This window comes from Myotis myotis, unplaced genomic scaffold (genome assembly GCF_014108235.1).
Source record: "Myotis myotis isolate mMyoMyo1 unplaced genomic scaffold, mMyoMyo1.p scaffold_m19_p_7, whole genome shotgun sequence".
NCBI classification, from domain to species: domain Eukaryota; kingdom Metazoa; phylum Chordata; class Mammalia; order Chiroptera; family Vespertilionidae; genus Myotis; species Myotis myotis.
Window position 1 is genome coordinate 11,070,110 of NW_023416379.1, and position 144,179 is coordinate 11,214,288.

The 144,179-nt window shown below is 42.2% G+C and overlaps 5 protein-coding genes, 1 long non-coding RNA gene and 1 pseudogene across 6 annotated transcripts; 4 read left to right on the forward strand and 3 right to left on the reverse strand.

Moving 5' to 3' along the window:
* The first annotated feature begins 14,462 nt into the window (after window positions 1-14,462).
* Window positions 14,463-16,735, forward strand: CALHM6 (calcium homeostasis modulator family member 6). The gene is made up of 2 exons (XM_036318153.1): window positions 14,463-15,456; window positions 16,157-16,735. The coding sequence occupies exons 1-2, from the start codon at window positions 14,893-14,895 to the stop codon at window positions 16,577-16,579; spliced, it is 987 nt and encodes a 328-aa protein (XP_036174046.1). The 5' UTR covers window positions 14,463-14,892; the 3' UTR covers window positions 16,580-16,735.
* Window positions 16,736-47,295: 30,560 nt separating this feature from the next.
* TRAPPC3L (trafficking protein particle complex 3 like) lies at window positions 47,296-83,313 on the reverse strand. The gene is made up of 5 exons (XM_036317938.1): window positions 83,272-83,313; window positions 79,944-80,041; window positions 76,086-76,185; window positions 52,505-52,690; window positions 47,296-48,633 (listed from the first exon to the last, which is right to left on the reverse strand). The coding sequence occupies exons 1-5, from the start codon at window positions 83,311-83,313 to the stop codon at window positions 48,514-48,516; spliced, it is 546 nt and encodes a 181-aa protein (XP_036173831.1). The 3' UTR covers window positions 47,296-48,513.
* Window positions 54,783-60,391, forward strand: CALHM5 (calcium homeostasis modulator family member 5). The gene is made up of 2 exons (XM_036317937.1): window positions 54,783-55,404; window positions 59,335-60,391. The coding sequence occupies exons 1-2, from the start codon at window positions 54,865-54,867 to the stop codon at window positions 59,722-59,724; spliced, it is 930 nt and encodes a 309-aa protein (XP_036173830.1). The 5' UTR covers window positions 54,783-54,864; the 3' UTR covers window positions 59,725-60,391.
* On the reverse strand, window positions 67,866-69,435 carry LOC118660475 (annotated as a pseudogene).
* A 6,893-nt stretch (window positions 83,314-90,206) lies between the features above and the next one.
* On the forward strand, window positions 90,207-94,036 carry CALHM4 (calcium homeostasis modulator family member 4). Its single transcript, XM_036317462.1, has 2 exons — window positions 90,207-90,782; window positions 92,842-94,036. Exons 1-2 carry the CDS (start codon window positions 90,225-90,227, stop codon window positions 93,223-93,225), a joined length of 942 nt encoding a protein of 313 aa, XP_036173355.1. The 5' UTR covers window positions 90,207-90,224; the 3' UTR covers window positions 93,226-94,036.
* On the reverse strand, window positions 90,739-92,931 carry LOC118660259. The gene is made up of 3 exons (XR_004968850.1): window positions 92,732-92,931; window positions 90,967-91,154; window positions 90,739-90,869 (listed from the first exon to the last, which is right to left on the reverse strand). It is a non-coding gene; the product is annotated as an uncharacterized LOC118660259 (long non-coding RNA).
* Window positions 94,037-98,204: 4,168 nt separating the features above from the next.
* On the forward strand, window positions 98,205-114,252 carry RWDD1 (RWD domain containing 1). Its single transcript, XM_036317374.1, has 7 exons — window positions 98,205-98,496; window positions 107,512-107,577; window positions 108,480-108,610; window positions 110,274-110,417; window positions 112,479-112,611; window positions 113,318-113,380; window positions 113,960-114,252. The coding sequence occupies exons 1-7, from the start codon at window positions 98,424-98,426 to the stop codon at window positions 114,079-114,081; spliced, it is 732 nt and encodes a 243-aa protein (XP_036173267.1). The 5' UTR covers window positions 98,205-98,423; the 3' UTR covers window positions 114,082-114,252.
* The last annotated feature ends 29,927 nt before the right edge of the window (window positions 114,253-144,179 follow it).

The following is a 144,179-nucleotide window of genomic DNA, read 5'->3' on the forward strand; positions in this document are numbered from 1 at the left end:
TTCTGATTTTGGGAGAGGGGGCAAATAATAACAAAATACATTATGTCAAATAGTGATAAGTACTATGGAGAAAAAAACAAGGGGAGGGGATGTGAAGTACTGGTGAGCTGGTACTGTTCTACAAAAAGTGCTTTCAGATGTGATGATATCTGAACAGACACTTGGAAGATATGAGGGTGAGAATCCATAGGGACATCTAAGAGAAGAAGACATTCCAGGCAGAGAGAATAGCAGTTACAAAGGCCTTGAAGTCAATATGTGTTTAAGGGCAAGGAGGCAGTGTGGCGGAAGCAGAAGGTGGGAAGCAAGGTTTGGTCAGACATGTCCTCCAGGTTGTAGCAAATACTTGATTTAAAAACATGATTTTTTAAAATTGATTTTTAGAGAGAGAGTAAGGGAGAGAGAAACATCGCTGTGAGAGCAAACATTGATTGGCTGCCTCCTACCCTGACCAGGAATCATCCCGTGCACCCAATCTTTGAGTGCATGGGATGATGCCCAACCAACTGAGCCACAGCAGCCAGGGGGCAAGGACTTGGGTTTTGAGGTGGGAAGTCTGCTGAAAGAATAGGGTTGCAGTTAACTGAGATGTGGAGAGCTGTGGGAGGAACATTTACGGGCAGGTGAGTCCCAGACCTCACACATTTTCTAAACATCCAAGAGGAGATGTACAAGCCTGAAATCCATGAGTGGGTCTGACAGAATACATAATTGTTGGTATCTTCTTTTTTTTTAATATATTTTATTGATTTTTTACAGAGAGGAAGGGAGAGAGATAGAGAGTTAGAAACATCGATGAGCGAGAAACATCGATCAGCTGCCCAGGTACATGCTCTTGACCGGAATCGAACCTGGGACCTTTCAGTCCGCAGGCCGACGCTCTATCCACTGAGCCAAACTGGTTTCGGCGTTGGTATCTTCTTAAAGGTTAAATGGAAAAGCACTAGCTGTATGAGGAGAAATGCATTCTGGGTAAGTGGACTAGCATAAACAACAGAAGTATGAAAAACCAAGTCTCATTCAAGAATTCACCAAGATTGGTGTGGTTGGCTCACAGAGTGTGTAGTGGGAAATGGTTGAAGATGAGACAGGAAAGGAAAACAAGGAGGATTTGTGCAGGATTTTGTATGGCATGCTAAGGAATTTGGATTTTATTCTGCAGTGAGGGCTCCTTAACCTTTTTTGTGCCTCAGCATAACTGATGGGTACAACAAACACCCAATACTGAGCCAGTATGACAGCAATTTTCACCAGGTGGATGGGGGCCACAAATGACTTGGGTGAGGGATGTGACAATGTCGCACATCCCCATGTGTGTGTGTGTGTGTGTGTGTGTGCGTGTGTGTGTGTGTGTGTGTGTGTGTGGTTTTTGAAAAATCCTGAGGTGGTGCTGATATGCCCCCATTTTCCATATACTCACTCTAAGGAATGGTTTCCTCCTAGTTGGAAATTAGTACAAGCAATGGGGAGCCATTGAAGGATTTTCTTTTTTTTTCTAAACTTTTATATTGAATTTATTGCCATGGTGTACAGTTTTAGGTGTACAATTCTATAACACATCATCTGTATATTGTATTGTGTGTTCACCAACCCAAGTCAAATCTCCTTGCATCACCATTTATCCCCCTATATTATCTTCTATCCCCTCACCCGCCTTTCCATCTGGTAATCACCATACTGTTGTCTGTGTCTGTGAGTTTTTTGGCGGTGTTTTTTTTTTCCCCTTCTTAATCCCTTTACCATTTTCACCCAGCCCCTCAATCTCCCTCCAACAGAACTTTCTTCTTAAATAATCAGATTTGCAATTTGCTTTAGCTTCAACATAGAGGGTAGACCCAATGGGGAAGAGATTAGGAGGCTATTTTGATCATCTAAATAAGAGATAACCAGCTTCTTAACTAAGACTAGAGAGGGAATATTTAAGGCCTGGCTCACAGGTAAAACACGTGACCAAAGGAATGGATATTTTGTGGGAGTATTGGTCAAAAGATGATAAACCTAGGGACACTCCGGATGTATGTGTCTCTGAGTCCCATTTACTATAGAAGAACATGGTTGCCTGCCATAGCTTTGCCCCAATTCCCTGACTTTCTCTTAGTAAACCTAGGAAACTGTCCACATCTTCCTGCCATTTTTATTTTAAGCCAGTTTGTTTCAGCAGGGACTCCTCCTGGACCGGTGTGGTGGGAGTGCAGGGTGTGTCCTGGAGGGTGGCAGGAAACAAGCCTGAAAAGGTATAGAAGGGGTTAGAGGGGATGTCCTCCCTTATCCCCTCCACTTAATTTTTTAAAAATAGTGCCAATTGTCTGAGCATGTGGATTAACCAGGCAATTGGAGTAACTTTGAAATGGGTAAAGATGCAGCTCTGTCTACAAGTCTCTAGAAATGAGCTGTTGGGAAGCTTTTGTCATGGGAGGATCATAAGATTTCAGTGGTGAATCCCAAAGGAAACCCTCGTGATTGGGATGGGCCTTTGAGGCTTTGGTTTAAAGTAGAATTTCTTCACATGAACAGCTTCTAAAAACATTTCAGCCAGCCAGAACTTTCCAAATTAAACAATGAAAAGTGATTTTAGTATATATTTAGGAATTATTTTCTGGACACATCTTCAGCGGTTTAGGCACCATCTTTTCCCCCCAAAGAAATAGTAAAAAAGGATAGCTTTCTGTGTGAGGGAAACATTTAGTCAGTTTTCCAGCCTTGGTTGTTTACCACTTTTTTATTTTGTCTAGGATAAGAAACAGCCGGTACAATAAAAGTAAGTCCCTTTTACTGACTTCCGGTACAGATCGTCTTGATTGCTCAGCTCCTTCACCCTGCTCGCTAAGGAATTTATGTTACTGACGGGGGCTGGATTTGTTATTTATTAGAGTTCTGAGGAGAAATTCTTGAAGCACTGCATGTATTGTATCTGTTCTTGACACAAAAAGGACTGAAGAAAGGAAAATGTGATTATTTTAAAAGGTGAATTCACAGAACTTTTAAAATCAAAGCTGAAATATAAACTGCAATTACATATTAAAACATCACTCTTGAGAAGGTGCTGTTAGAGCATGAGCTTACTTTCTTCATTTCTTGATCAAAGAATCAAATTTCTGCCTAGCCAGTGTAGCTCAGTGGTTGAGCATTGACCTAGGAGCTGGGAGGTCATAGTTTAATTCCTGGTCAGGGCATATCCCCAGTAGCGGGCGTACAGGAGGCAACCGATGGATTCTCTCTCATCATTGATGTTTCTATCCCTTACTCTCCCTCTCCCTTCCTCTCTGATTATTATATATAAATATAAATATATAAATATATATATATATATATTTAAAAAATAAAGTTTCTGCTCCAGTTTAAAACTAACTGAATAAATAAATCTATATATATATAAAAGCCTAAGTAACAAAATGACCGAATGACCAGTCAGCCAGTCGCTATGATGTGCACTGACCACCAGGGGGGCAGACGCTCAATACAGGAGCTGCCCCCTAGTGGTCAGTGTGCTCCCACAGCCAACCTCCTAGGGCTGGCCAACCTCCCACAGTCCCTTCCCCCGGCTGGCCAACCTCCCACATCCCTCCCTGGCCCCGATCTTGCACTGGTGGGGTCCTTTGGCCTGGCCTGTGCCCTCTCACAATCCGGGACCCCTTGGGAGATGTCGGAGAGCCGGTTTCAGCTTGATCCTGCAGGCCAGGCCGAGGGACCCCACTGGTGCATGAATTCGTGCACCGGGCCTCTAGTAAATAAATAAAACATCACTATTACTGAATACTGCCCTAGGGTAGTTCACACTTAGGCAACATGAGTATCGCTGCTCCATCTGTCTTCCCCAATAGGGCAGAGAGGAGAGATTGTGTCTCTTGCTTATTACATGTACTTGGTTCTCACCAGTGCCTGGCACAAACATGGTATATAAAAATTACTTGACAATTGACAATAAATAAATAGAGCACAGAAGTCTGTGGTCCCAAAAGACCTTACATATAAAGCTCCAGCTCTTACAATGAGCTAACATCACCAACCTCCCCATAGCTCTGAACTTTGGCCCTGAGAGATGCTCCAGCTGGATCCTGGTGCTGTTTCCACTTTGTTACCTTTGGACGGTGGAGGTGGAGAATTTAAAATTCAGTCTCTGAGACAGGGTACATCAGAAAGGCAGATGTGAACAAGGTACACCTGCAGTTGCTGTATGGCTGTTCCCACGTGGGATAGGAAGCCCAGATGCCAAAGCACAACTTAAAATAACACACCGTTTGTGTGGGATGTTGTAAACCACAGTCATCAACAGATTATTGCTAAGCTTCAGCAATTGCCTGTGAGAAGCCTTTTAAATTCACAACATTGTGCAATCCAACAAGCAAGGCCTCATCAGCACATCTGTCTTCCTAGAGAACGGAGGACAGTGTGGTGTGGGTGCAGGAGATGTGGGTGGGCCATGTGGCTGGGCCATGTGGCTGGGAGGATTGGTTATTCAGCTGGCTTTGCAACCACACCTACACACGTGGGGAATCACACCCTGGCACCTCGGAGTACACCGAACTTCATGAAAAAGACTCTGGCAAGGTGAGTATCTCATATAAGTTACTGCATGTTTACCCTACTTCTAAACTGAGTTTCTGTGTTGCTTAGTGAGTGTGTTAAGAGCCTTATAGATGATGAGAGCACCTTCTTGAATTCGCTGCTAAGGAGAGGTCATTTTTTTAAAATTTATTTTCCCTTTATTGATTAAGATATTACAAATGTGCCTTATCCCCCCAATGTCCTCTCATCCCCCCAATCCTGCCCTCATCCTCACCCTCACCCCCTGTTATCCACATCCATCGCTTATATGCATGCATACAAGTCCTTTGGTTGATCTCTCCCCCTCACCCCCACCTCCCCTACCTTCCCTCTGAGTTTTGAGCATCTGATCGATGCTTCTCTGTAGGAGAGGTCATTTTTATTGAATAAAGGAATTAGGATGCCAGAGGAAGAAGTGAGGAATGAGTATTTGACAATTCTGTAAAATAAGTTTTGTTTTAAAAACAGGATATAAAGACCCCTCCTGCTAGGCTTATTTTATAAAATGTGCTGAAGTTCATGAAAATACTGCTCAGTCCATATATACAGCATTATTATATTAAAGCATACTGAATAGCAATGGATAATGGTAGCCATCTTACGGGGGCTTATAGATTTTAAGAACTTTGCACAAATCTGCACACCGATTCAGTCAGGAAGATACTATCTACATCTTCATCTTATAAATTAGGAAGCTAGGGTCAGAGAGCTAAGAAATGTGACCAGAAACAGCCACCAATTATTATGGGCTATTGCATGAAGCTCAGAATAAAACAATGTTTTAATATTTGTTTATAATTATTTGGAATTTTCAATATGCCACATTATAATCATTTAAACTATTGATTAAGTTATGAACATATTATTTAGAAACTATTAGTCTCACTACAATGTCCTACCTTTAATCTTACAAAACTGAAAAGAGCAAGAAAAATTTTTTTTGTTGAAGTAGACTTTTTAAATAAGCTAAAAGGACATCTCCATATATGAGCAAATGCAACTATTTGTCACAGTTTAGAACCCTGCAGCATGGCTCACAGAGAACATAAGGTATCACCATCAGTGCAAAGTCAGAAGTCTGCTTTCTGTTTCTAGTCTCATCTTGCACCCAACTTTGATTATTTCATTATAGAAGAGCTTCATGCACATAAAAGCAAATTACTTACCAATTTCTTCATATCTATCTCTTAATTTAGCGTTGTTCTCTGGACTTTGCCTTTAGTCATAAATGTTCGTGGTTTCTCAGGTAGTTGAAATGAATGAAGTCATTGTAAAACTATCATGCTTTCAATTGTCCGGCTAATACTTCACATAAAATAAGCCTACTTTCTCATCTTCTCTTAAAGAAGATAAACATTTGGCTGCAATGATTATTAGCAGCTGTGGAGATATAAAAGCTGCTAGAAAAATATTTCAAAATTAATGTGTCTTTCAGACAATCATTTGTTAATCACATTGCTTTTTTAAATCCAGCATTATATGGAAGGAAAAAAAAATGGATCCGCAGTTTTGTTTTTTTCCTGTTTGGGCAGATTTTTAAAATTCTTTATTTTTCACTTTTGACTGAATTACATCATTTTCTGCTTGAGTGTTTGTATTTTTTGAGATCATGCCTGCTCTTTCTAGAACTAGAACCGTACCTAGTATGTTACAGAATGGTAGAGTTGAAAGCGACCCTGAAGATGATCTAATCCCCCCCGCTCCCTGTTTTACAGTTGAGGAAACACCTTGCTTGGCATTTCTTCACTTTAGGGCAGGTGAGGGTATTGCCTAAATCGACAGTGCTTGCTTTGCTTGACTTTTGCACTTCTAGGTGGAACAACCCTAGGTTGGGGAATAAACAAATAGGTGTGGAAATAAGTATGATGCCATCAATCTGGCTGTTAGATTGTTCTTTACCAAAATGTTGTCAAGTAAGTTATAGATTTAAATGTTTGAACTATGTTAACTTATTTCATTGAACAACGGTAGATGATATTTTGTTTACTAAACATCTGATTCTTTCTTTGGTTCCCAATTAGGTAAACAAGCGTTAACAGCCCATAGAGCCTATTATGGTGGTGAATTAGCGCCCCCTAGCACATTCACCACTGTTTTAAAAAATCTTTTATAAAATATAAATGTGAAACAAAAACGTTCTCAATATTGTGCTTGGTTCTTCATACTATCTCATTTTAATTCTCCAAAAAAATTGTAAGACACCTGTTGGAACAGTTTTGAAAGGAGATAATGCTAATATGCAATGTGGTGAGGGCTATATCAGGTGTGAGAAGAGAGTTGTGACAGGGAGTGACTGACTTTGTAGAGGAATGCAAGGATGAGTAACAAGTCCTCCTCTCTGGGAGCTCTCAGATTAGCTGGGTAAACACAGCTCTGGAAAGGAATGTTGCATGTTAAGAACTATTGCAGCATTTTTATTCGTTGAATGATGTGGGAGCAACGAAACAGAACCACTAACTCTGCCTGTAGGTTTTGAAGGTGGCTTCGGTGAAGAGATGACTAAGTATTAAAGGAGGAGAGTCGTTTTCCAGGAGAAGAACAGAGAAATGTCATTCAAGGCAGTGCTAAGAGCAAGTGAGAAGGCGTAGAATTGAGGAATACCATAAGATGTAAGTTCAGGTACCAGTAAGGGGGTCAGCGTTGTTGGAAACCGGGGTGCATGGGATGGAGTGGCACTCAGATGGCTAGAACAAGACGAGGAAGAGCTTCTGTGCCAACATAGGGAGTATGGAACTTGCCCTCTTGACAGCTGGGAGCACTGGGGGTTTTCAACTGGAAAATAATGCAATTGGATTTCTTTCTTTTCCTACCTTAAGTTGAGAAATATAACCTATAGTCAGAAAACTATTAAAACAAATATACTGTACAAAGCATAATTATAAAGCAAACACTTCCATAACCGTCACCCTGGTATAAAAAAAATAGCATTGTGAACATCTTGCTTGTCCTCCCTACCCCAATCATAAGCCCATTCATGCCCACTGTCCTTGTGATTCTTCATCACTATTTTGTTTTCCTTTGTAGTTTTATTAGAGCCCCAATGCACAAAAATTCGTGCAAGAGTAATGCACAAAAATTCGTGCAGGAGTAGGCCTTCCTTCCCCCGGCTGCTGGCACCGGCTTCCCTCTGGCAGCTGGGACCTGGGCTTGCTTCCCTCCAGCTGCCCGCAGGCACCCAGGACCTGGACTTCACTCCGGTCCTGGTTTCGTCCAGAAGGACATCTGGAATGATGTCCAGAAGGACGTCCGGTCTAATTGGCATAGTACCCTTTTATTATTATAGATTACTTATGTATACATCCTCAGAAAATAAAGTTTAGTTTTGACTATTTCTGAACTTTTTACAAATAGAATCATACTGATTATATTCTTTGTGTTTGATTTCTATTACTCAACATTGTTTTTAAGACTCATCCTTGTTATTTCTTGTTGTAGCAGCATTTATTTATTTTCATTGCTGTATAGCATTTTCTTGTTTGTATATTTCACAGTTTATCTTGGCTGCTGCTGTTGGATATTTGTTCTTTGATTAAAAAAAACAACAGTTCTTACCTAATGCAAACGATATTGCTCTGAGCTTTTGTGCCCTGTATCATGTTCACACAGACCTAACAGTTTGTAGAACATGTTCAGATTCCTTTTTCAGTAAGTTAACTGTGACAGGACTGAGTGGCATAAACTAGAGTGGGGTGAAGTACTAAGGGTCTGCTCCACTTTCAATGAGGATGGAGAGAGAGGTTCCATCTGAGAGACAGTCCTGAGACAGCATGGAGCTCACAGGAGTGGCACTCACAGGTGACCCTGAGTTTTCTAGTTTGAAAGACTGATATCCTCAACTGACTTTAAAAATCTGGAGGAGAAATAAGTTTTAGGGAGAAATGAGTTCTATTTTGGGTTTGAGGTGGACTGCTGAACACACAAGTGGAAATATTGGCTAGTTAATCAGAAATGCCTATATAGAACTTAGGAAAGGGAGGAGCTAGAGATGAAGATTTGGATCTAGTAGCATACAGTTGATTGTCAAAGCCATGGGAAAGAAGATAACAATAATCAACAATACTTTTTGAGCATTTATTATGAGCCAGGCACTCTTCTAAAAATATTACATGTATCGACTCATTTCATCTTCAACAACCTAATGAGGCAGGTACTATTTTCATTTTGTACGTGAGAGAATTGAGGCACAGAAAGGTCAATTAGCTTGCCTGAGGTCACACATATACTCAGTGGTGATGCCAAAATGAGATTATTTAAGAAGTGTATGGGGAAAGGATTGAACTTTAGTGAGCATCAATATTAATGGTTGGGAAGAGGAGGAGCCTGGGAAGGAGACTTAGATGAGTAGTTATTGAGTTAGGAGAAGAGCCAGGGAGTGTCATTAGTAGCCAAATTCAAATTAACTTAATAAGGTTAAGTACTGCAGGTGCCTGGCACTACTGTAGGAGGTCAAATGCCAAAGCAGAGTCACAGATAGTCAAGCTCTGAGACTAGGCGTCAACAAAACCTATTCAGGCTTGGTTCATTGCTTCCAAGATTCCTCTTTAAGGAATCTAATAAAATATAGAAAAAGAATTATTTCCCTTTGGTTACTGTTCACAGCTCAAGTAAGAAGAAAAATCCCTTCCTGAGGCAATTCATTTTTGTGGGTCTGGGAAGATAGTGGAGAAATGGGGAAGGTTGTAGGGAAGGTGAGCGCCCCATACCAGACTCTGCTGAGTAAACAAGCTGAGCTGGGCAGGAAGGACAGGAGGAATCCTGGGAGAGTCCCTGCTCTGCCAAGGCCTGCAGCTCTACCACCCCCTACTGTGACTCTGGTGACAATGGGTAGCAGTGGGTGTCCAGGTGGCCCTTCAGCTGCACCTGAAATTGCCCCATGGCCTTATCTTCTCCCTGGTGTTGCCTTGTTTCTCTCTAGATAGACTTAACTAGTGTTTGTCACAAGGTTGGCATTTGAAATGTCATGGTATTGTCATTTAACAAATGACACTCCTATGTCAAAGAAAAGATCTGATCTTTCCTCTGTTTACATTTCCATAGGAAGAACTTTTATAAATGTTCAAAAGTCTTAACATAATAATAGATTCCAGATTTTATTTATATTTATTTATTTATTTACTTACTTACTTACTTACTAGAGGCCTGGTGCATGAAAATTCATGCACTGGAGCGGGGGGGGGGGGGGGGGCCTCAGCCCGGCCTGCCCCCTCTCACAGTCCAGGAGCCCTCAGGGGAGGGAGATACCCAGCAATCAGGGGAAGGTGATGCCCATCACACCTCTGTTGCTGCCACTGCCGGCAGCGCAAGCCTTGGCCGGCCCTGGTTAGCTGAGCCTCAGGCCGGCCCTGGGCAGCTGGGGGGCTGAGGGGACTGGGGGACTCTGGAGGCAGGTGCGTGGCGGGGCTGAGGGGACTGGGTGCCGCCATCATTGAGGGTGTGGCAGTTAATTAGCATATCCCTCGTTATTGGCTGTGGGGGCTGCCATCTTTGCAACGGTGTGAGGGTCAATTAGCATATTCCCTCTTTATTATATAGGATTAAAATATATTTTATTGATTTTTAACAGTAGGCAGGGAGAGGGATAGAGAGCTAGAAACATTGATGAGAGAGAAACATCAATTCAGCTGCATCCTGCACACTCCCCACTGGGGATGTGCCCACAACCAAGGTACATGCCTTTGACCAGAATCAAACCTGGGACCCTTCAGTCCACAGGCCGATGCTCTATCCACTGAGCCAAACCGGCTAGGGCTGGTTCCAGATTTTAAAATATATTACATAACTAAATGATATATCTACAAATTATAACATGCAGAACAGTATTCTTTTTTTTTAATCCTCACTCAAGGATATTTTTTTATTAATTTTTAGAAAGAGGAAGGAAGAGAGAAGGAGAGAGAGAAATACCGATGTGAGAGAGAAACATAGATTAGTTGCCTCCCCTACGAATCCTGAGCTGGGATTGAACCCACAAACCTTTGGGCATGTGGGACGATCCTCCAACCAGCTAAACCCCTGGCCCAGAAGAGTATTCTTTAAGCTTAAGAGTGTCACACTTTCTAAATTTACTTAAGTTTGGCATTTAAAGTTGTATCTTGGCCCTGGTCACCTGGACACCCGCTGGGTAATTCAGTTGGTTAGAGCATTGTCCCAATACAACCAAGGTTGTGGGTTTGATCCCCCATCAAGGCATATAAAAGAATCAACCAATGAGATTCCAGGATGGCTGCAGAGTAACTGGAAGCTGCTCAACATCACTAATTAAAACCATAATGAGATACCATCTCACACCTGCCAGAATGGCTACCATTATAGTATTAAGTCAATAAACAACAAGTACTAGCAAGGATGTGGAGAAAAGGGCATCCTTGTGCACTGCTGGTGGGAATGCAGACTGGTGTAGCCACTGTGGAAAACAGTATGGAGTTTCCTCAAAAAATTAAAAATGGAATTGCCTTTTGACCCAACAATCCTACTTCTAGGAATATATCCTAAGAATCCAGAAACACCAATCAGAAAGAATATATGCACCCCTGTGTTCACGGCAGCATTATTTACAACAGCCCAAGTGTCCATCAGTAGATGAATGGATAAAAAACAACTGTGGTACATTTACACAATGGAATACTACATGGCTGTAAAGAAGAAGGAATGCAGACCTTTGTGACAGCAGGGAGGGACCTTGAGAGTATTATGCTGAGTGAAATAAGCCAGTCAGAGAAAGATAAATACCAAATGATCTCACTCATATGTGGAATCTAATGAACAAAATAAACTGATGAACAGAAAAGAACCAGAGGTATGGATGCATGGAACAGACTGACAGCTGTCAGAAGGGAGAGGGTTGGGAGGAATGGTGAAAGAGATTAACCAAAGAACATATGTGCATAACTCATAGACACAAACAACAGTGTGGTGATGGCTAGAGGAAAGTGCTGGTGGAGGCTGGGTGGAGGTGGGCAGAGCAGGGGTGGGGGGAGGGAGATGGGGACATAGTGTCAACAATAAAAATAAAGTTAAATAAAGAAACTTCCTACCAATGAATGCACAAATAAGTGGAACAACAAATAGATGTCTCTCTCTCTCTCTCTCTCCCTCTCTCTCTCTCTCTCTCCCTCTCTAAAATAAAATTTTAAAAAAAAAGAATGTTTCTTTTATTTAAAAAAATACATTTTTATTGATTTCAGAGAGAAGGTAGATGGAGAGAAAGATATAAATGTCAATAATGAGAGAGAATCATAGATTGGCTGCCTCCTGCACTCTCCCCACTGGGGATCGAGCCGGCAACCCCGGCATGTGCCCTGACCTGGACTGGAACCCTGACCTCCTGATTCATAAGTGGACGCTCAACCACTGAGTCATGCTGACTGGAAGAATGTTTCTTTTAAAGTTGCGTCTTGCACATGGAAAATACTTACAAGATGTGAACCTTAATTTGATTTTACTCTTGTAGATGAGTCTTGGGGACAGGATTGACACTTTGCTAGAATCTAGCAGTTGTATTCCAACCAGGTCACACCATTAGTCTGGGTTCTCTTGAAAGCTACAGAAAATAAAGTTTGAAAACTAGCTCCTTTGAAGATGATTGCTATGAACAATGTGAATGTTTACTTCCTTTCAAGACTTGATCTTGCTTTCTTTTTTGAGAAATGTTTTGTGGTTTCTAAAACCAGTGATAATGAGTGTTGAGAAACAAAGTAACGCAGTTAAAACAAAACCCAGAGAACCAAGATGGTGGCATAGGTTAACGCCGGAGTTTGCTGCCTTGAGCAACTACTTCAAAAGTGAAACTAAAAAACGGAAGGGACATCACCCAGAACCATCGGAATCTGTGGGATTCATGATGAGGGAGCACAGGGGTGGCAACCCCAGGGGGTGGTGTTTGCAGACACAAGCTGACAGGATAATAGGTCAGGATGCAGCTCAGGCTGTAATGCATTTCAGGGCAGGACTGCAAACTACATATTCTGGTCTATAAAGACCTTAACCCTGACCTCAACCTGCAGCTCTGCACTCATGATGGGCCACTTTCCTTCTCACCTCAATACTCCCATCACTTTCCAACCACAGCATGCCACACTCCTTGGCACTCCAGAGCCTTGGTCATTCAGATTTCTTTTTTCTGTTTAGATTTCTGCTTAAGTGCCCTGTACTTATGGAGGCTTTCTCAGGACATTCTCTACCACACAGTTCTATCCTAATTTTCTGCATAACCTTGAGAACTTTCCCCTTATTATCTATATCCTCTCCACTATAATATACATGGGCAAATTATTCCTGCTGTATTCAATAATCCCAGTCACATGAGCATGGAAAGGCAGAGGTTTTGTTTTGTTTTGTTTTTTGGAAATGTAAGATTACAGAGATGATAGTCAGAAGTGATTTGCTTCAAACATGCAATTTTGCTGCAAGTGTAGAGGCAGACCTGGTCTAATCTCAGAGAAGATGGCACCCACTGATTGACAATGAGGACCCTGATCTGGGGACAACTTCTGAAGACGCAAAAAAGAGCATAACTGTTCATCAAAATGCTACAGAACGGTCGTCTTGTCCCAGATACGGGTGGTGGGAGGTAACTAAGATGGCATCAAGTTGGACTAAGAAAACAGTAATACATTTCTTGCCCCTTCTCTAACAATTCACTCGGTTCTGTAGGTTACTAATTCTTCCCAGATAGATAAAGCAAACCTAGTTGATGGGTGCCAACAGCGACCAGTTCATTGTGACCTGCCCACCGAGACTTCATATCCAAAAACCCTCCTGGTGATGAGGTGGACAGTTAAGGGCACACCAATTCTCTTAAGGTAGTAGAGGATTGTTGCCTCACTGGATATAATCCTTGGTCTAAAACTCAGCATTCATCCGAATTCTTAAGTTATGTTCAACAGTTATTCGTTGTCTAATCTCAAAGTTGCAATGTAAGAGGCAATTGCTCACATTGAGTATTCATTTAATAGGCACACCCTATATGTAAAGGTGCTTGACAAATGCTACTCAATTTACTCGGCTCAACAGTCCTGAAAAGTGAGCACTATTAACCTGCTTTTACAAATGAGATGCTGAGTTTTAGAGGCACTAACTTACACACACACACACACACACACACACACACACACACACACACTGCACCTAACTTCAAAGTACACCTTACCTGCTCTGGAGCCACACAGAGTCAGGTCAGTTTCACAGAAGTGGTTACAGTTTGTGTCAGAGCCATGCTGCTTTGAAAAAACTAAAGGTAGCGGCGGAAACAACATGTTAGTTAGATGTAGCTGCAGTTTGAAATGTTTTGGGTTCAAGTGATATTTTTTTAAATATATTTTTATTGATTTCAGAGAGGGGAAAGGGAGAGGGAGAGAGAGCTAGAAACATCAATGATGAGAGAGAATCATTGATCGGCTGCCTCCTGCATGCCCCACACTGGGAATGGAGCCCACAACCTGACCGGGAATCGAATCCAGACCTCCTCGTTCATAGGTCGACACTCAATCACTGAACCACCACGGCGGGCTCAAGTGGTATTATTGAACAACCGTATACTCCTCCCCAGTCCCCATTGATCAACTTGGTGGTCACTGAGTAAGAACTTGACACTCCTCCAGGTATCCACAGTGTAAGGATATACCTGAAAAAAAAAAAAGGGCAAAAGTCAATATAAAATATAATGTATTTAATCTAATGTCCTTTATGTCTGGTGGGAGATCAGGCAGAGGAGAGAACAAGATGAGTGATGTGGGGGTTCTGTCCAGAAGAGGAACAGGAAGTCAACAGACACCAGGGAGGTACTAGAACTTGAGCTGGGCTTCGTTGTGAATTAGCTTATGAAAGAGAAACCAGGAATCTGTGTTTCCTGTTAATGATCAGAGGGTTTTTGGTAACTGTTCCTTCAGGCTTAGGAACTAGGTGGCTGCAATCAAGGAAATGGTTTTCCCCAGTTTGCCTAAGTTAGAAGTATTGTTGACTTTGGGGAGCTGCATTGGGGCAGGAATGGTAAGGAAAGTCCCCTGGTTCCTTGTCAGCTGGGTGGAAGCAAATGTTACCATGGGACAGATGTTATCACCTTCAATCAGAGTTCATGCACTGGGGAGGGAGGTCACCAATGCAGCAGCCTTGAGAAAGGGGTGGGCATTGGGGAGGCCAATGGTGCGTGTGGTCGGGTCTGCTTTTCAGTCAGGGCTGGTTTCATTGAAATAAGAAAGCGAAAGCTCAGGGCCAGAGAAGTCCTCTTCCCTTTTTAGAAGTTGCTTCTTAGCAGAGCGGAAAGCCCCAGACCCCAGGACACGGAAAGCATCCCAGGCGCAGGGCGGCCAAGAGGCAGAAGCATCCAGACCTGTCCGCTGCGCCTGGGGCATGGAGCCAATGAAGAAGCTGCAGACGGTGCTGGACCTGTACCTCAAGCACCGCATCACGCTGGGCTACGGCCTGCTGACTCTTCTGACCGCGGGCGGGGAGCGCATCTTCTCCACCGCGGTGTTCCAGTGCCCCTGCAGCGCCGCCTGGAACCTGACCTACGGGCTGGTGTTCCTGCTGGTCCCCGCGCTGGCGCTCTTCCTCCTGGGCTACGTGCTGAGCGCTCGCACCTGGCGCCTGCTCACCGGCTGCTGCAAGCGGGGCGCCGACGACCGCGCCGACGACACCGGCTGCAGCGCCTGCTGCAACGCGGGGCAGCGCGGGGTCCTGGTGTTCGCGCAGCTGAGCGGGGCGGCCGCCATCGCGCCCCTCACCTGGGTGGCCGTGGCGCTGCTCGGGGGCTCCTTCTACGAGTGCGCGGCCAGCGGGAGCAGCTTCCTGGCGCGGCGCCTGTGCTCGGACCGTGACCCCCAATGCGCCCAACAACTCCCGCTGGTTCCCTGCAACAAGGCGCAGGCGTCCGACGTGCAGGACCTCCTGACGGACCTCAGGGCCCAGTCGCAGGTCAGCGGAGAGGGCGGGCTTCTGCGGGCGGACCCGGGACAGGAGAAATCCGTGCCCCTTCCCCAGACATAGGACACCTAAGACCAACTAGAATGGCTTCTTGCTTCTCATGAGCTAAGAGGCAAATGTGATGATAAACGGGATGAAAAAGAGGAAAGGCGCCCCATTTAGCATTAGGCACCTATTCTGTGCGAGAACCCGCGCTAGGTCCTTTACGTCTACATTAGTCTCCGACAAATACACTGAGTCCAGGTGGGGTTGTTGGCTCAGCCAGAAGAAGGCAGAACTGTCACCAGGAAATGAGTCTGCCTGGCTCTAAAGCACCATCCCACACTTCTTGGAATACAAAGCTCAGAGGTTTTTGAAGATGAATGCTGGCTTCACTGGATTTGCCAATATTCCACGTTTTGAGTTCGAGGGGAGTGACATAAAGGCATTTCCCCGGACTCTTGACAGGACTCGAAAATGACTGACTTGCGGAGCAAGCAGTTGTACCGAGGGGTTCCAGAGGGGTTCCGGAGGGGTTCCGGAGGGGTTCCGGAGGGGTTCCGGAGGTCACTGCCACTCATTTCTCTTACGAGATTAAGACCTCAAACTTGCTTGTTCATCATGACTGCTGAATAGTTCAAACTTTTTCTGAGGACTTAATAATGACTTGTAAAAAATGCGACTAAATTAGTATTTTGATGTGTTTTCCTAGGTACTGGGCTGGATCCTGATAGCAGCTGTTATCGTCTGCCTTCTGATTATTGTAGCTATCACCCGATGTGTATCTCCAGTTAGTTTTCTACAGCTGAGCTTTTGGAAAATCTATGTGGAACAGGAGCAGAAGATCCTCAGAAGTCAAGCCACAGAACATGCGACTGAATTGGCAAATGAGAATGTTAAATGTTTCTTTGAAGGTTCACATCCAAAGGAATGCAAGACCCCGAGCATGAAAGACTGGCAGCAGGTTTCAGAACTATATACTTTCAATCCGAAGAACCAGTACTACAGCATGTTGCACAAATATGTTAACAGAGAAGAGAAGAATCGAAGTATCAGGATTTCAAAAGGAGATGCAGTGGTTCCTGTTCTTGGCTTTGTAGATTCACACGGCATGCACGCCACTGCCGAGTTATGACCCTGTGAATGAATAAGAAGAAAAGAGTTCTTCTGAATTATTACTTCATTTTTTAAAGAATAAACATTGTTATTGTTTATGGTGGTTTTTTACTTTGGCCTTCCAAATTATGGAAGTATGGAATTTTAGAGCTCTAAAATAAAATTTATAATTTTACCTTTTTATTACATTAATTATTTTAAAAAGGAAGTGAGGTTAAATGTGTCACTGAAAGTGACAAACTGGAACTAGAACAACAGTTTTATATCCTTAGTCTAGGGTCCTTTATGGTAAATAATATTGCTGCTTTCAAATATAAGACTTTATTTAGTAGCAAAAAACAGTGAAAAAAGAACAATTGAATTTCAGATCTTTCTTTTAGGCTACATGATATCAATTTCAAGTTATCTTTCTTGCAGGCAACACCTTGTTAGGAACTTTAAAATACTGGCATTTTATGTCTGAACAAAAACACAAAAATTTATCCTGCAAAGGAAGGTAAAATTGTTTAAATACGAAATTTGAAAAACTAGTTTAGGGTAATTGCAGACAATAGTTGTTTTTAGTGTGTAGGATTAGAGGAAAAACTTAAAGCTGTTTATTTTGGTAAATTTCAAATATGCACAGACATAGAGAGGATAGTATTATGAACCTCCTTATAGTCATTACCCAGCTTCAACAATACAGGGAAGTCAGATAAAACCCATATCATACAAATAAAGATAGAAATACAAATTGTGGCCTAATGTAGATGAGGGGAGGCGGGGGGAAGGGGAAATCTGTGAGAAACTGATATCTGTAGAGTAGAGGAGCCTTTCTGTTTGCAGGAACAGTATGTGCAAAGGCTGAGGGGACAAAGATCTTAGCAGAGTGCCGGGGTCCAACCCCAGCAGGTCCAGGGGTCCCCAAAGGTGTGGATGGAGTCAGCGAAGAAGGAAGGACACGGAGACAGCGTTCAGTTGATCAGCAGCCTAGCCAGGATCTCTAGCCAGGATCTCCAGCCAAGTTCTGGTCTGGATCTCCAGAGAGGTTCTGCTGTTTATTGTCTTGTTACATCCGTATTTATACCAGTTGATTTTAATCCTGTCAATTTCTATTACAAAGGTTAGGGCGTTTCTTATCTCCATTCCAGGGAGTAAAGATTATGTAGCTTAAGCATGATTGTTTGTAGTGATTAACTACCTGCCTGGCACTTAGTTAAGGAGTTTTATCCCCTCCCTGACTTCAGGGAAAAATTCCTACCTGGGGAAACAACCTTTCTAGGAGAGGCATCCCCTCCCTGACTTCAGGGAAAAATTCCTACCTGGGGAAACAACCTTTCTCAGAGAGGTGACCTTGGTTAAAACACACAGTGCTAAGGGGAGCAAACATATTAAGAACAGTATGCTATATACGCCAGGTCCCTTGAAACATATGCTGTGCAGATGTTTCTTTCCTGCAGCGACTGTGTCAAGCAGCAAGGATGGACCGGCTTCCGGCAAATTCCCCCTTTTTTATTTTTTAAATGATCACGCATGCAAATCAGTGGCCACCTCTCAGATTGGGCCATTTAAGTCTCGGAAGAAGAGTGGCAAGCAATGATAGTGAGCATAGCTATAAACATAGTGGATGGAGCGCAGAAGGAGCCCCATTCCTGTAGAAGGTTGCCAGCCTCTTCAGTCAAGGGATTTCAGCTGTCCTCAAGTTGTTGGTTTGGTTGTCTTTGTTGGTCTGGCTAGCGGGCGGCGTCACTGGCGACAGGCTTCCCGAAGCGTCAGCAAGTTGAAGGGCTGCATCACATCAAAGGGTCCATCAGGGCCGTGGTTGATGGTGGTGTCGATGTCCGAGGAGGAGTAAGCTGTGCCCTCTGGATCCAGCTGATATGGAAAATGGAGGGTAGTAGAAAAAGAAGAGAAAGCAAAAGAACTACAAGGCATGGAAGTGTTTAGAAAAAAGAGGGAGAAGAAAGGGAAGAATGCAGCATCCTGACACAGCCCTTTCCTTCAGCTGCCCCTTTCCCTGTGGTCCAAGGTAGAAATGGGAAACAAGTCCTGTTGCAGTGAGAGGGCAGCTGCTGTCAGCCAGTCTCTGTCTTTACCTGGGTCCCGATCTGAGCTGGGCATGGGAAGCAGGAAGCAGCCATGGGGACAGGAGACCTTCCTCAGAAGGGCCGAGTGTTCAAGCCCCTGCACCATTGGGGAGGGGGGTCTGTGCCCCACCTTTGTTGCACCCCAAGTTTTCTCCTACTGGCCCCCGACTGTGCCTGTCTTAGGTTGCCCCACCCTGTGGAGTCTTACCCGTCGTTGACTACCAGCCATCTCTGGGCCAAGTAGGGTGATGTGAGGTTCAGTTTTGTCTCCTTGATAGCCTATGTCCCTCTGGCCTCCATGCCCAGCAACTGCCTTTGGATTCCCTCGCCTGCTGGCGGGGCTCTGGCATTGATCATAGGGAACTCAGGTTTCTTCTCTAGAGAGGGCCCAGCTTACGCCATTGGGCCAGAGACAGATCCATGGTACCAGCCACCATGCGGCTTCAACCTCAGCATGAACAGAGAGCTCAGGCAACAGCTATGGGCAATTGGATTGTAAGAAGAGGGTCCCTCTTGACACAAGGGTAAGAGGGGCCAATACAGGACAAAGGAGAGTCCTGGAACAGGGCTTTCTCAGCCCAGGATGTCAGGCTCTTGGCACAAGACAACTCCATGTATGGGGCATATACCAAACACCCCTAGTCACAGCATAAAAGGGAGATGCCCTTCCTGGAACAGTAGGGTAGGGAGATTCTAGAAAAGGCTGTGTTCAGGAAAGAAGGAGAAAGGCCAAAGAACCAGCAAACAAGTAGTTAGATTTTAAAAAAAGGAAAAAGGAAAGGAGATGTGGGGCAAAGCTGGGACATGTGGAAAGACAAAACGGAGGCACATGTGATCCTCCCAATGGACAGATTGTTCCAGCTCAGGTCTGCACATCTGCTGCAGACGGGCACTGGTCAGGTGTGCTATGATGAGGCAGAGATGGCGGGCGGTGAGACATAAGGTCGGACTAGACGGTCTGGAATCCACACAGGTGAGTCTGCGTCCTGTGGAAATATACAAGCATATCCTCTCCCCTGGGTTAAAAGTACATCAGGTCCCTTCCAGGCTCCTGTAAGCAAGTCTCTCCATTTGACGAGGGCTTTAGGTTTAGTTAAATCAGGGTTCCAATGCCTGTACATTGGGGAATTTCCCTCAGAATCTACATTTAGTATATTAATTACAAATAGAGTATGTTGTAGAACATGATGAGGAGAGGAATATTTAAACTCATTTTCTTGTAATATTTTGTAACAGGAGTAAATCAAACACCGCTGGGGCTATATAATAGAACTCCCATTTGAGATAAGATATCTCTTCCCCATAATGTAAAGGGGATAGTCGTAATTACATAGGGACAGAATGTTCCTGAATGTTGATCTTCATCAGCCCAAGTTAAAATCTGAGAACTCTTTTTTACATTAGATGCCTTGCCTAGTCCTACTAGGGAAGTGGAGGTGGTGTGCGTGGGCCATGAAGAGGGCCAATCCTTCCCTGCTATGCAGGAAACATCTGCTCCTGTATCCAATAGACCTTCAATTGGTTTTCCCTGAATTTGTAAAATTTTTGTAGGTCTAGTAGCATGGATTTCTTGTATCCAAAATGCTGCATCACTAGATCCAAAGCCTCCGGCCCCTCTAGCTTCCTGGGTAACAGCTGTCCCTATTTTATGTATTGGTAACAGGATTAATTGGGCAATTCTCTGGTTGGGCTGAATCTGTATAGTTGTGGTGGGTGGGGAAAGTAAAATCTGTATTTCTCCTGTGTAGTCTGCATCAACAACTCCTGGGATGACTAAGATCCCCTGTAACGAGGTGGAGCTCCGTCCTAATATTAAACCTACAGTTCCCTCAGGCAGCGGCCCAGACACTCCTGTAGGAATGGCTGCTACTGGCGAGTCTGGGGTTAGTACTGCATGGGTGGTTGAGTGGAGGTCCAATTCTGCGCTGCCTGGGGTTGCCCTGAAGAGGTCACTGACTGATCGAAATTTGCAAAGGGGTTGAAGGTTGATGCCCCTATTATTGCAGGGGCCTGGGGCTGGCCCCTTCTCAAGTTTCCCGATTGAGGTGATGGGATATAACCTCCTTGGGAGCTATTTGTAGAGTTTAAAGGCCGACCATTTTTATGGTATTTTGATCTACATTCCTTTGCCCAATGGAATCCTTTCTGACATCGGGGACAGATGGTTTTTGGAGGATTAATATTATTCCCTAATGTATTTCCAGGCTGTCGAGGAGCTTGCCATCTGGCCTGAGTATTATTATTTTTATTTGGGCATTCTCTGCTAAAGTGCCCAGATAAGCCACAAGAGTAGCAGTTCATATTTCTTTTATTACCTGTAGTATTGCTGGCTTGTCCTATAGCCTGTACATATTGAGGGTATGTCTCCCCTTTGAGAGCTGCAGCTATAGCTACACCCTGTATAAATGCTGGACTTACATCAGCACACTGTTTTATAAAATCATTTATAGTTCCTGTTCTGCGAATTGGCCTTAATAAAGCCTGACAGGTATTATTAGCATTTTCAAAAGCCAGTTGTTTGATTAGGATATCGGCTGCCTCTTTGTTATTGATTACTCTCTTGACTGCCTGTATGAGGCGAGAAAGGAAATCCTGATATGGTTCCTCGACCTTCTGTTTAACCTCTGTAAGGGTGGTTGTTTCTCCTGCTGTATAAGGTAGGGATTTCCAGGCACTTACTGCACAACTGGTTACTTTGGTAAGTGCCTCTGTGGGCATATTCATTTGCTCCTCAGCCGTGTTAAAATCACCTTCTCCTAATATCATGTCTAGGGTTATTCCTTTTCTGGTTTTTTCGCTAGTGGCTACAGCTTTCTTAGCAAGATCTTCATATTCAGTTTTCCATAATAAGTAATCGCCTCCTGAGAGACAGGATTTACAAACCTGTGACCAATCATAAGGAGTCATCCATTTACTGGCTAGGGTTTCTACCAAGGTTTGTGTGTAAGGAGCTAGAGGTCCATATTCAGAGCAGGCCAATTTTAATTCTTTAAGTACTTTGTAAGGTATAGGCTCCAAGGTGGGGTTTCTATTCCCACCAGACTCATTCTCATATGTAACTGGGAAGCAGAGTGAGAATTCAAGATCTCCATTAGCTTCAGCTTCTCTTATTGCCCTTTGAAATTTAGACATGGAGCTCATAGGAGCCACAGGACCTGGTTTAGGCTTCCTTTCTAATTTGGGGAGCCTGTTTTGAATGGGAGGGCCATTCTCCTCTCTACTGACTGGAAAGGAACAATGGTCATGTTTATGATATTTATTCTCCTCCCGATCAGTAGGCATAGCTAAATTGCTTTTAGATTGAGCTGAAGACAATGATGATGTGTCCTCTCTGGGTGGAGCCGAGGGACTATTTAAATTTTGAGAAAGTTCAACCGTTTTTGCCTCTGGTGCCAAGGTGTCACAGATTGAATCCCAGAGGGAAAAGAAACATGGCAGGACCTTCTCAGATTCATGGTGTTTCTTTAATTGCTTTCCTACTTCAACCCAAGTTTTTAAATTAACAGTTCCATCCTCTGGAAGCCATTGACAAACTTCTTCTATAAAACTTTCTGTCTCACTGGGAAAAACCTCAACTCCAATTCTGTTAGTAAGCATATGCGTTAAAAGATTAATACAGAGTCTTTTTTCTTTAGACTCAGTATGACCCATCTTGTCAATCTAAGTTCTGTACTAACTACCCGCTTACCCTACTTATTCTCTATGGGAGGGGGGGGGGGGGTCTGCAGCACCCTACGGTGCAGTCTTATCCGTCCCAAGTACGGGGGGACTTACCTAAGGGAACCCTGTTCGGGCGCCAGATGCTGGGGTCCAACCCCAGCAGGTCCAGGGGTCCCCAAAGGTGTGGATGGAGTCAGCGAAGAAGGAAGGACACGGAGACAGCGTTCAGTTGATCAGCAGCCTAGCCAGGATCTCTAGCCAGGATCTCCAGCCAAGTTCTGGTCTGGATCTCCAGAGAGGTTCTGCTGTTTATTGTCTTGTTACATCCGTATTTATACCAGTTGATTTTAATCCTGTCAATTTCTATTACAAAGGTTAGGGCGTTTCTTATCTCCATTCCAGGGAGTAAAGATTATGTAGCTTAAGCATGATTGTTTGTAGTGATTAACTACCTGCCTGGCACTTAGTTAAGGAGTTTTATCCCCTCCCTGACTTCAGGGAAAAATTCCTACCTGGGGAAACAACCTTTCTAGGAGAGGCATCCCCTCCCTGACTTCAGGGAAAAATTCCTACCTGGGGAAACAACCTTTCTCGGAGAGGTGACCTTGGTTAAAACACACAGTGCTAAGGGGAGCAAACATATTAAGAACAGTATGCTATATACACCAGGTCCCTTGAAACATATGCTGTGCAGATGTTTCTTTCCTGCAGCGACTGTGTCAAGCAGCAAGGATGGACCGGCTTCCGGCAGCAGAGTTGGAAGTCTTAAAAGTAACTGGAAAAATGAGCAAGGGAAAGATGATGCAGATGATTTTAGGTTCATTCTATGAGCATTTTAGAGATATTGATTTGCTTCTCTTGTGGAAAATAGGAATGGCCAGGGGAAGAGGGAGAGACAAGGTAGAAATGGAGAGACTGGTCAGGAGGCCACAGCAGTGGAAACAGGCAGGAGTGAACTTGAACTGGGTTGATAGTGATGAAGAGAGAAAAATTAGATTCAAGGTAGATTTTGAATATAGACATGACAGGATGTGTGGATGGAAAGGATACAAGGATTCATTGAGAAGAAGATTATGTATAGATAAATTATGTTGCTTGGCGATGTCAAGATTTTTCAGGGGACATTCAATTGTCATTTTTGTCCATTCCACAAATTCATGGCTGTTTGTGCATTTAAAAAAATGATATATGAAAACTTTAAACTGTAAAACAATTGAGCACTGACCATGTTTAGCCGTTCTTCCTCTCTTGGCAGACCCTTGTACCAGCTTCTACTTGCCCTTTGTCACAGAAACCCATTTAAAAACTAGTCAACAGGGCTGAATATCTTGTGGTTGAGAGTCATGTACAACAAGACATCTGGCAGCAGAAACTGCATGCTCAGTTTTTCTCTATTCCCTAATGCATACTTTTGAAAATCATATCACATCTACTTTCATTTTTGCTTCCTTTATTTCATTTCCTAAATTCTCTTGTATATTCTTTCCTTTTCTTTTTCTGGTCTACCATTTATACGTACATCTTCAATAGTCTAACATTGTCTCCATTTTGTTCATCTATGCTCCATGTTCTCCTGCCCAGTCTTTAATAATTACCGTTAAAGTATACATGCTTAACATAAACAATGATAATGGTAGGGAAGCATGTGAAGTAAAGAGTAAAATTACCTCATTCCTTTGCAATATATTCTTCCCAGAGGAAGCCTTATTCTCTGTGTCTAGACAAATAATATCACACTATCAATGTGGTTCTCAAACCTTGTCACCTAAAACATTGTTGTTCCACATACATATGTAACAATTTGCCTCATAAAAATTACTGCATAGAATCCTGATTAGTATACTATGATCCCTTTTTGTTAAAAAAAAAAAAAAAGTACATATGCACACACATACCTATAAAGATAAGCATTAAATTGTCAAATTTGGTCAATTCTGGAGACTAAGAGGAAGGGGATTTGTTTTCAACCCTCATGCACTTCTGACCTTTGAATGTTTTGATAATGTATAATAAATACTAACTGTGTTTTTACAAAAGACTAGATACCCGATGCATGAAATTCGTGCAGGTGTATGTGTGGGTGGGGTCCTTCAGCTCGGCCTGCACCCTCTTGCAATCTGGGACCTCTTGGGAGATGTCCAACTGCTGGTTTGCCGGGGTCCAACCCCAGCAGGTCCAGGGGTCCCCAAAGGTGTGGATGGAGTCGGCGAAGAAGGAATGACACGGAGACAGTGTTCAGTTGATCAGCAGCCTAACCAGGATCTCCAGCCAGGATCTCCAGCCAAGTTCTGGTCTGGATCTCCAGAGAGGTTCTGCTTCAGATCTCCAGCGAAGTTCTGGTTAGGAACTCCAGCCAGGTTCTGTGTCCATGTTCTCTTGCTAGGATCTCCAGCCAGGTTCTCCAGGTTCTCCAGCCAGGTTCTGTAGCCAAGTTCCCTTGCTAGGTTCTCCAGCCAGGTTCTGTCCAGGTTCTCCAGCCAGGTTCAGTCACCAGGTTTTAGTCAGGTTCTCTTGCCAATTTCTGTAGTCAGGTTCAGTCCAGGATCTTTTGCCATGTTCTCTCCAGCGAAGTTCTTCTGTCTCTAGAGAACGTTCTGTGTAGGTTCTGTGCCTCCTGGTTCTGTCTTCTGCTGTCTTGTTACATCTGTATTTATACCAGTTGATTCAATCCTATCAATCTCTATTACAAAGGTTAGGGCGTTTCTTATCTCCATTCCAGGGAGTAAAGATTATGTAGCTTAAGCATGATTGTTCGTAGTTAAAGTGATTAATTACCCACCTGTCACTTAGTTGAGGGGTTTTATTCCCTCCCTAACTTCAGGGGAAAATCCCTACCTGGGGAAACAATCTTTCTCAGAGAGGAGACCTTGGTTAAAACACATAGTGCCAAGAAGGTGAGCAAACATTTTAAGAACAGTATGTCATATATGCCAGGTCCTTTGGGCTGGCTCCCGGCACTGGTTTAGACCCGATCAGGCCTAAACCAATAGTCGGACATCTATCTTGCAACCCGGGACCCCTCGCTCCTAACCGCCCACCTGCTCGCTCTTAACCACCCGCCTGCTCACTCATTATGGCCTGCTTGCTCGGTCCTTACTGCTTGGCTTGCTGCTCCTTAGTGCTGCCATGGAGGCAGGAGAGGCTCCCGCCAACACCACTGCGCTCGCCAGCTGTGACCCCAGCTTCTGGCTGAGCGGTGCTGCATTGAGCATCTGCCCCCTGGTGGTCAGTGCACGTCATAGTGACCAGTCGTTCTGGTCATTCCGGTCATTCTGCCGTAACGGTCGCTGGGCTTTTACATATATAGATATATATAGATTAAGAAGAACCCTTACACTGTCAACAAAGCAGTTTTGCATCTTTCACCTCACTTCATTTTCAGATGTTTGTGGGGTACCCATGCAACACATCACTCACACTTACAAATGAGGAATTGAAGATGAGAGGTTACCTTACTAGTCCAAGGTCACACGGTCAGCAAAAGCAGAACTGAAGCTAGGGGCTGATCCTCTCTGGCTCATGTGGTACAAAGTGGCTATGTGGCTGTTTTTATTACAGATTTTCCTATTTTAGCCAATGTGTCCTTATAAGCAGAGAAGATAAAGATACCCTTAGTGACCCCAATATTTCTCATCTCATTCAGAAACTTGGCAACTGTTGATGGCTAAAACAATTTTGAATAAACATAGTGAGATCAAGGCAGTTATGTCATGATGGGAACATGGTCACCGCTGTTTGGCTGGACACACCACTCCTATGAGTCTGGACTCAAACAGGCCACATCATGGGCTCAAGAAGCATCTCTACACTTGGTGTATATTTATTTGCTGGCTCACTAACTGATTCTTCATAAACACCCTGGCTTTACGCTACCCTAAAGCCTTAACTTTTGAAGAGGTTCAGACACAGCACCTGCTATTAATATTTGTTGAAAAACAACCATATTGTTGTAAGGGATGATTCTACAATGCATTGAGTACTGGCAAGATGACATAATTTATAGAGCATAAGATTAGTCCTGGGCTCTTTGCTCCATTCAAAGGCATGGAGAGAAAGATCAGTGGTCTAGGAACTGATTAAAGAAGCAAGTCCTGAGGGAAGCATAAGAATATACAACTAGCCATGTACAGAAATGTCTGGTTGAAAAACATCTTGGAACCCCCAAGTTTCACATCTTGCATCTCACCTACCAGGTGGCCTATTATAAATAATTCTTCCAAAGACAACAGATGGAGAGATGCCCTCTGAGTCAACCCCAGCAGCAGCAACCACTGTCTATTTTGTCAGCAACAAACTCCCACTGAGTGTCCACCATGTTTCAAGCATCCAGTTGACCCTGAGTGCTGAGCCTTCATTTGATTACTTTGACTCTTACTCTTTATTACCTACTTATGAAAGACCGGTTGTGAATAGCAATGTAACAACAGTAGAATTAATTACATTACATTCTTATCCAAGGAAAGAGACCTGTATCAAAAAAAGGGATATGGTCTGTTAAGAACCTTTGCTACAAAACAGAACATAAGAAACTTCCACATGAAAGAAAAATTGTACAAGATTAGGCAACTTATTGTCATTTTTTTAAAAATGTGAGATATTAAACATAGAGAAGAGTAAATGAAACATTTATGTATACTTTAAAGAATAATGAGCCCAGCCGGTGTGGCTCAGTGGTTGAGCCATCGACCTATGAACCAGAAGGTCACGGTTCGATTCCCAGCCAGGGCATAGGCCTAAGTTATGGGCTCGGTCCCCAATGTAGGGTGTGCAGGAGGCTGCTAATCAATGATTCTCTTTCATCATTGCTGTTTCCATCTCGCTCTCCCTCTCCCTTCCTCTCTGAAGTCAATAAAAAAAAAATATAAAGAATAATGACAAACAAGCATCTGTGTAACTACCACAGAGGAGAAAAAACTGGTACATTTCTAGCATCCTCCAAACTCTCTCTTCATCCTCCAAACTCATGTGCCTCTTCACAATCCCAACTCTCTCCGCCTAGAAGTGGGGGGTGATCATTTTCTTACTTTTGTTTATGGTCTTATCACCTATACGTGTACTCCTAAACTATTAATCTTTAGTTTTGTCTATTTTTGAAATTTTTATCAATGAAACCATCCTCTAAGAGTTATTTTATCTTCTCTGTTTGAAAGATTCATCTATATTATGCCTAGAACAACTTATTTGTTTTAATTGCTATATAATAGTCTACCACATGAACATACTATCTATTACAATCTAGTTATTCATTTAACTGCCGATGGATATTTGGGCTGTTGTCAGTTTATGGCTCATATGTGCAATGCTGGAGTGAACATTCATGTATTTGTATCTGGTATACATGGGCAAGGGTTTCTTTAGGGTGTGTTCCTAGGAATAGATGGTACCACAAGGGCATGCACATATTCTAGTTTGCCCTAAAAGTTGTACCAACATACACTACTCTGAGAGCAGTGCTTCTTATCTCTATGACAATTGGTAGTTCCAATTATTATTTTTCTTTTTGTGACTCTGGTGAAAATGTAATGGTATTTCTCACTGTAGTTTTAATTGGCATTTCCCTAACCATTTTGGCAGCTTTTATACGTTTGGTAGCCATTGGATATCCTCCTTCATGAAAGGTCTATGTGAGCCTTTTGCCCATTTTTTATATTTAGGTTGTCTTTTTCCTGTTGATTTCTGAGAGTTCATTATTATTTTATTCACTTAAAGAACAAATATTTATTGAATAGCTGCTAAGTCTCAGTCACATTTTGGGTATTTGGGATACACCAGTGAACCAACAGCGAAGGCCCTGACCTTATGGAGATTATAATCTAAAACAATGGCTCCCAACCTTTTATGGCCATGCCCCACCTAAGCATCTCTAAAATCCCGATGCCCCACCCCCTGCCACTGTGACATATAATTCTTATTCAAAAAGTGAACTCCTATTCAAGTGGAGGAAGCCTAAAAGGCCATTAACTTGGTCTAAACAAGCTTCCAAAGAACATGGCATCCATGAAAGAGAAAAATAAAAGAACAAAAGGACAGCTGAAGTACTGAGGAAGAAATCACTAACAAATTGTTAAAAAACATAATAATATGAAGTGATATAAAAAATAGCAAATAAAGTTTCAAAAGATATAATAGAGAACTGAAATGCATAAATATGTCATTATATATATATATATATATATATATATATATATATATTTGTATACTGTATATGAGGCCCCTAGCACCATAAGAAATGCAAAAAATTCACTGTTAATAACTCATTCTTGAATTGCCCCCCCTTAAAAATCAAATTGCCCCCCTGTAGGGTGTGTGCCCCACGTTGGAAACCACTGTTCTAAAGGTAGAGAGATAATAGACAGTAAGCACTATAAAGAAGTAAGCAATTGGGTATTTTAGGAGGAAAAGAACACTATAAAAATAAAAGAGAGAGAGCACTCTAAGAGGCATAGAAATGCCACAGGTTGGAGAACTGTTACCCTCATTGAGATGTGATCTTTGAGCAGAGACTTGAAAGGGTGGCTTGAGTAGTGAGGTAAGGGACAAAAGTAGGCCATAAGGTCAGAGACGTAAGGGGATGGCAACAGATCATGTAAGGCCTTTGAGCCATTGTAAGAACTTTGGTTTTTACTCTGAGTGAACTGAATAACCACCTGACACATTCTCTATGATGCCTAAATCATCTAATGACTGAATCAGACCATTGGACACTCTGGGATAATCAACAGAATACAAGAAGATGCTGATTTAAAAAAAGAGAAAGTGATGCTCCCTTTTAGACTATAGATGTCTATAGGTCTGGAGTTGGGGAAATAAGGCCTAAGACTTAATGGAATACGTTACTGTGAAATTAAAGTCACATGGGAATGTGTATGTATGTGTGCATATATGTACATGAGTTCTCTTATAGTATCTTGTGTACATTTTTAATAGTTCATTTTTCTAGGAGAATATCACTTAATTTAATAAGATTATTGATAATGGTCAGACGTGAATTTATATAATCAATAGTCACAGATTGCTTTTCAAACCCTGCAGCTCACTTTTCAGTGATTCTTCTTGTCACGTTTTGGGCTCCATTTAACCAACGACCTCATGTTCACCATCAAATTCTTAATACATTAATTTTCAGTCATTCAAAAAACACCCAAACATATTAACTAGTATATGTGGGAGTCTTTATAATGTTACAATTAAGAATTCAGTCCCTGCAACACCCTTTCTTGATAAAAACTCTCAGCAAAGTGGGAATAGAGGGATTATACCTCAACATAATAAAAGCCTTATATGACAAACCTATAGTCAATGGGCAAAAACGAAATCCATTTCCCCTAAGAACAGGAACAAGATAGGGATGCCCACTTTCACCACTCCTGTTCAATATAGTACTGGAAGTGCTAGCCATTGTGATCAGACAAGAAGAAGAAATAAAAGGCATCCAAATTTGAAAAGAAGAGATAAAATTGTTCTTATTTGCAGATGACATGATACTGTACATAGAAAACCCCAAAGACTCCATTAAAAAACCACTAGACTTAATAAATTAATTTGGCAATGTAGCAGAATACAAAATTAACACTGAGAAATCTATGGCCTTTTTATACACCAATAATGAACTCACCGAAAGAAAAACTAAAAAAAAAAAAAATCCCATTTACCATTGCACCAAAAAATTAAGATACCTAGGAATAAATTTAGCTAAGGAGGTAAAAGATCTATACTTGGAAAACTACAAGACATTGGAAAAAGAGATAGAGGAAGACATAAACAAATGGAAGAACATACCATATTCATGAATTGGTAGAATCAACATCATTAAAATGTCCATACTACCCAAAGCAATCTACAGATTCAATGCAATCCCCATTAAAATACCAACGGCATATTTCAAAGACCTAGGAAAAAACCTCCAAAAACTCATCTGGAATAAAAAAAAAAAAAAAAAAACCAAATAGCCACAGCAATCCTGAGAAAGAAAAAGAAAGTTGGAGGGATCACAATACCAGATATCAAGCTATTACCAAGCCACGGTTCTCAAAACTGTCTGGTACTGGCACAAGAACAGACATATAGACCAATGGAGCAGAACAGAGAACCCAGAAATTGACCCAAGCCAATATGCTCAATTGATATTTGACAAAGGAGGCAAGAGAAAACAATGGAGTCAAGACAGTCTCTTCAATAAATGGTGCTGGGAAATTTGGTCAGATACATGCAAAAAAAAAAAAAAAAATGAAACTAGATCACCAACTTACACCATACAGAAAAATAAACTCAAAATAGCTAAAGGACTTAAATGTAAGATGGGAAACCATAAAAATCTTAGAAGACTCCATAGACAGCAGAATATCAGACATATGTCATAGCAACATCTTTACCAATACAGTTCCTAGGGCAATGGAGACTAAGGAGAAAAATAAACAAATGGGACTACATCAAAATAAAAAGCACAGCAAAAGAAACCATCAACAAAACAATAAGAAAGACCACTGGCCCTAACCGGTTTGGCTCAGTGGATAGAGCGTCGGCCTGCGGACTCAAAGGTCCCAGGTTCGATTCCAGTCAAGGGCATGTACCTTGGTTGCGGGCACATCCCCAGTAGGAGGTGTGCAGGAGGCAGCTGATCAGTGTTTCTCTCTCATTGATGTTTCTAACTCTCTATCCCTCTCCCTTCCTCTCTGTAAAAAAATCAATAAAATATATATATATAAAAAAAAAGAAAGACCACTGCATGGGAGAACATATTTGCCAATGCTATTTCAGATAAGGGTTTAATCTCCAAAATTTACACAGAACTCATACAACTTAACAAAAGGAAGATAAACAATCCAATCAAAAAATGGGCAAAGGACAGGAGGCCGAGAGACATATGAAAACATGCTCAAAGTCACTAATCATCTGAGAGATATAAATCAAAACAACAATGAGATACCATCACACACCTGTCAGAATGGCTATCATCAACAAATCAACAAATGACAAATGCTGGCGAGGAAGTAGAGAAAAAGGAACCCTCGTGCACTGCTGGTGGGAATGCAGACTGGTGCAGCCACTGTGGAAGACAGTATGGAGTTTTCTCAAAAAATTAAAAATGGAACTCCCATTTGACCCAGTGATCCCACTTCTAGGAATATATCCCAAGAAAGCAGAAACACCAATCAGAAAAGATTTATGCACCCCTATGTTCATAGCAGCCCAATTTACAATAGCTAAGATTTGGAAACAGCCTAATTCCCCTCAGCAGATGAGTGGATTAAAAAACTGTGGTACATCTACACAATGGAATACTAGGCCACTATAAAAAAGAAGGAACTTTTACCATTTGCAACAGCATGGATGGAACTGGAGAGCATTATGCTTAGCGAAATAAGCCAGTCGGAAAAGATAAATATCACATGATCTCACTCATATGTGGGAAATAATGATCAACATAAACTGATGAAAAAAAATAGACCCAGAGACAAATGGCAGGGGTTAGAGATCAACTGAAGGACTTGTATGCATGTATATTAGCATAACCAATGGACCCAGACACTGGGGCAATGGGGCCTTGCCCTCGGGGGTGGGAGTGATGGGGTGGGAGGTCAATTGGGGAAAAAGGAGACCTATGTAAAACTTTAAACAAACAAACAAATAAATAAGTAAATAAATAAATAGAATTCAGTCCCTGGAGACAAAGTATACTTACTGCTTTGGTGGCTTATGAACAACAGAAACTTATTTCTCACAATTCCAGAGGCTGGAAGTCCAAGATTAAGGTACCAGTAGTTTCTGTGTCTGGTGAGGCCCATTTCCTGGTTCATAAATGGCTGGTTTCTTGTTGTGTCCTTACATGATGAGAGGTGAAGGGAACTCTCTGGGGTCACTTAGAAGGACATTTTTCATCATTTAAGCTTATCTCAATCATACATCTTGTCCTATTCAACGCATTCCCCAACTACAGCAGTCCACAGAAACATCTTCCTTCTCTGAACCCTTGGCCTCTCAAACTCACTGTAGCACTTGACCATATACCTCTTTGTATCATATTAAAACTATGTTTTGTCTTCCCCATATGATTTTATGTCTTATGGAGAGTTTTAAAAAGGATTATCTTGCAAATGCCACAAAACAGCAACAATAAGATAAAACACGTTGATAAAAACAGAAAGATTAAAAATGTTATTGTGTTACTAAGAAGAAAAAAATTAAAGTATTACAAATATTTCTTGAAATTTGAATACACAAAGTACTTAACCATAAATAATAAATCAACAACAAGAGGCTGCATTTTTTTTATTTACATAATCATTCCCAGACTTGAAAACCATGTGTTAAAAAATCAGGTGATTTCTTGTTATACGTTGGTCTTTTGTGCACGACACTCCATTTCTTAAAGGCAGATTATAGTATAAGAACAACAATTATATAAATATATTTAACATTTTTTTTTACACATATAGTAAAGAAACAAAATTTAAAAGACAAAAGGTTGTTTGTGTTTTTCATGGAGTACTCGCCAACAGAACACGGTTTGGGAAACAGTACTTCAGATGATCAGAGACAGATGGAAATCAACTGTTGTTTGACTTACTTCATAAATTTCTTAAGTTACATAGTCTACCCCCAAATAGCAACTTGAATAAACTCAGGTCTGAGACATGGTCAAACTGTGGGGCAACTTATTTCAATGGCTAAGCTAGTTGATAGGTACATAGGGGATTTGTTAAACCATAATTTATTTCATGGAGACCAGATAATCATGTGAAAGCATCTTTAAAGATACGTAAAAGCACATGGAGAGAGGGCAGTGCATAAAATAAAAACCAGATGTTTTTCCTCTTAAAAATCAAAACATTCCTAACCCCTTTCCTAGCTCCCAGCTCTTCTCAAGTTTTCTTGATGAGACAACTGTTCCTATTCAATTCATATGCAATCTAAAAAGACTAACTTTAACGAGTTCACATTCTTTAACTTTAAAACTGCTTGCCACTGTTCATACCAACAGAATTTCACAATCTTTCCAGCTTCATAAGCACATTTACCCCAGCTAGCAGCTGCCTAACTAGCCCTGCAGATGTACAGTGAATCCCTCTCTGTAGCTGTAACACGTAGCTATTTTATTTTTTTAGATCTAAACCTTTATTCCAGTTTCTCTGTATTCCCACTCCAATTTGAGATTCAACAATTTAAACTTATTAAAAACAATTCAACCTCTTTTAGACAGTGTGTGAAGGTTTTAAAACATGTCAACGATTTTTTGAAATGCATTCCTTCAAAAGACAGACATTAATTCCCTCCCCTGATTGTGTGCTGGCCTCAGTTATTCACTTCTAATGAATAGATTAAAAAGTAGAAGGGATGATATGTGTCTTCAGAGCCTAGGTCATAAGAGGTGTAGCAGCCTTCTCTCTCTCTCTCTCTCTCTCTCTCTCTCTCTCTCTCTCTCTCTATGTATCTCTCTCTCTCACCCAACTGCCAGGTTGTGAGGCTGATTAAGCAGCCACTGGAGAGGCCCCTGTGGTGAGAATCTGACACCTCCTGCCGACAGCTGTGTGAGGGCTGGGCTTGGAATTACATCTTCCAGCTCTCCTCAAGTCTTCAGATGGATGCAGACTCTACTGACATCTTGATTGCAGCCTTGAGAGAAACCCTGAACCAGAAACACCCAGCTTAGCTGTTCCTAAGTTTTTGACCTACAGAAAATGTGAGATAATAAACTGTTGTGATGGGCCACTATATTAAGGGGTGGTTTGTTGCATAGCAAAAGGTAACTAACATATAGCTGTTGAAATATGCTAATTCATAACTATAAGGTCCATCCTCCCTTCTGATGCTGAGTGGCATTACATCTTATTTTCCCTACCTGAGTGTCACAGGCTCCTCCTCCCCTACTAGCCATGAGACAATTTTTGGAGAGAGTTTTACATTGTACTCGTGGGCAAAGAGAACTATAATTTTGATGGATGAAGGAACCAAGATTTGTATATACCCAACCACTTGCTGGCGAGTGTCCTCTTCCTTCCTGCATTACAGTTCATGGCAATATCAAAATCTTATTTTACATTTTGAGTCAGCTTTTCTTTTTCTCACTGTAATAGTTAAGCAACAAGACAACATCAGAAGGCTTGGGAGAGACTTTTTTTAAGAAGATAAATTGAGCCAAACCGGCTTCGTGGTTGAGTGATCACCGATGAACCAGAAGGTCATGGCTCAATTTCTGGTTAGGGCACATGCCTGGGTTGCAGGCTCAACCCCCGGTGTGGTGCATGCACATCATTGATGTTTTTATCTCTCTCTCTCTCTTTCTCTCTCTCCCTTCCTCTCTGAAATCAATAAAAATATTTTTAAAAAGAAAATAAATTGATAGAAAACTTAATATGTTTGAAGATATGGAGAGGAGATTTATTTATACAAGTGGAAGAAAAATGTGGGAATCAGTGATAAGAATAGAGAAAGCTATGAAAATGCAAAAAACTTTCTATTTTTAACTCTAGAGAAAATCAAAAGTTGTGAAGGAAAGGAAATCTACTCTTCGTATGGGACATGTAGTCCGCAGTGTTTATACAGTCATCGTAGTGTAACCACTGACTATTGATCTAACCTCAATTACACTCTCCTAGGAAAAATGAGAATCAGGAAGTTTGCTTATGTGTGTGGTTAAAACAGAGTTTGTGTGTGAGAAAGTTTCACGTTTCTTACGGGAATATTTAAAAAATCATGCCTCAAGTGAAAAATCAAGAAAGAGCTATATAAGCTTATCAGCTATGGTAATGCCAGAAATGCCCAGAATAAAATAAAAATGGTTAGAAGACTAGAAAGGAGATGCTGGTGTGAAACAGAAAAGGGTAAAAGGCAGGAGTGGAGAAGTCAAGGAGGGGAGTTAGGCAGGCGATTTACAGTGTTATTTGACTCTAAACTATTTGCATGAATAAGGAAAAGGAAAAGAGAAACAAGATAATTCCTAAAATAATCACTAAAATGTATGGAGAGAATCTGTAAATGTTACCAATGTTACTAATTGGTGCTTTACATATTTTGCAATGCCAAATTCTCTTCCAGGGGTCCCCCAAATGTGGACTATCTACATGACATTAACTTCCGCTTAAGATCTTCCAGTGTTTCTGAATTTATTCAAAACAATCCTCTGACTGGAGATACAATAATCTGCTCTTTGAGAAGACTCTTTTTGTGTTCTGAGATGGAGCAAAATCTCTAGTGACAACTTCAATCAGTTCTGGTGACTTCTGTTTTTGCTATTGATTTAAAATATGAAAAACAATATTCTAGTTATTGAATAGACTTTCCTCATCTTAGCTTTTCCTTCTTTTTACAATGTCACTCAAGAAAAGGTAATAAATGGAGACCAGCTTGACTTAATAAATATTTATCAAGCATTCATTACATAGTCTCGTGCAGTAATGGCGAACCTTTTGAGCTCGGCGTGTCAGCATTTTGAAAAACCCTAACTTAACTCTGGTGCCGTGTCACATATAGAAATTTTTTGATATTTGCAACCATAGTAAAACAAAGATTTATATTTTTTATATTTATTTTATATATTTAAATGCCATTTAACAAAGAAAAATCAACCAAAAAAATGAGTTCGCGTGTCACCTCTGACACGCGTGCCATAAGTTCGTCATCACTGGCTAGTGTGTGGTGGTGGGTTGCAGACCTGTGACCAAATGATCCTAATGCAATGGGATTTGTATAAAGGTTAGTGTGTATACATGTCAGAGAAATAGGCTAGTGGTAATTTGCCTAGGAGCTGCCTCAGATATTTATGAAATGAGGCAAGATATAAATTGGCTAAGGAGTGGGAGAGAGGCGGGAAGAGAAGGTTTTAGAGAACACAAACCCAGAAGAGGTTTTTGGAAAATGAATGGTTTACCAGGTATACAAGCAGGGGAAGAGCATTACAGGAAGAAGGAACAGCATGAAAGAAGGAACAGGGCACAGCAGCATTGTGTATTGAGGAATCAAACTATATCAACATTGCCCTGAATGCAAGGACTGGAGAGGGCTTTGTTTGTCATCATAGGGCACATACACTTTGCCCTGTAGACAATAAAGAGATAGTAAAGAAACTGGTGATACCCTCAGATATCAATAGATTATCGTGGTGAAGGAAATGTTTTACTTGATATTATGAAAATTATATAAACATAGAGAAAAATAAAATAGTATGATGAAGCACTATAGACATAGATTTAACAATTGTTAACATTTAAAAAAAGTGTTTATTGTGGGAAGTTTCAAGAATAAACAAAAGTAACCTGGCTGGCATGGCTCAGTGGTTGAATGTCAACCTATGGGCCAAGAGGTCATGGTTCGATTCCTGGTCAGGGCATATACCCAGGTTGGAGGCTCGAATCCGAGTGGGAGGCATGCAGGAGGCAGCTGATCGATTATTCTCTCTCATCATTGGTGTTTCTATCTTTCTCTCCCTCTCCCTTCCTCTCTGAAATCAATAAAAAAATATTTTTTAAAAAGAATAAACAAAAGTAGAGAAAATAATATGATCAAGTCTTCTGTACTCATAAGTCAGTTTCAACAATTATCAACTCATTATCAATCTTATCTATGCTCCAATATACTTCCATCATTCCCAGATTATTTTGAGGCACATCTAAGTATAATTTCATCTGTAAATATATAAGCATATATCTCAAAGGAAAAAATACTTTAAAAAAACAGAATGTACAACACCAAGAGTGAACCATAATGTAAACAAACTATGGACTCTGGGTGATTATGCTATGTCAATGTAGGTTTATCAATTGTAACAAATGTACCACTCTGGTGGGGATGTTACTAATGGGTGAGGCTATGAATGGATGGATGCAGGGGTATATGAGAAAGTTCTGTACCTTCCAATAAATTCATAATTAAAGTAACAAAACAAACTAACAAAAAACCACAGTGGAATCATCACACCTGAGAAATAACAATTTTTAACATAAAAATACAGTTATCACTTAAGTCCCCACATACCTCATAAAGGTATGATTTACTTAAATTGGTAATCAAATAAGCTCCACATACCATAAAATCAATGTCTTTTAAATGTCTTTGAAAACTAATTCTTTTTTTGTAGTCATTAGATTCAAAATTTTTCAAAAATTTAAATTGTGGTAAAGTACACAATACATAAAATGTACCACTTAGCCACTTATGAGTACAAATCAGAAGTATGAAGAACTTCACATTTTTGTACAACCATCACCACCCTCCATCTCCAGAACTCTCTTTATCTTGCAAATTTGCAACGCTATACCCATTAAACAATGACTCCTATTCCCCTCTCTCCTAAGTCCCTGACAACCACCATTCTACTTTCTGTCTGTATGTCCTTGACTACTCTAGGTACCTCATGTAAATGGAAGTATACAGTATTTGCCTTTTTGTGACTGGCTTATTAAGTTTAGTATAAAGTCTTCAAGATTTATCTATGATATAGTATATGATAGAATTTCCTTCCTTTTTAAGGCTGAATTAATATTCCATTATAGGTATACACAACATTTTGTTTATCCATCCATCCTCTGATGAACACTTGGGTTATTTCTATTGTGAATAATGCTCCTATAAACATGAGATCCTGCTCTTGATTCTTTTGGTTATATATACAGAAGTGGAATTACTGGATAATATGATAGTTCTATTTTTAATTTTTTAGGAACCTCTATACTCTTTACACTATAGTGGAAATGACACTGTGCCATTTTACATTCCCACCAACAATGCACAAGGGTTCCAATTTCTCTACATCTTTGCCAATACTTATTCTTTTCTCTTTTTTTTTTAAGTAATGGGTGGAAGGTGGTATCTCATTGTGGTTTTTATTTGCATTTCCCTAATAATCAGTGATGTCAAGCATCTTCTCATGTACTCATTAGCCATTTGTATATTCTTTATTTATATTCTGAATAGTAACCCATTATCAGATATATGATTTGAAAATATTTTCTCCTAGTCCATGAATTGCCTTTGCACAAAATTTTGTCCTTTGGTGCACTTAAGTTTTTAATTTTGATTAAAAACTTAAAGTTTTTAATTTATCTATTTTTTCTTTTGTTGCCTATGCTTTTGGTATGGCATATTTTATCCTATCTAATAAAAGAGAAACATGGTAATTGGCGTACAACCACTACCCTTCCCATTGGCTAATCAGCGAGATATGCAAATTAACTGCCAGCCAAGATGGTGGCCGGCAGCCAGGCAGCTTGAAACTAGCATGAGGCTTGCTTGCTTCAGTGACGGAGGACTCCAACGTTCCCCGCCTGCCTTGCCGGCCTCTGAGCCTGCAGTTTAAGAAACATTGTAACAAATGTAGAAGCTAAACAAAACCCCAGAAACCAGCTTTTAGCCGGCTGGGATCTCAGAGCTGGAGTTGATACAGAGTTTTGATTATAGAACCTAAACAAACCAGATACCTTCTTTCAGCAGCAGAGGCCTCAGAGCTGGAGCCAGAGCTAAAGCTGGCCCAGAATAAAAAAGAAAAAAGAAAAAAAGGAGCAGTTGGGAGCTTCAGTCACCCGCCAGCCTGAAAACAGCCCTCAGCCCCTCACCCAGACTGACCAGGCACCCCAGTGGGGATACCCCACCCTGATCCAGGACACCCTTCAGGGCAAACCAGCCAGCCCCCACCCATGCACCAGGCCTCTATTCTATATAGTAAAAAGGTAATATGCCTCCCAGCACCGGGAGGCCTCCCGGCACCAGGATCAGCGTGACAGGGGGCAGCGCCCAAACCCCCTGATCGCCCTGCTGCTCTGTGTGTGACAGGGGGCGGGACCACAACCTCCCTATCGGCCCTGCTCTGTTCCTGACAGGGGAAGGCGCCCCAACCCCCTGATAGGCCCTGCTCTGTGGGTGATAGAGGGCGGCGCCCCAACCCCCTGATGGGCCCTGCTCTGTGTGTGACAGGAGACGGTGCCCCAACTCCCCTATCGGCCCTACTCTGTGAGTGACAGGGGGGAGCTCCTCAAACCCCTGATGGGCCCTGCTCTGTGAGTGACAGGGGGGAGCTCCCCAACCCCCTGATGGGCCCTGCTCTGTGCGTGACAGGGGGCAGCACCCCAACCCCCTGATTGGCCCTGCTCTGTGCGTGACAGGGGGTGGCGCTGCAACCTCCCCATTGACCCTGCCTTGAGTGTGACAGGGGGCGGTGCCCCAACCCCCCAATCGGCCCTACCCTGAGCGTGACTGAGGGTGGCATTGCAACCTCCCAATCCGCCCTGCTCTGTGCATGACAGAGGTGGCGCCCCAACTCCCCAGTTGGCCCTGCTCTGAGCCCGACCAGGGGCTACACCTAGGGATTAGGCCTGCCCTCTGCCACCCGGGAGCAGGCCTAAGCCAGCAGGTCGTTATCTCCCGAGGGGTCCCAGACTGCGAGAGGGCACAGGCCGGGCTGAGGTACCCCGCCTCCCCCCCGAGTGCACAAATTTTTGTGCTCCGGGCCTCTAGTATGTATATAAAATAAATAAATTTATACTGATAGTTTTCAATTCAAATCTGGGATACAGGTTTTTAAAAATTAAATTTAACATTATTGAACAGACCTATTATTTTCCTTTTTCTTATACCGAAAATCCCAGATCTTAATAGTAGTAGCTTGATTACTACTTTTCTTTACACCACAATACACATCCAAAATAATGATACTAATACTACCATAAACAATTTGATTACTGAGAGGAGTTTCAGATTTTTTAATTTTGTATTCTTGGGTGTTCCTTTTTATCCTTAAGGTATATCCCTCTAAAGTTGTAGAATCAAATTACTGTATTTAAAATAAGTTAAATTAGTTCGTCTCTATATTTTATGCCACTAACTAAATACACAGTTAGATTTATTTATTTAATTTTGCTTTCATCTGTGAATAATTGTTTTTAACTTAAAATGCTTAATTATTGTGTAAAGCGATTGCATTGGTTACAAAGTTAAATCATTCAACCAAGATGCATTTTGAAAAGTCTAGCTTTTACCCTTGTTGCTTCCACATTGTTCTCTCCCTCAAATTGGTAACCTTTAAAAAAATATTTTTACTTAAGCCTTCCATTTAAAAAAATACATATGTAGCCCTAGCTGGTTTGGCTCAGTGGGTAGAGCATCAGCCTGCAGACTGAAGGGTCCTGGGTTCCATTCTGGTCAAGGGCAAATACCAGGGTTGCAGGCTCGATCCCCAGTACAGGGCGTGCAGGAGGCTGCTGATCAATGATTTGCTCTCATCATCGATGTTTCTTCCTCTCCCTTCCTCTCTGAAATCAATAAAAATATATAACAAAAGAAATACATATGTATATTGGTTTGTAACCTATCTTTCTATCCACATTTTTCTCTACCTTCCTTTTTTACTTAATATATTCTAGAGGTCATCATGCTGTACAATAAATAAGATGTTACTTATTTCTTTTTTTTATAGCAGTATATACTCCATTATGTGGATATGCTATAGTTTATTCAATCAGTCCTCTACTGTGCATTATTGGACAGCAGCCAGACCCTGTATCTTATAGAAGGTTGATGAATTGGACTTCACTTGATGGACCAGGAGTATGGTATGTTCTAGAAGCTATTTTCTGTAGACAGAAAAACAGTTGTGTAGCTGTACCACTATCTGATTGCATTTCCTAGAGACCACTTGATTCTGGTGTGGAGCGTGAAATGGAAGTTGAAGCTAGAGGTAAACCGGTTAGAAAGCATCTGAGCCCCTGACTGAGGGGGAAAAAAGATGAAGAGGAATTTAGGATGTAGAATTAAAAGAACTTAGAGACAAATTAGATGCAAGTAGTAAGAAGGGGGAAGGAGTAAAAAATGAATATGAGGCTTTTAGTTTTTACAACAGGGTCAGTAACTAGGAAATGAGATGTTGAAGGAAATGAGATTTAGGGGGTGAGAGAAAATAATGAGCTGAATTTTGGACACACCAGATGTGTGCTTCTGGGACATCGAGGTGGAGTGACCAGTAGGAATAGGAGCAGGTAAGTGAAGAAGGTGGAGAGGAGAGGTTTTCTGTGCAAGGGTCACACTATCCAGGTGCAATGTCTACTTTGAGAAAAGTACCAACCACGGGAGAAAATGAAGGAGATTTAGAATTAATAGCCAACTGAAATACAGGAGAGGAATCAGGATAGAGAACTATTGAGTAAGCATTTTAACAGGATTGTCTCATTTCAAAGCGGGCACTCTGTCTTAGTCAGTTTGAAATTCCATAGACGTGGTGGCTTAAACAATTTATTCCTCACACTTGAGGCTGGAAAGTCCAAAATCCAGCTGCTAGCAGATTTTTTGCCTGGTTTGCAGATTACTGCCCTTTGTATCCTCATCGGGCAGGGAGAGAAAGATCTGTATCTCTCTTCTAGAACATTAATCCCATTCGAGGGTCTCGCCCTCATGACCTAATCTAACCCTAATTATCCCCCAGTGGTTTCATCTCCAAATAATATCACACTGGGGGCTTGGGGTTTTACCAGTAACATCTGAAATTTGGGATGGGGGGCGTTCAGTTCATAGAACATTTTATCTGCTGTATCATGTTTTCTTCAAGTTTGCCAGTGAAAGGATGAGGGATGCATTGGTGGCCAGTTAGGGAAGTAGTGTCAAGAGAATGTATTTTTTTCTAGGATGGTAGAGACTTACTTATACTTTTAGGCTCATGAGAAGGAGGTAAGTGAAAGGGAAGAGGGGTAAGTGATGAAGTAAGGTCCCTGAGGAGGTGGTGGGTACTAGAGCATGCCTATGTCTCTATAAGAATAAGTAATTCCATAGACTAATAATGATTTATTCAATTTACTCTTTCCTGGGTCTTCCTCATGACACCATTATCAACCTTTCCATTCTCAGTTACTTCATTAATTTAAAAGTAGGATACTTTAGATAATCTCCAAGGCCAATATTGGTCCTAAACTTTTATCTTTATAGCTTTTCTATAAAGTCTGTCATCCCAGAACTGGAAAGAACTTTCTGAGTTATTGCATGGTCTGTCTCCCTGCCTCCAAGCCAAATTCACCATAAATATTTCTACCTCTAAAAGAGGTATATCATTGAGAATTAGTTCAACTACATTTAACTTTATAGAGTACAAATCTTTGCCAAGAGACAGCTGGCCGGCTCATGCATAGAAATATCATGTTAATCAACCATTGGGCCTGGAGGAGAAGTTGAATTCTTGGCAAAGAGTTGCCCCTTGAGCTGTCTAAACTCGAGCTCTAGTTTTGGGGCTCTTTCCCCCTCATTCATTCATTTTGATTTGACATCTTTATGAGGGACTCCACCCAGCAGGTGTTCAGAAAAGTGTGAAAGGGCAATTTTTCACCTCTCAAGAGGGTTGAAGGGTACATTGTTTAGACCTGGATCTCTTCCAGTCTGTATGAAATGTCCTAGGCAGCCAAAAGATACTCCCAGGTTACAGGTTTTAGGAACTGCTAACAGTGGGGCAGGAATTTTCTTCTTTCTGTCGTTTTTTTAAGTGTCTCTACAGAAATGATTATTATGTCTGTGGATACTTTTACATATTGGCTGCAGCTTTTGTGCTGCTTTTCCTGGGGTGTGTTTTCAATAGCGGCATTCATCAGCTTTTACAGGATTCCCTGAAAACCCTTGCAGAAGCCTTCCCCAAGGGGAGCCATGCCATTTCTTTCACTTTTTGGAGGAAATCCCCTTACAAGTCTTGGCAGTCTGGTTGTGTGGCTTTCTGTGATTTTCCTCAGTGTATAGGGGATGATATTTTAACCAACCGAGCTACCTGGCCAGGGCTTGTGATTTAGTGGTCATTTTTATCTGTATCCCAGGAGCAGTTTCAGGATGCAGGAGTACCTGGGGCAACTTTGTAGTCACAAATCTACTCCCTACATGGAAGAGCTCTCCGAGACAGCCCACAACCAAATCTCCCAATCTCCTTGGGAGACACAGGAAGTCCTGCTTATGATCCATGTGGTCTCAGGTAAGCACACCCAGTCAGGATGTCATTACATGCCCCCGTCCCCATACCTTGTGTTGGTTTGTTTGCACACAGGGGAAGTAAAGGTGATCTGTATTTTCTCCCTAGGCCTGTGTAGGATTGTTCCACCTGAAGGCTGGGGTGTTTTCTACTTCTGTGGTGCTGGCTGAGAGTATGAGCAGTGGCCTATAGCAGAAGGATCGCATCAGGCCTTTGCCCACCCCCTCTTGACATACACCTTGAATCCTGCTTTACAGAGAAGACTGAGCCATCAGTCATGAGCTTGACAATGTCTTCCCTAACACCTTCAATCCCATCCCCAGTGATGACCATGCTCACCTTCATCAGTCTTTTCTTAGGGGGAGGGGAAGTCTTGATGCAGTTCAAGGCCAAATCATTCTCTTATTATCTGGATCCTGTCCTCTTCCACCTCCTCAAGACTTTGCTTCATCAGTCATTCCCTCTCTCCTATATTTTCAAATGCCTGCATTCTTTAAAAGTAAAAAGAGGAGGCAGTCTAACTTTGGGCTGAGGATCCTATGTCTGTGTCCATTTTTAGTCAAGTTCCAAGAATCTTCTATACACAGTATCTCACCTCCTGTTGGCTTCAATCCACCACAGATAGGCTGTTATTGGACACGGACCTGCCCGAGCAGGTCTGCCTTAAGCCGGCCTGTGGTGTGTGGGTTTTGACTTCCTGTAGGAAAGATTTCACAATACGAGTCCAGATGGCTTTGAGGGTGTGTTTATTAATGTTGGGGACAGCTACACAAAGGAAGAAATTAGGGGAGTAGAAACAACACGGGGGAGCTAGGCGGTGCTCTCTTTGGCTCCCTACAAATGTTATAGGAAAGAATGTGCCAAGGCGGGGCTGCTGTTAGCTCACTGGGGAGTGAAGGCCACAGTGATAGAAGTGAGCCTGGGCGAGGCTGCTTTAGCTCACTGGGAAGACAGAGAAAAAGGGGGCCTTGGAGATAGGATCGGGGCTGAGCCCAGGTCAAGCTGCTGCTGGCCACTGCTCCTCTGACTGGGGACCCTTAGAATTTAGAATCTCCTGGGGACCCTTAGAATTTAGGAAGAAGTGAAAGGTTCACGACCAGGAAGGGATATGGGCATGCTCTAGAGCAGTGGTTCCCAACCTTCCTAATGCTGCGACCCTTTAATACAGTTCCTCATGTTGTGGTGACCCCCAATTTCATTGTTACAAATTGAACACAATTAAAGCATAGTGATTAATCACAAAAACAGTATGTAATTATATATGTGTTTTCCGATGGTCTTAGGCGACCCCTGTGAAAGGGTCGTTCGACCCCCAGAGGGGTCGCGACCCACAGGTTGAGAACCGCTGAGAGTGAGCCCGCCTTGAGTCTTTGAGTCTTTGTCCTGAGGACTTTTTAGCCTTTTTTTTTTTTTTCCCCCCTGCAGGCAAGAATCTTAGGGGAGGGCTTCAGTAGAATAGTCATCAGCTTTCCAGGTACATTTTTAATATGCTGATGCATCAAAATAAATGTATAGGGAAGTTTTCGGTTATTCTTTGTTCTGTTCTACTATTTCACTTTTACCTTAGGTCTGTCTGGCTTAAAGTGGGGTTTTTGTTATTTTTTCCCCACAACTTCATCTGTCCTTGGGATTAGCTGGCACAAGTGACATTAATTGGGTCTTTGTTCTCTATTTTCCCAGGGCAGGGTGATTTAAGCTATGGATTCTCTGCTTAGAGAGGAGAGATATTAACAGTTTGCCATCAAGTGTCTTTGGTTGGGGAAGATAAGGCGTTACAAGTCACGAGCTGGCTGCAAATTGTTTGGCCTTGCTTAATTTTCTTGTGTTTCCTCATTCCACTTGCCCAGGGATTTTCCCAGCTTCTTACTACCCTGCTACATGGCAACGGCCTCCATCTTGCCCTGAAATTGCTCTGAGGCAAAGACCTTCTCCTCATCAAATTAAGCCACATTCCTCTCGTGGCTTTTCTGTGTCATCTAATAACCTAGCCACTGCATTCTCCTTGAAACTCTCCTGGCTTCAGTGTTACCAGTTTCTCTATGTACATCCCTGACGGAAAGTTTGGCCTCATTTGTGCTCTTCTTTCTTTGCTGCCTTTTGAATGGTGGTTCCCCCACCCCCAGATTCTCTTTTCGCTCCTTTTATTTTCTCAAGTCCACGCTCTCCCCAGATGTTGCCATCTACACCTATTGCCTTTACTATTATCCATACACTGATGACCTCTCTTCTGAGGGCCTGGGGCTGTTTAGATGTTTCAAAGGCACCTCAAACTCAAAATATTCCAGTCTTATTTGCTTCTTTCTTACACTGGCTCTGCCTCCTGTGGGCCCTCACTCAGCCTCCCAAGCTGGACACCCAGCTCCCTTTACTCAGCAGCCCCTCATCATCATGCACTTAAGTCACTGGCAAATTTAGCTTCTTTGTAGTTTGCGAATCCGCTTTCTTTGTTACCTAAGGCTTCACAGGTTGCTGTGAAAAATTAAGTGACATGCCACATAATTAATGTGCCTAGTACCTGATAAAAATCTTAATTGAATTCAAAGCTGAGAAAGCAGCATTTCCAGGCTCTTATATTGTTTGGCCTGTATAGACCATTGGGAATTAGAATTTCCTCTTTTAAGTCATTAAGTCTAGTGATTCACACACCACACTGAAATAGCAAGTCACCAGATGCAGTCTGCTGTCGTGAAAGATTTAGGCCACTGGGAGGCTCCAGGAATCAGAGGATTGTTCTGACTTTGGAATCCTCAAGTGACTCCTAATGTAATTTAGGTTTCCGTTGGATACAGTTGAAGCAAGGACCTGAAATCTATGAGGTTCTTTTTGTGTGTTTTTAAAGAGCTCCCACTGCACTGATATAAAATGCCTTCTCCCTGCGGAATCTCCCTTTTCTGGGACTTGCATGCTGGGTAGATGTAAACTATAACGGCAACTTCCTATTTTCCCCCTTCTGTAATCCTTTCCTCCTTGTGAGGAGAGGAGCTATTGTAAACCCAAATTCTATTTTGTTGAGCATTCAGCTATGTAAAGCTGTAATAATGAACAGTTCTCCGTGATGGTCTCAAATGTGTTGCGAATTAACCATCACATATTTATAACGCAATGAACGTGGTCGCATTAGTATAACAGAAACCCAGCTCTGCTCTCTTAGACTACAGTACAGTTGTCGGCTCCTGTAACAGGCAGGCCTTTCTCTCAGGCCAGTCATCCATGTCCCCCCTCTGCAGAGCAATGACTGTGGTCTGGGGAATGCCCTGTCCTCCCTGGCTGTGAAGAGGGTGGTTTTAAACTGGGCATGAGCCACTGTGCCCGGGTGATGACCTCCCCTGAGGTGGATGGGCTGCTTAATAAAATGGTGGGCACCTGAGCAGAAAACTGTCATTCTCTCAGAAGGCAGAAAGATACAGGCAGCCAACAAATATCCATTGCATGAAGCATAATTGAATGTTTAAAAAATGGAAGAGGGAATAAAGAAGGAAGTAAAGGGGTTGCAGGAATATTCTTGGTCTGTCATAAACAGGGAGATAGGGAACTTTCCAGTTATTCATACTAGTCCATTCCAATTGCTGAAGAGATCCAGGCTCCTGATAACTGATAGATGAGCCGGAGGGATTTGAGAAGACAGTAAGTTATGAACCAAGCCAATATATGAGAAAGAAGCTGCTGAGGGAAGAATTTCTGATTCCTGGCAACTTTGATAGTCAGGCCTCCTCAGTGAACCGCTTGGCAACTATCTGGTGATGTCACTTGAAAGAACTAAACTGTCTCTCTGCCCCAAACCGTCCTTTCCCTTTGCCTTTTCCAAGATAGCAAAAATCTCTGCATTGATCAAGGTTCCCGATTCTACTCCTGGTCTTCTGTGGAGCTGGTTTGAAGGGCCTTCCGTTGATGGGACAGCTGCCCCAGTGACCCTATTTGACCCTTAATACCTATCTACATTGTTCTTTGGAAGAGACAGCCAGGTAGGTGAGGAACAATTTCCCCATAGTCTTCTTTTTTAAAAAAATATGTATTTATTAAATGGATTGGGGTGACGTTGGTCAACATGAACCCCACAGTCTTCTAAAATCCAAAAAAGTGGAATTTCAGTGGTTATTGATGTCATTTATTCATTAATATATTTTAGATATTTATCATATCCTAGCCTCTCATTTTACAAAGAGAGAGAGAGAGAGAGAGAGAGAGAGAGAGAGAGAGAGATTATATACATTACCGAAAATGAGCCACTAGTCAGCATTAGCTGAAGCCACTAGAAAGAGAACTAGCCCTTCTCTCCAGCCCCCTGAGTTCCAGGTGAGGTCTGTCAGTACTATATCACTTACAGCAGTTTTAACTGATGGTGCCACACTAGCTGTAACTTTTACTTTTAATTTGACTTCTCTGCAGAATCCAGTAGATTCTGGACTGCCCTATAGGTCGCCCTTCCATGCTGAGGTCTGGTGAAGATTATTGCTTATTTAATCCAGTACATTTTGAATTTTTAATATGTACTGGTCACAGATAAAATATACTTCGTCATGTTTTTAGAGGATAAAAATGATAGTAAAAATTCTAACTGAATGAGCTTTGAAAGTATTCTCGAAGAACATTATTTACCTCTCATTTTAGTGATTTCCTGGCCTTGCCATCAGTAATATTTCACAAGAAATGGAAAGAATTTGGTTAATGCCAGCTACCTAAAAATTAAATATATTAAGTGAATTATAATTAAATGCTATTTTTAAGTGTTTCAGAATTAGCATTCAAATAAATAGGTTTGCTTTGTTGATTACAAATTAAGAGTAGTTTCAGGAAGCTTAAGCTATAAACCAAGCCCATATATGAGAAAATCACATCCATCATTTTTCAAAAATATGAAAGATTGCTACAAATAGAACTGTTTCTATAGAGAATACAATGTACAGTATCTAGAAACTATATATAGTGGACTCTATGTTTTATCATTTCATTCATTTTTTTCCAATGAGAAGAGATAAATATACCAGCTGTCTAGGTATTTTTTTTTCTGTTACCATAAATAATGAAACGAATAGACTGGACTGAGTAATATGTGCAATTCAGGCTTGCTATCTTATAAGGAGCTATTTGTATATGAAACTTTGACATGAGATTGAAAATGTGTGGTTTAAAAGCAAAAGAAAAAAACAACAGCTTTATATCCTAGTGTACTGCATTTCAAATTTCGGGCTAATTTATAATGCTCTTAAAGCCCATTCTATTAAGCAATTCAAAATTTCAATGGCTGTCTGTGTTTAGCTAATATTAGCTCCTCCACTAATCAGCCTGTGACATTTTGCATGCTATTCTTCATTTTTTCCGTCTGTATTTTTTCTCATCTAGCTTTTTCAGGAATGTTATTCCTATTTCTGTCACACTGTCGCCTTTTAGTCTGTCTTGCAAGAATGTAACATCAGCAGCCAAATGAACCTAGGAAAGAAAAGAAAAAAAGGCTTTCGTCATTTACGTGTTTTTAAATGTTTAATAATTGAGTTATAATTTATTTATTTATTTAATATATTTTATTGATTTTTTACAGAGAGGAAGGGAGAGGGATAGAGAGTTAGAAACATCGATCAACTGCCTCCTGCACACCCCCTACTGGGGATGTGTCCGCAACCAAGGTACATGCCCTTGACCGGAGTTGAACCTGGGACCCTTTGGTCCTCAGGCCGACACTCCATCCACTGAGCCAAACCGGTCAGGGCTCATTTACGTTTTTTAAGAAACAACAACCTCACTACATTTTTCTGTCTCTTTTTTTCAGCTTTATTTACCCCATAAGAGCTGACTTTGCTTTTGGAAAGATAAAAAGGAGCTACCTCTGTGGATGAAGGGCCCTTTACTGTGTGTCTTTCAAAAATGGTCTGGCTGTGTGTGAGCTCTGTGATATGCATCTGCAAAGAGATGGGCGGTCTAGGCCAGGCCAAACCTGGGTGATTCTGGGGCAAGCCCAGAAACGGGGACCCTTGCCAAGTTTTGTTCACAGGGCTGAATTATGAATCCATCTCAAAAAGAACACCGATTCTCAGCTCAAGGATAGCCTTGATCCAATGTGCCTCACAAGCAGAACTTCCAAGGATAAATGAATTCATAAACGATTCCTCTCCAACTGACTTGCCATATATCATTCTGTCCTAGCTAAATAGCATAATCATAACATAATAAGTATTGTTCTAACAATACTTAGGACTCACTTATGGCTTTGAGAGGTTTAAAAAAAGTATAGACTAAATAAATCATGACTATAAAATTAAAGATTGAAATTACAGACATGAATATTTGATACCAAGGCCTTCTTTTCCTCTGTAAGGCATAGCTCATTTCCCAGACATTGACGTGAGCCCCAAAGGCTGACTTCTCTATTCATTAAAACATATTCACATAAGAGCAGCATGGTATTGCTGACCTACCCTCAATAAAATACCATTCAGCTATTTTAAGTCATTGGGGTAAAGAAAATAAATAAGTGAAAGTACCTAATAAAAGCAAATACGTGGAAAAGCCTGAGCCTAGTAATGAATTAATTAGTATTAGTTAATTACAATCTTACCAGACTCATTTCCCTCTCTCACTAAGAATTCCTTGGCCAACCAGCCTGGATTTGTTAAACCATAGACCTTGGTAGGCCAAGTTCTTTGACCCATACAGTGCACAAAAACTATGCCTCTGTGATGCCCAGCACCCAATAGAAGGCTATAGACTGCACTTGGAAATACAGAAGATAAATTCACCCGCATTTTTTTCCATATAAGATCTTTTTCTGTCTTTGTAAAAATTTGACAGAAAATTAAATAAAATAACAGGGAGACTACACTGATGCTATTTGAATATTTGGGGCCACATGCTGTCTGATGCCTATGTGTCTATCATTCAGCATATATAGTCAACTATTATCCATGAAAGATGGAGACTTCTCTATCTTGCTTTTGACTCAGTTTTATGGTTCAACCCATTAACTCCCAGAATTCTTTGTTTCCCCTTTCTTGATTTCATGGACATTGATTGTAGGGCAAGCTTTAAAAAATGGTAGGTAGGCCTGTGGAAGATCTGTGTGACTGATACGTTATTTCTGTTGTTTTACACTTTTGGACTGCCTGTTATTATGTCCTTCCCCTAATTATCACAAATAATTGAAAATTATATTCATGCTTCATTATTGGGTAGGTCAACACATATCTAGACTTGGGCCACTACCTGGTCTCACTATTCTAAATAGCTAAGCTTCTGGAAAAAGGAGACTGTTGATTACTACCTCTGCCTAAGCTCCCGTGGCTCATCAGTCTTGGACAGAGTGTCTTCTTCTCCCTTCACTTTCCCAAAACAGCTTTTACCAAGTCCTTCCTGACCTTTTGGTCCCTAAATGTTGTGAATATTTTTCAGGTCTTGTTTTTCTTAGCCTCTGCTGCACCGGGTCTTGCTAATCACTTCCTTTTCTTGAAATACTCCCCTCTCTTGTTTCTTCGACTCCATTCCTTCCTGGTATTTTTCTAAGCTCTGGTTGCTCCTTCTCGGTATCCTTTGCAGCCTTTGTATTCTCTTGCCTAGCTTACTCACTATGTTTTGTCGCCTCCTAGGGTTCCAACTGTGGCTCTCTCTCTCTCTTTTTTTTTACACTCTATCTACACAGTGTTAAAAGAAGCACAGAGTTCCAGTGTTTCTTCAGTCCACATCTCTGTGACTTGCAGGCATGTGTAACAGCTGCTGAGCGATATCATCACTGGTGTGTATAGACACCTCAATCCCAGCAGCTGCCCAATTAAACTCCTCATTTTGTCTCTCCCATCCCCAAATGAACATCTCCTGGTTTTTCTCTCTTGATTAATAGCACAACCATCACTATAGGTTGCTCAGAAACCTGAAAATAGCCCTAGTTGGATTGGCTCAGTGGATAGAGCCTCGGCCTACAGACTGAAGGGTCCCGGGTTTGATTCCATTCAAGGGCACATGTCTGGATGTGCCCGGGTTGCGGACTCCATCCCCAGTGGGGGATGTGCAGGAGGCAGCCAATCAATGATTCTCTCTCATCATTGATGATTCTATCTCTCTCTCCCTCTCCCTTCCTCTCTGAAATCAATAAAAATATATTATAAATTAAAAAAGAAACTAAAAATAATCCCGGAGTCTTTTCTCAACCTTGTCCCTTTAGTCAACTGATTACCTAATCTTAAACCTGTTCTACCTTCTTAGTGTTGTTGGCATCACCCTCTCTCCTCTCTTCCTGTCAGGGCTTTCTCTGGTTTTTCTCAAGGTTCCCACCATCAACTTCCGAACTGCCCTCCTCCTCCCTCCAGCATTGTCCCCTCCTGTACACTTTCACTTTGTGGACAAAGGAATGAAATTCCTAAAATACAAATTTGAAAATATCATCCCCCTGTTTATAAACCTACAGCGGGTCTCTTCTCTTTTCAATACAAAAATCAAATTCCCAACTTGTCCTATAAATGCCTTTTTTTTTTTTTTTTTAAATCAGGCCTCTGTAAAGAATTTAAATCTCCTTCTTCATAACAATTCCTCTCTCAACCTACATGTCATTCATGGGAAACGAATTCAAGTTCCTCGTTCCTTGACGGGAACACCTTTTTGTGCCTTTGGACAAGCTGCTCCTTTCCCCCTGCTCCCCAAGGTTCTCACCTCACCAAACTCCCATTTATCCTTCAAATGCCAGAGCACAGTTTTTCTAGGAAGTCGTCCCTGACCTTCCATCCACCCCCACCCAGGTCCTCCCATAGCCCTTAGTCACACTTAACATATCTGCTTTCTCTACAGGACAGAAGATTCTTGAAGGACAGCAACTTTGTCTTGTTCCTCTTTGTAAGTTCAGTGCCTGACTCTTAGCAGATGCTAATCATTGTCTTAGTTAAATCGATGGATAATTCAGGTGTGGAAGCCAGCCTCCAGAATAGCCTGCAATGATCCCTGGCCTCCTGTTATTCACGCCCTCACGTAGTCCCCTCCCACTTTGCACCAGGGTTGGCAGCTCCTGTTGTGATGAGATCTCCAGAGAGGCCTATTTGGCAAAGAACTTCATGAAGCCTCTAGCCAAGTTTTAGCAAGGCCATGAGTGGGCTTGGAAGTAGATTCTTCAGCTGAGACTGCAGCTCCACCAACAGCTTGATGGCATGTGTATTCAGCTGAGAAAAGCTCTGAACCACAACCACCTGCTAAGCTGATCCCAGATTTCTGATCCTTAGAAACCGTGTAAGACAATAAACATTTGTTTTACGCCGCTGTTCTCTGGGGCAATTTGTTACACAGCACTAGATAACAAATGTACCCGCAAAATGAAGCAGGAGTTTACCATTTCCAGGGCACCTCTGATAATCCCACAGAGTAAGTTGCAGTAGCATAGAGACGACCGCCCGGCAGGGAGCTCTTCCACAAACTCCACCAGTGGATTCTTGTCCAGAATCAGGGAAAATTCATTTCTGCTTGAATTATTACAGGTTACACTTGGTGTAATTCCCAAGTACATCTTGAAAGCCACCTAACAAAGAGGGGGGGGGGAGGTAATTATGAAAACTTGGTCTAGGACAAATGTCTATAAATAGGGCACCCAAATACCCTGTTCTAGGCAGTGCTATGTAAGGGAGAAGCGCATGGAGTTTGCAGTCAGGAAGTCCGGGCTCACACTTAGCTTTGGAGTGTACTGAACGTATGACTAATGCAAGTCTTAAATCCTTTTATTTTTATGAAACATCTTAAGGGACTAGATCTTAAAACAAAAATCTTTAAAAGTAAACATCCTTTAGGAAGGTGGGAAATTAAAATATGACTAATCATCAACATATTAGTATGATATTTGTCACACTGAGGCTAGTAAAAGATAAGGTATTGAATTAGAAGGAACACATCTGCCCTAACAGGAATTCGATAGAGCGAAGGATGCTACAGGAAGGTTAGACTCAAGGGCATGTTTGGGGAAGTGGAGGGAGTCATATTACTAAGGATGGCAAGTCTCTGACAAGGAACAAAGAGAAGTGGTGAGAGGCACATAAATGAGTCCTAAAGTAACTTCTCAAAAGTCTCCTGTTTTACATGGAAATGGAGGAAACCTTGACGATTATTTCTGTTTCACTTCCATTTTCACAAATGACTAAACCGGAATCCAGAGACGTAAACTGACATGGTCAAGTCTACACCATATCTAGGCTCCTAGTCCACGGCACTTTCTTTTCACAAAGCACACACACCTGGAACTTGAGGCTTATTAATGGGAATGTGTCAGCTTGATAGGTTGTTGTCCTTTAAGTGCCTTAATTAATTTAATTTTAAAATTAAGACCAGTGTAGGAGAGAAATTGATATAATTTCTGTAAATTATTTCTAATTAGAAGTACTTCTAATTAAAGGTTCATTCATTCATTCATTCATTCGTACTCAATGAGCACTGCCTGTCTAGTACAGTGCCTGGCATACAGTAGGAGTTCAATAACTATTTGAAAAAGGAATTATTGAATGAGCATCTCATCTGTTTGACACCATGTTTAGATCCAGAGTACAAGTTAATAAAAAGGGCTACAGATATTAAACAAATAACTGCAAGAGTATAATAAGTCCTGCAAGTACAATGTTATATATAGGGTAGGGCAAAAGTAGGCTTATAGTTGTGAGTATATGAAACACAGACTTTACTCTTGTATTATTATTTATTAATTATTGTATTATTTTCTATATGAACAACTAAACCTACTTTTGCCCCACCTGTATTAAGAAGCAATCCTGGAAATAACCACAGAGGAAGGAACTTCTACCCTGCTCATGAATACTGAGTGAGAGTTTGTCAGGTGAACAAAGAGGGGATGGTGAGGGTGATATTCCAGGTAGAGGGAACGTATCCTGGGCATGAAATGCCATGATAAGACTCACGGGAGGCTGGCATTTATCAGCTTGTAGGCAGTGGGGAGGCTCAAAGTCATGACTAAGCTACGGCAGAATTCAGTTTCTGTTTTATAGGGATCTCCTTTGTGTCAGCATGGTGGGTGGATTTAGGACAGAGGGGATGCTGGGCATGAGGTCAAAGGCAGACATGCCAATCAAAAGATTACTATGATAGCCCAGGAAAGAAATGATGAGGACTTCTCATTTTGTCTTTCATTCAAAACTCAAAGGCTCACTAAAGTTTTCCTATAAATTCCAAGTAGCCCAAATCCTGAAATTTGCTGCACTTCTCTGCCACTAGCCAGCTTGAAAGGATATAAAGTGAATTTCCTGCTCTTAAGTAGCAAGAGAGAAAAAAGCAGCACAAATGTCCAGACTTGGACATTGACTTGGCTCCCAACCAACTGGCTGAAACCCATTTCTGGCAATGCTTTGATTTCTCCGGCTGGAAAATTCCTAGACTATTATTTACATGAGTGAGAATTTCTTTCAGATTCTCAATGCATGGAAATAACATAAAAACGGAGGCTTTGCACTTTGAATTTAATTGCCAGTGTTTTGGCTCTAGTTTCACGGCCCAATACCCACCAGTAGGAGGCATTGTCTAAACACTGTTGGGAAATACTCATTCTTGGGGAATGACATTGTTTCCTTATCTGGCCGAATTCGGTCTGGGAAGGAGGACGGCTGCTTGCAAGGAAGAGCTCCACCCTCAGCCACGGCCACAGCCGCTCTGCCAATAAATAAGGCAAAGCATCTCCCCGCTTTATTTACCTCCAAAATGGATGCTTTCAATGGGATTTTGAAGTTCATCCTGCACCAGAAAACGGTGATTGGCTACAGCTTCATGGCTCTGCTGACCCTGGGAAGCGAGCGGCTCTTTTCCCTCGTGGCGTTCAAGTGCCCCTGCAGCACCGAGAATGTGCTGTACGGGCTGGTTTTCCTTTTTGCTCCCGCCTGGGTTTTACTCATCCTGGGATTCTTCCTGAACAACAGGTCCTGGAGACTCTTCACAGGCTGCTGCGTGAACCCCAGGAAAATCTTCCCCCGGGGCCACGGCGGCCGCTTCTTCTATGTCCTGGGCCAGATCACTCTGAGTTCCTTGGTGGCTCCAATGATGTGGCTGTCGGTGGCTTTGCTCAATGGCACTTTCTATGAATGTGCCATGAGCGGGACAAAAAGTGCAAGACTCCTGGGATTGATTTGCAAGGACAAGCCCAAAGAGTGCTGGGAAGAGCTTCACAAAGTGTCATGTGGCAAAACCAGCATGACGGCCACGGACAGCGAGGAGCTGAAGCTGTCCCTGCAAGCTCAGTCTCAGGTAAAAAAACAAACAAAACAAAAAAAAACTTGGCTTTCCCTCCCAGCTTGAGCTATTTTCTCAGTTCGCCTTCTAGCCAGGGCTGAGTCTGAATCCTGCCAGAACAGTTTGAGACAAAATGGAAATTGGAACAGGATGCAGCGTTAAGACCATCTCGGGAAAAGCTTTTTAGAAGTCGGAGGGGCTCAGTAAAACTGCTGATTGAATTGTCTTTTCCATTTCCGAACAGAACATATCCTCTGGGTTCTGTGTACGTAAATACTTAAGTACTTTAAAACTATCTCTCTGGGTTGACTTTATCAATAATGCATGATACTAACTCATAATTGAGTGTAAGGCCAGAGCTGTAATTAGAAATTACTGCTCTCTATCAATTATTTATTTTCAAATTGGTTTCTCGGGAAAAAAACACACAACAAAACCCACACACATAGCGTTCATCTATTAAAATATAGCTGAACCAAATGAGTTAATACTTTGCAATGTTGCATGCAATATCGTTAAAATCAAGATTCCCTTGAATGATTTCTGGCAACTTCTATCTCTGTGTGTAAATAGTGTCAGGATTGAGAAGAGTTTCCCAGATAACGTAGGAATTGGCCGTCTTTAGCCTCTGGTGAAAAGCGGTCATATTCTCTAGGGAGGTGAGTCCTCCGCTCTTTGTGCTGTACAGCTCAACAAGTCTTACATGACTTTAGAAGCTCACGACTCGGGGCATCGCTTTATGTACCAGAAGGAAATCACAGCTTTCCCTAACTGATGTGGGGAAGTAGCTTGTCATCCTTCCAGGTTCGTGAGCACAAATCCAGATGTGAAGCCTTGCCCTGCCTCAGGAAAGACTGCATTCCTGCTTGTGAGGAGAAGGAATTGCATTCCCCAAACCAACACAAGCAATAAGAGTGGATAAACGGATCCACAACTGGTCAGCAATGCCACTTGTTTTGGAATAAACACGCTGAAAATAGTATAATTTTACTTTTCAACAAGGATTTACACATCAAGGCAAAGAGTGTTTTTGAAATCCTGCATTCCAAAGCTGGCTGGCAGTGTTGTCATATACTTTTCATAAACCGATAAGCCTAAAATCTTTTGTGTAATGCATAAAGTACATCTTAGATAAAAACATGTCAGGCTCCCAGATGTCTTTCTTCTTTTGTTGAAGGAAGGTATTAATTAGGAATGTTATGACACAATGAGTGATTTATGATTTATGTCCCCAGGCACCAGGCTCCATTCAGTTAGTGCCAGATCCAAACACGTATCACCGTGTGAGCTTTTCTTCTCTAAACACACGCACGAGGAAATCATGCACATGCTGTCATAGCTGAACCTGGGCACACCAACCTGTTTTACTTTTCAGCAGAATGAAAAGGACCTGGGGCTGATTCCTGGGGGAGGACGCATGAGGGATGTGATCAAGGCAAGCTGTGTCAATAGCAGGTGCTCACAGTAGCTCAGGTAGTCAGGAGAAACAAACAGTCCAGACTAATAGTTGGGCATGTGGGTGGGGGTGAAAAAAGTGTCCCATCCATAGGCGGGGCAGAGAAACAAGAAACCCAGCTGGGTGATGCTCTTTTCTTAAGGGAGGTAAAGTGTAGTAGTGGAAAGAACTTGACCTTGGAGTTGGCTAGCCTTGGGTTTGAGTCCTGACCCTACCAATCACCAGCTATGTGATCTAGAGCTAGTGATTTGACTTCTCTGAACCCCAGATTCCTCTAGTTGGGGGAATAATACTTGCCCTGCTGGAGGGTATAGAGATAATGGGCATAAGGGGACATAAAGCTTCTGGCACATGATAATTGATGAGAAAACACCCAAGGTTTGAGGGAGGAGACTCATGCAGAATGGGACACTATTGAAGGCTGGGGTGGGATCATGTACCATGTCTAGTTAGGCTGGGTACTATGAGTTGGGGAAGAACAAGAGGGCTCAGTACTCAGGTGAAAGCAAGGTGATGCTAGGGTCATTTCCAAGGAGGGAGGAGGAGGAGAGGGGGAGTTTGAAGCTGACTAAATGGTTTAAAACTCAAGCAGAATTGCCTCAGATATTGAGGTGAGATGGCCTACTGACCTGCAGGAGGCCTTGCTGTAGGGGATGAAGAAAAGAGGAAGTTCTGAGGTATGCAACTGCAAGTCAGGTGAATACGAGGACTTTCACAACATGGTAGTTGTGTCTAATTCATTAATCATGATAGAAAGATACCATGAGTTTAATCATGCATTTACATATACATATACATTTGAAAAATAGCATCCTATATAATAAAAAGGTAATATGCAAATTGCCCTAACAGCGGAATGACTGGGAACAACCAGTCGCTATGATGCCCACTGACCACCAGGGGGCAGACACTCAATGCAGGAGCTGCCCTCTGGTGGTCACTGCGCTTCTACAGGGGAAGCTCTGCTCAGCCACAAGCCAGGCTGATGACTGTGAGCCCTGTGGCGGTGGTGGGAGCCTCTCCCATCTCCTCCACAGTGCTAAGGCTGTCCAACTGTGGCTTAGGCCTGCTTCCCGTAGGGAACAGGCCTAAGCTGGCAGATGGACATCCCCCAAGGGCTCCTGGGCTACCAGAGAGATGTCTGACTGCCAGCTTAGGCCTGATCCCCTGGGAAGTGGGCCTGAGCTGGCAGGTGGACATCCCTGAAGGGGTCCTGAATTGCAAGAGGGCACAGGTTGGGCTGAGGGATCTCCCCCCACCCTACCACCACCACCACCACCACCGAGTGCACGAATTTTCATGCACTGGGCCTCTAGTCATGTAATAATAGCTCACACTTACTGAATGTACATATATGTCTATATCATCTCATTTTAATTCCCAAAATTGCCCTCTGGGATGGGTAACCCCCATTTTACGGTTGAGAAAACTGAGGTGCAGAGAACAGTCAGTAAAGGGAAAGTTGAGATTTAAACCCAACTGGTGCCAATCCAGAGTCGGCATTCATGTGGAGTCTGAGCCCTTCACAATGACTCCAAGGCCTGCAAGTGTGAGAACCACGGGTTTAAAGCATTGGAGTGTATCTGTAGTTCTGTTATGGTCTGAACGGGTTCACTTGCTGATTTTTGTCTCTATTTTCAAATAGGCCCATCTGCTGAGAAATACCAATGGTCATTTCATTGAAATGTCAAGAGAAAGTTTGAAAGAGCTCATTAGTTGTCCAAATATGAAATTAATTCCAATGATCAAAATATAATTAGAACAACAAAAAAGTTTAGAAGATAAGTTGAACTATTTGGACTTCTGTTTTTAATATTTAGGGGGAGGAGGAGAAAGCCCAGCTGAGCCAGTCCATAACCAGAGAGAATTTTGTTTTTTCTAATTATCAAAATTCAGAACCAATAATCCTGAAGGTTTGGAATCACTGTAATTTTTTTCTCAGCTTTTATGCAGGCTTTCAATTCTTACAGTTTCAGTCTCCTTATTGTATTATGTCTGTTTTACTTTATCATGATAATGCGTGATGAAATTTCTCTCAGAAGGGGTTGTTGCTCCCTACAAACAAGAGAACTTGGGAAAAACGCATATCTGCATTTATCAATGCCTGAAAACACATGGCTAAGGAACTGGTCATTTGCTCAAATGATCACATTCACACAGACACAGAAATGTTCCCTCTGAAAGATAATACTATTTGAGGGCTTGGTTTTCCTGATTCTTGGATAATCTATATTTTTTGCTTTTTTTTTCCTATTTGCCTGCCTTCTGGTTATTTATTTGCATACCAGCAATGATGTAGAGGATGGAGAATAATTAGGTGAAGTCGAAATTTATTTTGACTGTTAGAAAAGTGTTGTTAAAAAAATAAGATGAAGGATTTCAGCTGAGATGTGGTTTTAATTTAGCCATTCACTTCCCAATGCGATCACCCCAGCTCCCTGAGAAGTGGCTTTGCTTTTACATGCCCTCAATATCTCTCTCTTTCTAAGATTCTAGGATGGTGCCTGATTTGTTCAGCATCTTTTTTCTCTCTGCTCACCACTTGTTATGCTCGCTGCCGATCTAAAGTTAGCTACCTTCAGCTGAATTTTTGGAAGACATATGCACAGAAGGAGAAGGAGCAGTTGGAGAATGCGTTCCTGGACTACGCCAGCAAGCTGAGTGAGAGAAATCTGAAAAGCTTTTTTGAAAACAAGAGGCCAGAGGTCTTCCCCATGCCTACTTTTGCTGCCTGGGAGGCTGCTTCAGAGCTGCATTCTTTCCACCAAAGCCAGCAACACTATAGCACCCTGCACAGGGTGGTGGAGGAGGGTCCAGAACTTAGCCCCGAGGAAGATGAGACAACAATGGTCCTTGTGGGTAGCGCCCACAGTGTGTAGTTCATCCACCATTGCTGACTCATGGTGTCCAGGGGTTCACTTCTTATAACATCTTGTTACTGCATCAGCCACAACCTGTGAATATCTGTGTTTTCTCACATTCCGTGTTTCTGTATAAGACAAGGCCAAGGGAAGCAGCTTTGCAGCTCCCAAGTGCAGACGGTGTTAGGATGTGCTCAAACTGATGCTGAGTGACTGGTCAAGGATGGCGAGAAAGGTGGTCTTGCTTTGGGTGGGGATTGGGTTCAGAATCTTCAAGTTTAAGATTTTATGATTCAACAGCAAGACTCATGCAAGAGGGTCATGGCATCTGGAGAAGAAGTGGTGAGTTGTGAGTGAGACAGGTAGTCTTAGCGGACTACTGTACACAGTGGGATCTGCAGTGTAGTCAGCAAAATCCTCATCCTATAAATCTACCCTAGTGCCCTTTAAGGATGTATAAAATTCTACCATCTGAAATTCATTTCCTCAGAATCTGAAGACATCAGTTCTCAAAAATAATACATTGAATGGATATAATGCCTAAAATTCTGACCTTCTCCCCTGTTTCCAGCATACAATAAAAGTATGCCCTGCAAGCAGGGCTGTATTAGGGCTATTGTGGCCTCTAAGTACTTTTGCTTTCATGGACCACTTTCTACATTAAAAACACACACACACATATTCATGACTGTGTTGATAGAAAATATATAAATATTATGTATTAAAAAATTTTTCAACCCAAAAGTTTATTTTTTTTCAGATTTTAAAAGAAATTCAAAACACTTGTGGGCCCCTTCAGGTATCATGGGCCCTAGGCACAGTGCCCACTGTGCTGAATGGGGCAGTGAGCCTTGACTGGAGGTCTGTGGGAACTGTCCAAAGCGTGAAGCCCAAAATGTATACTGAGCCAGAATGAGACTCTAGGAGAGGCCAAAGGGCACGCTGGGATGCTGAGGCTGGAGCTTGAGCACAGAGAGAAACCCTGGAGGAGGCCTACATCACTGGTAAACAAGGCAATGACAGTGGCTTGGTAAAAAATATATATACTTTTGATTTCAGAGAGGAAAGGAAAGAGAGATATAGAAACATCAATGATGAGAGAGAATCATCGTTTGACTGCCTCTTGCACACCTCACACATTGAATAATAATTCAATGTATTATTTTTGAGAACTGATGTCTTCAGATTCTGGGGATTGATCCTGCAACCCGGGGATGTGCCCTGACAGGGAATTGAACCGTGACCTCCTGGTTCATAGGTTGACACTCTACCACTGAGCCATGCCAGCCAGGCCACGTGCCAGTGGAGTTATTCTTTTTGGAGCAGGATTTTGATCAAGAGCATTAGGTTAGTTTAATCCATTTTGTGGGTTGGGACATAGTTATTACACATATAAAATGTCATATTTGAATCTGGAAGGAAATTTTCTTTTAGGCAGCTTCAAATAATATTTTTAATGTTCAAATTGAGTTATGCAGAAAAAATACTTGTCTAGCTGTAAGAAAGACCATATTCTAAATTTTGCTCTTCCACTGAGGAGGAAAGGTAGAATTAATGTATATGACAATCTATTATGCTCTGGGTAGTTTACATATGATTTATATTTAAAACCCACAGATATACTGGGAAGGAAGTATTACTATTTCTACTTTTATAAATAAAACTAAAGTTCAAAAAGGTTAAAGTTAAGTCATAAGTAAAAGATAAGAAACTAAATTTACACCTGAATTTATCTGACTCAACTTCTACCACATAAAATGTTGCAGGATATTGATATATTCTCAAATATTCAGTTAACCATAAAAAGCGTGTTTTCATTTGTAATATCTTAATCAATAAAGGGGAAAAAATTAAGAAAAGAAAAAAATAGTACACACACACACACATACACACACACACACACAAAGCATGTTTCCTCACTGAAGCATCAATGAGCCTGGCCAGCGGCCTCAGTGGTTGAGCGTGGACCTATGAACCAGAAGGTCACGGTTCAATTCTCTATTAGGGCACATGCTGGGTTGTGGGCTCGATCCCCAGTAGGGGGAGTGCAGGAGGGAGCTGATCAAGGATTCTCTCTCATCATTGATGTTTCTATCTCTCTCCCTCTCCCTTCCTCTCTGAAATCAATTAAAAATATATTTTTTAAGTAAGAAAAGTCTAAACTCAGGTGATACTGAGTAACTGTACTTAAAAACAATACTTGAAAATATACACATCCTTTGGAAGAGTGCCTAACCCATACAGTTATTACTGACTGCATTGTGACAACATTTTGTTCCAAGATTTAGCCTAAAGGAATGTACTTCTGCAACAATAATGGTCGCTGATGGAATCAACACAAGATTATTTCTCCTTGGGGTTTTGTTCATATCTGTGTCATGGGAGGAAAGGTGAGGGATAATAATCAGTGTCTTTAAAAAGCTTGATTCCTTAGACAAGTGGCTAACTATGAGTGGATCTCAGTGATCCTGTATAGGAAGCCACGCAGTTAAAGAAATATGCAGCTACAAATTAGTGTTGAATCAATGTCCATCTTCTTTGGAGTGAATGTCCTGGAAGACAGAGCTTCTCTCCCTACCTCCTACCCCAGAGAGAAGCTAGTTATCCCAACTACGGGTAGGGTGGGCTTTGCTTCAATCAAGACTATCCTATATAATAAAGAGGCAATATGCAAATTGACCATCATGCCCTCACGAGATAGCTGCCTACAACCAGGCCAGCAGGGGGGTTAGTGAGGGACGACCAAACAACTAAACATGCAGGCTGCATGGGGCGACCAGGCTGGCAGGGGGGGTTAATGAGGGATGACCAAATGACTGCATAAGCAGGCTGCGTGGGGTGACCAGGCCAGCAGGGGGGGCAGTTGGGGGCAACCAGGCAGGCAGTCAGGTGAGCAATTAGGAGCCAGCAGTCCAGGATTGTGAGAGGGATGTCTGACTGCCGGTTAAGGCTGGATCGGGCCTAAACCGGCAGTCAGACATCCCCCAAGGGGTCCCGGATTGGAGAGGGCTCAGGCTGGGCTGAGGGGACTCCCCCCTACCCCCTGTGGATGAATTTCGTGCACCGGGCCTCTAGTGCTTTATTATATTTCTCTAGTTTTCCCCACTGTTAAAAATGACATTTTATCTTATTTGAAACACTTGAAAGAGATAAAATGAGAGGCAACTCCAGGAGAATTGGGACAGAGGGTCTGGGGGAGTGGCAGCCCTCACATGCCACCTCCCCTCTACTGCAGTCACTAAGAGTGCCAGGGAACACAGTTTGAAAACACTTGCTCTAAAACAGTGGACATCTATTAAGATTGCTTGGGGAGCATTTAAAAAGTTCTTATGGCCCAGCCAGTGTGGCCCAGTGGTTGAGCATCAACCTATAAACCAGGAGGTCACGGTTCAATTCCCAGTCAGGGCATATGCCCAGGTTGCAGGCTTGATTCCCAGTGTAGGGTGTGCAGGAGGCAGCTGGTCAATGATTCTCTCATCACTGATGTTTCTAGCTCTCTCTCCCTCTACCTTCCTCTCTAAAACCAATAAAAAAATATATATTAAAAAAATAAAAATTTCTTATGCTGGGCTTTATTCCCAGAGACTATGATTTAATTAGTTAAAAGTAGGATCTGGGCATCAGGATTTCCTCAGGAAACCTCCAGGTTATTGTATGAAGCAGAAAGACTGATAACCATTACCTTGGATAATGACTAAGAGGTCAGGCCAAGCCTGGACAAAAGCTTACATCTGACACAAACAAAGAATGACACCACACAGGGCTGACCCAGAGTTTGGCTGGCCTTTCCAAGGTGTCTCTGAACCCTTCGGCCCAGATTGATCTTGATTTTTTCCTTTGGGATTTTGTTTTCCAGAGTATTTCCTAAATAGTTTTCATCTCCTTGTAAGGAATTTTGTTGTTAAAAGGTTACATTAATAAAATGCTCCCAAAGCTACTGCTATTTTAAAGTTGCGAATGAAAAAGGAGCTATGTAATATAACTGATAAGCGGGGGGTTGGGGGGTGGGGGCGTGGGGGCAAATGACAGGCCTGACAAGCTCAGTGACCAAAAGTAACCACACAGGATGGTCTGATCACAAATTCCTCACTGGGCAGGTAGTCACATCCCAGGCCTACAGCTTCCTTAGCAAAGGTCAATCTTGACCTTAAGTGAGCTCTGTCTATTGCAGTAATGGTGAACCTATGACACGCGTGTCAGAGGTGACACACGAACTCATTTTTTTGGTTGATTTTTCTTTGTTAAATGGCATTTAAATATATAAAATAAATATAAAAAATATAAATCTTTGTTTTACTATGGTTGCAAATATCAAAAAATTTCTATATGTGACACGGCACCAGAGTTAAGTTAGGGTTTTTCAAAATGCTGACACGCCGAGCTCAAAAGGTTCACCATTACTGGTCTATTGTTCTCATGCATCTAGGTAGGGTAATATACCTTTGAAATTTCAGAGTGATTTTTTTCTTTTTGTGAATCCTCACCTGAGGATATTTTCCCATTAATTTTAGGTAGAGTAGAGGGGAGGGAGGGAGAGAAGGAAGGGGGGGGGGAGAGAGAGAGGGAGAGAGAGAGAGAGAGAGAGAGAGAGAGAGAGAGAGAGAGAGAGAGAAGAGAGGCACATGGATTGTACATGCCCTTGACCAGGAATAGAACCTACAACCCTTCAATGTGCGGGCTGACACCCTAATCACTTAGCACACTGGCCAGGGCCAGAGTAATTTTCTTTTCCTCCCCCTCGAAGGTACAACCACAGGCACCAGAGCACCAGACCACAGAACTTCTCATTATTATCTTGTTCCCTGAACACCATCTGTATGTGCTGTAAATGTTAATTGTTAACTATTGTGTACCCATCAATGTAAAAGAAGTATGTTTCTCCATTTTGCTTTTTATCCAGTCTCGGAGATTTCCCTGCTTTGCTTTCCTCCTGCCTCCTTATCTACCACCAATTAATTTCATGTAACCCTCCTTAAGTCTCCTTCTTTGATTCTAATGTATAAAATAAGCTGCAAAACTGCCATTCTCCAGAGCATTTTCTCAGTCCATTGAGATTGTGCTTCTAGGCATATCCTCAAATTTTGGCTCCAATAAACTCTTAAAAGACTTTGCTATAGGCTGGACGTTCTTTTGTCAACAAATCCACACACTTAGATTTGTTTTGTAAGTCAGTCTCCCATGAGTTTCATCCAAACAAGTTAAGCAATAAAAACAAAACCAAGAATCTGCAATGGGAAGTTGGGATAGACTGTCTTTTTTAACCTTCTTTATTCACTTTTTTAAAAAAATTAAATTTATTTGGATAACATTGGTTAATAAATTATGTAAATTTTAGACTAGATTTTCATGTGCTAAAGTCTCTGGAAGATTGAAAACTTTTTCCTGGAATATAATAGTACCAGGAAGACAAGATGCCTCATTAACGTCAGATTTTCTCTAAGTCCCAGTCACAAGCAGAATTGGAAGATGGACACTCCTAAGTGAGGGAAGATCACTGGTAGAATTTGCTGAGACTTGAACTTTCAGAGGTACTTCTCTGTGACTAGAGGAAAAACAATGTTACGTACTTGTAATCATAATAAACGTTTCAGGGCAATTTTCCTGCAGGTGCCTTGACTTCATAGAGGAACTCTGCCATAAGTAACGGATGTGATCTGTTGGGTTAGACCCAGTCAGTCTGCAAGACCCACAGACCCGGTGGCTCTGCGTACATGCTTCTCCACAAAGAAAACTTCCTACGTTTTTCTCCTTTCAGCCCTCCCAGAGGTACAAGGAGGAATAGTTCAAGTATGTGGGTGCTTATAGACGGCAGTTCTTGCCTACTCAGGGGGGAGAATTAAGTCTAAATAATTGTGTTTGTTTAAACAAGTTTCTTATTTTTAATCATCTATCTGGCACATTTTTGGCCCAAGGGGTAATAATTCTCGAAGTATGTTATGAATTGCTTTTGCTGTTAATACTCATTATTTTTTAAATATTGAGACTTTTGTAACTATAAAGGATTTTTCTTTCCTTTTAATTTTTCCACTCTCTTATTCCCAGCTAAAAAAAAACTCAGTAGGAAACTGGCCTGACATTCAGCTAGCGGTGATGCCAGCTCCTCTGGAATGCTGTGTGGTGTTGTGCTGTGACTTCCATGGAATTCAATCCCTGCTTATCAAGGGCTCCCACTTTGAATATGAGACAGAGAGAGTCACAGTTTGGGCGACTGGACAGAAGACAAGAGATACGTGGAGCGAAGAAAGTAAGAGGAAGCCAAGCGGACACTGTGAGGCGGCCGAAGGACTGATGCGGAGGGAAGAAAGGGAAGTAGTGTGGTGAAGGGGGAGGGAAGGGTGGTGGAGGGCAAGGGAAGGGTGGTGGAGGGCGTCAATGGGGGGAAAGGGGACATCCGTAATACTTTCAAAAATAAAGATACATTTTTTAAAAGAAAAAGAATAGAAAGGGGAAGGGATCAAATGTATAAATTGCCAGTCATAAAGACAATCACAGGGATGTAAAGTACAGCGTAAAGAATATGGTCAGTAATATTGTAATAACAGTGCATGATATTACGGTGTCAGATGGTACTGGGCTTATTGGGGTGATCACTTTGTCAGGCATATAAATGTCTAATCACTGTGTTCTACACTGAAACTAGTGTCATATTATATGTCAACTATAATGTCAACTATAATTGAAAAATAAAAAAATTTATTTAAAGAAGATCTTAGTAATTAGTTGCAAGAGCAAAGTAAGCAGAGAATAGCTGAGTCACCAAAACTGCGGAGGAGTGAAGTGGGTGGGGAAGTGCAAATGCCTGCGCCTGAGATGACAAGGGAAACCGAAGGATTTTCTAATTTCTGTTCTCCCATGAAGCCTAGCTATGGTGTCCCAGGATATCCTTACAATAAACCCCTATGGCCTGATGTGACTCCAACTTAAGGGGTCTAGCTAACACAGTTTGGCTCCATGATGAATTTTAGGCTACATTTCAAATATTTCCCATAATAAATGGAAATGATTAATTTATGTCTAATTAGCTTTTCTTAATAAAACTGTTACTATACATGTGTTTGAAACCATCGAATATATTTTTGTGTAACTAAGAAGATTTTTTTATATTTTAGTCAGAGAGAGGTATAATTGCATTTTCTATTTAGCCTCATAATAAACTGGAAGAGATATATGCCTATTAGGTTAAGGGAAATGCAATATCTAGTAATTTGATTCTATTTAACACTTGCATTTTATAATCACAGTTGACTTTAGTGTAGCAAGAATGACTCCACCTCTCCTGCAATTTTCTACAATCATATAAATAGTGGGGGAAAATAAAGGGTTTCAATAAAATTATCAAGATGAATTCACTGTCTATTGTTTAATAAGAATCAGATATTTTCCTGTCCAGAATTCCATTGCAGTGCAAATCTTGTTATTGTGGGTTTGTTACTGTGAGCAACCAGACAGGTCTGGATTTTCAATGTAGCAGTTAAGTACTGTTGAAATAAGGGGGCTGCAAGTGATGGGTGTTAAAATGTGAGGTGAAGAGCAGGAGACTTTAATTTGGAGATGAATGTGGACTACTGCCCTCTTCTGGAAAGAGTAGGAGGAGCAACAGTGTACAGATGTGTGGTAAGATCTTCAAACATTTTGTAAATTCACTTCAGTAACATGTAACACATGTCTATAATATTCTGGTTTGCCATTCAGTCACATGTAACATATGTCTACAATGTTCTGATGGGCCAAACCCTGGAATTATTCTTCCCTTTGAAAAGCTTAGAGACGTGTTGGGGAAATGAAATATCCCAGAAATGAAAGATAACTTTAATGGATAATACAATAAAGTATCAAATCAAACGAAGTTTGTTTATATTACCATGACTCAATAAAACTCTGTATTATTCTGTTCTTTGTAAAACACTTTTGCTTTAGTTAGATGAGGAATAGAAATATATACAAAAGAAGCTGCCCAACCAGCATGGCTCAATGGTTGAGCGTCGACCTATGAACCAGGAGGTCTTGGTTCAATTTTCAATAAGGGCACATGCCCAGGTTGCAGGCTCGATTCCCAGTTGTGGGTGCGGGGGGGGGGGGGGGGGAGTGCAGGAGACAGCCCATCAATGAGTCTCTCTCATCACTGATGTTTTCTTTTTTTTTCTTTTCTTTTTTTAAAAGTTTTTGTAGAATTGTATTTTTAGGGGACTGCTACATTCAAATGAATACATTTTAATTCACAAAATGTCATTAGTAATGACCTTTCTATAAACATGGTTGGCAAAATTTTAAAAAGGCACAAAAGGGGGGCAATGAGAAACATTTTCAACTCTTCTAGAGTACCAAAACAAGTATCTTTCGTGAAGAAAAACAGAGGGAAATGTTCAGTAATTCATGCACAACTTGAGCTTAATAATTTCTCTTCAGATAGGTCCTGAGACCTGAGGAGAAAATGAGTTTTCCTAATCAGGTGTTTCATGTAAAATAAAATGTAAAGCTGCACATATAATATGTTGGTTTAATTGTGGGCCCATGTTTTTTTAAAATGTGAGGCAATTAAACAAAGGAAAGCAAAACCAAAATACCTTCATAAACAAAGCAACTCCCCTTGTAGCCTCTGTCCTTTTTACCACTTAGTGGGGCAAAATGTCCAATAAAATGTAAAACGCAGCGTACGCAATCATGTAATCTAAAAATTTTCCATGATAACTTATTGCAAATTGCACTTGACAGTTCACCACAACAATGGAAAACTGGCCCCTTGTTCATTCACACAGTCCTTGCACCCCAAATTGAAGTCACCAGTAAAATGATCTGGATAGAAAGTTTGCAGCTGTGCTCAGCCAGCTAGCCCCACCCTCCGGGTGGGAGCCCACCCGGGACACTGCTTTGTCCTGCTCCTTCGTGAGGCTCTCATCCTCGGGCAGGTAGTCGGGCAGTTCTGTGTTCTGTTCTACTTCCACAACCATATCCTGGAATGGGACCAGCATCTCTTCTCCACTTTCACTTTTCACATCTTGCTGAGCCTTCATAACCTTGGTTGATGCTATCGCTGATGCCAAAGCCTCTGCTTTCAAATCTGCCCGGATTCGCACCACACATCTTTGAACAGCCATTTGAAAAGTACAGCTAATGACACCTTTAATTTTTAACAAAGCTTCTTCACATAGATTTCTCCGAGACGTGTCATCAAGACCATCTATATGTAAAACCACTGTTTTGGCACGTTTGTTTGTAGTTCCCCCAAAAAACTGCGCTTTCCTTCGACGTGAATTCATTTCATTGAAACTATCCCCATCTGCCATATTGGAAGATTGAAGAATCATAGATTTCAGAGGCCAGCAGTTTTGTTTCTCCCGGAGTTATAGTCTTCTGTATAACGTTTTGCAAGCTTAACATCATACCCAGTTCTCCCTTCATCTTTCCTCGGTTAGCAGGGCATTCTGCCAAGTATCGAAGAGCGAGCAAAGCTGAGTGGACAACTGGGGGGTTGGGATGGTCCATAAATAAAATAAGGCCAGGCAGACATCCCTGATCCTGGACAATGGCTCTTCCATTTAATGGATCTGCCGCCAGATCCCGCAGCTGGTTAACTACCGATAGAGCATCGGGTTCTTCATTCATGGTGGAGGAGGAAGAATTCATCTTCTATGCCATACACATGAACAAAATCTTCTTAAGTTCGCTCCCGGGGCTTCAGGAGTCCGGGGCCTGCTGCACCATCCGGTCCGCACCAAAGGAGGAGGCAGAGGTCCCCAGAGGCGTGGCGTGGAGCGCCCCCCCTCCCCCCCCCACGCCCCCCAGTCCGCAGCTGCAGCCTCGGAGACGGCAGAACGACTCCCAAAGCCAAACAGCGAGGGCGCCAGCGGAAAAAGGTTCTACCCATTGATGTTTTCTATCTCTCTCTCCCTCTCCCTTCCTCTCTGAGATCAATAAAAAATATATTTTAAAAAATGTTTTCTTTTTGGGGGGTATTCTCTCTCAGCACTAAGGAATTCTTTGGCATATTTTTTCTTTCTTATAGCTAATCACCTATATAGTTAATAACTTTTTATATTAAACTTTGCTTGCTGAAATGATTGTGTGGTTTCTGTCTCCCGACTGGGCCCTCACTCACTCTCCTTCAAGAAAGGCACACCCTTGCCCTAACCGGTTTGGCTCAGTGGATGGAGTGTCGGCCTGCGGACTGAAGGGTCCTACGTTCGATTCCGGTCAAGGGCATGTACTTTGGTTGTGGGCACATCCCCAGGAGGGGGTGTGCAGGAGGCAGCTGCTCGATGTTTCTATCTCATCGATGTTTCTAACTCTCTATCCTTCTCCCTTCCTCTCTGTAAAAAAATCAATAAAATATATTTTAAAAAAAGAAAGGCACACCCCTCTGAAAATGTCTAATCAAGTCAGATTTGAATGTCCCTGTTGAGGTGTTAAATCGGTGCTTCTGAGTACAAACCTGGACGGAGATTGCACTTCCATGACATGGAGCTGCCAATACTCTGTGACTTGGGAGTTTTAGGCTTCAAAGCATTTGAATAATTTGAATAAATTCAGCCATGGCAGTTTTGTGCCTTCAGATTAGAATTAGGACAAAAGAAATATGACTAGTGTGGTTTGCTGGAACCCTTCTGTATAGACTCAACTCTCATCTTAAATGGAGCAGTTTATAAATAAAAATGATTCCCTAGTTTTAAAAAATCCCTCTGGCATTGAGATTCCTTTTTGGGTTATACTCCTAAATCTTGCTCTAGAGTTCATGCATATAATATTCACGTTTAGAGTTCCTTCCCCACTTTAGGCATTTTCTTTTCCTTTTTTTTTTTTGCCTCCTATGAACATTTCCTTTCGACTATTTCATTGATTTTATATCACTCATACACACACAAAAAATCATTGTTTATAGCATCTAATTAACGCAAAGTTACAATGCATACTATCAAAAGGAAAATATCGCATTTTTGCTTTCCAGAATTTCCAACATGTACAACATATTTGGTTCCAATTTTTTAACATAAAGATCAGAATTTTGAGTTTTAAAAGTATCTTTATATTTTGAATATATTTTGTGTTGTGTTTTAAAATTTCATTCTACTAATGATGTGATGTTTATCCTGAAAAATTATAAAGTCCCTCTGTGCCACTCAGCACAACCATCCTCATGACATTGGCCTGACAGTGAGAAGCTTGTCCACGCTGGGCCGAGCAGCTGGTAACACTGTCAGTAACTGGAAAGTATGAACGCTTTGGAGGAGACCTTGGAAGTCACAACCAGGACGCTCAGCTGTTTATAATTAGAGTTAGGTGTCCAGATTTTAGCTAGAGAAAGCAATACCTGAAATTCAGGAGAACTTTAGCTGGAAGAGGCCTCATCTGACAGGTATGGAAACTGAGTTTCAGCCCGGCTCAGCGACTTTCTCAGGGGCTCACCGAGGGAATGGGGCTGAGCGGGATGAGGACTCCTCCCTTTCCCTCTCTGCCGCATTGGATTTGGTTACACCGCTGCTCTGAATCTGATGAGCATCAGAGCTCCTTGCGTTTAAGTTACTTTTAAAAGGCAACACTATCCTAGTTCTTGTCAAGCCTAGCCTTTATGACCATTTGTATTTTAATGATCAAGTTTTTCTCTAATTAGCTTCTCCTAATAAGAAAACTTCATCATAAATGTGTTTGGAAACCATGCAAAATATTTTTATGTATCTCAGGAGGTGTTTTTTAGACCTTAAACCAGGGAGAGGTACAATTGCATTTTCTACTTGTCCTTATAACAAACTGAAAGAGATTTGTTCCTGTTAAATTATAGTTAAACTCTCTAATATTTCATTATTACAACTAAAATCAGCTAAGGTAACTCTGCTGCAAATTCCACATTTTCATTTTTCTCAAAACAATGACCATAGCAGGAGAAAATCTTCAAAGGTATATTTTAGAGGAATAATTATATTTTTTAAAAAGCACTGGAATCAGGTCAGAGAAATAAAGCGTAAGCTGGCTGTTCTACCTGTCTCTGGTGATGTCATCTAAGTCTTAATTACATCATCAGTAAAATGGGGCTAATGATAGATGCTCTCTACTTCACAAAGCTCTTGCACGGAAGAAATAGATAATAGGTGGGAATTACTTTGAACTTTTCTTCAGAAAATCTCTGTATTACTAGTTTTTTAAAATATCATTTTATAATGCTAACAATTTGTTATATGTCTTATTTAAAATGTGTTGTATTTTGAGACAATCACTACAAAAAGCAGATTTAAATATGATAATATCACAATTTAAAAATGAATACCTTTTTGTCGGTGGGTAGTTGAAATATTGGGGGGCTCACTTTGTAAAGTCTAACCACTATGTGGGTGTACACCTGAAACTAAAAGAAAATAATATTGACTGTGAATTATAATTGAAAAATAAAATAAATACCTTTTAATGTTGCAGGAAGATGGCTTTAGAATTAGCCTGCCATCCCTTCTTTATATGGAATACTAGGGGCCCAGTCCACAAATTTGTGCACCTTGAAAGGAACTGTGGGCTGCAAGGCTGCAGCGGGTACAGGGGCGGGTCTCGGCCCATCCTCTGTGCCCCCACCTGGCCCCTCCCACCGTGGCCCCCGGTCCCCTCTCTGCTGGCAGCCCTGCTCCCACTGCTGCTGCTCCCACACACTGACGGCGCCTCCCCGCTCGCACCCGCTGATGGTGCGGAGCAATTGGGGCCAGTGCCAGCAGTGGGTGTGAGCAGCGGCTGCTGCCCCGATCGCCCCTCAGGAGCAGGGGGAGGTGGAGAAGCCCTGAGGGGCGATCGGGGCTGGCAGCTGCTGCTTGCACCTGCTGACGGTGCTGAGCGATCAGGGCCAGCGCCGGGAGCCAGCAGCGGGTGTGAGCGCCAGGCAGGACCTCGGCTCCCGGGAGCAAAGAATTTTTGTTAAACACCAGAGGCTCTCCCTGATGACAGCGACCGGCACCCCACCTTGGTCTGGTGCCCCTGCTTACCTGCTCCACCATTCCACTGGGGCTGACACCCGCCATGTTCGGCGCTCTGCCACCTGCTGCCAATGCTCACCATGTTCTGCACGCGCCCCTTGGTGGTCAACGCACGTCATAGTGACTGGTTGTTTGGTTGTTCAGTTGTTCTGCCGTTCGGTTTATTTGCATATTAGGGTTTTATATATACAGATAAGGCTGACTGAATATAATTTGGTCTCTGTCATGGGATTTGTTTTTATACCACTAGATGGTGCAATTTGAGGTCTAAAGCCTGTCCAAAAAAGTTATCAGAAGCTTAGTGATAGAGTTACTTTCCCCTTGGAAAAGGCAAAGTGAGGAAAACGAGAGGGGGGTGTTAGTAATATATGAAGTCACATGATTGTCCTCTCCCAGAGGCAGAGGAGTGTAGAGTAGAGCATGTTCCTACGTATAGTCTTTCAGTAACTAGCTCTTAGATGACTCACTTCACTCATCTGGACATGGCTTTCTTCTTCTTTCTCTGCTTCCCTCTCTTTCCTTCTCTGGAACCAGGACAGAGATCATGAGTTCTGTGGCAGCCATGATGTGCAGATGAAGTACTCAACAAGGACAATGCCAGTGCTCTGTCTAAATGTGTGGCCTGGGAGGGCGGCCAAACGAGTCACAACCATCGGGGTCTGCTCCTGTTCCTGCTATGCTCCCCAGGCAGCACTAGGCCCCCTCTGATCTTGCCCACTTGTCTATAAAGCCGACTCTCACATCTGACATCCACCTCCTCTGAGCAGAGACTACAAGGATGGATGAGACAATGCAGCCAAAGGCCAGACCTTTTAATGAAAGCTAATTATAAGCAAAGCATCCGTGGTGAATACATAACTAAAACCTGACCCTTCATCTGCGTTCACATGCTCCCGAATTGGCTGACATCATTCCCACATGTGAAAGAACATTTTGCTGGAGAAGTGAAAATTATTAAGGGGGAGGAAACCAGGCCTTTGAAGGAAAGTGCAAAGACCGGGAGACAACCCCTCTGCACAAAAGAAGGGTGAGGGTGGCAACGTATTCTCTTCATTGGTAAGAAGGAAACTTGCAATAAGAGTGGAAGTTTTGAATCCATTTTGAGTTGATTTTTGTGTATACTCTAGGACAGTGATGGTGAACCTATGACACACGTGTCAGAGGTGACACGCTAACTCATTTTTTTTGGTTGATTTTCCTTTGTTAAATGGCATTTAAATATATAAAATAAATACCAAAAATATAAGTCTTTGTTTTACTATGGTTGCAAATATCAAAAAATTTCTGTATGTGACACGGCACCAGAGTTAAGTTAGGGTTTTTCAAAATGCTGACACACTGAGCTCAAAAGGTTCACCATCACTGCTCTCGGGTAAGGGTCCAATTCCATTCTTTTGTGTGTGCACGTCCAGTTTTCCCAGAACCATTTGTGAAAGAGATTATCCGTTCCCTTTTGCTATATTCAACGGTAAAAAATTGCAAGCTTCATCATGCGCAACACAGTTCTGGAAGTCCTAGCCAGATCAACAAGGTAAGAAAAAAGAAATAAAAGGCATCCACATTGGAAAGAAAGATGTAAAATTATCTTTCTGCCGATGATATGATCTTATGTGTAGAAAATCCTAATGACTACACACACACACACACACACACACACACACATACACACATACAAAGAAACTGTTAAAACTTAGAAATTATTTCAGAAAAGTTGCAGGATACAAAAATCAACAAACAAAAATGAGTTGTGTTTCTACATACTACCAATTAACTATTCAAAAAAGAAATTAAGGAAACAATCTCATTACAATAGCACCAAAAAAAAAAAAAAGGGTAAAATACCTAGGAATAAACTTAACTAATGAGGTGAAAGACTTATTTACTGGAAACTATAAAACACTGATGAAAGAAATTAGATACAAACAAATGGAATGACATCCTGTGTTCATGGATTGGGTAACTTAATATTATTAAAATATCCATACTACCCCAAGTGATCTATAAATTCAATACAGTCCTCATCAATATTCCAATGGCACTTTTTACAGAAATAGGACACAACCATCTACATTTATATATTGTGAATATTTGCTTTCCATCAAAACAGCTCATATTCTTGTAGTATTGCCCATAGAACTGGTTTAGTGAAAATCTATTTCATTTTACAAACTACTGCTTCAGGATCTTAATTTTAGGCTGCAAATATGGAAAGAGAGAAAAAAATATAACCTGTTTAGTAGTGTGGTAAACTCACTACACTAAGACTAGAAAGCCTAGATTTTATTTTATTTTATTTTTTTATTGTTTTATTGCTTAAAGTATTACAAAGGGTATTACATATGTGTCCTTTTTTTTCCCGCCCTTGACAATCCTCTGGCCTCCCCTACCCCACAGTGTCTTATGTCCACTGTTATGAGAAAGCCTAGATTTTAATTTCAAATATATGATTCACTAGGGATGAAATAATAAAAGTAAGACTAACAACAAATGGGAAAACCTTTCATTTGGATTGTTTTTTAATGTACAATATTTTTCACATATACTAGTATTTAATGTTTATCAAATTCTTTCTGTGGCTCGTTTGCTTATCTGGAAAGTGGGGATAAGAACTCCTAGTCTGCCTGCTTCACAGGAATACTGTAAAAATGAAAGACAAAAAATATGTAAAGCTGCAGTTAAAATCACAAACCGCTATGTAGAACTATTATTGACACTAATGTGAAGAGTCAATATGACAATGGATGACCCCATCAAGGGTGACGAGAGAAAAGAAGAATGAGACTAACTAAATTGGTCAGTTGCGAAAACGTGGAGGCAGCATTCCTGGACCACATAAATATCTCTTATCCACGCAGATGTCTCACAAATGAACAAGGCAAGGAATTCTGGCTAAGGATGCATTTCCCAATCTCATCTTCTATCGAAAATTTGATCTAGTCCCAGATGATTCCAAGCTGCCTCTCGGGGCTGTGAAAGTTCTTAGAGCACATACATTTATAGGAAGCTTCCTTTTTCTCTTGGGAAAACACTTGTTCTGGAATGAAATGGCTGCAATGTTCTCTGACACAGGCAAAGACTACCTCCTTCCACCTGCTGAAAATGATTATATGAAGAAATTGGTTCTGGGCCTGTGTGTTATAAGGCTGCCTTATTACACTTCCCTTCTGCTTACCTTCTAAAACATTTCCCCCAGTGTGGGACACATACCACATGGTCAGAAAAATCGATAGATGCTTAAATGCCTGGAAGCATTTATCTGTGTTCTCAATAGCTTTATCTCTGTGCTGAAATAAAATGCTTTTTGATCGGAATCCTCTCTCTTCTCACCTAATAATGGATACAGATGGAACCTCTTCAATCAGAGCAGAAAACCACCAAACTCAGGATGAATCAAAGGGTTTCAAAACATATTGACAGAGCTAAAAATGCTCTTACCTGGGCAATTATGTCTGTAATTTCTGAATAACTGTGGCATCGTCCCACACAAGATCGAGCCAAAAAGTCTTCCACCAGCCGCGTTCCAATGCCATATCCCCTGTGGATGAAGGAAAGACTGGTCTGGAAATAATATTTGAGTACTTAGTGCTGTTTGTCAGTGTTTAAGAATGGATTCATCTAGTTAGCACTTGCCAACTGGATTACAAACTAAACCTAACGTGACAAGTCAAATGGCTATTTAACAGTGGGCTTCTTATTTGCCCTACAGACCACAGAAACAGAGGGCAGCAAGGCCCTGGCCGGGTAGCTCAGTGGGTTACAGAGTTGTCCTGATACACCTAGGTTGCAAGTTCCATCTCCAGTCAGGGCACATACAAGAATCAACCAATGAATGCATAAATAAGTGGAACAACAAATCTCTCTCCTCCTCTTCCCCCTCCCCCTCCTCCTCCTCCTCCTCCTCCTCCTCCTCCTCCTCCTCCTCCTCCTCCTCCTCCTCCTCCTCCTCCTCCTCCTCCTCCTCCTCTCTCTGCAGCACATCCAGGGAATATTAACTAATCTACAAGCAAAGGAATTTGAGGAGTCAGGGATGGCCCAAACTTGGCTTTGCACACTAAAGGTAAATAAGGCTGGTTGGTGTTTGTGGCCTAATGTTTCTCATTAGCAACTAACTTTCTCATCATTAGCTGTTGAGAATGAGGGTCAGTTAACTTGTGGTCTGCTCCAGGTGTGGTACCTAGATGCTCATTCTTCTCTTAGCAGAGTTATTGTGTTAGGAGGGCAGGCATGCCTGGGGTGGGCTCTAGAAGGAGGGGATGAGGGGAAGAGAAAAATCAATTTTTGTTGCTAGTGTAGATGTCCACAGTTAGAACTCTGAGTTTTTGTGAAAAGAAAACAGCGCCAAGTTCAGAAAATTCAGTTTTTCATTTCAGGGAAACTGAATCTGTGGGACTTGGGAGAAAATATTTGTAATAGCTCTACCTCACAACGAATAGCTTGAGTAGTACTTGCAGTACAATTGTGAAAGCATTTTATTGCGATGTGACCTGAGTATGTGGCTAAGATGGCTAGCAGGCACCTTCAGCAAGATCAGCCTAAGAACTTTCAATCTAGTGGAGGAAATATGACCTTCACGGTGGAAATAAAGAAGAACAAGACTTCCTTTGCCAAACCACTGACACAAAACCGGGCTTTTCATTTCACAGCCACATGCGCATAAACCAGCGAAACGACTTGAACGGAGCAACAGAACACCCATCAGGATAAAGACACCGAAGTTTGTAGAGGCAATATTTGCTCCTAGGGTCTAAGAAGGGGGGAGGCAGATTTGATGTCAGAGTGCTCATTAATTCACTAAATCTAGCGATATTCTATTAATTTTTCTGAGTGGATGGCGATATTCAATTTAGCTCACTTGCCTTTCAAGACAAATGTTTTGTGATTCTAGTCAGGAAGTTCTCACAGAATAGGCTTTTTAAAAACAGAATGTATACTTCACAGAAATAGTTGTACCAGGATTTTAAAAATGTTCTCAGTGTTTCTAATTTTTATGCATACACACAGGCTTGGCCACTGGGAATAGTGACGGGAAGCCAGAACGTTATGGTCAGCGCCGTATATACACATATATCTTGCTTTGGTCAAAGGGTTTGCTTCTGCAAAGTAGATATTTTGTTTACTTATATATCAAATTAAAAATGTAAGATGCAGAAGCTATTAAAGATATCCAGATGTGAATTATTGTGTTTCTTAAGGCAAGTCCTTTTGGCAGCCTCTCAAAATTTATTCTTTAACTAATATTTCATTCATATTTGTTAAAATGTGCACTCAAGTAGTAGCTAACCAGAGATAATTTTTTCTAGTCAAATAAGCGAATTTCTGTATTTTCTACCTATGTTCCCCACAACAATGCAAATCTAACATAAGCTAAATAAAATGCTGTAACTTCTGGACACGCTATGTGGCGGGTTGCAGCGTGACCCGAGTGTAAAATAGCTTACGCAGCTCCCACTCTTACTGACAGTTTAGCCAAGGAAGTGCTTCTGACTAATTAAGAAGAAATGAAAAAAAAAAGTACACGGATCAAAATAAATACAGGACAATGAAAAAGAACTTTCTAATAGAAAAAAAATAATAAACACATAAAAAAGAAAGAAAAACCAAGGTTTTGAGAGAAAAAAATAGTTAATATTTATTTTATGGTTTGTTTGTTTTTTCCTGTATTCTAACTGAAAATACAGTGAACCCTTTTTAAAAGCTCTAAAATGCTCAACTCAGCTAGGCTAAATTTCCCATTCAACCTGTCTGATTAAATCTTCTACAGATTTTTCAGTCATTGTCCTGTTAGAACCCTTTTCAGAATCCATAATTAAGAAGTTTAAAAATGTTGACAGATATTTTATTATTTTTTATTTTTATTTATCAACTCTAGAAAGAGAAAAGAGAGGAGAGAGAGAGAAACATTGATTTGCTATTTCACTTATTTATGCATTCATTTGTTGTTTCTTGCATGTGCCCTGAAACCTTGGCCTACAGGGACAACACTCCAACTGAGTTACCCGGCCATGGCCGACAGATATTTTATTATTGAGCAATAACATAATGTTCATATAATTATCCTGAGAAATTTAAAGGCTGAATTTGTGCAAAAGGAATCTCCATTAATAAAGACAAGAATAATGAGCATTTAAAATGGAAGAAGTGGGTTCCACTAACTATATATATATATATATATATATATATATAGAGAGAGAGAGAGAGAGAGAGAGAGAGAGAGAGAGAGAGAGAGAAAAGGCCTGGTGCACAACATTCGTGCACTGGGGGTGGGGGGCGGGGGAGGGTTTCTCAACCCGGCCTGGACCCTCTCACAGTCCAGGAACCCTCGGGGGATGTCTGCCTGCTGGCTTAGGTGGACATCCCCTGAGGGGTCCTTAGCACTGCTGTGAAGGTGGGAGAGGCTCCTGCCACCACCACTGTGCTTGACAGCCATGAGCCCGGCTTCTGGCTGAGCAGCGCTCCCCCTGTGGGAGCACACTGACCACCAGGGGGTAGCTCCTGTGTTGAGCATCTGCCTCCGGTGGTCAGTGTGCATCATAGCGATCAGTTTTTCCACTGTTTGGTTGATCTGCATATTAGGATTTTATTATATAGAATATATATATATATATATATATATATATATATATGTATTTTTTTAATCCTTACCTGAGGATATTTTCCCCATTGATTTTTCAGTGGAAGGGAAAGGAGAGGGGAGAGAGAGGAGAGAGAAAGAGAGAAAGAGAGAGAGAGAGAGAGAGAGAGAGAGAAACATGCGACCCAACTGAAGATCAAACTTGTACCCTTTTGGCGTACCCCACAATGCTCCAACCAATGGAGACAGCTGCAAGGGTCCATTAGTAGCTTTTTGCGTATCCTTCCACAGACAGTCTATGCTTATGTAAGCATATATATATATATATATATATATATATATATATATATATATATAGTTAGTGGAAGGAGTTATGTTAGAACAAAAGCTTTCTGAAAAAAATCAAATTTGATGATCCATCATGTTAAAAGAAAAAAGTGTTTTACTACCTCCTTTGCTTATAAATGACTAGCAAAGAAATGATTTCCAACTAAAAAGAAAACATTCCATGCCTGATATACATGGGAAAAAGTCCCTTCCCATTCTTGTACTTTATGACAACCCAAATGTCAGCTGGCAGAAATGATGTCTAGCCTTAAGATGTTATTTATTCAGATAGAAGATGAGCCAGTGGGATGGAGCAAGAGAAGTCAGGGTGGGGAAAATGCAGAGGATGCTAAGAAACAATGCACATTCCACAAGAATGAAAGACTTCTACTTACATTTTATCCAAATATGTATTCACATCTTCATCTTTTTCATAATCCTTGCACAGTTGGGCAACCAGAGCTCCATAGGTTAGGACAAAGAGATCTTTGTTCTGGAGAAAAATGGGTAGTTTCACGTTATAGGCCGTTACAAATAATACACTGCTCTGGCTCTTAGTTGGATGCAGACTTCCAGATGGTCTGTTCACTTTTCCACTCTCCATTCTACCCATGTTTGCATACATTGCTGGGGGCGGCGGGGGCATGGGGGGCTATGAAATAAAATTAATTTCTTAACATAAGAAATCTTTCTCTGCATTTGTTTGTATGGTATAACTTGCAATATTATTTTCATGGAGAAAGTTTCTGAAGAAATAGTAATTGCTAGTATAAATTCCTGTTGTTCTAGAATGGCCTTTGGTAGATGCTGTCCATGTTTTCGGTTGGAGGCATAACTGGGTGAGACTTCTCATGAGTCTGCATACTTCCTAATGGGTTCCGGACCTGCCAGGAAGACCATCGGGATGAATCCAACTGCAGCAGGAAATTTATGGTTTTGTTCTTTATACTTAGAAAAAACAAAAGAGAGAGAGAACTTGTACTTCCTTATAGATCTCCAAAATATGCCTTATATTCAGAGTGAATTAAAAATTAAAACTGGCCGAAACCGGTTTGGCTCGGTGGATAGAGCATCGGCCTGCGGACTGAAAGGTCCCAGGTTCGATTCCGGTCAAGGGCATGTACCTGGGTTGCGGGCACATCCCCGGTGGGGGATGTGCAGGAGGCGGCTGATCGATGTTTCTCTCTCATCGATGTTTCTGACTCTATCTCTCTCCCTTCCTCTCTGTAAAAAATCAATAAAAATATATTTTAAAAAAATAATAATAAAATAAAAATTAAAACTGAAACTGCAGATAATTTAGGTTTGGTTTCGCATAGATAGGTTGAAAATACAGAAACAACACAAAGCACCATCAATCCATTTTAGAAAGTCTCTGTTTTGCATCTACCATGAATACTATCAAGAATGGAAAGGGGATATTAGAGATAATTTATTCCAATGCTCTCAGTCCTACAGAGGAGGGGATGGGGCCTCAGGAGGAATGAGTGACTTGCCCAACTAGCCAGCAGCTGGCAGAGCCGGGATGAAGCTGGAGACTGCAGGTGCCCCCTCCACACACAGCAGTTATCGCTGAGGTGCACAAAAGAAGGCATGTTCTGAGTAAAGTGGGTGGAAGATGGCGGTACTAAGGATCACCTCTGTTGAAACCAATCTTATCTTGTGCATAATTACGTATTTTCATGAAAGGTCAAATGTGGATTCCAGGTTAGAAGAGAGGTCGTTACCTCTAGGCCCAGGTGTCTTGGACAGATAGCCTAACCTGCAGGGGAAAATAAGGCCTGAAAATATGTATTTAATTTCTTCTTTTAATCATGGGCAGAAATGTCTCAACAAACCAATACAATTGTTTATTCAACAAAGGGGCTGCTATAAAATATTACATAATTTTGATCCAAATACTTCCAAAATTGGCCCAATACCACCAGTGTCTACTCCCTTACTTATCAGTTTATATCATGACAATGTTTTTAGTCGAGTAGAATATTTATTATCACTAAATAATTTTAAATGAATAGAATCTAAATATGATATAGCACATATGGACATAATTAATGTTGAAAAATATAAATAAAAATGTCATAAATATATGTAGAAATATATTATATACATTAAGGACACTAATATATATAATCCAGGTACAAGCAAATAATAAATACATTAATATTTCTACCAGGAAAGAAAGGATGTAAAGCAAGAGATTTGAACAAAAATACTGTTAAAATAATCATGAAAGGGCCATCATGTACTCAATTTTAATTTTGTTCTCATTTAAAAATTTCAAGAACCTAATAATAAGTCACAAGAAATGCCTATATTAGTACATTTCTGCTTAGTATATCAGGAACCACAGCAAAAAATAAATTACTGCTATGTGCCAATATTACATCATAAAAATAAGCAAAGGGGAAGGGAAAGGAGGGGTGAAAACATAGTTATTATCACTAGCAAAAAAAAAAAAAAAAGAATTTGAAAAGGAGATACCTATATACCATATCCTCAGCACTGTGTCCATTTATAAAGGCGAAGCTAAAATAATGGCATTTTCGTTTTCTTTTCAATCTCTCTTTCTCTCTGTCGATCTCTCTCTCATTATGAAGGGTGGGTACAAACTATATTTTACTTCCAGTGAGTTTTAAGTTCAATACCCATAAAGGCCAGTTTTCTCCATTCTGCTTCATGGCCAAAGGCTGTACCTTGAACAACATATCCAATTGAGTCTCAAATCCATACAACTTATCACAAGGAAGGTCAATTTTTTTAAAAAAATAATTTTTATATATGAAAAATATAATACCATTAGCTATTTCAGGAGGTTGGGGATATATTAGGATAAATATGAGATTTTATCAAATGATGTAGGTACAATATAAATGATGTACAATATTTTTTAGCATTTGAGAGCCTCAATAAAAATAAATCAAGACCCTAGAATGCCAGAGGGGGCATCTGTAGACATTTCAAACTGGGCTGTGCTTGGGTTAGTCATACAATTTTAAGTACCCATGGATGAAATTACTTAATTTTAAGCAATTGCCCATCAGTTGCTTGAAATAAATAACAGAGCTTTAAACTTAATGAAGAGCTTCCACATATACTAGTATAACTGTGAATGCCTAAACCTATAAGAGAGGATTAAAGAAAAATATCTACATCTAATCTGCAAATAGTTGAGTTTTAAAAATAACTCTCAACTGGGAATATGTAGAAAAGATAATAACACATACCAAATTACAACAATAACCCCTTACATCTAGGACTAGGGAATCTATGTTTAAAAGCAATCTTTTAATCCCGAGTTTTTTGATCCACTAGTCCTATTTAATTTAATATATAATCAACTATTTTCCATGCATTTCATTTCCTGTCTCCTGAAGTACAAAATACAACAAATTACAAGTATGAAATACAAAAAAAAAAAAATTGCTTAATCTTTTCACACTTTCTGTCAGAGACAAGAAAAATTTGACACTTTTGTAGATCTAACCAGTCGGAAAAGAAGACCCTGGACTATGTAAGAATCGATTATTCTGTTCGGTATGTAAGAGATTGTAACTATTCCCAGAGGTGTCATTTACGATTCACTTCACCAAACACTCCCTTACTCCACTGAAAAACTCTACTTATAGCATCGCCTTGCAAAATAAATCAGAAGTCACTTAAAACATTTTCTCTGAACTAGAATAAAATATCTTTGAGAACATGCTGATAAAAAGATCTTACTATTTTGTGGTATTCTGGTTTTCTGGGTGCAGGGCGAGACATAGTGCTTGATAGATGAAGAGTGGGATCTTCGGTTTCTTTCCTTTGGCTTTGTTTTGTGTTTGCAAGTCCCCCCTTGCTTTGAGACACAAGTGCTACCTGCGTACTCCACTGCTTTTGCTTCCTGCTGCACTGAAGAGGACAGTCGTAAACAGGACTCTGCTGTAGCTGGTACTTTCCCAGCCATCAAGTAAGTACGGCTCCACTTGGGAGGGTGAGTTGTAATCTAGAGGCATGAAAGCTGAGAGTAGGAAGTCAGACCAGAAGCACCATCTACTGAAAATTCTTTAGCCCAAGGGAGTATGAGAGTGGTGTTTTGCTCTCATGCCAAGGCATTGTTTTAAAATCACAAACAGAAACCCTCACAATCCAAGATAGATCTAAATGTTAGCATTATTCAGTCTTTGTATTGATTGTTGTGTGAACTCAAGACAGGATCAGCAATCTGTAGGCACTAAATCCTGGGTTCAGACCTAATCAACTCTAATGGGTATCACATTAGCCCCCAAAGAATGGGTATCATAGATCCCATCTGGTGTGATTAGAAAATTTAAATATATCTGGTAACTTTTTACCCAGAACTAGCAATTTGAAGGAGTGATAGAATTTGGGGTGCTGATATTTTCTTATAAAACTGTTGCTCGAAATGGCTGCTCTACACTTTAATAATGTATGATGATCCTGGCAGAGAAAGCAAGCCCTTAGCTTTCTTTCAATAGTCCCTGAGATGTTGGCGATTGAAAGCTCTTTATTTACGCACAAGTATAGTTAAAGTTAAAACACGAATCCCTCTCATCTTGGCAACTGCAGGGTGTGGAGGATCAAAACGTTTCCAGAAATAAAAGCATACAACTCAATTTAAGAAAGTAGTCTCTTACTTCATACAGCTTGAGTCAATTAGCCCTATGTGTTCTGGAAAATTCTTGCTATAAAGTGACAGACTACTGACGACTTTGAAGACAAGCATGGCATAGTTGAAAGAGCCTCGGAAGGTTTGGGAGGCTCAGGCTAAGCTGCAGTTCTACCATTTATTAGCTCTTTGACTTGGGCAAGACATTTTATTGCTTTCCGGCTCAGTTTCCACATCTGCGAATGGCAGTAATAATGCCCACCTCACAGAATAATTGTGAGTATCAAAGAGATAATGTACACTATAAAGCACATTACAATGCACTTTATAAGCAATAATTACTAAAGATTATTCTTGAAGTTGAATATCTTGAATGGGATTCTACAATATTTAAGGTATTTCCATTAATGCCTTTGTTCTATGACCCCATTCTCAGGAAAATCAGTTTTGCTGGGTCGTAGGGTGTGGGGGGCTTTTCAGGAGCAGTTCAATAGCATCTTTATTTATGTAAACTTTACAGTTTACAACATGGTTTTAATTTTCTTTATCTCATTTTCATTCAACTACAGTCTGAGAAGTAGTCAGCATGGTAATTAATACCATGTTATAGGATAGGCATCTAAGTCAGAGAGGTTAGGAATTTTTTTCAATGTTAGCTCAGTAGTAGGCAACAAAGAGTGATTTAGGCTAAATTTGCTGATTCCAAATATAAAACCCTTTTTTTCCCCTGAACACACTGTAACTACATTACAAAAATATTTTAGGGGTAGATTCACAAAAGCTACTAAGATAGGGTGACAGCATGTTGATGGGCCCAGTATGGGGCAATTCTGGCTTCTGCATGAGAGATCCCTGAAAAAAGCATAGGAAAGTTTTGTGCACTTGGTGAGAGTGGAGAGATCATAGACGGGAATCGACTTCACAAAACTCTAAAGGTGTGGTCTGGTGACATCAGGGCCACCATGAGAATGGACATCGTGATGACGCACTGCTCTTCCTGCAGCAGGACCGCAGGGTTTCAGGCAGGTCCCTGCCAGACTATTGTACAAAAGCACAGCCTGCACAAGCTCAGCGGCAGGCGTGGCCTCCAGGACAGTGGTTTGCTGGTTTTCAGGCTGTGCAATGCAGTTGCTGTAATAAGTGCAAATGGCACCAGGTGTCGGACCAGTGGGGGTGGAGTCAGACCAAACCTGGGTTCAGCAACTTTGGTACTTGGGTTTCATATAAAAAGAAGTAGCCTGGGGCACACAAGGCTCACTTGGATCTTCATTGAAATAGAAGAACGCAGGGAGGTTGTTTCAAACATGTACATGATCTATACAGACTGTCCTGGCAGCAAACTAGAAACAAGTCATTTCAAAATAATGCATACGTTTTTCCTCTTTTATTCAGAGTTCTTTCAGTGTCCTAGGCCTGAATTTGGACTGAGGTTGAAAATAAGATGCATTATTCAGGCTCATAGCTGCACTGCAGTGTCAATCAACCCAAGTAAATGGTGAGCTGGGCCATTCCCCTATACTGGTCATTTGGGGAGGTACCTGGGCATCTACTAACCTGTCAGCCATATAATCACCATCTGAGATCATCCCCAACTCTCAGACAAGGCGAAGCTGTTGTAGGCGGCGGGAATGGCACCAGGTATTAGACCGGTGAAGTTAGACCAAACCTGGGTTCAGCAACCTCCGTACTTGGGTTCTGGCTAGGAAAGAATTCAGAGTCCAGACCCAAATTGCAAGAGAGCATTTACTATGTAAATGACAGAGGTAGAAGTAATTCCAGGAAGAAATGGGCTTAAGAAACAAGTTCTAGACTGTAAAGGAAGGGCTCTCGGAGCTTGAGAGTGAGGAGGCTAAGGGGCCTCCAGGGAGGGGGAAAGGGAAGGAAAGGCATGGGTGAGCTCCCGGGAGGGAGAGCACACTGATGCTCTGTCCTTAGGGCTTTAAGGATGGAGATTTTAGGGGAGCTCCCAGGGGGAGAGCTCAATAGAATATTCAGCAGTTTTCCAGGTGTGTCCTTTCTGGGTTGTATTCTCCACTGATTGATTGGCTGGCCACAGGACAGGGGGACCTTATTCAATGCAGCTGGTCCTGACATCAGCCTTGGCTGGTTTTATTGCTTATCTGGGCCTGGAGCTGAAGTACAACTAGGATCTAGAGCAGTGGTTCTCAACCTTCCTAATGCCGAGACCCTTTAATACAGTTCCTCATGTTGTGGTGACCCCCAACCATAAAATTATTTTCATTGCTACTTCATAACTATAATTTTGCTACTGTTATGAATCGTAATGTAAATATCTGATATGCAGGATGTATTTTCATTGTTACAAATTGAACATGATTAAAGCATAGTGATTAATCACAAAGACCATATGTAATTATATATGCTTTCCGATGGTCTTAGGTGACCCCTGTGAAAGGGTCGTTCGACTCCCAAAGGGTTCTCAACCCACAGGTTGAGAACCGCTGATCTAGATGTTATCTCTAGGGAGGAAAGGTCAGGAGGTCCAATCACCCTGGAGTTAGGTCCTACAATTGTCCTGTGCAGCTGGGGCTTTTCCACCCTGACGACCCTCTGTACCTGGCCCATGGTCCTTGCTCTGCTCATGTCTGTCTAACTGCCTACAACACAGCTACCATACATCTTTCCAGGAGCTATGGTTTTTTTAGGCTTTATGTGTGGCCTAGTTTTAGATATATTGCTGGTAAGTAGCATGCATATTTTTAAATCACTCTACAGGTAAGTTTATTCCAGCTCTGGTGTGGTGGTTAACAGCATTATCCAGACCACCTGGGTCCTATCCTGTTTCTTCTGTTCATCTCTGTGTGACCCTGTACAATTTCCTTCATCTCTCTATACCTCAGTTTTCTCATAGGTAAGAAAGCTGAGGATAATACTAGAACTTCATCATAGGGTGATTGTGGAGGGTAACTAAGATAAAGTTCTTAGAATAGTGCCTGCCATAGAGTGAGCATCAGTAATTAATTGTTAGCTACTTAATTTTCTCGTGTGAACATTGGTGTGTTTGGTCTCATTTCTACCATTATTTTGTTTTCTTTTTACCATCCTTTTCCCTTTATTATCTCTTTTCCTAACAATATTCTCTTTTTATTTTCTCTGTCTTTTTTTAATGCCCTCTACACTGTATTTCTATTATTTAATAATTCTACTTAAAATTTTACTGCTGTATTGACATATAATTGATATGCAATTTGATGAGTTTTGACCTATGTATACAACCGTGAAGCCATCAGATGAATCAATAGGATTGACATTTCCATCACTCTGTTTTAACTGTGTTATCTTAGATTCTTTGACTATTTAGCATCCATTAATTACACGGCCACACTAATAGGCTAAGTAATTTACATCTCCTGTGCGATCCAGAGCCCATACTCTGAAGCACCTTCTTATCTGTCATACAACAAACCAATGTTTCCCCTACTCTGAATCAACCCAGGTCCTGGCACCAGACAAGGGTGACAGCCCTTATGCCCCAAAGCCCGCCAGAACTCTTTAAACTAGCCAGCCCCGGGCTGGCTTCTCTGCCCTAGCTTACCTTTTCCATGGAAACATCAGGAGAAGCTCTGGCCTAGCTTTCCGCTCCGCCTTTCTGCCTCCTGACCAAACTTGGTGTTCCCCATGTGGCTGTGGGTGGCTGGCATGCCCCTTTCTCTTGGCAAATGTAAATAATAAATTCTTTTTTCAGTGGTATTGGCCTCTCTGCGTCATTACGCAACCATCTCCATAAATTAAAATCCTGCTGGCACAAACTGATACAATGCCCCCAAACGTGCTCATGCCTCTCGGTAGTCTCTCTTCTCATTTCTCCTCCCCCATAACCAGGCAAGCGCTGGTCTACTTTCTGTTGGCATAGATTACCTGGTAAGTCACACTTTTTAGAATTTTATATAATCACACATTATGTATTCCTCCCCTTGAATTTTTTATTTAGGAAATGATTTTGAATTCATTCTTGTTATTGTGTTGTTTCCAGTTTGCAGCTATTATAAGGAAAACTGCTATGGAAGTTCTTGTACAAGTTTTCTTGTGAACATATGCTTTCATTCTCTTGAGCAAATACCTAGGAGATAAATGAATCTGTTATACCAGACCCCTTTGGGGGTCGAACGACCCTTTCACAGGGGTTGCCTAAGACCATTGGAAAACACATATATAATTACATATTGTTTTTGTGATTAATCACTATGCTTTAATTATGTTCAATTTGTAACAATGAAAATACATCCTGCATATCAGATATTTACATTACGATTCACAACAGTAGCAAAATTACAGTTATTAAGTAGCAATGAAAATAATTTTATGGTTGGGGGTCACCACAACATGAGGAACTGTATTAAAGGGTCTCGGCATTAGGAAGGTTGAGAACCACTGTGTTATACAGTGGATATATAGTTAACTTTTAAAGAAACTGCAATTTTCCAATTTTACATTCCTGCCATCAGTGTATGAGGGTTGCAGTTACTCTGCAATCCTCACCAACATTTGGTATGGTCAGTATTTTTTATTTTAGCCATTTTAGTAGTCATATATTATTATAACCATGTATTGCCTTAGTTGTATCTTTTAAAGAGTAGTTATTCCTACATCTTATAATTAAAGGAACATCTTAAGATATCATATTTGTACTCATCATTTTTTACTCCAGGTCTTTCCTCAGAGTTCATTTTCTCCTTGCTGAAAATGTATGTTAACAATCCTCTTACTGAGGTTCTGTGGGCAGCAAATCCTCTTAGTTTCATGTATTTTTATTTCGTTCTATCTTGAATGACTGTTTACCTGGTATTAAGTTACTCTGTGTTGTGTTCTGGTCTCTGTTGTTGTTGATTAGCGTCTCCAGCTAGTCTATTGTCAGTCTTTCATAGGTTATGTATCTCCTCTTTCTGCTAGCTTTTAAGGATATCTCTTTTTTTTTTACATTCTGCAGTTTTACTATGGCATGTCTATATGTGGATTTATCTTTACACTATTTATAACATCTAACACCATTCTGATGTGAGAACTTCCTTTGATTCTGCAAAATTCTCATTTATTTCTCTTCAAATAAACAGATCATGGAGTTGCTTAATTTGTCTTCTATTTTCTTTCATTGGTTTTAAAAAAATATGTTATTTCTTTGTCTTTTTGTATTGCACTTTGGATGAATTCCTCAGCATTATGTTTCAATTCACACATTATGTATTTAATCATGTCCAATTGAGAGTTTCTTTGAAAACAGAAACTTATATCTTACTCACTTTTTATAAGCCCAACCAAGCCTAGTTAGGTGCCTTTTATATAGAAGTTATAAAATAAATTTGATCATTTTATTTCTTTATAGATATGTAACTTTATTAATACCCAAATATTACATTTCCATAGAACAAAATATATTTTATAAACAAATTTACAACTTAATTTATAAAGCAACACATTATTATATTAGATTCTGTCAATCCAAATAGATTTTTATGCAAAGTTAGAATGCTTTTATTGTGATTCGGCTTTAGGGGTACCCAAACCTTGTTCTGCTCTTTTTGGGAAAGTTTTCAGAATTTTCTGGCAGAACTCTTGGGCTATGGACACACCAGAGCTGTGAATTTTTGGGTCACTTTAGTTTTTTATAATTTCCATCAATTTTCATGCCATATCCTGGACTAGTAGAAAGGTAAGAACGTTTGCTGTTTTGCTTCCAATGCTCTATTTGCTGGTGCTGAGCATTTTGGGTCACACAGAGCAGCCCATGGGATGATGGCAGCTGTTTGCTTTGCAAGCAAGCCATCCTCTCTTTAGTGAGAAGATACACTAAAGAAGTTACTCCTGTCTCTCATACCAGATGAACCCTCTTTCAATTTCTCCCAGCTGTAATCTGAAGGAAGTGCATTTATTAGGTTAGGACTCCCAAGGGGCACAAGGGAAGATGCTAGGGTCCTTTCAACATATAAGGATGTTGGTTGACTGACACAACCAGTTAAACTAGTAAGATCCCATAAAATGGTTACAGCTCGAGAAGTCTAATGATCAGAAAGGGCTCCGCGCTGCTTGGTGGAAGAGCTTCCCAACGATGGGCTCAACTCTCAACAATATCGCGTGTTCTCTGCAGAGAAGTGGAACATGGATCAATTCTTTAATTGCTGCTTTGACTCTTGGCGGGCAGCAACTGTTCACCTCTTCCACATTCAGATGTCCGTGCCAGGTTGGGAAAAATTTCTACTATGGTTCTGCTTTCCTAGTCATTCCTGCCTTGATCCTTCTGGTTGCTGGCTATGCTCTGAGAAACCAGATGTGGACAATTTCGAGTGACTACTGCTGCCGCTGTGCCCCTCCACACCGGAGAATCGGCCTCCTGGAGCGCAAGCTGGCTTGCCTCAGGTTCTTCAGCATCACCGGCAGGGCACTCATCGCTCCATTGACGTGGCTGGTGGCCACCCTGATGACAGGCACCTACTACGAATGTGCAGCAAGTGAATTTGTAACTGTGGACCATTACCCAGCGTTTGACAACATCAGTGCCGACGAACGGGAGGAGATTTTAGCTGGGTTTCCATGCAGCACATCAGCTCCTCCTGACATGATCCTGGTAAGAGATGAAGTAGCTCTTCTGCACAGATTCCAGTCACAAGTAAGTTCTTGATTTTTTTTCCCTGTTATCCTCTCCCATAGTAACTATCATGGGAAATGTTTCACATCCGGCTGCTGCTCATATTGTCTGTTCATAGAACACAAACTAGGTGTCAATCATCAAAGTGATTTCTATGAGCAGCTATATAAATACAGTTAGGATGTTTACAGTCTGCATCACATACCTGGGTTTAAGTCTTGCTTTGCTGTTTAGTAACCTGCAAAACCTTCAGCAAGTTAGGTAGCTTCTCCATGCTTCACTTTTCTCAGATGTAAAATGGGGATATTAATGGGATCAACTGCATAGAATCGGTGTGAGGAATAAATCAGCTAATATATCTAAAGTGCTCAGTACTACGTCCAGAAACTATATCTGTAAAAACAATGAATTTTAGATATTGTTATTAAAATTATTATCACCATATGAGCAATTTTTATCTTGCTACATATATATTCTTAAATACGAATTCTTATAAATTAGAATATCTAAAATTATAGGAAGCTTAAATATAATTAAAATTAAACAACAATGATGGTCTTAAATGAAGTGGCCTTGGCCAGGTTTGTGTGAGGAGTGGGAGGAGGGAGTGGGAGGAAGGCCTGGACCAGTTTCCCACACGTCTCCTAGGATCCTGCGAATCCAAACTTGTGCAGCTTCCCCAACTCTTTCTGCTCTTCTTTTTCTGTCTTCTCCCCCTAGTGGAACTCTCCTCAACTTCTTGCCTCTGTTGAACTCCTCTTTAATGATTTAAGTGTGAGCATCACCTCCTCTGAGAGGTATTCCCTGATACTCTTCTCCTTGAAACAAGTTCACTTCTCTTCCATTGTGCTCCCCCCGAAACCCTGTGTTTACACATATCAAAAAATTGACATATTTTACCATATTTCTTGGATTGTTCTTTTCTCTCTCTCTTTAGGCTTAAAGACTGCGGCTTTGGCAGTCTTTAAGACCGAATGTGTCTTAAATTATTCACAACCAAGCACCATGCACAGCACATGGTGGAGGTCAACCTGGGGCTCAGGCAATGATAGCTGATGAATTAATGGGCATCTGAGATGGCCTTTCCTCCACCACGCAGGCCTCTATTAAGTTTAATTGTGATGAGCACGTTGTGGGCTTTAGCCTCCACAGAGTGCAGCTGTCTTAGCGTACACACACTGTAATCCCAGGCCTGTTGGTGAATAACAAACTGTGGAAGAGACCTTCACCTTCCAGACTATAGCTGCCTACTGCTAGCTTCCCCAAATGTATGAAACTTGTGTCTCTCACTTTATGTAACAACTGCTGAATATTAAAAAGAAGAAGAATTAAAAGTGGGGGGGAGGGAAGGATTGTAAGAGTAGAAAACAGCCATGAACATCAATCTTTAATGGTGGAAACTAAATAGTTACAAATAAAATCTAGTTCATTTTCCTTTCAAAGTATATTTCAAAAACAAGTCATAAAACTAGCCAGCAAATGACTATCTGAAGGGAGAGGAAAATGGTAAGTTGTTATACATTTAGGGACATAAGAGTCTGCTCACTGGCTTTCTTCTTTGGTCATAAAAAAATAAAAGGAAAGAGCAACTCAGGAAGAAATATTAATGAATACTTGTTGGCACATCATTGAAGACGCCTTAGGAGGCTACCATTATTATCTATGATATCATTTTCATCACCATCATTATCAAATATTTATTAAGCCCCCAGAGACTGCATGGGCCTGTACCTGATGGTTGAAAAGTAAGGTTGCGCTAAAAGCAAAGAACATACTGTATGTACCTTTATGCAAGGTAGTTGGTGGGTTATAGCATCTGCTACTTCAAGGACAACACTTAGAATTCATTCAAAACCCTTTGTAATCCAAAAACCAAGTTGAACTGGTTGGGCCTGAAACCCCATCATACCCATGTCCATATCAAATGATCATCACCTTGTTAGTACGTGAAAAACTAGAAAAACAAATACCTTGTCCACAGTTTGGTCCTGTTTTGTGGGGAATCCCTCTTACTATGGCTATTTCTTGAATATTCGAAGCATTGATGCTTTCTGTTTTCCTTTTAAATAATTACATGAAGATGCTGGGCTGGATTTTGATCACCTTGGCAACCATCATTACCCTCGTTTCCTGCTGTTTGATGAGGTGCTGCTCTCCCCTCACCTCCCTGCAGCACTGCTACTGGACCAACCACCTCCGCAATGAGAAGGAGCTCTTTGAGCAAGCTGCAGAGCAGCACTCACGCCTCCTCATCACGCAGCGCCTAAGGAAACTATTTGGCTTCGTTCCTGGAAATGAAGATGTCAAACACATCCGCATTCCTTCGTGTCAGGACTGGAAAGACATTTCAGTACCCAGTCTTCTCTGTATGGGTGATGACTTGCAAGGTCACTATAGCTTCCTTGGAGGCCAGGTGGATGAGGCTGAGGAAAGCACACCAGGAGGCATTGAATTAAAACCTTGATTATAGCACCTCTCCCAATTCAGGTTGCTTAGCACAAACTTTATTCTTAAGATGATGGAGTTTCAATGATGGTCTTATGCGTTCAACCGGAGGGCGAACGACATTAACACTTTATTTTTTACTCTTTCTTCTATGATGTGTTTACATAAGTCCATGCAAAACGCCATTTCCAAAATCAATTTGATAATTGTGCCAATGTCTCTTTTTGCCTATATCTGTCTTATTAAAACAAAATGGAATTTGGAGTTATATCACCATTTGAATCTTGGTTCTGTTATTTAATAGCTGTGCAAAAATTGCTATTTTTAGTGCTATTTCATTGTACAGAGTAGCTACCTCACAGAGCTGGGGTAAGGATTAAATATGGTAACATAAGCAAAAGGCATAGCACAGTGGCTTTCCTAAAATAAGTGCTAACAAATGTTACCTTCTCCCTCCTCTTTGCATTTCATGTCTTGTATCACTATTTTCCCTGTCTCTATTTTCTGATTTTCTTTCTTTCTTTTTTTCTTTCTATCTCTACATGCAGAAACATTTCACTACTTCTGCCTCGCCGCTTACATATCTGACCTCTTGGAAACCAGGATTAAAAGTCCGTTCGTGGTGACATGTAAGGGAGAAGCCCATTGAAGGAAGTCTTGAGTCATCCTGCCATAACCAGGGAAAGATGATGCATTATTGTATCATCATTAGTATCATAAGTACTATTTGTAGCACCTCTGTACTGGGAGCATTTTTACAGCTACGACATATAAGCTGTGCTTTTTCATTAATTGTAACTTTGCATTCAAAATCCATTTGAGGAAGCAAGACTGTGACCTATATTTGCATATTCTTTATCTACAACTCCAAAAGGGAGACCTACCTGACTTTCCTCCGTGTGACTTTGCATTTCTAATATTTGACAGTTTTCTAATTTATCTTGATTATTTCTGATATATCCGGTGTCTTGTGCCTGATTTTTGCCACATTTACATGGGCAACTGGGTCATTGGCCATAAGAAGCAAAATGAGGGCTTTTATTTATTTATTTTTAAACCAAAACAATGACTGCTTACTGGGCAATGGACCAAATGCCAATAGTCAAGCTGACGTTCAAGATTCAGAGAAGTCAAGCAATTTGCTAAAGGTCACACACTTAGCAGTGATGAAACAGGAATCCAGTAGCCTGACGTCTGACCATGCACTCCACTGCAGTGCAGCAACAGAGGGCGGATTATCAAACTTCCAGGGCCTTGTGGGTGTAGGTTTTCAACGAATAACTAAAACATCCTGAGTTCCAACAAGATGCCCTATCACATCTGAGTCCCTCTTTTCCCACTGCCACTGTACCTGCATGCACAGGGGCTCACCTGCAACTTTTCCCTGCTCCATGAGGCATCCCTGGATCTGAGCCACTCAACACCAGTAGCACTGATTCTGTTAGTCACAGACTACTCGCTGGACCGGAAAGCTCGGGTATGGTCTTTCTCATGCAGGGAGTGGCAGAACACTGTAATCCTCCGTTTGTTTTCAATAGGCCATAGTTTGAAGAGTCAAAGTGAATGTCAGGAAATCATACTCTCTCATTCATATGGTCTTATACAAGTCAATCTTTCTGGGACTTAATTATCCCCGACAAGAGACAGGGGCGGGTGATTAAATTGTGGGAGTGGGTGATTAAACTATTTTGAGTCATGGACCCCTTTGAAGAGCCATTCTGGGAAAAGCTATTTTGAGGAAATATCCAGAAAAAACTGTGCGTGCGCGCACACACACACACACACACACAGGCTCATATACCTCAGAGTTTGAATACTGTGGTAGTCTGACTAATGGCTCCCCCAAAGGTGTGCATGTTCCAATCCCTGGAACTTGGGAATGTTACTTTATAATTTATATGGCAAAAGAGACAATGCAGAGGTGAAGTTAAGGATCTTGAGGTGGGGATATTATCCTGGTGGGACCGATATAATCACGAGTCCTGATAGGAGGGCCACAGGAGGACTCAGTGTCAGAGAAGGCGAAGCAGCAACAGAAGAGGAGTGTGGAGGACCGTGAGCGTGATGCCTGGGACATTACCCATTGCTGGCTGTGACGATGGAGGGGGTCATGAGCCAAATCAAGGAAACGGATTCTCCCCTGTACCCCCAAAGGAACACAGCCCTGTGACAGCTTGACTTTGGCTCACTGAGACTGGGTCTGACCTGTGTCAGAACAGGAAGAAATATCTACTGTTCTTACAGGACTCTGAGATAATAAATCTGCCTTGTGTTAAGCCACTACATTTGTGGTAATTTGTTAGCATGGCAATAGGAGATGAATACACATACCAACACATTTCAGGAGTTTATGGACACACAAGCCTGTCATGAATGACCCCCTGTGGATGAAGACCTCTTCAAGGTAATTTCTAGGATAAGGATTCTATGATTCTATATGCACTGATGCTCCGCCCTAGGCAAAACCATTGCTCCTGTAAATTAAATAAATATATCTATAATATTATAAAACACACTGCATTCTAATATTTTAAGTTGGTTTAAAGAGCAACCCAGGCATGTGCCCTTGACAGGAATCGAACCTGGGACCCTTCAGTCCAGCACTCTATGGACTGACCAAACCGGCTAAGGCTACTATAAAATATTTTATAATGTGGACACATTCCATTGGAAATGTGAGAAAACAAATGCCAAAAGGGGGGGGGGTAGTAATCTGGATCAGTGAGGTGCTTTGTTGTATATACACTTCATAAATCAAGAGTAATCGGCTTTTTGTTGATTTTCACTTCGAGATAATTCGAATTTGAGAAAGCTGCCTACAAAATAAGCATCTTTACCCCAGTAATAATTTAATAGATCCCATGAGATCTATATTTTGTTCCAAGTATTTCCTGGCAGACCTGGAACAGGAAAATTTTGTAGGCAATCAGGTAGTGCCTGCCGCCAGCCAGGGCGTTCTGCGTTCTGCCTCCTTCTCATCATTTTCTGGGACCCGCCCCCGTGCGCCAGTTTCTTCCTTGCCCAGTGCTCTCCGACCCCCTTCCCCGAGCTTGGCGAGGCCGGGGGATTCCGACCAGGGGTGCCGACACCGGCTACAGCACCAAACCCGCCGGGGTGGCGGCAGGTCCTGTGCTCGGGGCGCCGCAACGCTGCCACCCACCCGGGCTGCGCGCCTCGCCTCCGACCAGGCAGGCCTCTGGGGTGGCGCGTCTGCGTCTTCCAGGCTCACAGCAGCGCTTCACCTCGCTGTCCTCCGGTCCCGGACGGCCGGAGATGCCGTGCTCTCCCAGGTGGGTCAAGCGCAGTCACTGCACCAGGACGAGACGGCTCGTCTGGCTCCGCCCGCAGGCGCCGGCCCGCAACCGGAACGCGGTCTCACCGCCCCCACTCGCACAGCTCGGGTCTAAGTCACCGTCGTTGCCTTTTGCTTAGATTGTTACCATAGCCTCCTAACTGGTCCCCGTATATTTACACTTGGCAGCTAAAGTCAGATTGTCCCTCTTCCGGCGAAACCCTCCAATGACCCTACGTGACCTGTAATTCCGCCCCCCCGCCCCCCATCCCCACCCAGGTCCCTGTGCACCAGCCACACAGGCTTCCGAAATACCAAGTGGGCTCCCGGGTCAGGAGCTCTGCCTGCTCCCTCTGCCCAGCTCTTTAGCCGGCGACAAACCCTTCATTTGTCGGAACCGAGGTATCCAGGAGAGTAAGCTCCGTGCATGTGCAAAGTTACTCCGTGTATTGATTCTCATCATCTTCAGAAGAGATCCCGCTTCCCCGCCCCCCCAAGTTTAAAAGAATGCCCCCTCACCCTTAACACTTAAGTACCAAGGGGTACCTGAATGTCTGTGTCCATGCCTTCCTCCGCGACAAGGAAGCAATACTCCCTCACACAAGATCCATGCCTTCCCGTCCACGGGGCACGTTCATTTCAGGGTGAAAGCAGATTCGAGCGCCTCATCACTAGGGACCTTATTACAAACGGTTTCCCCACTACACCAGCGGAACCTGCTTTCACACAGAAAACAAAGCCAAGGAAACATCAAAGAGTGGGGAAAGTCTCCTAGTGTTGGAGTATTTTATTGTAATTCCCACTTTTTTTTTTTTTACTTAACCATGTTCCTTTATTATAAACATAGTTATTTAATATTCTTCTCAGAAAAGCAACATGCTTAGCCAGTTGCTTAGCTTTTGCCATTACGGTCCTTTGAAAACCTCCTTTGGAGCTGATGCGATGAACTGACAGGTGACATGTATACGTTTGAAGCATATTCCTCGGCTTTATGTTCTCATGTTGAAGGTTCTGCACAATTTTCAGAGTTCTGACACTTTCACGTGGCTTTTCAAAACTGCTCCTGAAACCGACACCCTCCTGATCAATTCACAGAAATCCGCAATCACAGACATCTTTAAGTCCGGGTACAGCCGCGTGCATTTCACACACTTAGAAGTGGAGCCTCGGGATCTGAACGCAGAAGCCAGATCTCCGGACTTGCCGTCCATCTCTCTCCCGATTCACTCGGAGTCGCCGCCGTTCAGGGGTCGGACCCGCGGGACCCACCGGCGGAGCTTCCGCTTCCCTCCCTCTGCCCGCTGACTTCAGCATGGCTTCCCGCCCAGCTCCCGCGGGACGCCACGGGCCTTCGGGGTGGAAGCGCAGAAACCGCCTGCACCCCATCATCAGCCCGCACTCACAGTGCGCGCCGGTCTCCCCACAGGCCATCCGATCGCAAACCGAAAAGCCGGAAACGCCGGAGGTCGCGCACTCCCTCCCCGAGCCTCCACCGGCGACTCCCTCCCGCTCGGGAACCAGAGGCCGCCCTTCAGCCCTGACTCATCGAGCGCGGATGCCGCGCGGAGGGGCTCCTCGGACTCAGGGCCCGCGAAGCCCCGGAGCCGGCCTAGGTGTCTGTGGCGAACGCCAGACCGGGAGCCCTCACCAGCCCGGCCAATCCCGAGCGGGCGTGGCACAGGCGGCTGCTCAGCGCCCCGCCGGCCAGGCCCAACGAGTCGAACGCGGAACTCGGGAGCAGGCGGAGGCCGGCGCGGGGCTGGGGCTCAGCTGGCCCGCCTGGCTCTGGGCGGCGGGCCTCCCAGCCGGGGACTCTGCGCCTGCGCCCGCCCGGCCGCTGCCCGCTCTCCCGGCGCCGCCGTGGTCCCGGCTGCGGCGCGCCGCCTGGGTGTCTGGGCGATCCATGGGCAGCGGCGAGGGCCACGATGACAGACTACGGCGAGGAGCAGCGCAACGAGCTGGAGGCTCTGGAGTCCATCTACCCCGACTCCTTCACAGGTGACTTCCGCGGCCGCGTGCCCGCAGCCGTCCCGGGCTGGGGTGGGATGGGCCGGAGCCGCCGCCGCCGCCGCCCTCGGCCTCCCGGGCCACGATGGTGGCCGGACAGCGAGGCCGCGCGGCCACCTCTCCCGCCCCTCTCTCCTCCAGTTCTTCCCGCGAAGTGTCCAGGCCACTTGGGAGCAACTCCGCGGCTGTTGCTCCGCCGGTTCCCTGGGACCTAAAAGTCCCGGCGAGGCTGGCTGGGTCCCGGGAGACTGTCAGGCCTCGAATTCGGTCCCGGACGCTTAGGTGCCGGTGTAACTTACGGGAACCGGAGGGTGAACGACATTAACACGAAACATACTCCACGTGGGAAACATGCTCCGCGTCCAGCGCCGCAAAGGCGCCCGTCTTCACATCCTCACCTGCGTTCGGGGAGAAGCCGTTTTCCTGCGAATAAAGTGTATGGGAATCAGAGTAGTGTTTATCTAGCATCAGTGTGCGAGCAGCATTGTTCTGGAAGTGTGTCCTTTTCCTTAAAAAAAAAAAAAAAAATGCCCTGGCATTCTGCAGAATGCCCAGTGAGTGATGGAGCCCAGAGTTCGGGTCCGCTGTGGACTCGCAGGTGGTCAGGCAGGAGGCGGCATTAGACTCCATCCAGCCCGGGCTGCGTGCAGCCGGCGGGGCGGCGTGCTCTGGGTTGCGGCAGGTCTGGTCCCAAGAGTTAGCTGGGTCTGGAACTCCTTTCCTGCACCTTCACTTTCAGACGTGTGGGATGTGGGATCAGGCTCCGGCTGGGATGGGGAGGGTGCGGGGGCCGGGGAGGAGCAGATTACCTGGCAGGTTGAGCTAAGCAGAGGTTCTCAACCTGTGGGTCGCGACCCCTTTAGCGGTCGAAGGACCCTTTCACAGGGGTCGCCTAAGACCATCCTGCATATCAGATATTTACATGACGATTCATAACAGTAGCAACATTACAGTTATGAAGTAGCAGCGAAAATAGTTTTATGGTTGCGTCACAACATGAGGAACTGAGAACCACTGAGCTAATGTAACATGTTAAGTGCATGACGTCAAGGAAGACACTTGTGTATTAAGCGGTGCTCCAGACGATTCTTTTTAAAAAAATAGACTTCTTTATTGATTTAAGAGAGAGGGAGGAAGAGAGAGAAACATCAATGATGAGAGAGAATCATTGATTGGCTGCTTTCCACACGCCCCCTACTGGGAATCAAGCCTGCAACCCGGGCATGTGCTCTTGGCTGGAATCGAACCCGGTACCTTTCAGTCCGCAGGCTGAGGCTCTATCCACTGAGCCAAACCGGCCAGGGCCAGACGATTCTTAAAATGCAGCAAGACAGCCGTGTCTGTGGCTTCTCCCACGTTACACTCAGTGTTGTGTTTTTGAGAAGTGATCAAATAAAAGCAGTCAGAGTGAGTCGAACCCGGATTTGTGGGACTTCTGTTCCCCATGCCTTCCTCTGGGTGTCGTCTGTCACTGACCGTCAGAATTCAGTGTGTAAGGTTCGTTACTTCAACTCAAGGCCCAGCCCCTCTCCCTTCCATCGTGTCGTGTAGTTTTCTCAGCTCTGCCTTGGACCGCTGCTTGCAATGGTAGCAAATGTTGTTCTGCCTTGCCAACAGGCAGATGTCTCTCAGCTACCCCGTGTAGCCCCGCCCCGTTCATGTTCTCTCTCACCAGCAGCTCAGCTGTGCTGTGAGGATGTTAATGGGGTGAGTGAAGAGGGCTTGAGAGTGTCGTTAACTGGGTGTGTATGGAGTCTGGCTCCCTTCTCTCTCCTTGCTTATGTGTCAGTGTCTAAATAAATTGGAATATAGGGTCAGTTGTTGGATATACTCTTAATTGTGACATGTGGCCATTCCGGTTACATTGGAAATGGCACAGGCACGGACACTGTGTAGGCAGAGTTCAGAAGGCATTAAGATGTGCTATTCTTTTCATTTCTTTGGACATAAAGTATCCCTCATTAAATACTGTGCATATAAGCGTTTATAAAAGCGATACATTTTTAACCCTACAACCGCCTTGGTGGTTCTTTTGTATTGTGCTAGGCGCCGATACAGTTCAGTGTATGTAATTCTTGTCAGAGGCAAAAGTGCTTGAGGATTATGCGTTAGGATAATAAAAGACCAATAATAAGTTGATGACTATTTGACACCTGCAAGTATTCTGCAGGATCAGCTGAGCCCATCAGTCTCTAATTCCTATCAACATTCCTAGAGTCTTTGCAATAAATAAATTGAGATGTTTTGATTAATAGTTTTTTCAAAAATCCTGCCTTACTTGTTAATCACGTTCTTTAGGAAACCTCTCAGGGAAAAGGCAGAGAACTTTGGAATAAAATGTTTTCATGTTGAGTCTTTTGAAATCTTCAGGATTTGCAAGGTTTACTGTTTTATGGTCTTCTTTTGTGTTGATGATTTTATACTTTCATATTTTCGGACCAGGTTTAAGAAAGAAAGATTGCTTGTGTCAGTTAGCCAAGGGACACAAATTGGCAGTTTTCTAACTACATTTTGAATCACACTTAATCTTGGATTTTTAATATCATATTTGGTAAATGCTCAATGCTGTTGATGAAGGATGTAGAGATGCCTTTTTTTTTTTTTTTTTTTTGCCAGATGGTTGAGTGCTTGACAGAAAAGCCTTGTTAAGCACATTATGACCCCCTTGTGCAAGCAGGAGGCATAGGTCAGCCAGCTGTAGCCTCAGCCCTATAGGCCTAGCTTAACCTCAGAATTGGTTGCTTAACTATCTGCAAAGAACTTCTGGTCCAGTGTTGCATTTGTTGTAAATTCTAAACATATCATAATACAGTTTCTTCTTTTTGCCTGTTCTATAGCTTGACTGCACATTGACCCAGTGTTTCCAACTGCTAGTCTTCCAAAATACAAACAGACTCTCCTGTAACACATTCTCCTTCAGTAGTGCCTCACTAGGCAAGGTCCAGCTAAGGTCGTAGAATTTGGTTATTTCCATTTCTGTATCAGCATCTCTGGCTATGAGAAGTTTTGTTGAAACGTACGTGTTGGCTTTGGGCTAACCAAAAGTCTAGTTCCCCGAATTCTGGTTGGTCTTACAAAGAGAGGTAATCCTGTATTTGCTGGGTCAGTACCTCAAAGTAGCAGCCATGAGCCTTTAACATTTATGATTGCATCTTACAGATGGGGCAGAAGTCATCATGTGAAAGCAGTTTTTCTTGACAGACACATCCTAAGAAGCAAAGGGGCTATTTTAATATGCTGTCTGGTACTTTGTTAAAACCTTAATGTCATTTGTGTGCCCCTTTAGTGTACTTGTCAGCTACTCTACCTCTTTAATCTCTGTTCTTGACAAAATCTTTAATTCTGTCCATCTGTCCCTATATCACCTACCACTTCTACCCCCCACTGGTTCATTCCACTATGCCCAACAGCCTGACTCTTTTTCTCAAACGCATTTGATCCACTTACAATGGTGGAAGTCTAGTATCTTTAGGAAGGCTGATCTTTCCTCTACTTGCCCCAACAGTAATGCATTGGAACTGGGATTGTTCCTTCAACAGGATACAGGAATCAGTCATCTTTGCAAGCCCAGTTAAGTAACTTTCCCATCCCTATTTTAGTCATCTCCAAGCTTTGGCATATTATTCTTTTCCATGTTTTTTTAAATACACTTTAAAAAATTAGGTTTGGCTGTGACAGAAAACCTCAAATTACAGTGGTTTTTAAAAGGTAAAAGTTTATTGCTCTTGCACATAAAAAATAGTTGTGTAGCTCTCATCCAAAACTTCCTCAGGGACCCAGGCTTTTTAGTTCTTTGTCATCCCCAAGATGTAGTCACCCTCATGGTAAAGATGGTAGCATTCCTTTTCCAGGCAGTAGGTTAAAGAAAATATAGTTGAGGAAATTTCCTAGAAACTGTCAAAGGACTTACTTGCTTCCATCTCAATTAGTTGGAACTCAGTCATTTCAGGAGACCTAACTGGAAGGGAGGTGAGAAATGTACTTTTTGTTCTGTGTGCTCATTAAAAATGGTCTGATTGGCTCCGGCTGGTAGCTTTGTTCGTTAGGGTGTTGTCCCGATATGTCAAGGTTGCCCGTTCAATCCCCCATCAGGACACATACAAGAATCAACCAACTGAATGCATAAATAAGTGGAACAACAAATCGATGTTTCTCTCTCTTCCTCTCTCTCTCCTTCTCTCTTTCTTCCTTCCTTTTTCTCACTCTTAAAAAAAATGATATGACTGGAAGAAGGGGAGAGGATTTGGTGGGATATTAGCAGTGTTCTCCAGTATCCTTTTTGTTGTTGTTTCTGGGTCACAATTTTTTCTCTCTAATGGCTGCCAGGTGTAGTGGGTATTATTAGCTCTGTGTCCTTAGACCAGTGGTTCTCAACCTTGGCTGCACATTAGAATCACCTGGGAATCTTTTTAAAATCCTGATTTCTGGGCCTCATCCTCCGGAAATTCTGTTTCTTTGTTACTAATGTTGTGGCCCCACCCCATAACAAGGAAACAGAATTTCCGGAGGATAAGGCCCAGAAATCAGGATTTTAAAAAGATTCCCAGGTGATTCTAATGTGCAGCCAAGGTTGAGAACCACTGCCTTAGACAAATCATATAACTTCTCCAGTCCTCAGTTTCCATATCTGTTTAATGAAGAATAATGTAAATGGAAATACTTTATAACTGTTAACTATAAGACACTTTTCACTGGAAATTTACCATATTAGTTTCTGATTCTTCTAATATAGCTTTATAATTCCTCATCCTTATCAGCGAATAGTTTTGATTTCTGTTTTCATCAACTGCTGATGAAATGGAAATCAATAGCCATACCTTGGAAATGCCATCTTCAAAAATCTGGCTTCTGGGATTCCTCTTTCTGTCTATAAACTTTGTAGCCCTCTAGTTCTTTTCATCCCCGTACTTTCACTGACATGCCTTTCGTCATGATCTCTTATGGATTAATTGTTTATCAGCTTCTTTCGTGTTCATGTTGCCTCCCTAATCTGTCTGGCTCCAAAGGTCAGGCAGTTAGAGATGTTCTTGCTACCACCCATATCATCATTTACCAAGTATTTACCAGTTGTGATTGTTAGAAGCCCAGTCTATTGGGAAAAGACACTGGATAAGTAATATACAGCACAGTGTGATGGCTCTTTCATGGAAGTATGTATAGGGTGCAGCTGGAGCATAGGGAGAGATGAGGGTCTGAGTTGTTTTGGAAAACTGAGGGGTGATGAGGAGTTATATGAATGAAATGTGGGGAAGGACTGTTTCAGAAAGCCGGAGAAGAACCAAGCAACGCTTAGAGAGATGGAGTTACATTTATTATTATGCGGGCCCAGAGAAAAATGTCTCTAGAATTCTGGGCGAAGTCACACAAGAAGTTTCCTGTATTTATACCTTTTTACCCTTTTTGTCTCCCAAATATGGGGTTTTCCGGTCCCCTTTGCAAGTTCTTTTATTTTTTTTTAATATATTTTATTGATTTTTTTACAGAGAGGAAGGGAGAGGGATAGAGAGTCAGAAACATCGATGAGCGAGAAACATCGATCAGCTGCCTCCTGCACACCCCCACTGGGGATGTGCCCACAGCCAAGGTACATGCCCTTGACCAGAATCGAACCTGGGACCCTTCAGTCCGCAGGCCGACGCTCTATCCACTGAGCCAAACCGGTTACAGCCCCTTTGCAAGTTCTTAAAGAGCCCCTATGTGCTGGGGCTTTGAGACCTCGACCAAAGGCTTGGCCTGGTGCCCGCACTGGTAACTTTGGGGAAGGTTCAGTGGCCTCCTGAAATGGGAGTAGTCTTATTTTCCTTATTATTTAAGCCAGCAAGCATTTACAGAAGCCAAAATGCAGGGTTAAAATTTCAAGCAGCAGTTTTTATATAAGATGGATGCTTCAGGACCACAGCATAAGTAGAAGGATGAGTCTGTGTCCAATGGGCAAGTGGCCTGGTATTGCTAGAATAAAAAGGGAGAAGTGGGAGTTGTGGAAATGAGACCTGACAAGTAAGCAGGGGCCAGATCACAAAGGGCCTCGGTAGGAATTTAGGCATGATCTTACAGGCCAAGGGTTCATTGCCCATTTCCTTCCCACCTAGCTGCACAGGCACATGTGCATTGTAGACACATTGGAGGTGCATGTTGTAGACACTGCCGTGTCAGACCTGGATCTTGATAGCTGCGGTGGTTCACAAATAAAAGTCTTTTCTTGAATTTGTTTTTACCTCTCATGGCTGCTGCTTTTCTTTTCATTTCTGGCACTTTTTCCTCCTCTTATGTTGGAGACCGGGTGTAAGCTGACACGGTCCTTGCACCTGAAGGGGCTAGCAAGGCTGGGACCCTTACCCACACAGTTTTCCCAGACTTGTTTGGGTGGCGGTTATCAGTAGATAAGAGCAACCTTTGTAGAATGAGAACAGCCTTTCATGGCTTACCAAGAAGCCTGTAACTATTTACTGAGATTTGCTGTACCGAGAATTTGTCCTTCTGCTCTGTCTCTCCCGTAGAGATTAAGAGGAACAAAGAATACATTCCTCTTGACAGACCTCCTATTCAGTGTTTTGTGTATAAAAGGCATTGCGTGGTTAATAAACTTGCTGCAGTTCCTCGATTGACCTGTAGTCCTCCCGATCCCGCTCTCCTGTCTTTCTTTCTTCTCTTAATTCCCACCTCCCTACCTCAGCCCAGTTCAACCTGTCAGGCTGGCCCTGACACTCTTACATTTCGCCCCCCAAATTTAGGGTTCCTTACAAAGCTGGCTTTGGTCCTTATTTCACTCTCCATTTTCTCTCTAGTCTTATAGCTTTAGCTATCACCTCTTTGTGAATGATCCCAAATTAAATTCAAACCTACCTCTAGCTCCATTTGCTCATTTCTGATTGCATACTCAATTCCTCCAACTGAAGGTACTCTGTGTCCTTCAAATGAATCACATTTGATTTTTCTTTTGCATTTCTTGTTTTTGTTCGTGGCTCCACCACCCTCTGCCTGCATATTCAAAATGTCCTTCATCACCATGTTCCTTGCTATTCCCATTGGTGCCAACCTCCTTCAGAACCTCATTATCTTTGCCGGGACAATTTCATTAGCTATCCAGTTCATCCTGCCTCTCTGGCCTCCTTTCTTTCCTTTCACTTTATGCACTGTTGCTAGATTTATTTCGTGTGTTTAGAAATACAATTCTGACCATATCACTGCTGCTAAGAAACAAAAAATAAAAACCTATCACTGTCCACAACTAAACTTTCAACTGTACTTTAAACTAGTGTTCCTCATTCACCTCTCTCACACACATTTCCATCAAATGGGATAGTTTCTTACTCCCTATTGTTCCTTAAGCTTTCCTACCATTATACCCTTGCTGCTGTGTTAATCTACATCTTTTTCTCCATCTCTACTTACCACTATGCCTTAATTCATAGCCTAGCTCAAATGATTTTACTGGAACTTCTCAGCTGGAAAAAAGTTTTTCTGTTTAAATGAAACTCTATAAAGTTATTAAGTTCTGCAGTTACTACCTGTATAACCTTGGGGAAATTAGTAAAAAGCTTTTATCTCAGTTTTCACATCTATAAAACTGGTATGATACAATATTTAATTGATTCTAAGACATTTTTACATTTTAACATCTCTGCCATATGAATTTGTCTTATAAAATCTGTCACGTGTCGTAGTTTAGTTGCAGCTTTTTTTCTTAGTGGCACATAAAGTAGCGTGTATCTTGTACTTGATAGCCTTTTAGGTTTGTGAAATACAGTAACAATATGAAATCATGGTTTGGTGTGAGAATTAACAGGTCTTTATGTAAGTGCATAGCACAGTGCAGGCACAAAGTAATGCTCAATAAGTGTTAGCTGTTGTTATTGGCTATAAGTGATTCCTAACTTACCACCTCATGAAGTCCTAGAAAATGGTAGTAAGTTGTAATGTCATTGGGTTGAACCTTTATTTCTGTAGTTGTAATGTTTACATTTCATGACATGTAAATACTAAAGTTGGTCATGAAAAGAAATAGGAATGAAATATATCAAATATATTTTACACATTTGTTTTTTAAAAAAGGTAAAGCCAATCATAAAAGCTTTATTATAATTTCTGTTCAGGGACATTTTCATCATGGGCTGGCCTGTCTGAGGCCCATTAAAATAGGAGTCCAGTGAGTCTTTTATCTTTCCGACAAACACCTCTCAAGTAATCGTAGATGTTCATCGTTGTTTCAAGTACTTTTAAACTTCAATTAAACTGAAGGCATATGTCTTGAAATTTTTATTGTTAGTGAATATTTATGAAACTCAGAAGTTCCGGAGTAGGGAAAGCTGAGTAGTTTCCATAGTGACTTCTGCAGAGGTCCCATGCTCTTCCATTTCAGAGAGAGGCTGCTGACCTGATTCCACCCTTGTCAGGGGCCAGTGCTTCCCAGGCCTAGAGGGCGGCACAGGCTTTTCTCATGGACTCAGCAGCTGTCATGGCTGGCTTGACTTTCCTTGTTTATTCTTGTCATGGTTCTGAATGCCAGTTTTCTTTGTTTGGTACTAGAGATGCTGTGGGAGAGATTACCTAGAAGACACAAGCTCTAACAAATTAATATTTACTGTTTGTCATGAAGATTCTGAATTGTATTTCAGAATATATTAGTGTAAAAATTAGTGATAATACTGAATATTTATCAGTGGCTAGTTTCTAATAAGAAACATCAAACTTTTTGTTATTCCATTTGGTAATTTTTTAGAATATAATTTTCCATATATAGGTGGAGATTTTGAATTAAAGGTATATTACTTAATTATTTTAATTGATTTGATAAAACTCCAGGAAGGTATCTACTATAGGTATTTCTTTCCAGATTAAAGACAACCAGAGATTTAAATAGAAAATTGATGGATGTGTTTTATCATTTGCGTGTTCTACTTAATCTGTATTTGCGCAAGTGGAATCACTTTCCCTGACTGGGTAGTGATATTTGGCTAATGAGGAAAGCATCTTAATAACTTAACCTCTATGTATATTTTCTTGCAGTATTATCAGAAAACCCTCCTAGTTTCACCATTACTGTGACATCCGAGGCTGGAGAAAATGATGAAAGTAAGTCTAATAAAAAAATACTTGTGGTTTTTCTAAGCCTCTCAGGAATTTTACTCATTCCAGAGCCATTCTGTGCTGGGCCTTGCAGGTGCAGAGGTGCTGAGGTGCTGTTAAGAATCTAGTGTAAGTGTTGTGCAGTTCTAGTTGGTATACTATGTAAACATGACTTCTAGAGAAATAGAAAATCAATAAAATACATTCTGACACAATACCAGTAAGCTTAGTTTTTAAAAGCAAAACAGAAACATTAATGATACATCAGATGGAGAAAAAGTAAGATATTTTTTGGCCAAAACAAGACTTGGCATGCATATGTATTCCAGTGGTTGTGTGGCATTTTGTTCAGTGATTATTATTTTTCCATGACTTTTTTATCTTTGGACATTTAGATTGTTTACTGGATTTTTGCTGCTCTAAATTAGTCAAGATAAACACCTATCTGCATGGTTTTATCTCTCTCTCTTTAGGATGGATATTCTACTGTTATTTAAATATATATGTATAGATGAGTTAAGTGAAAAGTTTTTCACACAGCCTCTCATACTGTCTACTTCAAAACATATCATCTAACAGACCATAGCAATCCCCTGCTGGTGTTGTGCAGACAGAAATATAGGTCCCAGGGCTACCGCCAGGTCTTCTGCACTGGGACTGGCTTCAGTAGAGGCCTAAAAATGAGCCTACGACAGTAATTATTCTGTGTTGTATGTTGTACCTTTTGTTCATCTTGAGGGTTTTAAAAATAGTGTAACTTGTTTTTCTTTAACCTTGTTTTTCTTTGCAGGAAATCTTTCGTGCTTTTTATTGAGACGTAAATTAATTACTGATTCAACAAAGATGTTGACTTCTCTATTATTTACACTTTAAGGTATTCATAGCAAACTGTTTTCTGGTGTTTTTAGCTGTCCAGACTACCCTCAAGTTTACATACAGTGAGAAATACCCAGATGAAGCCCCCCTTTATGAAATATTCTCCCAGGAAAATCTAGAAGATAATGATGTCACAAGCATCTTAAAATTATTAGCATTACAGGTAAGGTTTTGTAATGGTATTATTTTTTTGGCCTTAAGTATTATACATCAATTGCAAGAGTCAAAAAATTCAATTAAACATGTATAATTATTACATTGAAAAAGCAGAATTCATCATATATATATATATATATATATATATATATATATATATATATAAAATAAAGAAATATGCTAATTAACCAGGACGCCGTAACGGGTGGACTGGACAGGAGGAGGTTGCTCGCACAGCGTCTGGGGCGGGGCAGCAGGGGCCTCCTTGTGCCTGCGCTGGGGGAGGGCCTGATCAGCAGCAGCCTCGGCTGCTTCAAGGGCCGGACCAGAGGGTGGGCAGTGCTGCACGATTTCGAATCGTGTGTTGGGCTCCTAGTATGTATATATATTTGTTTGTTTCCCACTCTGTCTTTAGACTTAAGCTGTTCCTGTATCCCTGTTTTGAACTCAGTCAGCCCCATGACTTTTAGATATAAAAAGTCTGACAGGTAAAAGCACAACTTCAATTAGATTCTCAGAATATCCAGTTCCATGTGCAGTTAAAAATTCCAACTGAGAAGAATTGAAATTTTCAACCCCTCTGACCTGTTGCAGGCTAGTTGCCTACAATCTGGGAAGAAGAATAGTGATTGATTTTTTTCTTATGTCTCCTTATCCCTAAGCTTACAAATAGCAACAATGGTTTGTGACTCCTCTAAGAGGGGAGATTACGAAGAAGGAAAATGGGTATTGGAAAATTTTTATTTGGCTAGTTCTGTGGTGGGATGGGCTACCCACAGTATTCAAAGCTGTCTCTTGCTTGGGTAGAGAGTTTCCATGTGTTCTTCAGAGTAGGGAGTAGGGAGGACAAGCAAAATCTTTACCGTCTTAAAATCAGAAGTCCTAGTTTTGTTTGTTCGCTCTAAGAATCAACAGAAAACATGTCTCCATCTTGAATGTGACTTGTATATTTCCAAGAGTATTGATCTTCTTAATGTTGATACTTTAAAAATATCTGGAGCTCCCAGCAAGCGTGGCTCAGTGGTTGAGCGTTGACCTGTGAACCAGGAGGTCATGGTTCAATTCCCAGTCAGGGCCTTCAAATGACCAACGTCAAAGTAGCTTTTGCATTGTAGTCCTTCCATGAGTCAGAGATGCTTTTATATTTGGTTTTGAACCATTTCAAATCAAAAGAAAAAGGTAGATGAAGATAAATCACAGAACTACCTACAATCTTTATTATTATTATATTATGTTAGTAAATTGTTCTGGCCTTAAAGTTCACTTCATTGTCACAGCTCTTAAAATATCCAAAAGGAACTAAAATAATGAAAATATGCTTAAGAGCTGATGTTACTAGCTACTATAGGAAAGGTCTTCTGAATTCTATCTACATGTATGACTATTAAACAGAATTTACTGAAATGTCTGGTTTAGGTTGGATATAGTAAATTACTTTAAAATTTAAGATATTGTTTATATATGTTCAGTTCTTAAATAATCATTTATTCAGGTGTCTGAACTGATATGTAACTGAATTAGTAATCATATTATGAATGCACGGAATTTAGTTATTATGCTGAAACACTCTAATGGATTTTTTTAATTTGTCTGAGAAGTATGCTTCTCACTACAACCCCTTTTTTTGTTGTTGCTTTTTTGTTTGTTTGTTTGTTTGTTTTGTTACATAGGCAGAAGAAAACCTTGGTATGGTGATGATCTTTACTTTGGTAACAGCTGTCCAAGAAAAATTAAATGAAATAGTGGATCAAATTAAAACTAGAAGAGAAGAAGAAAAAAAACAAAAAGAAAAAGAAGCAGAAGAAGCCGAAAAGGTATATTAAAAGCCATGGTTTTTTCACTATTCTCTAAATCTGCCCTCCCTCCCTTCTGTTTTTTGTTGTTGTTGTTGTTTTTATCTGTTTTTGTTTTGGGAAATTTAAGTGATTTTTTGGAACTCACAAAAATAAATGAAAATAAATTTTAGTAAAGCTTTATAAATAAAATCTTAGGAGTTCCTCATTTTGTTGGTGGCATAACACAAGTAACAATAATCAGTAAAGTTTAGTAAAGCTCATACAGGTAAGATTAAGAAATATAAATTACTTCACTTATGGTATAGAGCAGGGGTGGGCAAACTTTTTGACTCGAGGGCCACAATGGGTTCTTAAACTGGACCGGAGGGCCGGAACAAAAACATGGATGGAGTGTTTGTGTGAACTAATATAAATTCAAAGTAAACATCATTACATAAAAGGGTACGGTCTTTTTTTTTTTTTTTTAGTTTTATTCATTTCAAACGGGCCGGATCCAGCCCGCGGGCCGTAGTTTGCCCACGGCTGGTATAGAGTTTAGAATTAATAATGCCCCCACCAGAGTGATTTAAATACATTCATGCAATGCTTAACACGAATATGTTTTGAGAAATGCATTGTTAGGCATTTCATCATTGTGCGAACATCATAGAGTACACTTATACGAACCGAGATGGTATAGCCTCCTGCACATCTAGGCCATAAGGTATAGCCTATTGCTCCTAGGCTACAAACCTGTACAGCATGTCGCTGTACTGAACACTGTAGGCATTTATAACACAATCTGTGTATGCACTAGGTCAGTATTTGTGTACCTAAACATAGAAAAAGTACAATAAAAATTGGTATAAAAGATAAAAATGGTATACCATTAGACTTTATAAAGACTGCACACTTAGGCTACACTAAATTTATAAAATATGAGATTAAATCAAGCACAAGAGAAAATGATGCAGTTAAGAAACTTGGTAAACACAAGATGTGTGAGGCTGCTGGTGTAACATGGCATACTGCTTTACAGCAAACTTTTCATATAAATAGAAAGAGTACATTCTAAAATAATGATAAAAGTACAGTATAGTAAATGCATAAACCAGTAACATAGTTGTTTATTATCATTATCAAGTAGTAGCGTCCTATCTAATAAAAGAGTAATGTGCAAATTAGCCGTCACTCCATCACAAAGATGGCGGCGCCCAGTCCCCTCAGCCGCGCCAGAGTCCCCCAGTCCTGTGGGAGCGGCCACTAAGAGCAGGCAGCATGAGCAGCCTGGCAGAATGCTTGCTTCGTCACCACGGCAACGAGGCAAGTGTTCCTCCCAGCCGCAGAGGGCCTCTGGGCAGTGGGTGCAGAGCGTCCCGCCCTGGCTGTGGAGGGCCCCAGGGCTGCGGGTTTGGAGTGGCCAGGCCCCACAGAGAGCAGAGAACCATGGGGAGTGGGCCTAAGTTGTCAGGGCTCCCGGATTGGAGAGGGTGCAGGCTGAGGGGCCCATCCCCCATGCACGAATTTCATGTACTGGGCCTCTAGTTGTATATAATTGTATGTGCAATATTTTTATACAACTAGTAGCACAGTAAGTTTGTTTACATCAGCATCACCACAAACACATAGTACACTTCCCTATGACATTTGGACAGCTACGATGTCACTAGGCTAGAGGAATTTTTCTACTCTGTTATCTTACACAACCACTGTCGTATAGGTATCCATCATTGACTGAAATGTTTTTATGCGGCACATGACTGTATTTACAAAAAGAAAACCTCAAATTCTGAAATAAAGTAGAAAGATAAGCTATGATGCTAGTGTTCTAAATTGATGTGTATTCAAAACATCACTATTGACAGCAACAGCTTTCTTCTAAATAATGAATAGCATAAAAATTATAAATGGACTTTTTCAGAATAAATCGCCAAAACCAATGAGAGTAGCCAGTGCAGGCAGATATCATTTTAAACACTTTAAAACTTAAAACAGTTTTTCCTGTAAGTGGCTATATTCATTTGTCTAGAAGATCATTAAGTCTTACGTTTTAAACTGTTGTCTCACTTATCTGGTAACCTGTCTTTTTTATTTTCCAAGCAATTATTTCATGGCACTCCTGTTACAATTGAGAATTTCTTAAGTTGGAAAGCCAAGTTTGATGCAGAACTCTTGGAAATTAAAAAGAAACGAATGAAAGAAGAAGAACAAGCAGGAAAAAATAAATTAAGTGGTATGACTTGCCCCTATTTCTGCTCCCCTAAACATTTTGGCATTAGTTCTGATATAGCAAGAGGATCATTTGAACAGATTTCTATGAGACATTTTTTTTTATCCTCACCTGAGGATATGTTTACTAATTTTAGAGATGAAGGCAGAGTGAGAGAGAGAAACATCGATGTGAGAGAAAAACATCGCTTGGTTGCCTATTGCACCTGCCCCAACCAGGGATCAAATCCACAACCTAAGTATGTGTCCTGACTGGGAATCGAACCCAAAACCTTTTGGTGCACAGGACGATACTCCAACCAACTGAGCCATCCAGCCAGGGCTGTAAGAAAATATACTTAGGCATCCAGGGGAAAAAAAGAGAAAGCATTCTCTCTACATGTTGATGTATTTTCACACTTAATTATAATTAATGTTTATGGGTTATCTTTGATCTAAATATTACAATGATAGATCTTGGGGTACAGCTACCATGACTTCCAGGATTGTAAGCCTTAGAAGTGATAGAGTCACATTTGTTTTTCTAGGACTCGAGGCAGACTAGGTTATCAGTTGTTCCATTTTAATGCAAATACATTTTATATGCCTCTTAGCTCAGTTCGTAAATTTATTGAAATTCAGAAAAACAGATTTTCAGACTTTTTCCTGGAGAGTTGTAGAAGATGGAGGAAAACTATGCTGTTCAAATTAAACATATTTATTTCTTTTAGGGAAACAGCTATTTGAAACAGATCATAATCTTGATACATCTGATATCCAGTTCTTGGAGGATGGTAAGATAATATTAGAATTCCACATGTATATATTGTACTGTTTTTAATATTAACCCATGAAAATCAGAGTAATAATGACAATAAATCTTTCCTCCCAAGGGTATAAAGAAATACATTTTAAAGAATAAATTCTAATGTTTGATAAATTTATACATAAACTATAGCAATATATTCTTTAAAGTTTTCTGATCACTTAAGCAAAATCAAATATAGCAATAGCTAAACAATTAAGATCACATTAGCTTCTAACAACTTGTAAACCAGGCCCATGGTCAGTGATCATCAACTTTGTATGACCAGGACATATCATTGTCTTCAATTTGTCACATGCCACATCATAAATAATTCATTCTAGAAAGGCTTTTTTTATAACTGGATTTTTTTAGACTATGAACTGGAAGCACAAAGTTGCTGTTAAAATGTGTGAGTCTTTGCTGACCATTACAGACCATTGTTGGCCTGTAATGATTTGCAGTAGCAATTTAATATTTCATCACCTCCCTTGCATGTGGAGAAGTTTCTGTTTGTACCTTTCATTCCCAAGTATAAGACTAAAGGTGAAATCTTGTTTTTTTGCAGCTGGAAACAATGTGGAAGTAGATGAGTCTTTGTTCCAGGAAATGGATGACTTGGAGCTGGAGGATGACGAGGATGATCCAGACTACAATCCTGCTGACCCAGAGAGCGACTTGACCGATTGATGAGCCATCCCATCTGCCGAGGCTTGACTGCCACAGCATCTGTGGTTATGCCGAGAGGGTGTTGATTTTCCTTCCTTTTTTTCTAAGAAAAAAACAATTTTCAGGAGAATATTCTTCTGAAAGCTTTCATCAATGAACTAATAAACTGACCTTAAAATTTCAAATATAAAATGTTCAATTCCTCTTATTAGTGAGAAGAAGCTCACATACAGTCAAACCTCATTTCTCAAACGTCTGCCATCTTGAACAATTCGGTTCTCAACTAAATTGTTCACAGAACTAATGTTGAATCATACCTTGGTTTTCCACTCGGCAACCTTTTCATGTTGATACCTCACCATGATAAAGTCTCTCAGGCAACAAACAAAGGAGAGAAATAAACATTAGCACAATTTTAAAACATAAAGAGGCCATCAAGAGTGCTAATGTTGTTAAAGGTGTGAAAGAAACAATGATCACGAGCAATTGAAGAGGTAGAAAAACTTGTTTTGGATAAATGAAAAGCAGTTAGTCTAGTGATGGCGAACCTTTTGAGCTCAGCGTGTCAGCATTTTGAAAAATCCTAACTTAACTCTGGTGCCGTGTCACATATAGAAATTTTTTGATATTTGCAACCATAGTAAAACAAAGATTTATATTTTTGATATTTATTTTATATATTTAAATGCCATTTAACAAAGAAAAATCAACCAAAAAAATGAGTTCGCGTGTCACCTCTGACACGTGTGTCATAGGTTTGTCATCACTGAGTTAGTCAGTGACAGCATTTCGGAGGCAGTGATATGAACAAGCAAAGATATTGCATGCTGTTCTGAAAGACACCCTTGGACCAAGTGCCAAAAGTGATTTAAGGCTAGTAGGGGGTGTTTTGATAAATTTAAGAAAAGAAGTGTTTATTTACAGATTAAACAGTACATTAGACATGTATATAAGAAAGGTGAAAATGGATTCATTTGGAGGTCTGGAATGGATTAATTCAATTTACATCATTTCTAATGGGAAATGATTCCGTTTTTGAAAAAATCACTTCTCCAACAGCCCTCTGGAACGAATCAAGTTCGAGAACTGAGGTTCCACTGTATTTTAAATCATTTTGTGTTGGAAAGAGATCTTCAGACTAGAATATAGACTGCTGCTATGCTTAGGTGTGGTTTTATATACCAGGAATTGGAATAACTCAGTGACTTTTGGATTCTAAGTGTTGTCATTCATATACATACATTACTATAAGACTGAGGTGAATAGAGTATTAAACTTTCTGAATTCTAGCCTTTGGGTATGATAAATTTAAGTCTTAACAAAACCAGAAGCACATATTATAGTCAGGAATAAAATGGACTTTAGTCCTATTTGAATCAGAACCATCTGTGGAGTTACTGAAGTGTTTTAGGCCTTTCTCAGTTTAAGTTAATAAACTCTGAGCCTCAATCTGAATCTTAAAACTGAAATCTCATGCCAGTGACTCTGGTTGTGATGCACACTCCTGATTAAGAACCACTGTCCTACCCTTGTGAAGTCTATATGTTGTGATGCTCCCCTGTGCTTCTAATTAACCAGTCTGAAAGGTTCTGAATTCCGGGTGTTGTACACGGTCTACAAGAGAACCACACTCCACATCCATGCACATGTGAGACCTTCAGAATAATTTGAAATGATTGACTTGGGAATTCCAGGTAGGAGAGTCAGGCTTCATGCAAGTTAGCCACTCACTGCAGATTTGGAGGATCGAATCTTCACCACAATGAGAAATCACTTGTGCTATTGATTGCAAATACTGCTTCCATTCAAAAATTTATATGCCGAATACCCACAAACACAGCACTGTCAATCCCATGTTTATATTTGGAGTCAGCCCTTATGATTAAAATCAAATCATTTAAGACAAAGGTATCATTGAGGAATTTAATACTTTTCACCAACTAGAGCCCGACCAATACAAAGGAATGATAGTCACGTTCAGCATTTCTATGCAGAGAGAAGTCCAAAAGTTTGTGTTATGTGAGGTTTTGCTTTTCCTAAGGAGATCCTTTTTGAAGCTGATCAGTAGATGTGTAAGAATCTAAAAGAGCAGTTCAGTTAAAGTTAAGAAAAGTGGAGGTCAATGAAGACTTGACTGAAGTGTCAAGAATGACTCCACTTCCCCCTTGCTCATGATTTTTTTAAAGTCTTAAGCTTTATACGTTTTCTGCAGGTATCAGAGTGGATTGCCAACTTTGTCATTTCAGAATGCCATTTTCAGAATTAGGCAGAACCCAATGATATGGCAACGAAGACAAGCTGGTTAGTTCTAATGATACTTTGAAGTATTTTTATCCAGAGTAAATATTAACTTTACTGTTGGCTCTGTATTCTTCAAATTAACCAAAGACTCTGGTTTTCAAACTGGAGCATACATCTTACCCAAGGTAAGTGCCTCATTCCCCTCAGCCTAGTCCCTGGTAGTTCAAAAGGCATCAGGGTACCCTGGCCTCTATCTTCAACATCATTAGGTAGAAAGGTTGGAGGTGGAACCATGTGGAACTATCAGGTAAGGGGGTCTTCACATAAATGAAAGTGCTCAATGAATGAGCAAAATGAAGTCGTTATTGCTAACGCCATGCAGACATGTAAACTAAGCCAATTAAGGACCTGAAAATACTGGAATGTGAGCTTCTGCCACATAACCCAAGATGCTCAAAAATAGGTTATTGGTTTTGACCATACCAGTTCAAACGTATCTAAATGGGATATAATCATTCAATTATCCTTCAAATTTGATGGTATCTTTAAGATTGATTCTTATAGAACTTACACTATTTTGAAAATATGGATCTGAACATTTTTCACCTATACATTTAAGATAGTTTTTTAAAAGAACTTCCTTATATTTGGACGTATCTTCTGACATCTTAATTTTGTTTTTAAAATATCAGATCCATCTCTACCTAAAGACCTCTAAGACATTAGGATCTGTTGCTTCAAAGATGTTTGTTTTTAAAGGTAAATACTGATTCTAAGGCCCTTGAAAATGACATTGAGGGCGGGTTTTAGGCACATTCTCAAAGGTAGGCATTTGATATCTCTTTCCTTGCTATTAACTAATCTTACGGGATTCTATTTGAGATAGGAGCTGCCTCCATGCACGTGTATTTTTATATGGGGAGGTTGAGACTTCTGTTTCTGATATTGGTGCTCAATTGATGATGAATCAGCACACGTTGATCCTGCCCCAAGGGAGCTTAAGCACAAGGGGGGAAAGTGAAGATTTAATACCTAATATTTTAGAGCACTACTGAAATTTAAAATATTAATTAGTATGAAAATGTAGCTGGTTCTGATAAAAAAGGGTGAGAATTGGGATAATAGCTCTTCTAACTGTGGGAGCTTGAAAAACATTCACTTACTCTCTGGTCCTCAATGTCCTCTGTAAGGTGGGGGTTTCAATATGCAAAATCCATTTTAAAAGGAAAATTAATAAACATGTTCAAAATTGGTCAGTTACCAGCAAAGCTCTTCACAGGGCTTTGTCTACAAAACTGGCACATCTTTCCTATTTCACCATATTCCACTGGCCCTACACAAATAATGTAGGAGAAATAAGACTGCTATGGAGGTTAGTGCCCTTATCAAAGAGGCCCTGGCAAGCTCACTCGCCCCTTCTGCCATGTGAGGTTACAGTGAGAAGACAGCCAAGGAAGCAGGTTCTCATCAGACATGAATCAGCTGGTATCAGAATCTTGGATTTCCCAGCCTCCGGAACTGTGAGAAATAGATGTCTGTTGTTTATAAGCTTCCCGATCCAGGGTATTTTGTTATTGCAGCCTGAATAGACTAAGACAAATACTCTATCTTCTGCCATCTTACCTAATAATAAAACATGTAAAATGACCGTCCCTCCGCTATGCTCACCAGCCAATCAGAGTATGCAAATTAACCCAACAACAATGACGGTTAAATTGCATACATAGGCTGAAGTGGCAGAGCAACGACTGAAGGCTCCGGCCGGAGCGAAGGCCGGGGTCCCAAGTGCCGGACGAAAACTGGTGCCAGCAGGCAGGGGAAGGGAAGGCCTATTGCACGAATCTCTTCATGCAACAAGCCTCTAGTTATTTCATAAAGTCTAATTCAGGAAAAAGCAATGCAGGTAGCAACTTCCTTCAACTACAGTTGCACAAATGCTGCCCAGCATTTGCATCTGTAGCAGCAAAACTGCTTCAATTAGAACAATTCTGATGGGCATCTTAGCTCCTTAGCTGTGTTTTCATGCGTGTGTGTGTGTGTGTGTGTGTGTGTGTGTGTGTGTGTGTGTGTGTGTTTGTGTTTGGTAACTGCTTTGCAGTCCAACTTTTCCCTCTGCCCATTCATGCTTCCTTCACTCTGGCACAGGTATTGTTCCCGAGAGCACTTTGCGTGTCTGCATACAAATCTCAGTCTGTTTCCTGTGAGAACCTAACTTAAAATATCTCACAAAATGATTTTAATGAAAGCAGCATGGTGACCCAAAGGCAGAACAGCAATGGTGCAGAACTGTCTGAGAGCAGAGTTTGGTGGGATAGCTCTTGACTCATGCCCTTGGCTATTCATAGACTCCAAGTGTTGGCTAGGGAAGTAGTTTTGGGTGGGGATTGGAAATGTGTAGGAGCATTTTTTGCTTGCACAATATCAGGGTGGGCAGAAAACAGAGACACTAGGCATTTTCTCGTGTGAGGACAGTTCATGAAAAACTTCTGACTCCTGCTTGCATTTCTAATGTTTCTCTGGACATTCCTGGCTGTCAAAACCCCATATAACTACATTAGAAAACAGTGTTGTGGGAAAACAGAGGTGTGGTGGGTATGATAAGGTTTAGAACTTTTTCCAGAATATAAATAAATTCCATTAAGCTCCTGTAACAGGTGAAGTGCTAAGAGAATCTGAGAAGAGACCTTGGGTCGGGATAAGGAGGCTCCTGAATAGGAAGAACTTGAGACACTTGGGAAAGCAAGACCCACATCACCAGCAGCAGTTGCCAGTTTCATTCAACAGACACCCATGCTAGAGTCCAGGGGGAATGAGAGGCATCTTGGTGGAGGTCTGCAAAGCTCAAGGAAACAGAACATCAGCCAGATGAGAAGAGCCTCCCCTCACCAACATGTGGACACTGAACTTCCCTGTCATAGGCCCGTTTGGGAAGGAGAAATTCGAAGATCTGTTGAGAGGGGAGAAACAGCCCTGACAGGAAGTTTCCATTGTCATTAAATGTACTGGTCACTGTTTAACACTGAAAGAGACATGTGATCTTTCATCTATAGGCTTAAATTATTTTTATAGTGAGAAGGAGGATTTGACAGTAAAATGAGGTTAGTTATAGATAATAGAAAATAATCTACCCCGCCACCAAACTGCTGAGTGTAATCCTTTTACTGGATTGCAGGAGAATTAAGACACTATAATTAAAACCTTGGCTTGAGTTTGAATCAGTGCTAGGATGTGGCTTCTAGGGAACAAATCCTTTAGTTAATGGATAAGCATAGAGAATACTCTATGAAAGATACCTGAGAATATGGAAATCATGTAGGTCCTGCAGTTACACTTCAAGAATATTAAGTGATAGTTAAGTATAAAAAAGATAGTGTTGAAGCAAGTATGATTTTTTCTTTTTCCCATTCCATATTTTTTATGATGCAAAATTCAGCACATGCCCAAAGTTTGTGTTGTGGTTGTGAATGGGAGACATGAGATTTTTGTGAATTTTATTCTGAATTACCATAGGATACAAACACATTTTTCCCATTTAATAAGAATTTTTTGTTCCTATGGAGTTAGTCCATTTTGCTAAAGACAGTGTGTATTTCTCAGATTGCTTTTTCTAATGAATCCTATATAATAAAAGACCAATATGCAAATCAACCAAACAGCAGAATGGTCGCTATGATGTGCACTGACCACCAGGGGGCAGACGCTCAATGCAGGAGCTACCCCCTGGAAGTTAGTGAGCTCCCACAGGGGGACTGCTGCTCAGCCAGAAGCAGGGCTCACAGCACAGCAGCGGTGGTGGGAGCCTCTCCCACCTCCATGACAGTGCTAAGGACCCCTCTGGTGAAGTCCACATGCTGGCTTAGTAGGAAGCGGACCTAAACTGGCAGTCAGACATTGCCAGAGAGGTCCCAGACTGTGAGAGGGTGCCGGCCGGGCTAAGGGACACCCCCACACCCCCCCGCCCTGCACCCCCAGTGCATGAATGTCGTGCACTGGGCCTCTGGTATCTAAATAGTATTAAATTTCCATACCTCTTTTAATCATGAAAAGGACACCATTGCCATGTATCAACCAAATTCAGTAAATTGCCTTGAAAATATACTCACGAGTGCCATCTAGTGGTTAAAGGATCGGTTGCATTTTTAGCTGCCACTACAGTTCTGGAGAACAGAAGGCAGAAAACTAAAACAAACAAAAAAACAGAAAAATTTACCTCCCATCCTGGCCACCTCTTCAAATTTTGTCTCCCCTCTACAAAACGCCTGCCTTTGTTTACTCTGGGTGTCAGCGAGTTGTAGGGTTTGTTGTTGTTGTTTTGGTGTTGATCCAGACTTTGTAGATGTTTCCAAAAATGCCACAACTTCAGTGACAGAGTTTGGTTTTCGCTGTGGCAGGCAGCAGAATCTGGATTTTCAGTTACAATTTTTGGCGACTCTTCTGGGACTGTGTGGACCCCGGTAAGGCCTGGAGGGCTTAGGCTGAGAGTCCCAGCTGCTTGTGGTGGGCTGACCCCATGACAGGGTCTACAGGGATTTCCCAGCAGCTGTTGAGTTATTTATCTCAGGACTCTCTCCCTGCTCTCCCTCTCAGGGCATCAGCGGCCTGAAACACTCAGTTGGTGGAAGGAAACAGGTCCCTGTGGAGTCTGTGGACTCCAAGTCTGACGGGGTAAGTCAACCTGGGGGCACAGGTGGGGTCCTGTATCACTGCGCTCTGGTCTGTTTAGCCATCCAGGACTCAGCAAGGAGTCACCTCTGGTATCATTTAGGCAGGCGTAAGACTCTATGACTTTAATCCCAGTTCCTCTGTGGGAGGGAATCAGTTTCTGTCTGAGAGCTCTGCTCTGTCTGTCTGAGAGCCCTCATCTGTCTGTCTGCAATGAACTTTGCTTACAATTGTTCTTTGCTTGTTTTCTTCTCTTTTGGGGACTTGCTTTGATCTTTGCTGTTTTGTAACTCATTTGTTTTGACCTTGTCTTTCTTTAGATTTTTTTTTTTTCTGTTTTGAAACAGGAGACTTGGTCTTGGTTCCATCTGAAAGTCCATTAGGTTGTATTTTAGCTAACCGGTCGATTAACGTCAATGACAAATCAGAATTGTTTGCGAAAGGTCTGGTAAATAGGATAAGATCTCTTATGTGCAAGATTTCATGTTGTTACATGATTAAAATTCTACTCTGAAAGAATCTACATTGATGGTTCAAAGAGTTGGGGGAAAGGTCTCAGCCCTACCCCCAACAGTAAAATTCAAAATCATTAAAATAAAGAATGAAATGGTGATTTCTGAGGGGCTGGGTGGTGGAGAGAATGGGGAGATGTTGGTCAAGGGCTACAAACTTTCAGTTATACAATGAGAAGTTCTGATGATTTAATACACAGTGTGGTTACTATAGCTAATACTGTATTGTATACTTGAAATTTGCTAAGAAAATATATCTTAAGTCTTCTCACCATAAAACGAGAAAGTGTGACATATACAGAGGGGAAAAGCGGTTAATAAAAACTGACCCAGTAATCATTAAAAATACATTGGAAGGTCTCCATAGCAAATTCAATCTGGCAGAAGAAATCATCAAGAAATGTAAAGATAACTTAATCAAGATAATCCAATCTTATGAAAGACAGAAGAACACAAAAAAGAAAAGAAAAAAGAAAACTTGAACAGATCATCAAAGACCTGTGGGAAAGGAGAGACATGCTAACTCTAGGAGTTCAGAATCTAGACAAGTTCCAATACCCAGGTTTCAATGAAATGTACCATATGCCAAGAAACAGTGTCTGAGTTCATTCAGAGACAGTTTCTGTTAACTGCTCTATTTTTTGGCATGTCACACTTCCCTGTTTCTCCTGTATTTCTTTGTTGTTTTTAATTGTTTGTTATAGTGAGTTCCTAGAATTAATTTTATGGAAGAGTCTGTTTTCCCAGATATATGCAGTCTTTGTGTCTCCACTAAGTTTTGTGGGTTTAAAAGAATAGTTTTGGAAAAACCAAGATTGCGGCATAGGTAAACACCGGAGTTTGATGCCTTGAACAACCACTTCAAAAATACAACTAAAAGGATGTGAGGGCGATCTGGCTGCGACATCTGTCACCCCATTGATCGCCAGGGTTGATTCGGCTGATCTGGCTGGCTAGGCGGGTGTCCCCCTCCTCCCTCACCGATCCATGTGCGTCCCTCCCGAAGCTATGCGCTCGGTCGAAGAGGACGACCTTCCCCCCCAAGGAGAGGACCGGTCTTCGGTCAAGGGTATACGAGTAGCTGCGCTCCCCTGCTAGAACCTCCAAACAAGCTCTCAAAAATACAACTAAAAGACGGAACGGACATCATCCAGAACCACAGGAAGGCTGGCTGAGTGGAAGTTCTACAACTAGGAGGAAAGAGAAAAGCATAACGAGACTCAGAGGAGGCGCAGTGCTGAGATAAAATACTAAGGTGCGGAGTGCATGCTGAGTGGGCTGGCGGCTGAGGGCGTGGTTGTCTTTTTCAATCGGGAGGGAGTCTCAGGCTCTGAGCTCCAGTTCTGGGCGAGTCTCTAGGGACCCAGACTCATACGGGAGAAGCGGGACTGTCTGGCATCTCTCAGAACCTTAGGGCAGCTTTCTCTCTGCGGGGCTTGCAGCGATTACTGGGACACTGAGAAGCAGAGCCTCTGAGGGCAAGACTGAGAGCAGCCATAATTGCTAACCCCGTCCTGTTGATCCCGTGGGATCCGCCCCACCCAAGCCCTGCAAGGAGACTTTTGCTGAATAGCCTCAGGCAAAGGCTAGATTAGCACCTCCCTTGAGATCCAGGGACCAGGAAGCCCAGAGGCCAGAGTGGGACCATCCAGTTTGCAGCTCTGTGGAACCATAAAAGACACACTCAGGGGGCAGACTCAGTGAGCACCAAAGCCCCATCGAAGCAAGTCTAGCCCCAGAGGGGTGTCTCCAGCACAGAAGTTCTCCCACTGCAGACACAGCTGATTCTCACAGCCAATGGGCCTGGAGGACAATTCCTCACAGTGATAACTACAACAATCAAGGCTTAATTACAATAAGACTGTGCACAAAGCCCACAAGGGGGTGCACCAAGAGTGTCTACCTCAGGTAACTGGGACACTTAGCACAAAAAGGCACTCTATCGACACAGCGAAGCATAAAAAATGCCAAGAAACAGGACACAAACGACAGAATTGGAGGAAAGCAAGCTGCTGGATATAGAGTTCAAACCCACACTCTTAAGGTCTTTAAAGAACTGTCTACAAGCCACCGATAAATTTAATAAGGCCCTCGAAAAGACTGTTGAGACCGCCAATAAATGTAGTGAGATCTTCAAGAAGACTGGTGAGACCGCCGATAAATGTAGTGAGATCCTCAAGAAGACTGGTGAAACCCTCGATGTTGTGATAAAAAACCAACTAGAAATTAAGCATACACTGACTGAAATAAAGAATATTATACAGACTCCCAACAGCAGACCAGAGGATCGCAAGAATCAAGTCAAAGATTTGAAATATGAAGAAGCAAAAAACACCCAACCAGAAAAGCAAAAGGAAAAAAGAATACAAAAATACGAAGATAGTGTAAGGAGCCTCTGGGACAGCTTCAAGCGTACCAACCTCCGAATTATAGGGGTGCCAGATGAGAGAGAGCAAGATATTGAAAACCTATTTGAAGAAATAATGACAGAAAACTTCCCCTACCTGGTGAAAGAAATAGACTTACAAGTCCAGGAAGCACAGAGAACCCCAAACAAAAGGAATCCAAAGAGGACCACACCAAGACACATCATAATTAAAATGCCAAGAGCAAAAGACAAAGAGAGAATCCTAAAAGCAGCAAGAGAAAGAAAATCAGTTACCTACAAGGGAGTACCCATATGACTGTCAGCTGATTTCTCAACAGAAACTTTGCAGGCCAGAAGGGAGTGGCAAGAAATATTCAAAGTGATGAATACCAAGAACCTACAACCAAGATTACTTTATCCAGCAAAGATATCATTCAGAATAGAAGGTCAGATAAAGAGCTTCACAGATAAGGAAAAGCTAAAGGAGTTCATCACCACCAAACCAGTATTATATGAAATGCTGAATGGAATCCTTTAAGAAAAGGAGGAAGAAGAAAAAGGTAAAGATACAAATTGTGAACAACAAATACACATCTATCAACAAGTGAATCTAAAAATCAAGTGAATAAATAATCTGGTGAACAGTATGAACTGGTGATTGTAATAGAATCAGGGACATAGAAAGGGAATGGACTGACTATTCTTGGCGGGGGAAAGGGGTGTGGGGATAAGGGAAGAGATTGGACAATAAACGTGCACCTATGGATGAGGACAGTGGGTGGGGAGTGAGGGTGGAGGGTGGGGTGGGAACTGGGTGGAGGGGAGTTATGGTGGGGAAAAAAGAGTAACTAATGTAATAATCTGAACAATAAAGATTTAATTAAAAGAAAAGGGAAAAAAAAAAAAACTAAACAGACCGTCCAATCTCAGAGAGAAGGCAGGGTGGCGGGAGGGTGGTGGGGAGGGGGGGTGGTTAGAGATAAACCAAAGGACTTGTATGCCTATATATTACATAAGCAATCAACAGAGACACTGGGTCAGTGGGGGCTTGTCCTGGGGGTGGGTGTGGCAGGGGCCATCAATCAGGGGGAAAGGAGACATATGTAATACTTTAAACAATAAAAAAAAAAAAGAAAAAAAGAATAGTTTTATCTTTAAGTCTGAGCCACCATAGCTCAGCGGTTCAGTCAATAAGAGGAATAATATTTATGTGCTTAAATATCTTAAGTTTATAAATTTTCTATCTTTTCACTGTTTATGATTGTCATAAAATTTGAAAGTTCAATGACCATAAGTTTTAGTTTACTTTCCTCAAGCTATTTATTTTATTATTGACTCACAATGTTATTTTTTAATCCTCACCTGAGGATATTTTTCTATTGAATTTTAGGGAGAGTGGAAGAGAGAGGGAAAGACAGAGAGAAACGTCGATGTGAGAAAAACACATCAACTGGTTGCTGCCTGCATGCGCTGTGACCAGGGCCCAGGCCAGGGAGAAGCCTACAACCGAGGTACTGCCCTCGACCGGAATTGAACCCGGAACCTTTCAGTCCACAGGCCTACGCTCTGTCCACTGAGCCAAACAGGCTAGGGCCTCACATTATTGTTTATAATCATTAACACACTGTGTCTTCATGAAATGGGTTATTGATTTATTTTACTTTAGAAATCACTGTGAGAAAAAGGCAGTATGAATACTTGCAAGGTCATATTTCTGTCACATTAAACCCTTATTTTCTCAGCAGTAAATATTTCTCCAATTAAAGAGATTGAAGTCTTCTTTTGGGTCAAATTTTTATTCAGTAAAAAGTGACCATAGAAAAGATGAAAGTATAAACTCCAAATTACCAACTATAGTTCTAAGTAAGAAATACAAGCTGACTTTGCCTGGTGTAGTGCCTGCAGAATAGGGGTGAGGGAAACTGTGTTAGGAAGAACTTGAGTTGTGTTCCAAATCAGATAGGGTTCCACCTATAATGTCAACAGAGGCAAAAGAGTCATTATTTATCCTAGTATATGTGAAGAAATATTTGTTATTCAAGAATCTACAACGGAAGAGAAGCAGCAGTTCAGGTCAACAAGCCAAGTGAATAGAGAGGGAATTTGAACAGACTTTAGGACATTCATCTTTTGTGGTGATTCTATTTAGAAGAGAAACTGACTGGTACATTGTGTGCCTCTGATAAAGATGCCACACAACAGTGTCTCAAGAGGAAACGTCAGAACCCACCACTACCTCTGAGATACAGTGGCATAAAGCCCTTTCCAACATCTGCCCAATGAGGGTTATAATGGCTGATAAATGGTGATTGGCAGTTAAATGAGTATTACATTTGTGTCAAGAATATTGTAGAAATTGAAAGAAAAAAGCCACATGGTCATATCAATTGATGCAGAAAAAGCATTTGACAAAATCCAACACCCATTTTTGATAAAAACTCTCAGCAAGGTGGGAGTAGAAGGATCATACCTCAACATAATAAAAGCCATATATGACAGGCTCACAGCCAACATCATACTCAATGGACAAAAACTAACGCCATTTCCCCTAAGAACAGGAACAAGACAGGGATGCCCACACTCACCACTCCTGTTTAACATAGTACTGGAAGTATTAGCCATTGCAATTAGACAAGAAGAAGAAATAAAAGGCATCCAAATTGGAAAAGAGGAAGTAAAACTGTCCTTATTTGCCGACGACATGATATTATACATACAAAACCCTAGAGACAACATCAAAAAACTACTAGACTTAATACATGAATTTGGCAGTGTAGCAGGATACAAAATGAACCCCAAGGAATGTGAGGCATTTCTGTACACCAATAGTGAACTTTCAGAAAGCGAGATTATACAAACAATCCCGTTTACCATCGCACCAAAAAAATTAAGCTACCTAGGAATAAACTTAACTAAAGAGGTAAATGACCTCTACTCAGAAAACTACAGGACGTTGAAAAAAGATATAGAGGAAGACATAAACAGATGGAAGAACATACCGTGTTCATGGATTGGTAGAATCAACATTATTAAAATGTGCATACTACCCAAAGCAATCTATAAATTCAACGCACTTTCCATTAAAATACCAACGGCATACTTCACAGATCTAGAACGAACTTTGCTTCACAAAGGACGTCCTGTGTCCATTGTCACTATCCTTGGCAGTGGGGCTCCCTCACCTGGCCCAGCTGAAGGGAGTCCCCACCCTCACACTAGGAGTGAGGTTACCTTGCCCACGTCCGGTCGCCAATAAGGCTGCCGGGTGGACTAACCACACTTACCACCACGGTGAGGACCCGAGCTCACGCCGAAGGTGTCTCCTGCCTCCCTAACCTGTGGGGGAAGCCTGCAGAGCCCGGGTCCTGCTCTCAGGCCCCTTGTCTGTGACGAAAAGTGCCTGAGGTGCCCACTAATGTGTTTGAAGTACCCGCTGAACTGGATGGTTAAGAAACTAATGAACTAAATTCCCAAGGGGTTTACTCTAGGATGTGGACTTAAGAGAGTTTACACATACCTGGAACCCTGGTTAGGCCAGTATGCAGGGATCTGAGGACAGTACAAACAGTTCCGTTCCCACCCCTTGTATGCCCTTGTCATTAGGGATTTATTCTCTGCCTGATTGCTGGGGCAAGGATGGAATCTATTTCAAGCCAAATTTAGTACTTTAAACCTTCTGCTCACTGGCTTAATTCTTTTTTTTTACTGAACCTTAATTTCTGCTGTTTTACTTCCCGACCTTAAAAATGCCATCTCAGAGATTTTACCTCCTTTCAAACAGGGCAACTAACTTGGTAGCTTCCTAGAAAAATGCCTGGGAGAGGGACATGCTAGTTGACTTTGCAGGGAACAGTTTAGGTAAAAGGCACACCTTCTTCGTTCTTACCAATGGTGAGAAAACATTTCAGTTACTCTGTGAACATTGGTGGAAGAGGTTTTTAAATTTCCCCTTTTTAAGACCAGAGTTCACTTGTATATTTTACTTAGGTATGCTAGGAAGGAGGTTCCAGCATATATATATATATATATATATATATATATATATATATATATCCTATCTAATAAAAGAGAAACATGGTAATTGGTTGGCGTACGACCGCTATCCTTCCCATTGGCTAATCAGGGCGATATGCAAATTAACTGTCAGCCAAGATTGCGGCCGGCAGCCAGGCAGCTTGAAACTAACATGAGGCTTGCTTGCTTCAGTGACGGAGGACTCCAACGTTCCCTGCCTGCCGCTGCAGGCCTCTGAGCTGGCAGTTTGAAACATAGTTACAAAAATAGAAGCTAAACAAAACCCCAGAAACCAGCTTTGAGCTAGCCGGGATCTCAGACCTGGAGTTGATACAGAGTTTCGATTGTAGAATCTAAACAAACCAGATACCTGCTTTCAGGAGTGGATGCCTAAGAGCTGGAGCCTCAGAGCTAAAGCTGGCTCAGAATAAAAAGAAAAAAAGTAGCAGTTGGGAGCTTCAGTCCCAGCCTGAAAACAGCCCTCAGCCTCTCACCCAGACTGGCCAGGCACCCCAGTGGGGACCCCCACCCTGAAGGGTGTGTGACCAGCTGCAAACAGCCATCATCCCCTCATCCAGGCTGGCCAGGCACCCCAGTGGGGACCCCACCCTGATCCAGGACACCCTTCAGGGCAAACCAGCCAGCCCCCACCCAGGCCTCTATTCTATATAGGAAAAGGGTAATATGCCTCCCAGCACCGGGATCAGTGGAGCTGCTTGGTCTCCCGCCACCGGGATCAGCATGACAGGGGGCAGCGCCCAAACCCCCTGATTACCCTGTGGCTCTGTGTGTGACAGGGGGCGGGGCCACAACCTCTCTATCGGCCCTGCTCTGTTCCTGACAGGGGAAGGCGCCCCAACCCCCTGATCGGCCCTGCTCTGTGCCTGTTAGGGGGGAGCTCCCAAACCCCCTGATCGGCCCTGCTCTGTGCCTGATAGGGGGGAGCTCCCCAACCTCCTGATCACCCTGCGGCTCTGTGTGTGACAGGGTGTGGCACCCCAATGCCCCCACCCCACGGGCCCTGCTCTGTGTGTGACGGGGTAGAGCCATAACCTCCCCATCGGCCCTGCCCTGAGTGTGACAGTGGCAGCGCCCCAACCCCCTGATCGGCCATGCTCTGTGGGTGATAGAGGGTGGTGCCCCAACCCCCTGATCCGCTCTGCTCTGTGCGTGACAGGGCGCAGCACCCCAACCCCCTGATTGGCCCTGCTCTGTGGATGACAGGGGGTGGCGCCGCAACCTCCCCATTGACCCTGCCTTGAGTGTGACAGGGGGCGGTGGCCCAACCCCCCAATCGGCCCTACCCTGAGCGTGACTGAGGGTGGCATCGCAACCTCCCAATCGGCCCTGCTCTGAGCCCGACCAGGGGCTGCACCTAGGGATTAGGCCTGCCCTCTGCCACCCGGGAGCAGGCCTAAGCCAGCAGGTCGTTATCTCCCCAGGGGTCCCAGACTCGAGAGGGCACAGGCCGGGCTGAGGTACCCCCCCTCCCCCGAGTGCACAAATTTTTGTGCACCGGGCCTCTAATATATATATATATCTGCCGGGAGCCGGTCCATGCTTGCTGTTTCAAGGGACCTGGCATATATGGCATTCTGTTCTTAATATGTTTTGCTCACCTTCTTGGCACTATGTGTTTTAACCAAGGTCTCTGAGAAAGGTTGCTTCCCCAGGTAGGGATTTTTCCCTGAAGTTAGGGAGGGGATAAAACTCCTTAACTAAGTGCCAGGCGGGTAGTTAATCACTTTAACTACAAATAATCACACTTAAGCTACATAATCTTTACTCCCTGGAATGGAGATAAGAAACGCCCTAACCTTTCTAATAGAGATTGATAGGATTGAATCAACTGGTATAAATACAGATGTAACAAGACAGCAAGAGACAGAATACAGAACCAAGGAAGACAGAACCTACAGACAGAACTTAGAACACAGAACTTAGAATACAGAACCAAGAGAGACGGAACCGAGGCACAGAACCTACACAGAACGTTCTCTAGAGACAGAAGAACTTCACTGGAGAGAACATGGCAAAAGATACTGGACAGAAACTGGCCTCAGAACCTAGAGACAGAACCTAGCGAGAGAACATGGCAAAAGATCCTGGACTGAACCTGACTACAGAAATTGGCAAGGGAACCTGACTAGAACCTGGTGACTGAACCTGGCTGGAGAACCTAGCAAGGGAACATGGCTACAGAACCTGGCTGGAGAACCTGGAGAACCTAGCAAGAGAACATAGACACAGAACCTGGCTGGAGATCCTGGCTAGAGATCCTGGCTAGGCTGCTGATCAACTGAACGCTGTCTCCATGTCATTCCTTCTTTGCCGACTCCATCTACACCTTTGGGGACCCCTGGACCCGCTGGGGTTGGACCCCGGCATATATCTACACTAATAAAAGAGAAAAATGGTAATTGGCGTACGACGCTACCCTTTTCATTGGCTAATCAGGGCTATATGCAAATTAACTGCCAACTAAGATTGGCAGTTAACTGCCAACTAAGATTGGCAGTTAACTGCCAACAAGATGGCGGTTAATTTGCATATGTAGGCACAATGCAGGGAGGCGAAAGGGAAAGCAGGAAGAAGCCCCCTGCCACTGACAGTGATCGGAAACCCAGGGGGGAGCTAAGAGCTGGGGGCCCTGCCCCCCAGCCATGATTGGAGAATCAGGCGCCTTTTCCGCCCTGGCCAGTGATAGCAGGAAGTAGGGGTAGAGCCAGCGATGGGAGCTGAGCACGGTCGAAGCTGGCAGTCCCAGGAGCTAGGGGTCCCTTGCCTGGGCCTAAAGCGAAGCCCACGATCGCAGGGCCGCTGCAGCTGCGGGTCCCGCTGCCCAGGCCGGACGCCCCAGCCAGAGGCGTCCTGCAGGGGCAGGGGCGGAGCCCATGCGATCGCGGCGCCCCCCGCTGCCACTGCGGGTCCCCACTGCCCGGGCCGGACGCCTAGGCCAGAGGCGTTAGGCCTGGGCAGGGGTGGAGCCTGCAACCGCGGGGAACTAGGGGTCCCCTGCCCAGGCCTGACACCTCTGCCGGAGGCCTCAGGCCTGGTCAAGGGGCCGACCCGGTGATTGGTGATCGGAGGGTGATGAGGGTCAACTCCTCTGGCCAAAGCATCAGGCCTGGGTGGAGGGCGGGGCCGGGGATTTGGGAGATATCATGGTCCCCTTGCCCAGGCCTGAAGCCTGGGTCAGAGGCGTCAGGCTTGGGCGGGGGGTGGAGCAAGTGATCAGAGGGGTCTGGGGGTCCCCTGCCCAGGCCTGATGCCTGGGCCAGAGGCATCAGGCCTGGGCTGGGGGCAGAACCAGTGTTGGGGGGAAATGAGTGTGCCCTGCCCAGGCCTGACATCAGGCCTGGGCCAGGGGCCGATCCTGCGATTGGAGGGTGATGGGGGTCAATGCCTGAGGGCTCCCAGTATGTGAGAGGGGGCAGGCTGGGCTGAGGGACACTCCCCCCCACACACACCCAGTGCACGAATTTCGTGCACCAGGCCCCTAGTATATATATATATATATATATATAGATATAGATATAGATATAGATATAGATATAGATATAGATATAGATATAGATATAGATATAGATGATATAGATATAGATATAGATATAGATATAGATATAGATATAGATATAGATATAGATATAGATATAGATATAGATATAGATATCTTTTTGTATTATCTCCAGTTAATAATTCCTTGAAGTTCTACAAGCCCTTATCCAATTCAAAGATTTGACCTGCTTAGAAGCCTGCAATTTGGAGAAAGTCAGAGTCCTTTTTAATGGGTTTCTCTAAAGACTTTATGCACCAGAGTAAAGTCATGGCTGTCCAATATGACAAAATTCAAAAAGTGGCATGGTTATAGATTTGTTTAAAATGCAGTTGATAAAACCTTTACTTTCCTATAAGATACTAGAGGCCTAATGCATGAAATTTGTGCAAGTGTAGGCCTTCTTTCCTCTGGCTTCCAGCACCGGCTTTTTTCTGGCACCCGGGACCGGGGCTTCCCTCACAGAGGGAGGCCCTGCCCATCTGCCACAGCCTGCCGGTCGGTGGGGGCTCCCTCTATGGGATGATCGTGGAGCCCCCTGATTGGTTGCCCCACCGGATGGTGGCCTGGGCCTCCCTCTGCGGGGCGTTCATGGAGCAATGGCCAGGCCCCCGACCAATCACATCGCACCCGCCTTGGCTGGCCTGGCGCCAGTGGGTTTCATAGCGTGGTTGTCTGGAAGGTCGTTTGGTCTAATTACCATATTATGCTTTTAGTATTATAGATAGCATTCTGAGACAACAACCTTTTAGTAGTAAATAATCCCTGAAAAGTGACATAGAAAACAACAAACAATTTGTATGTAAAGAATAGCATGTGGCACGTGGCTTATTGCAGACGGTGTAGTAAACATTGAAAACAATTGATAAACCTCAATAGATGAAAGCCACAAACACCCAGAGTGTCAGTGACAGATGCAGAGATCATCCTGCTTGCCCTATGTCCCTGACTGGAGACGTGTCATTTCTGAAAGTTTTCCGTTTGACCTTGGCTCTGAATCTGTGTACGTTCTTTTGTGAAGTAGACTGAAACCTCTCTAACATTAAAAGTATATGTTTCTAAATAGAACAGTGTTATTAATTTTTTATTTGACAAAGCTTCCTCATGTAATTTCAAGTATTTTGAATCTGCCCAATTTAGTTCAAAAATAATTTCTTTTTGAGAGGAGAGAATAGATCCTTGAGGTACCCACAGGCCCTTGGGGTGTCCCAAAGGTATTTCTCAGTCTAAAGCGGTGATGGCGAACCTTTTGAGCTCGGCGTGTCAGTATCTTGAAAAACCCTAACTTAACTCTGGTGCAGTGTCACATATAGAAAATTTTTGATATTTGCAACCATAGTAAAACAAAGATTTATATTTTTGATATTTATTTTATAGTAGAGGCCGGTGCACAAAAATTTGTGCACTCAGGGCAGGGAGTCCCTCAGCCTGGCCTGTGCCCTCTCGCAGTCTGGGACCCCTCGGGGGATGATGACCTGCTGGCTTAGGCCTGCTCCATGGGAGATTGGGCCTAAGCTGGCAATCAGACATCTGGCAGGCAGCTGGCAGCCCTTGGGGGTTGTCCACTTGCCAGCGGGGAACAGATCTAAGCTGCAGTCGGACATCCTTAGCGCTGCTGAGGAGGCAGGAGAGGCTCCCACCACCACTGCTGTACTGGCAGCCATCAGCTTGGCTTGTGGCTGAGCAGAGCTCCCCCATGTGGGAACGCACTGACCACCAGAGGGCAGCTCCTGCATTGAGCATCTGCCCCCTGGTGGTCAGTGTGTGTCATAGTGACCAGTCATTCCTAGTCCTTCTGCTGTTAGGGTCAGCATATTACCCTTTTACTATATAGGATAGAGGCCTAGTGCATGGGTGGGGGCCGGCTGGTTTGCCCTGAAGGGTGTCCCGGATGAGGGTGGGGGTCCTGCTTGGGTGCCTGGCCAGCCTGGGTGAGGGGCTGATGACTGTTTGCAACTGGTCACACTCCCTTCAGGGTGGGGGTCCCCACTGGGGTGCCTGGCCAGCCTGGGTGAGGGGTTGAGGGCCGTTTTCAGGCTGGCCAGCAACTGAAGCTCCCAGCCTCTCCTTTTTTTCTTTTTCTTTTTTATTCTGGGATTTATTTACCTTCTATAATTGAAACTTTCACTGGAGCTGAGAGCCACTCCTGCTCGCTCCAGCTCTGAGGTCACGGCCTGCTGAAAGCAGGTATCTGGGGTTTGTTTAGCTTCTATAATTGAAACTTTGTTGTCATCACTGGAGCTAAGAGCCGGCTCCAGCTCCATGGCCACGGCCAGCTGAAAGCAGGTATCTGGGGTTTGTTTAGCTTCTATAATTGACACTTTGCTGCTTTCGGAGCTCAGAGCCGGGCCCCGACAGGCGGGGAACCTTGGCTTCCTCCATCACTGGAGCTAGCAAGCCTCTTGCTCACTTCAGTTGCATGGCTGCCGGCCGCCATCTTAGTTGGCAGTTAATTTGCATATCGCCCCAATTAGCCAATGGGAGGTGTAGCGAAAGTACGGTTAATTACCATGTTTGTCTATTATTAGATAGGATATTTAAATGCCATTTAACAAAGAAAAATTAACCAAAAAAATGAGTTCGTGTGTCACCTCTGATACACGTGTCCTAGGTTCACCATCACTGGTCTAAAGCCTTGAAAATCCACACTGGGAAGAATTTCCAAATATACTCAATCTAAAAATCATCAAACTTAAACTAGTTTTAATATTAAAAATTTGGTCTGGACCATAAAATTAACGCTTTTTATTACGGCCAATAAATTGTTATTGTCTAGTAATGCCATCGGAGGCTAAGATTTTACCACATGTAGTACACAGAAACTCAGACATATACAAAGACTGCCACATACTTTGAACTGTTCGTTTTTGCAGAAAAAATTACTGGGAGGACACGCATTCCTTTGCGCAGCGCGCCCATGAGTGCTAAGCGGCCAAGCCTCGATTGCCCGCCCCATAGTAGCTTCAGTGCCCCTTCAGCAGGCCTGCTTGGGTTTTGGATGTCACAGGCAGGCCCTTCACCATGTAAGCCACACCTTGGGAACACCCATCCCCAACTACCAATTCTGTGCAGGGAAATTTTAACAGGAGCAGTGCTGGGTAGGGGCTTTGCGATGTTCCCCACCCTGCCCCCTCCCAGACAACCTTCGGGAGGTTGGCAATGCTGGGGCCTTCCCAGATTATCGGGGTGCAGGTGAGCAGGCATAAGAGGGGGAAGTCCTAGGAATGCAAGCCTTATCTTAAAATTAAGTCTTCAAGTTCCTCTGCCGAATATCACCTAGTAACCTCATTCTGCCACCTTGAGACCAAAAAGTGTTTCATAAAATAAAACTATCTTTTTTTCTTTTTTTTCCCCTTCCCCCTCCCATTTTGCCTCAGGTCAGGGGGAAATTTCTTGGGGAGATAGCTGTTATCAATCTCCAGTAGGGAGAACACCTTTATTATGTTAACTAGAGACTCAGTGCATGGATCTGTGCACTGGTGGGGTCCCTTGGCCTGGCCTGGCTCTCTGTCATCCTCTGAGGGGTCCCGGATTGTGAGAGGGCACAGGCCAGGCTGAAGGACACCACCGGTTCACAATCAGGGCCAGGTAGGGACTGTGGGAGGGCTCCAGGGCATGTCTGGCCTGTCTCACCTAGTCCCGATTGGCCAGACCCCAGCAGCAAGCTAACCTACTGGTTGGAGCTTCTGCCCCCAGTGGTCAGTGTGCATGATAGCAACTGGCCAAACAGTTGAATGAATGGTCGGACACTTAGCATATTAGCCTTTTATTATATAGGACTAGAGGCCCGGTGCACAAAATTCGTGCACGGAGGGGGGTTGTCCCTCAGCCTGCACCCTCTCCAATCTGGGACATCCCTCTCACAATCTGGGACCGCTGGTTCCTAACCACTTGCCTGCTGCCTGCCTGATCCTTAACTGCTCTCCCTTGCCAGCTCATCCTCCTAATTTCTCTCCCCTGCTGGCCTGATCCCCCTAACTGCTCTCCCTTGCTGGCTCATCCCCCTAATTGGTCTCCTCTGCCAGCCTGATCACCCCTAACCACCTCTGCCTTGGCACCGCCACCATGGATTTGTCCGGAAGTAATCTGGTCTAATTAGCATATTACCCTTTTATTAGTACAGAATAGAGACCTGGTGCACGGGTGGGGGCTGGCTGGTCTGGCCTGAAGGGGGTCCCAGATCATGGTGGGGGTTCTCTTGGGGGATGGGGCTGGCATGGGTGCGGGGCCTGTGGCCGTTTGCAGGCCAGCTACACCGGATCAGGGTGGGGGTCCCCGCTGGGGGCCAGTGCCAGCCTAGGTGAGGGGCCTGGGGCAGTTTACTGGCCAACCACACTCCTGATTGGGGTTGGGGGGCCCTCTGAGGGGCAGGGCTGGCCTGGGCAAGGGGCCGCCAGAGGTTTGCAGGCCGGCCACACCCTCATCAGGGTGGGGGTCCCTGCTGGGGGTGGTGCTGACCTGGGCAAGGAAGTGGGGTGGTTTGCAGGCTGACCATGCCCCTGATCGGGGTGAGGGTCCCCACTGGGGGTGGGGTGGGGTGGGCCTGGGCAAGGGGCTTATGGCTGCTTGCAGGCTGGCGACAACCCTGGCTTTGTCAGGATGGACATCCAGAATATGTCCGGTTTAATTAGCATATTACCCTTTTATTAGTATAAATGGCTTAAGTGTCCTTCTCTGTGGAATTAACCCCTCTTTAGGCACTGTAAGCCTTTAATTCTGTCTTTACTGAAGCCAGTTGGTAAAAAACACTCAGACTGGGAGTGGAAAATGGTTGGTTGACCCTGCCTGCCCCATCTCTCGCCTAGAAGCTTTTCCTTAGGACCCTTACTCCCTTTATACTTGAGAGGCCTGAAGCAGGGGCTCCCGCGGGGGTGAGGCCGACGGAGTCCTAACGAAGCATGCCCTACTCTGGAGACCAGGTTCAGTGACACAGATCTAAGTTTATTGTGTAAGTGCAGCAGTATATCTAACTTTTTGGACCAATGAGAAGTTTACACAATCCTTAGGGCAGCCAATAGTAGGAAAGATCAGGGTACTATGTAGGGGCTCTAGGGGGCTTGCTCAGGCGGGCGCTGCCACTTCCCCGTGTGCCAAGGAAGCTTGTATAGGCGGAGTGCGCTCACGCCATTGCATCTGCCACTGCACTGAGATAAATCTCCTGAGCTCTTCCCACATCTCCCCCTTCTTTTCTTATTAGCGCCTGCTGGACGTGTATGATCATGGCTTGCTGCGCACTTAGCTTAAGGAACATGTTGTATAAACAGCGAAATAATACTATTCCTACGAAGAATCTTACTATCATGACTCCCCAAATGAGGAGGTTGGCTGGGTTTAACCAGGAAGTTAGACGGCTGAGGGCATCACTTAAGAACCACCCTTGTCCCGGGGCAGTCCCATTATCTAGAATCCACTTAAGGAGGTTAGGGCTACTGCTATCAGCCCATACCTTCCCGTTCTATGGCAATGAGACTGATGTTACAGGCAGGAATCCATGCGGGATTTTTCTCACCTTCTGGAAAAACACAAGCAAACCCTCTCCCTTGGGTTAAGAGTGGGTTAGGGCCCTTCCAAGCCCCGGTTAGTGGATCTCTCCACCGGACCAAGGGTTGGTACGTCCCTGAGACCTCCCCAATGTTTGAAAATGGGAGGAAGGCCGTCGGGGGCAAAATGAAAAAAATTGAGAGTTAATAAGGGCCTGTTGCAATAGTTGTTGAGGCATGTCTGTATTTCCCCCTTCTTTTTCTTTTTGAATCTGGGTTTTTAATTCTTTGTTCTGTCGTTCTACTATGGCTTGTCCCTGTGGGTTATATGGTATGCCAGTAACATGCTTGATGTTATGTTTTATGAGGAATTGCTGAAAAGCCTTGCTAGTGTAGCAGGGGCCATTATCTGTTTTAATTTCCCAAAGGAAGCCTAATGTTAAAAATGCCCTGTTGAGGGTTGCTATTGCGTGGCGAATTCTTTCACCTGTGTGAGCCTGAGCATACGTGGTCCCAGAGCAAGGGTCAATGATTACATGTACATGTTTGAGTCTACCGAAGCTCGGAATATGGGTCACATCTGCTTGCCATAAGGCATTGGGGTGGAGCCCCCGGGGGTTGACCCCTTGTGGCTGGAGCCCACAGGTTTTGCATGCCCGTATGAGATGCTTGCAGCTAGAGAGGGTTAAATGAGGAAATAGCTTGTGCAAGCTAGCTGCCTCTATCTCTGGATTGTTTTTCCTCTTGTCTTCATGGCTGGAGCATTCCTGATAATTCCTCTCTGTTGCAGGAATCCACATGGCCTTGGAGTTGTTTTCTGGAAATATACAAACATATTCTCGACCAAAGGTTAATAAAGGAAACTTTACTTGGAGTTCTATTTATTTTTGCTTAAATGAATTTTCTTTGGCTTATGTTGACACCACATAGGTTTTTCATGGGTGTCTTGCTGTTAGCATTATAAATGAAAAATTTTTCTAGATGTAAATTAGTTACAGGATATTTTTCCTTACATGGTATTTTTCTACTATGTCCCCCCTTTTTTTTATTTAGTTATTAGGAGGATTTTTGGAAAATTTTTAATGTAGTCTAGATAACTTTAAATTTTAATTTTTTGTATAAAAATATGACTGCTTTAGGTTCATTGCATGTTAAGCAATTTTTTCATGAAATGAAAATTTTGGTTAATACTTCTTGAGCCACTTTTAATTAATCTGAAAACTTGACTACTATTTTACTGTCAAATTTAATACTCTAACAACAATCTTAGTTTACACTGTTAATATTAATGGAAAGGATCATTTTGCATCCTTTGAGAAGGCCCTGAGCATTCCTGGTGTTAGGCTGGATTTAGATATAGGGTAGCTGCTGTTGGCCAAGTCTCTGTTATCTGGGTACCGATTTTGGCTGGACTAAGTCTCTTTCTCCAGAGAGGGCCCAGCTCACGCCATTGAGCGAAAGACAGATTTATGGTACTAGCCACTATGAGGCTTTAACCTTAGCATGAACAGAGAGCTTAGGCAACAGCTGTGGGCAATTGGATGAGGGACCCCTTGGCAAAAAGGGCAAGAGAGGTCAATATAGAATGCTTAAGTGCCTTCCCAGGGGGCCTTCCACACAGTGGAAGGGATTAAATCCTTTCATGTATTTAAATTATATTGCTGATAACAATCCTAGTTTCCAAACATTTAAAGAATTAGTTTGTAAGCTTGTTTGGAATAAATGTATAATATGCTGTTGTAAAATATTAAAAATTATTAATGAGCTTCTGTTATTTTAAATTATATCTTAAAATTCTACTGCTGTATTTTAAGAAATATTATATAAAATACCTTGTTTTGCCCTTTCTTAGAGGCAAAAACTCAAGATATATATTTGCCGGGAGCCGGTCCATCCTTGCTGTTTCAAGGGACCTGGCATATATGGCATATTGTTCTTAATATGTTTGCTCACCTTCTTGGCACTATGTGTTTTAACCAAGGTCTCCTCTCTGAGAAAGGTTGTTTCCCCAGGTAGGGATTTTCCCCTGAAGTTAGGGAGGGAATAAAACCTCTTAACTAAGTGCCAGGTGGGTAATTAATCACTTTAACTACGAACAATCGTGCTTAAGCTACATAATCTTTACTCCCTGGAATGAAGATAAGAAACGCCCTAACCTTTGTAATAAAGATTGATAGGATTGAATCAACTGGTATAAATACAGATGCAACAAGACAGCAAAACCCAGAACTTAGAAGACAGAACTTAGAAGACAGAACCAAGAGAGACAGAACCTAGGCACAGAACCTACACAGAACGTTCTCTAGAGACAGAAGAACTTCGCTGGAGAGAACATGGCAAAAGATCCTGGACTGAACCTGACTATAGAACATGGCAAGAGAACCTGACTAGAACCTGGTGACTGAACCTGGCTGGAGAACCTGGACAGAACCTGGCTGGAGAACCTAGCGAGGGAACATGGCTACAGAACCTGGCTGGAGAACCTGGAGAACCTAGCAAGAGAACATGGACACAGAACCTGGCTGGAGATCCTAAGCAGAACCTCTCTGGAGATCCAGACCAGAACTTGGCTGGAGATCCTGGCTAGAGATCCTGGCTAGGCTGCTGATCAACTGAACGCTGTCTCCGTGTCATTCCTTCTTCGCCGACTCCATCCACACCTTTGGGGACCCCTGGACCTGCTGGGGTTGGACCCCAGCATATATTTATTAATTTTTATTTGATAAAGCTTTCCATGTGATTTCAAGCACATTAAATTGGCTTTATTAAAAAATCCTTTAAGAAGAGAGAATAAACTTTTGAAAACATTTCAGGGCCCATGAAATATCTCAAAGTTATTCCTTGGTTATAGTAATTTTTATAATTATTAAGAGATATCAATTAAATTAAAACTGACAAGATTTTCTTTTTATACTTTAGGCATTTACTTACCACAATTATAATTTTTTTCTAATTTCATTTAACTAGAACTATAAACTCTTAGCTGGTAAGTTAAACATTCAGGATTTCTTTAGATTAATAAGAGTAGGTGCTTCCTTTCTTGTGTAATCTTAAGTATATTGTATTAGTCTATTTTAGTATTGGAAGGGTTAAAGAGAAGAAAACTGGACAAAGATAAGTTTGCTTGCTAGCAGCTAGGGTCCTGAGACCCTCATACCTTAGATAAGCAAAAACCAACAAAGAACTCTCTCTCCATGGCAACGGCCTCTTTTTTTTTTTTTTTTTCTCTGCATTAACCATTTGGATATCGGGAATATTGTTGCAGATCCTGTGGCATTTGTTTCAGCTGTGGGGTTAACATTCACAGGAAAGAGTCCAGGGGTCTCTAGCCCTAAGGACTTCTTTGCTCTATCCCTCTGGCTACACAAGGATTGATATATCCCCGTCCATGGATTATCATCCATGTCCCCCACGAAAGGGTTACTTGGGGGCCGCTGGGCAGTTAAACTTTTTGTTCGCTCTGAAAGGGGAGCGAGGGAGTGACTCCGGCAGGAAGCCTCCTGGTGAGACTCCCCTGCTTTCTCCTCGCTAGAGGTTTTTTCTGTCTCAGTTTCAGCCTTCCTTGAGCTTTGAGAAACTATTTTTGGCTTGTTGAAAACAGCCCAGGAATCTGCGGGGGCAGAGGGCTCTGGAGGAGAATAGGGAGGTAAAGGGTCTTCTGTTCCCCCCGTCCGCACCGCTGGTGATGGAGAGCCAGGGGTTAAATGCTATTAGGATAGCCCAGAGCTTTTGTAGCTCCCTTTCTGTTACCTTTACTCACCTGCTCTGTAACAACGCATGGAGTGCCTGAGCCTGAGGGGCTCGGGCTGAGGGGGGAAGGTTTCCCATCGTTACAGAGGGGCACTCACCCGACCTGACTTTCTTGCCGGGGTCCCTGTTCAGGGTGCCAGAATGAAGCAGGGGTTCCCGCGGGGGTGAGGCTGATGGAGTCCTAACGAAGCATGCCTGACGCGGAGACCAGGTTCAGTGACACAGATCTAAGTTTATTGTGTAAGTGCAGCAGTATATCTAACTTTTTAGACCAATCAGAAGTTTACACAATCCTTAGGGCAGCCAGTAGTAGGAAAGATCAGGGTACTATGTAGGGGCTCTAAGGGGCTTGCTCAGGCGGGTGCTGCCACTTCCCGGTGTGCCGAGGAAGCTTGTATAGGCGGAGTGCGCTCACGCCATTGCATCTGCCACTGCACTGAGATAAATCTCCTGAGCTCTTCCCACAGAGGCCTACATAAATGGAGACGTGGTTGGATACGGACTGAGGAGGCAGCGGTCCTACTGGCTGGATGCTATTTGACCTGATATCACTGGGATAGAGAGCAGAAGAAAAGGTAGATGACTCTCTGATTAAAATCTGCTTTGGATCTGGGCCAGGGGAGTGGGCTTATGTAGTAGGTCAGAAGTGTGGTGTTATGGAAATGTGTCTCAGTTTCTCTCCCGGCTGTCTAAAACAACCGCAAGGATCTGGAATGCTGGTTGAACAACCCTTATTTGCATCCCCTGGAGTTTAATTACATGTGTTGTTTAAAACCCTATGAGGCGGTATTCACGCTATTGGTATCACCCCAGCACCCCCGCTTTGGCTCTTACTCATGTAGGAGTGTCCATGAATCTTGGACCATGGGGAGGAGGGGAGAGGAAGGAGAATTGCATCTTTGATCTTCAGAGCTGGGCAGGGTCCCAAGCACTCATTCAGTTGATGGCTGGGCTTTGACTTGCGACTGCCTAATGCTCTAAACTGACCTGGCACCAGTTTATCCTGACATGGAAGACTTTTTTGTGTCAGTCACCCTAGTGGCTCTTACTTGACTGACTCATGCCTGCTTTTTGTTTGGCCCTGGAGATGGAGAGTACATCTAGAGAAAGGGGGAAATGCCCTCTTTTTAGACGGCAACCAAGTTTAAGTGGCTGGCAGGTGTCCATCAGCCTTCAAAATCATACAGGTGACAGGAAAGGGACAGAATCCATGGGTACACTCACTGTTTGCCATGCAGGAGGTTGACTTATGAATTTCCCAGCCAATGCACCATTATGACACAGGAAAATTGGACCGGAACAAGCGGTGCTCCTCTGGGCAGGATGGTTCCCAGGCTCTTGTCTGGTGGAGTTGAAGAATGAAACCACGAACGAAAGATGGAATAGTAAATGGTGGAAATTTATTGAGAAACAAGTACAGACTCCCACATAGGGTGGGGGAAAGAGTCCCACTAAGTCCCTTTTTTCCATGGTTCATAAAGGCTGCAGTTCTTTGTGCCTTGATATCCCTTCTGATTGGTCACTATTCCCCTTTCATTTGGTCACTATGGCAATTCCTGAGCTCAAACCTCATGAGAAGTATGTGAGATTCCTTCCTTCTTTTCCTTTATTGTTTCCCTATTCCCTCTCAGCTTTCTTCTTTCCTCTTTGAATGAGAGGATTCCTTCCCTTTATTCTGTAAATGTGTACCTTTTGCAGTTCCCAGCTCCCTTATCTTATGGAAATGTACCCTTTGCAGCTTTGTAGCCCTGTGCATTTTCCATGGACTGGACCCCTTAATTGCTAAAATTAAGCGTGGAACAGAGTGAGGAATCTCGGAGGTTGCACACGGACGCCTGCCACCTCAGGTCGCAGATAGCAGGCCCGGATGGTGGCAGGGCAGGCGAGATGGTGCTGTCCCGCCCTGCCTGCAGTATGCAAATTAGCCGGCATATTTGTTGGTGGTTAATTTGCATATCATGCTGATTAGCCAATGGAAGGCATAGCGAAGGTATGGTCAATTACCATGTTTGTCTATTATTAGATAGGATAAAGTGATATGCTCTTAACTACCTCAATTATTCAAGTTCTTAAAATATATAAAAAGACAAGATGAATTGAGTATGTGGGTTGAGGATGAAGAATAAGTTATTGTATCACAGTCATAGGGGGCTTTTTCAAATCCCTTTTTCTATTTTGTCTTTAGTTAGTAGTTTGGACAGACCATTATTGGAATGGGACACAACCTCCAAAGTCTTAGAAAATAAGATTTCACCAAGCAGTGGAAAGTTCCATGGAAGCGAAAAGGTTAGTAATATTTTTAATTGCTGCATGTACCATATCATTGCTTGGTATGGAAATGAGAAAGCTAAAACAATTCCTTTGTCACAGATGCAATACTATCTTTTTCACTTAGAGTTCTTGCCAACTGGCCTACTGAAGGACAACAGGAAAAACATCTCAAAAGGCCCCTATACCATTTAGTTCAATAAAAATTTGGGATATAAAATCAGAGCTTCTTGGCTGAGCGATTCATTTTAATAAGTAGTCTACTCCCTTTGATTTCTACTCTTTAGGTGATGCCACTCTCACAAAAGTGATTATTGTCTTAATTTATGAACATTATGAGAAAGAAAAGAAGGCTGAACCTTTTATAAGCTTAAATTCTCTTCAGCTTAAACCGTATATTTTCCCAGTGAAGACTTGTTCATTGAAAGGATTAAAAACCTCCCCTAGAATCAAATTCTATTGCTAGTGGAAACCTGAAAATTATTATCAAAGAGCAGTTTATGTAGGTAACAGAAAACTGACAAATGGGAGAAAGGTTCCAGGGAGATGTCAGGGCAGGTGTGAGACATAGTTTAATTATTGTAGAATGTAAAAGAGATAAGCTGCATCTTCTGTAATGTGTCCTGAAAAAATGCAATATAAAACAGGAGTGGAGCCCTAACCGGTTTGGCTCAGGGGATAGAGCATCGGCCTATGGACTGAAAGGTCCCAGGTTAGATTCCGGTCAAGGGCATATAGCTTGGTTTAGGGCACATCCCCAGTAAGAGGTGTGCAGGAGGTAGCTGATTGATGTTTCTCCTTCATCGATGTTTCTAACTCTCTATCCCTCTCCCTTCCTCTCTGTAAAAAATCAATAAAATATATTTTTATTTTTTAAAAAAATATATTTTTAAAAAAACACAAAACAGGAGTGGAAGGTCATCACTTAAGAAGGACAACCCTGGATGTTTTAGAAAACAAATTTAAATACACTGTGATTTTATAAAGTTATTTGAACCTCCCATAGCCATAGCCAGTTTTACATAGGATGTTTGGAGTAAAAACCTGGAAAGGAACACCAGCCTCCTGAGATAGGTCTAAAAGATTCATGAGCCATCCTTCATGCCCAAGGAAGATGTTGCTACAGCTTTCAAATACCTGTTGTTGTTGTAGTTTCCAATTTAAGTAAATATGACGACTGGTTACATGCAGCTCTCTTTATTATCTCCACCAGTTTTGACTCCTGCTTTATCTGGACTAATCAGATGCCTATTTCCTAATATTAATAA

Bases quoted from the DNA above. Each gene is read 5' to 3' on its own strand.
- TRAPPC3L (XM_036317938.1), bottom strand. From the start codon at position 83,313: ATGTCTCGCCCTGCACCCAGAAAACCAGAATACCACAAAATA. The intron at 80,042-83,271 runs GTAAGATCTTTT...ATTTTTCTCCAG, and splicing joins AACCAGAATACCACAAAATA to AACAAAGATCTCTTTGTCCT. The intron at 48,634-52,504 runs GTAAACTCCTGC...TTTCTTTCCTAG, and splicing joins TCAGAGGTGCCCTGGAAATG to GTTCATTTGGCTGCTGATGT.
- CALHM5 (XM_036317937.1), top strand. From the start codon at position 54,865: ATGGATGCTTTCAATGGGATTTTGAAGTTCATCCTGCACCAGAAAACG. The intron at 55,405-59,334 runs GTAAAAAAACAA...TCTCTTTCTAAG, and splicing joins CCCTGCAAGCTCAGTCTCAG to ATTCTAGGATGGTGCCTGAT.
- CALHM6 (XM_036318153.1), top strand. From the start codon at position 14,893: ATGGAGCCAATGAAGAAGCTGCAGACGGTGCTGGACCTGTACCTCAAG. The intron at 15,457-16,156 runs GTCAGCGGAGAG...GTGTTTTCCTAG, and splicing joins ACCTCAGGGCCCAGTCGCAG to GTACTGGGCTGGATCCTGAT.
- CALHM4 (XM_036317462.1), top strand. From the start codon at position 90,225: ATGGGCTCAACTCTCAACAATATCGCGTGTTCTCTGCAGAGAAGTGGA. The intron at 90,783-92,841 runs GTAAGTTCTTGA...AATTACATGAAG, and splicing joins TGCACAGATTCCAGTCACAA to ATGCTGGGCTGGATTTTGAT.
- RWDD1 (XM_036317374.1), top strand. From the start codon at position 98,424: ATGACAGACTACGGCGAGGAGCAGCGCAACGAGCTGGAGGCTCTGGAG. The intron at 108,611-110,273 runs GTAAGGTTTTGT...TTTGTTACATAG, and splicing joins TAAAATTATTAGCATTACAG to GCAGAAGAAAACCTTGGTAT. The intron at 113,381-113,959 runs GTAAGATAATAT...GTTTTTTTGCAG, and splicing joins TATCCAGTTCTTGGAGGATG to CTGGAAACAATGTGGAAGTA.